General features: G+C 49.0%; 2 protein-coding genes across 8 annotated transcripts in view; both read right to left on the bottom strand.

The window, feature by feature from the left end:
* The window catches only part of RAD18 (RAD18 E3 ubiquitin protein ligase), a 37,517-nt gene extending 13,187 nt beyond the window's left edge, over positions 1-24,330 (bottom strand). Inside the window, exons 1-11 of one of the 4 annotated variants that reach the window (XR_011905118.1) lie at positions 23,569-24,277; positions 22,721-22,802; positions 20,488-20,549; positions 19,026-19,096; positions 13,544-13,899; positions 11,429-11,528; positions 10,181-10,365; positions 8,299-8,375; positions 7,557-7,617; positions 4,552-4,686; positions 1,127-1,286 (exon numbers count right to left, since the gene is read on the bottom strand). Coding sequence is in view for 3 of the 4 variants with exons in the window: in XM_072347292.1 (XP_072203393.1) it covers positions 1,127-1,286; positions 4,552-4,686; positions 7,557-7,617; positions 8,299-8,375; positions 10,181-10,365; positions 11,429-11,528; positions 13,544-13,899; positions 19,026-19,096; positions 20,488-20,549; positions 22,721-22,802; positions 23,569-23,802 (1,523 nt within the window). In the remaining variant the exon portion in view is untranslated. Of the gene's footprint in view, positions 1-1,126; positions 1,287-4,551; positions 4,687-7,556; positions 7,618-8,298; positions 8,376-10,180; positions 10,366-11,428; positions 11,529-13,543; positions 13,900-19,025; positions 19,097-20,487; positions 20,550-22,720; positions 22,803-23,568 lie in introns of all 4 variants that reach the window. The other 3 variants (XM_072347292.1, XM_072347293.1, XM_072347291.1) reach the window with 3 other exon arrangements.
* Positions 24,331-30,323: 5,993 nt separating this feature from the next.
* Positions 30,324-101,360, bottom strand: SRGAP3 (SLIT-ROBO Rho GTPase activating protein 3). 4 transcript variants are annotated; one of them, XM_072347003.1, is made up of 22 exons: positions 101,135-101,359; positions 75,618-75,810; positions 73,062-73,224; positions 65,715-65,777; positions 62,301-62,486; positions 61,249-61,377; positions 50,916-51,137; positions 50,338-50,439; positions 49,953-50,150; positions 48,614-48,698; positions 47,251-47,278; positions 44,384-44,486; positions 42,583-42,643; positions 42,087-42,164; positions 41,138-41,272; positions 38,472-38,577; positions 37,977-38,204; positions 37,234-37,313; positions 34,174-34,354; positions 33,647-33,796; positions 32,996-33,323; positions 30,324-30,923 (listed from the first exon to the last, which is right to left on the bottom strand). In XM_072347003.1, exons 1-22 carry the CDS (start codon positions 101,199-101,201, stop codon positions 30,507-30,509), a joined length of 3,303 nt encoding a protein of 1,100 aa, XP_072203104.1. In that variant the 5' UTR covers positions 101,202-101,359; the 3' UTR covers positions 30,324-30,506. The 4 variants fall into 4 exon arrangements, with proteins under 4 accessions (XP_072203104.1, XP_072203107.1, XP_072203106.1 ...); XM_072347006.1 differs by lacking the exon at positions 44,384-44,486 and adding an exon at positions 43,328-43,358 and having other exon boundaries at positions 101,135-101,358; XM_072347005.1 differs by lacking the exon at positions 101,135-101,359 and adding an exon at positions 83,247-83,286.
* Between the last annotated feature and the right edge of the window lie 898 nt (positions 101,361-102,258).

Genomic DNA, 102,258 nt, shown 5'->3' with positions numbered 1-102,258 from the left:
TCCTGCCAGCAGCACAACAGTCAGTGCCAAAGCTGCCAGTTGCAAAGTTGAGGTTTTAGCACATGAAAACAGCCTGTGGGACAAAATACCACAGCCAGCTTTTTCCGTCCAAGCAAGGGCCTAGGAGTCGCTCCTCCAGGCCAAGCCATCCTTCAGAACAGGTCATGCATAGAGCACCTCCAGGAAGCTCCTGCACCCAAACAGCACAGGCATGGAGATGCTCTCAGGGTGCCAGTCCTGCCAGCACAGGGCTCAATTCTCTGGCGCACCAAATGGAATGCAGGCCAGGATGTGTACCAAAAAACTAGTTATCCCATTCAACCACTTTCCCTTTCCCCCTAGAAGCTGAGCCTACAGCTCCCAGTACTGGAAAAGACGTTTATCTCAGCATGAATCATCTTCAACAATCAATAGAGCAGTACCTAGCAAATTGTGATCTATGAAACATGTGTTTTCAACAGACACAAACTCCATCTTCAAAAACTACGCAGGTAGATCTTGCAGCAGTAAAATCTGAGGCTCTTTTCAATAACACCAGCACTAAAGTACCAAAACATTTATAAAACCTTCCTCGATTCTTCATTTCCTGTGACCAAATAAAGCCATTTCAGTAAGCAAAACTAAATGAATTAAGAAGGAAAAGTAAATGGATGTCAGGACTTCAAGGTTCAGTGACATTCTATCCCTGCCTGAAAGTAATGGGTCATTTAAATTCTATTTTTCATAGCAACACTCGGCTCCAAGAACCATTAAAAGATTTAGGCTATATCAATTTTTGAACCCCTTTTGTTTGAAGATTTATTTAAAGAGATGATGCAGTAAGAGAAACATCAGACGTGCTCCCGGTCCCACAGCCATTTCACTCACTTTTCTGTACAAAAAGGAACATTTCTACTACAGTGCTTCTATCAAGCCATTACTAAGCTATTAAGAGAATCTGAATGCATTTCAGCTGCATCCCTCAAGTAGCTGAACAGACAGAAACGTGGAAGAGAAGGAATGAGTAACCACAGCCGAGGATCACCTCCCACAATGCAGAGTATAAATATAAATGGCCCAGTATCCGTGCCAAAGTTTCTTCACTTTGGTCTCAAGGACTAACGAGAACAGACCCTCCCGTGCTAACCTGCTCGATGATCCGGATGAGCCTGAGAGTACAAGAGAGACTGAGCCCTGGCCTTCCTCTGAGGATTGAGGGTCACTTCTTTTGCCATCAGGAGATCCTGGTTTGAGCACCTGGGCTTCTCCAAGGACTGCAGCCGAACAATGCTCTTCAAGATCTTCCCCTATCAAGAAAAACAGTATTGCTTATTTTTTTGCTGCCCGAAGACAGACTTTAAGAGAAACAAAAGGGGTTAAGCATTTGTATACTTGACACCTCATTCCTACTCACTGCCCAAACTCTCACAGTTTCAAAAGGTGTTTTTTGGTGTTTTTTTTTCTTTTTTTTTTTTTTTTAACTATGGCAGAAAAAGAACCAACAGCAACAAAAAAGCACAAACAACAACAAACAACCCCTAAGAACCAGAGCTCGAAACAGAAATATTCCCTTGTTATGAGTTTCAAATAAAAACAAGGAGAGAAATAAAGGGTAAGGTTATTTGTCACATTTCAGAAATTAGCAAGCACTTAATGAGACAGCTCCATCCTCCGGTTCTTGCAACCCATTCACTTCACTCATTGCATAAGACATCTTGATAGCTTCAGTTTCACAGCTCGAGATAATAGGCTTGTTTTCAATAAAAGAAACATAATGATTTATTTCCTTTTGCATGCAAGAAAGATGATATGTCAGAATAGATCATGGGCATTTCCATTCACCCTTATAGGAAAGAACATTTCTAGACAATGCAAACGAATTGTAAAGCCATCTATTATTTTCCTATCAAATATTTTCATCTATTAGAAGATGAACAGTTCTCTCAAGAGATGTCTCCTACCTCTCCACATAGGTAGTAAATATAGACTAGGAAGTGTGATACAAAAAGAAAACTTGCTTTTATGCGCTGCCCACAAATACTTTCAAACGAGTTATTTAACCAGGAAGCAGCAAGGGATATTAAAGCCATACTGAGACTTATTAATAATTCAAGGCAGTTCACAGAGGTGTTCTCTGCACCCACGCCACCCAAATTATATTCCTGCTCAAAACACTTCCACTTTACTACCTCTACAAGGATTTCTGACAGAATTGGCCAAACAGAACCATAGCCATAATGTGGAAAAGCTACACAATCTATGAATTCTGCTCGAGTTTGCCCTTTCCCCTATGCTAAAGGGCATATTTAATTGTCAGGAGCACATTTCTGTCGGCTGAAAACAACCAACAGATTACAGTGAGTCAGCTGTCTAACTAATGCAGCATTACTGACATCAGGAGATTAAAAATAAAGGCCCAGTACAATAACACAGCTCAAAATAGATGCATCAAAAGTATTTACCAATTTCTTATGGTGCTTCCACCGAGCAGAGCAAAATCCTACATTCATCAGTTATAAAAATTAACATTTCCTGTCTGTTTTTAAGTTTAAAGATGTTAAACAAGATCACGTGAATCAGGAAGCGATGATTAAAACATTATAACAGAGCAAGGTTCTGAGAGAGAAATAAGCTACATCCATTAATACTACAGTTAAAGGCAATGAGAGATATTAAGGTTTAAAAAATAAAGTTTTAATTCTGCATAGTTCCAGGATCTACCATCTACCTCTTTCAGACTCTGAAGAAGTGGGTAAGGAATGCATACAAAGCCTTTGCTCTTCTTGGAAGTAACATTTTCAAACAGCAAGTCATCAGACCAGTGCTGGCTTGCTTTCTTTCAATGTTATAATCTCCAATTTAATAAAAATTACATGCTGTTAATAACAAGCATGGAAGAAGAAAAGGCCTTTGCCTTCCATTCCTTCATCTCGAAGTCTTCATGCTTTCCTTGCTTTTCTCAGCAGCTTAATAAACAGCCAACTAGGTACATCTGTTCAGCACAAAATGAGAAACTAATTTCAAGGATTATTCGCATGCAAAATTTCAAAGACTACAGAGAGCACAAGAGGAGGAACAAATATTTCAAAGATTTGCCAGACCCAGATGAGGGGGCGTCATCTGCTTAAGTCAACACGAAACAGGATGTTGATACGACTCTTGGAAGTTACTTTCTACCTGAGCACTCTCAGAAAAGCCGCACAGCTTTACTTAGCTTCTCAAAGCCTGCAGTTCAGGGCACAAGGAAAAAAGAAACTCGGGAGCCAATCTCTCCACTGATGATAGCAAGAAATTAATATTTCAGTCTGCGATCCCATTATCTAGTAGCACACTGCTTCTGTCTCTGCTGTAGAAGAGGGACACCACTGTAAGTTACATCAAATGAGGCAAGCTTCATCCTAGAGATTCCTTACCTTTTACCTTTCATATAGAAAAGATTGTGCATCGCATCAAGATCTGCATGAAATGATAAGGATAGAATTCATACTACTTCACTGATATTTTCATTTCTTTTTATTCTCTGCTGGAGGTGACAGCACAGGAAACAGCCTCATACCAGAGATGAATGCAGCTCAACTCAGGCAGCACAGGGATGTGTGAGGGCTGCTACAAACTGAACTGCCATATTTCCCCAAGGAATACAGACAGCAGCACATCCAGTTCTGGCCAATGGAATACTCTTTGAAATTCAGCATCCTGAATACACTTTAATTCCACAAATATTAGGCCAAGGACTGCTTTTCTGAATCACACATCCAAAGATTGACTGCATGCTGCCACAGCAAACAATACCATAAAACAAATGAGACTGAATAAGTCTACAGGGAACAAGTTAAAAGCACATGGAGGTGTTCCTCTGAGGCAGGCAGTGAGGACAACAATCATACGCTGGATGCTGCTCCTAACTCCAAGCATATCTGCTGAACTGAGTGACTGCAGCTGTGCATTCCCACTTCTCACCGTGCTGAAGGATATGAATACAAAATGAAGCAAGTTAAAAAAGGAAAAAAAAAAGAAAAAAAAAAAAGAAAAAAAAAAGAGAGAGGTAATGTACTGCATAAACATTCCAAAAGAAGCCGAAATACTTTGCTCCTTTAACCTCAGGACAAAAAAAAATATACTTGCCCCAACCCAAACATCTCCACAGTTCTCTGTTACTGACTCCTTATCATGCTAATAATGCAGCAATGCAGGCAATACCCACAAGCGCCTTCGTTTCAATGATGCCTACTGTCACGTACCCATTACTAACTGGTACAGGTGGCTCAGAACTAAGGCCCCATTTACATCTGCTAGGTAAAATATGCATCTGAAATACAGCGCAGGTGTACACAATCACATTAAAATCAAACAAATTGCAAGTTTACTATGAGTTGTAAGAATAGAATCAAATGGCAGTCCATCTCTTCAAGGTCTGTTTGATTTCTATGTTTGTTTGGGTTTTTTGTTTGTTTGTTTTAAGGTTAAGGACTGTGGGGGAAGAACAAGGAAAGAACATTTCTCCAGGAAATGCACTGATCAACAAAGGAGACGGGAAGGTGGAGAGGGAATACAATAAACAGCATCACTAACCTGTGCCTGCTGGCAGCCCTATGACAGCGCCTTCTTTTTTCTTTCTCATGCTTTCTGTTCTCCTCTTGCCACTCTTCTCCCACCGATTTTTAACTTGATCTACTAAAAATTGAAATTCGCTTCTGTGTTTGTTTCCTGAAACATAAAACGTATTGCTGTACAGCAAGCAAGGCAGGCCCCTGCCACAGAACTGCTGGGGCAAGCCATAAACAAATGAAAAGAACACAGAATAAGCACAAAATACTGAATAAAAACCATTTTTGTTACAGTAAAATACTGCAGTGTTCCACATCCTGTTAACAACCCAAATCCATGCTTATGCTTTCAGAGTTCCTCAGCAGCCAGGACATTTGCATAAACAAAATCTCAGATTTTTGCACCATAAAACTGCGTTTGTTTCCTCTTCAGGTCACCACATTTCTGTTCGTTTCTCTAAACCTATTAATATTGGGATTGCCATTGGAACAGCCTGTAACACGATGAAGATTTCAAGCTCCTTTTGGACACTGTAGCTCTGCATTTGTTAGTAACCTCTCCCCTGAATTAGACTGAAAGGCTGTACTGCTCAGTGGAATAATGAGCCTTTAAGAGTAAGCTGTCACTCAGAAAATCTAAAAGCACAAACACCTCACAAAAACCCATTGGCTCTGAGTGCTCAGACGGCTGCGCAGCATTTTGCCAAGGGAAAACAAAACCTCAGTGCCTGACACACTTCAGCAGAAAGAGCCAGTAACCAGCTCCAGAAACAGGGCATCCCTTATTCTGTGCTGATTTACCTTCCAGCTGTAATTCCCAGTTATTTGCTTTTTGAGACCACTCAGTATGAGACTGACCTTACTGACAACAAGCCCAAGGGAAGCCATGTGTTTCCAAGGTGTCCTTTCTCAAACAACCTAACAGAAGCTAATCAAGGCTATCAGCCCCATCCTGATAGCCTGGTTAGCATGCCTCTTGTTTTATCACCTTACAGCAGAGGGTAGCATCCTAACTAGAGTGAAAGAGCAAATCCTCTGGCCTACGCTGTTACCTGATTTAAAGCAGCTCTGGATTTTCCCATTTCTGCAGTAAAGCAATTGCACTGTAACAAGGTGGTAAGCACAACAGTGACAGTAGAGCAGCAAGATCCCAGGCCACAGCAAGTAAGCATTTGCTCAAATGCGAAAGAAGTGGGCACAGAAATAAAGCAAAGAAGCTGCTTACCTTTGGATGGCCTCAGGTACACAAGGTATCTCTAGATACCCTCACCTCCATTGCCGACCCTTAAATGAGGTCTGGCAAGAGGTGGATCCTGGCTCCTACACTGCATGCACCTAAGCTCCCCTGGGCTGGCCCTGCTTTCCTACCAGGTGCTCCATCACAGCTTCAAACCGGGATTAGGATTGCCACTACAACTGTGCTTATGGACCAGGAAAAACCCCAGTATACAGAACAAGCACAAAACCAATAGGGATCCTCAGCCTGCGGCAAGCTGAGTGCTGGGGGAGCTCAGCTCCCACCTCAGGCTCTCCCCACCACCTCCTGTCAGGTTCTGCCCTCTACAAGGAAACACATCTGAAATACTTTTCCCATGTATTGTTTAGAGCTTATTTCTTCCTGGCATTGTTGAAGACTCAACATAAGGTCAACAACTCCTTTTAGCAAAAAAAAATGTTCCTGCCCAAGATGCTTATATGTAAAGCATGGCACATTTATTACATAATCCCTTTGGTGCTTCAGTTTTTCCAGCATTACTATTTTTTGTTGTTTTGTTTCATGCTGCATTTGCAAAGGTCTTCACATCACATCAAGTGTCCTGCCAATACAGGGCACTGCTCAGATCCAATGTAAGGCACAGCTGTGCTGGAGCTACATACCATGTGCAGCTCGTAAAACTATGGGTATTTCAGTAATAAAAACAACTGCAGACGTAATTACAAATACTTCAAACACCAGGCATAAATCACCGAGTGTCTGAATCCAGTGTAAATTAAAAGACTTAGAGCAGCAGATTACATTTCTTTTTAAAATTATTATTATTATTTTTTTTAAGCTTGAAATAGAAGCCTGCCCTTAAGGAAAGAGGGAGGCTGACCTTGGTGAGGGGGGAGCAGAAGCATCCCAGTGCTATTGCTGAGCTCCCAGGGAGCAGAAGGAAGCTCCTGACCAGGACAACAGTGCTGGCCGTACCTAGCAGGACAGCAGTGAGCAGAGCACGGATGACAGCTGCTCCAGGGCTACCAAGAACTGAGCTCTGAGTTTATTCTTTAGAGCTGTTTAAGCTTCGTGGGGGAAGATACCCCACTCAGGGATCAGTAAGTTCATGGGGAGTTTTTTTGTTGTTTGTTAGGGGGGTTGTTTGTTTCTGTAATGGGTTAGATTGGCGTTTTTAATTTTGCTTTGTATTATATTGCTAGATGTTTCTGCAAGGCAAGAAAGCAATTATGAGCCAGTTACATGAAATTAGAAGAGAATGATTCAAAACCACAAACAGTGCATGTACAGCTGAAAAAAAAAAAAATATATTCTCAGGAATAGAAGCAAAAAGCAAGGGGAAAAAATTGCTAAAGATTCAGGCCCATATTTAGCCTTTACAGAAACCTAACTAAACTCAAGAGAGCTAAATCTAGCTGCATTATGACATAATTTATATGCCTGAAGCAACAGAAGAACTCAAGGAAATGTGACCATATTGCAGACTTAAATACACCCATAAGTATCACCAGAACAAGTTGTCCCGTCAGTGCTTTGCTCCTCCATGGGGAAAGCTGGGAAGCTCTGCGTGCACTGCACGCTGTTCTCCTGTCCCATGGTAACTACCGCTTCCACAAGTGCAAGCACTGTGCAGGTGAAGTCCTGCAATAGAACTCTCAGAAGAACCTTTGCTTCTAAACTAAGCCTAAAGACAGCTAAGCTGCTTAGATGGCTCCAAGGACAGACAAAGGGGTTTTGTTGGTGGTGGCTTGGTTGGTTTTTTAAAAGAAGATCAATTAATGAGGAAAATGAATCAAAACTTGGATTTTACTCACGATAACTGGTGTGGATCTCATCTATTTCCTGCTCTGTCTGGTCCTTTGTAAAGGTCAGGCTCTACAGAAATCACACAAACGTTTATTTACTAAGAAAAAGTTGATAAAGCTGTGTACTTTAAAACTGAAAACTAAATGGGGAAGGCTCAGTCATTCAGTGTTCTCACACCAGCTCTTAGTCTCCCATCCACAGACATAACACATGTTTAAAGTACATACTGTCTTGCATTGCTTTCACAAAGACAAAGGACTAAGCCAAAATACCCCGGGTAACACCCAGCATGTGTGGGCCATGAAGTTCTCCCTAACCCTGGACAATAAACGTGCACCAAAAGTCACAAAAGTATCATATGTCATGGGAAAAGAACAGGCACTATTGCTAATAGGGAAGCAAGGAATGTGCTAGATAAATCCTAGAGAATTCTAGGAAGCAAAATATTCCCCACGCTACCATGGAGGGTCAAAGTCTTCCAATACGACCAAGGGGAACATTACTTCAGAATTTTTATTGCAATCAGAAAAAAATTCTCTTACTTAAATGGTTTGGACATATAGACAGCAGCACCACACTAAGAACTGCCTGATATGAGAAAATCAAGCAGGTTACAAGATGGTATACGCCAAGTATTCCAAGTCTGGAATTCTGGCAATCGCCATAAAGCAGCAGGCAGACACACTGAGTGCTCACACTACAACTTCTCCTGTGCGTCCCCCAGTTTAGGAGCAAGGACCATCAGCTTACATTTTCACCACTTTTACTCAGTTCAAGCTGAACCCGAATCTTCTCGTTCTTTTCCAGCTCTTTAACAATCTCTGCGACTGTTTGAAAACACAAGAAATGGATCGTTAAACAGGAGTTGTTAGGGATGCAACAGCACTGAACAAAACGGCTGCTAACAAATCACAGAGAGACAAACGCCCGCAGCTCCCAGCAGTGCCCACTCTACCTCAGGCCGCACACACACACAGTGCTCAGCTTCAAACAGTGCCCAGCACACATCCACTGGCAGCCAGCACTGCTCTGCCACGGCCCTGCACCCCTGCACATCTCATTTCCTCTCATTAATAGAAATATGCAGTCTTTTTGAACCACATCTGATCTTTCCTTACCACACTATGCTGTCTCTGTGACATAAAGGCGTGTTGTTTATAAAGAGTTTTCATTCCATAGTGTATCGTTAAGTGGAAGTTGAAATAATGAAACACACTGCTTATCTTACTTCTCCCTCCTAGCAGCACTTCCCGAGGCAGTGTGGAGCTGTCTGCAGGCTCCCACCCAAAGCCCATCATCCAGGGATGGATTTCAGCCTCCAACCATTAAGTCAGACACCTCAGCAGCACACAAACAGGCACAGCACTGTCTGCAGGGTTTGTTTTGACATTTACTTTTACAGACGCATTTCTACCCTTAATCATTGTCACAGAGCTCTGAGGTAGCTATGCACATTACTAAAACAAATACTTGCACTAAGTGAAGCAGCCTGAGAACAAGAAGCTTATTGAGCTGTGAAGGAATAAAACCCGCTCAAAACTGGTTTAGGCAAAATCCAGGAATTTGGCACCTCTGCTTTCACGGAAGCTCAACAGTTTGTACTTTATAGCGACCTTCGGTTCACTGCTACCACTGAAAATGCATGCCTGTGTCCTGAGAGCCAGTTTAATAGTTCACCCTTCATAAATAGTTATTGAGCCAGAACACCATAAAAGCTTTGCATTATTTAGGTGATCCCAGCTGAAGCACACTGCAGTGCCCTGAGGAACTCTTCATTGACTAGCTGGGATGAACTGTATGCACAGGAGCTTCATGATGCTTCATTGCAAGCACTGAATGAAGAACTGCTGTAAGAGAGCAGCAGCCCTCAGCATGCCCAACAGAGGGCCCTGTGCACAGCAGAGCTCCAGCCCCAGCACCTCAGAGCAGGCACGAGGCTCCAGACTGGCAACACTGTATTGCTACCCCTAGACATTCCTGCTGTGGATGAGCAGCACACAGGGAATGTGAACACTGGGGGTGCCACCCCAAACCCTACATACACCCCCCATCCACATCAAGGAGGCCAAGTCCACCCATCCCAGCTACTGGAAGCACTGAATACATGCAGATGCATTAACAGCTTCTGGAAGAAGCAGTGAACATGCATCAGGACCTCACTGTAAACATGAAGAAAAAAGGGATCAGCTATAGGGTGAGAAACGCTATTCCCCAGCCACCCACCTGGGCTGTGCTGCCAGCAGCCCCTGCCAGCAGCAGGCTGAGCACTACCAGCACCCAGCATGAGTGCTGCAGGACCCCAGCGCCTACACTGCACTGCTCCAGAAAGCTGCATCACAGCTGGTCCTGCCAGAGACTGCTTCCAAAGGGCTGTCTGCCATCAGCTTCCAATCAGATAAAGAGCAATACAGCCAGAAATCCCAAGTCTCTCACACATGTCTGTGTATTTGCGCCATTACTGCTATCACTTGCACAACAGAGAGATGACAAATGCCATCTTTAAAGAGAAGCATATTTTCTTCTTGTATAAAGTAGAATATAGAAAGATGTAAGAAATGTCCCCACTGCATGCAAAACCAGGCAACACAATTGCATACAAAGCGCCTGTGGTGATACAGACTTTCTAACTTACCCGACTTGGGATTTAGAGAATCACACTGAGCATTGTACACATGCACAAATTCTTGATGCCTTTTAATGAGCTGCTGACGGCTCCCACGGGAGGACAATCCGTGTTCCTTCAGCTTCTTCTTCAAGTCGCGATCGGAGAGCAAGTTGTAAACAACTTTCGGCATAGGCTTCCTTTTGTGAGCAGAACTGCAAAAGGGAAAGAACACAGCCCTTTTTTTTAATTAATGCTCCTACTAGGAATCCAAATGCTGACTTGTATTCGTTCAGTGCATCCCCCAGGAGCGCTACCTTGCTTTATACTTTCTTGAATCCCAAGCAGTCAAGACAAAACAAGCAAAATTTAAAATTCTATTAGGGACGTGGGCTCGACACCAGAGATCCAGCTTTTATTCTCATTCATTAGGAACACTGGAAACAGTAAAAACATCCCAAATGAAAATTAAAATGCAATATCAGATTCCTGCATTAGTTTACCATTTATTCATCTTCAAAACCCTCTAACTTGTGGATTGCAATCTGAGTATGACTGAGCAAATTAAGAGCTTTAATGAAGTTACTTCCTAATTTAAGGTTCATAGGACTTGGATAAAACTGCACACAGTAAGAGTTCCTTAAAGCTGTCAAGTCTGATCAGTCAGCCACAGCAGCCTACATTTCTGCTAGTAAGTCAAAAAGACGGAAGGCTACACTTCTGATGTGAATGTGGCAGCTGTAACAAACTTTGGCATGGAGGCTTAAATTGGAAGCCATGCATGAACCTTAGGAAATTTAACATCTTAAAAGAAGAGACCTTAACCTGAGTAATTTGAAGAGATCTCCAGTGAGCAGAGAAAGGTACAACTGTTATTTTTAACTTGACAAGTAGTGAAGCAATTTTCTTTTGGCCCATCTGAATCAGAGGAAACAACTCATTCACCAGATGACAAATGGGAACAAGCGTTACAAAATAAAACTGTAACGCTAGTGGATAGGAATCTGATGACAATGGCATACAGACTAAGTCTTACAATCTATGTTAAACTCCTTAAAACACCATTGTTTTCTTGCCACTAAAAAAACAAAAATAGTTTTGTTATTTTATTTGAAAAAGGAAAATGATTGCTACAGTATATATATATATAGAGGCTTTAGACTGACACGTAACCAAGGAAAGCACAACCCGCTGTATTGCAGCCCAGCAACTGCTGCTGCTCGGCTCCGCAATGCAGAGGAATCCATGTGCACACACAAGTCCTCAGCCCTCTCCTACCTCCTGAGGCAGTCCTTCTTTTCCTCCCTGCTCAGGCAGCTATCCAGGTGTTTGTTGATGTATTCCTCTGGAATAGCAACTCCACAAACAGGGCAGTCCACTGAAAGTAAATGAGAGTGTTTTTACTACTCCATACATCACAGCAAAGAATCAAGCTGGAAAACTGTTGTTGAATAAAATGAAAGTCCAGAATTCCAAGTTTGTTTGTTTGTTTGTTTTTATTAAAAAGACAGATCAATCCAGAACCTTCTTTTTCAGCACTTATCTTCACTCCAGAGCACTTTCTCCATTCTATGAGCTATCAGAATGCATCTCACCTTCCTCTCAGCAGATGGAGGGCACGAAAACTGTAGTAAAACCATAGAAAAATACACAGAGTACACAGAAACTTCAGTACTAATGTAAACATAAGCATATTTTGGTGATAATGCCTTTCATTTTTGCAGAATTTCAATAAAGCAGCATAGCACAAATGTGTCCGTGTTAACAGTGTGCCCCCAGTCTATGCATCTCACCATCGTGTCAGCATGTGAGTTGGTAAATCTTACAGGAATTCCATGATCCAACCATGTGTCATTTTTTTCAGAAGTACCTCTAATGTAACATTATGAGTTGTGCTTGGAGACTCACAAACACTCTGCAGCACAGTCCCACCCATGTCAGAACTCTTCCTGCATCAGATTAGTGAGAAATAACAATAAAGGCCACTTGCAAAGATGGTCAAAACCAGAATACTTACCTTCTGCAGTTACATTCTGTACACTGGCAAAAACTAAAGACTAACTTTAAATGAACAGTATGAGACAGATTCTTTAACCACTGTCCTCTGTACTGTCACGAAGAAAGTCAACTTGGATTCAGAAAACAAAGCAAAACACAATCTAGCAAAAGCACTGTGAAACGCTGTAGGAATTCAGGCTATACTGCTCTGCAACTCCTGACTTACAACAGTAAATTAGGACAGTTACGTTAACACGACAGTTACGAGCAGCCTATTTCTTTATCTGAATATAGCATTTCAGCTGTTAACACAGCAACCAACCATCCTTACAAGGAGAACTTCAGCACTGCCTCTTTGGGTTTCTCATTTATGTTCTCTGACCAACAACTTGGCACTCGTGGAAGTAATTTCTATGTAATGCACACTTCAGTACTTACGGTCATAAAATGGTCAGCAAGTGAAAAGTTCAACTGCTTAAGAATAAATGAGGGAAAATCTTATATTAGTTGTAAATTACTAATATGAGCAAGTCTGGTGCATAGAACTAGAAAATACACCAGCCTTCAGCTACTTTTCTAGCCATGTTACATTTTAAGCAGTATTTATCTGGCTAATGAATAAATACGAACTTCCAGGTCCCACTCAAATAAATTGCTAAACAAAAGAATAAAGAAATACGAACTATTGAGCCTGAGTGTTTTACTCCAACCAGCCCGGCACTGGTCCCCTCCAACTCAGGACATCCTACAATTCTCCAAGGTTTCTAAAGGAAAAGCTGCCTGACATGATATTTACATTATGAAGACTCTGCCAATTTTGTTGTAGTTGATTAGTATAAATGAATATAAATACAATTTTCACGCTTCAGTACATCAATCTTAACACTGTAAGACTACAGAAGAATAAAGCAGAATACTTGTGGGGAGTCTATAGATAGAAACATCAACAAAACTGAAGCCATGACCACTTTGGTTGTGGGTGCAACCCTCAAATAACAAACATTATGAAATACTTTGCTTCTGGTTACTGAGCATAAGCAAGAACAACAAACGTTAGTGTCTGTCTGCTCATGAAGGGGAAGAAGAGAAAATGACTTCACTGAGTAAAATTGTTGTGCAACTATTGTTTTTTTAGAGTTGTTATTCAATACAAAGAGTCTCTAACTCAGTTTAATTACTTGGTATCAGCCCAAACTTCCTCATCAAGAATACGCTTGTAGCAGTAATGTGAATGAAGCATAACCCAGTTAGACAGGAAGCGTCTGAGCATGCCAATGCTCTAATTGCAGATCAGAACAGTGCAGGAAATGGATGCCACAGACTGGTGTGCACAGCCAGATGCAATCACAGACTTGGGGAAGTGAGCAGAACAAAAGCAAAAATTAAGCATCTCACCTTTGTTGACTACTTTTACCACAGATGTAGAAGGCTTCTCACCACTGTTGGTGCCTTCAGGACTCTCTCGTGATCCTGCTTTGTTGTCTCTGCTACCAGCCTCTGGAGAACTGCTGCTGCTGTTATGATGTTCCTCAGTTTTGCAAACTTTCCAATCTGCTCCTGCCAGACCATCTGTCTTTGTCAGGGTACAAACATTCTCCTTTTTCAAGAAGCTGTCAATCACTGGCACTTCTTCTTTTACAACTGGCAAAGATGGAGGAGTCTTGGCGTGGCTTTTGCCAATTGAACGCCTACTACAAGCCAACGGAGATGAAATCAGTGGTGTATCCAAGACCAACTGGACCAGCTGTTGCCTAGAAGCATCCAGAAGACAACTGTTAGCGGCATCTAACAGTTTTGTTAGCTCTTTGAAAACAGACAACAGCTGGAGTTTTTCCTCCATTCCTTCCCTTTGAGCAGTTGCTAACACGAAGCACTTGGGAATCATCTCACCCACACAAACCAGGAGCATCCCAGTTCAGCGTTACCATGATCAACAGATCACAAAAAATAATCTTCCCAGTTCATAAACAAAACAAATTACATTTCATTTTGCAAATGTCATCAAATAAGCATCAACATATCACACGGAACACAAAGAACAAGTATTCCCCCTCTTACTTGAGTGCTGTAGATAACTGCTTCCAGGACAGTGCCCCAAGCACCGGATCAGCTGTGACAAAGGCTTACCACAAAGTTTCTGTGTTCTTTGTCCCCTCCTGCTGGGGATCTCCAGAGCACAGCCCTACAGACATCCACCAAAGCAACAACCTGTCAGCTCGTGAGACCAACTGCTAGGTAACTCTGGCTACTGTGCTACCCTCCTCAGTGATGATGAGACAACAGGCACAAACACTCCACAAATTCTGTTTTCACAGCTGGAGTGGAGAGGAAGACCACAGGTACCACACTCAGGGGCTGCTGTGACAACACGAACACCCGGGGGGCACAGGAGTTCACATACCCCCACACAGGAGCCAGCAGAAGTACCCGTGCAGTCCCTCACCTGCTCCCCTCTCATGCCCTACTGCCTTCTCTCACAGCCTGCACACAACCCTCCTGCTGAGCTCCCCATACAGCAACACCTGCACAGCTGCCCAGGTCATTAGCAGCTGCTGCCCCCAAGCTGTTCTGTCTCCTTATGCTAAGCAGGCGGGGAAAGCCTCCTCCCTGCTCCTCTTTACAGCAAGGTAACAAGACAGGAGGGAGAGGAAGAACAGGCAGCTTCTGAGGACACTGAGGAGCCCAGGAGCCACACATCTTGCTATGCACCCTGTGCTATGGAGCATCAGGACAGGGCTCTGTGCTCACGGCAGGGCCATCAGCACCATGCTATCTCCTCCCAGAGACAACCCCCAGCACTGCACTAGAGCTGAACAGCATACCTGCTAGCACTCAGACACACATGTACAACCCTAAAAGAGCACAAACAAGCCTGTAACACCACAAAGCCCTCCACATCCATAGCACACTGACCTCCTCAAGCACTAGGTACCTTCTGTGCACTTTTACTACAGCTGCTGCTCAGCAAGTACACACTTCATTTAAGTACCATGACTTGACAGCTTGGATTTTGACAATTCTCTCCCCCTGAGGTGGCAAAGCCTGTGAGAAGAGAACAGCTTAGGAAGTTGAGTTTCATTTCTATGCCTTCCCCTTAAGGTCCAAAACCAAACAACTTTCTGTTATACAACCTCCCTTCTGACATAAACACAGCACAGGGTGCTGGTCAGACATCTGCTGTTTCAAGCCATCCCTGTACTTAACCAGTGCACTGAGCTGAAGAGAAGGGAGCTCAAACCAGGCACTGCAGCACAGCAGGAACATGGTGCTCCTGCAGCATTCGTGGAACAGAAAGAGACACACAGCTCTACATTCTCAATTTACAAAGTTTTTAACTCAGAAAGATTAAATAAGAGTTGACATAATTTGGGTTACTATCCATCTTCTGTAAAAAGCAGGAGACACCTGGTGACACACCTCTGGGATAAGCACTGCCATTAAATTGTTTCTTGCCCACAGAAAGAGTGAAATATAGGTGTGCTTTATGATTGGACAGCTGAAGATGTTTCAGCGTTAGGTAACTAATTAGAAAACTCACCAGTCTTTTAAGGTAAAGATTCATCACACATCTGAGAAGAACTAATTAATACGTACATGTGAATGTTTTGAGAATGTGCCTAAGTCACCGGGTGAGCCCACAATCACATTACTTAAAGATCAGTTTCTAGTGAAAAGAAATAGAACATTGAGCTCAGCACACTTAGCATTCTGCAGCGGTTATATTCGAGCTAGACTGAAAGCCCAGCCTGGAGTTCAAGCTTCCTGGATTATCATATGCAATGAGCACATCTGTCAGTAGCAATTCTCATGCATCCCAAGGCACTGTGACTTTTTGCAGTACAAACAAGCACAATTAAGCGTGGCAGCAGAACTATGTTCTTCTGTCTGCACATGCCTAGATATGGACTGGAAGTTTTTCAGGAGGTTAATTCCCCAGCTGATGCAAATATAGAGTGGACTAGCCACTGCTGTCATAGGATCAGCTTCATGGGAAACTCAGGAGCCAACTGAATGGGAACATGAACAGAGTGCCTTTACACAACCCTGTCCCAGCCCTGCTTCACGTTTGCTTTTGACAAGGGCCATATTTCATCCTAAAGTGCAGAAAGTTCTGACACACTATTGCAGCCCAGGGCCATTAGCAGGCATAACAGGCATATGAAGCATCTCACCTGCTGCAGACAAATGCACAGCATTCTTCAGCTTACAGGTTACAAACTGCAGCTTCAGAGGAGCTGAGATGTAGAAACAGTGATTTCTTCAGATTTCCCAGGTTTCCACCCCGCAGCCAACCATTAAGGTAGATAAGCAAACAGCTCACCTTTTCAGCACATTTTCTATTGCTTTTGAGAGCTCCTCCTCCTGTCAGAGTAACACAGCCTGTACTTGTACCTGTCAAGTACTGCTGTTGATTTTCACTCAGCATATACTCTTTAGTTAGCACGTATCACCATGTATTCACATTGCCTGACAGCACTTCTAGAATTCAACCTTTACATCAGCTTCTTTTTGCCAGGTTTTCCCTTGATTCACCACATTTTTTTCTCAGGACACACCACACCACCACAGCTCACAGAATCTTGGATCCTCTGAAGAGGGCTCTGCCCACACACTGCTGCCCCTCAGGACAGCTCAGCACCCAGGTGACACACTGTGCCAAGGGACAGACTTCTGAGCTTGGGGAGAGCAGTGTGAGAGCCACAGGACAGGGCCCCGAGTGTACGAGCAGCTCTCTTTGAATGCAATAGCTAACACTTGCACAAAGACAGCCAGAATTGTCACCACCAGATATGCAGCTCACCTAGAGATTGATTCAGGTGATAAACACCAGCACAACATGTTTTTCAGAAAGCATTTCATTTTTCATGCTTTTTTCCAGTTTCTTCTAGCTGGATTATCTACTCTGTGCTCTTACAAATTTAACACAGACTACTGTCAGCTTGGAGAGGTTTTAGCAGATAAAATTTTACTTTACTGGCACAAAAGCAATAAATGTGTCATAGTTGACAAACCTGTTTAATGGCACTGGATACCTTCTCAATGGTGAACCAACAAGATGTCAGCATGTCCCTACATTTGCTGTTGTAACCCAAAAGCCCCTCTGCCCCTCATTGTCTTCAATGGACAGTTTGGGCTGGGCAAGGAGTTATTTCAGTTTAGCTGCGAACAGCCATTCATCTTGGCACACCGCACCTGATAAAGACACTGTTCATAAAGGAAAGGCAGCGCAAGTAGCACTACCATGACCAAGGACTGACAAATCCTGCCCATAAAGCACTGCACAACAAGCCAAGAGAACAGAGCAAAGACTGCTCTTCACTCACAGCAGGAACCTGCAGGGTGCAGGTGAGAATGCTGCACTCCCTTCACACATTCATTGCTCGGTACCTTCACATGCACATGAGCACAGCGTGGGCAGTTCTGGCCCCTGCTAAGGCAGCAGTCGCTGAGCGAAGCTGAGCACTGATCACCATGACAGCTCTAGCTCTGCAAACACACAACCTAAACGCTGAGCGCGAGAATCAGTGGGATCAGCACTCAGGTCTATTTAGAACGATTTCCATTCCCACGCACACACTGACCTTGGAGCACAGCTTTTACTTCACTAAGTACTACAGCATTAACATTTCCTTTCCCTACAGGCCTGACTTAAAAACATATCTGCATTTTTTGAAATACTGAAAAGACTTAATGCCTAATTTTCACAAATGCTGAATTACCTGAGGCTGAAAGTAAAGGCACGATGCACTGTAAGAACTGAATGTGTTTCAAAAATCAGACCCTGGAGTTTGGATTTCTTTTGGGGAGGGCCAAAGGGGAACAGAATCAGGGGAGGGAGCCAGAAGGTACATCCTGTACAGCATCTCAAGGCTTAAAATGCTCCTCTGATGTACAGTTAGCAGCATACAGCATTCTGTGCCAAGCAGCCCCCTGACTCAGGGCTGTCTGCAGAGCAAATGCAGTGCCAGGCTGCAAGAGAAACCAACGTGGGGTGCCCAGCATCTGAAGCAATGCCAAGTTTGCTCACTGTCTGCATTTCTCTTTTGTTTCACTTCAGCAGTTACGTTTGTAAGCCATTCACCAGCAGGCATTACTCTGTGAGATCCAGAGGAGCTCTACCCCCACACCTCGCTCCCAGTGAGGACCACGACACCACCACTGTTTCAGGTTTATTGATCCAACTTCATGTTGAGAAATTGATTGAACTCTAAGTCACAAAAGGTTATTGAACCGCTCTGCTAAGATTTATACTGATCCATTAAAGCAGTCCAAAAATTAACGGTTGAGATTCATTATCATAATGGATCCAAGTCAGCACTACCTGTTCCCTATGAAATTAGATGTTACCAAAGTCCAGTAATCCATTTATCAGTAAGAAACACTGAAGTCAGAGTTCAAGCTAAAATATTGGAACCGCAGAATTTCAATTCTTAAAATGAAATCATTTAAATGTAATGGCGGTCATACAAAAGATTAGTTCTCTGTCACACAGAAACTCTCTTAAGAAACAAAGCCACAAGAAGAACTGTGCTTCCTGTCGCTTATGAAGCCGAGAATCCCACTGACTTAAATCTCCAGATTCATTTCAGCAAGAAGTGCCCTATCATATGTCTGCCATAGCTGTAGGAAACCCTGCAGAACACGGAGCTGTCACAGAGCTGCCTCCAGGCTAAAGCAAGCAGAGCTCACACATCTCCTGCAGCATGCATTTACCACGTCACGCTCATTTTGTTCTTCTTTTAAAGGGATGAGATCCAAAGTGAATGAAATCAAACAGAAAAGAAGGCAAAGGCACAATATCCCTTGACAACACTCCAAGTCAAACCTCCCTTTGGACTGCCAAACTAGAGACAGTATTCATAAGGTTACAGCATACCTTGCAGAACTGAAGCTCTTCACTAGCTCATCTAACGCCCGGTTGTTTTTCAGGTCAGATTCTGAGACAGCCTGTTAGGGGAAAAGAAAAGGAAGGCAGAAAGGAAAACAAACAGTCAAATACCACAAAAACAGCAACTATTCTGAAAGCGTCCAAGCGCCCTGTAATTTCTGCAGATCTGTGCTCCAGCCACCAGCCCCCCGGCTGTTATGGGAGTAAGGATGCACAGAGCACAAGCATTTTTTCCTTAAAAACGTGTAAGGTAAATGCCTGAGGGTTGTAAGTCTGACAAATGATCAGCAATATTGAAGCCGAAGCAGAAAGGCAGAAGAACCAAGGCCAGTGTGCCGCATCGCCAACAGCGCCCTACTGTAGCCATCCTACAGTCATTTTGGAAGCCAAAACAAGGATCCAATAAATGTGATAAGAACAACAAGGAATGAAAAGAGATGAAGAAAATGCTAATCTCTGGTGTGAAGATGAAAAAAGATATGAGAATCACGAGATGGCTTCATACATTCAATTCATTCTTCTTAAACAATTTCTGCTTTTTATCTCTCTGGTTGTTTCTCTTTGCTCTTCTTTCATTGTAACTCAATTAGTCCTGTTCATACCAGGCCTTATGATTTTTAAGAAGGCACCAGTGAAATGTACTCCCAGAAACATACATCAAATAGTCTGTGCTTGTTTAGGTGTTTAAAAACTGACAAAGTTACAGCTAGCTCTGCTTCCCAGTCTTGAGAAGTCTCACCTGGCGGATGCTTTACAAACACAGAAGAAAATGCCTTCTCTCTTGCTAATGCTCACGAAGCACTGCTGGTAGTTTTCAGGCAGCCTAACATTCATAAGGATTCAATACAACCCACTGGCTTAAGCCTAGGGCCAAGGGTAAACTGCATGCTGTGAGCTTTGAGCACAGAGGTCTTTGAGTCAGATGGCAATGGTCGTCCAGATGCAGGGCAGGCCAAAGCTGCGTGAGCACTTCTCACATGTGGGCTTGCTCTGACAGCACACCTCCTCCTCTGCCATGCAGGGCAGCTCTCCCCTCCACTGAAGGCCACACAGCACAGTCCATGCATTGACTGCTGTGTGGTCGGTGGGTGCTTCTAAAGCTGTGTAGGAATGGGAAAATGAGGCCTCTCAACCACAGAACATTGAAGTGCTTCAACTTCAGCACTCACGTTTTAAATGATGGCTTATTTTAAACAAATCAGGAGGCAACATCAAATGCTTCATTACAGGTTTTGTACACAGCTCAGAGCCAAAACTGAGCTTTCATGCTCCATCTGCTTTTGCTGACTAAAAAGTACCAGAGAAATTCACCTACTACAGAGATCAAGGTGCCACACTTTGTCCCAACAGCTGCCTACAGAAAGGGAAGGTGGCAAATCATGACCAGAATTACAGCCCAGAGAGCAGTATCCTGAGATGGGCAAAAGCAAACACAGAGACAACCACTTACCACACAGCACGTTGGACACTGAGTTTTGTAGGACAAAAACTTGCGTATGCAAAGGGAACAATCTGGAAAAAGAAAATAAATGACTTTTAACAGGTCTCCTTTCACGTGCAGTTCAACACACGCTTGTTAGTATATTTTCATATATATATATGCAAATATACATATATACGTACATGCCAATGTATATATGCTTTCCTATATATGTAAACTATGCCACCATGCACCAGTACTGAAACTGTTCCATTTTTCCATAGAATTAAACAGGTCTGGTTTTGCTATAGGGTGATCTTCAATGCAAACATCTCTGAACATTTAATCCCAGTCTCTCTGTCAAAAGCAGAAGTGCATTTTCATTCCACTAAAGCGAGACAAACCAAGCTCAGCCTGCAGCCACCCCTAAGGGACAACAAGGTGCTTTCCCCTCCCCAGCAGCACACCGCGCTGCTCCCCAACACCACTAATGAGGAACCACCTTCATCCCCGACAGGTGAAAGTGCCCCACACAAATTCTCCACCCCCGCTTCTTTCCCCAGAATCTCTGAAAAACTAAACCAACAGGTTCACCGAGATGAACGGCTAAGAATGATGTGAAACAGCACTGGAACACTAAGTGAGAGGCAGCTCCAACGTCTCCTGACAAAAGCAAGTCACACCACTACCAGAGGATCAATCCTTCAATAGCCCCTTTGGTGAAATACACCATGAGTTTCATTTTATTGCAATCAATCCCTGATATTATCCCACCTCCTGGGCTCATCCATGAGCTTTTATAACCGCTCTAAGAGATGAAAAGCGCCACTACTCCCCAGCAGACATTCTCTTACAGAACGTGACCGGTCAGTTTCAGCAGATGCTTTTATTATATGAAGGAAATGGGAATGGCCCTTCTGTTCTGTCACTGAAGACACAACCTGAAGCACTGTGGCAGTTGATCAGCTCTTGCCAGGAGAGCTGCCCAGCACCATGAGTCACAGGGCGGGGAGAAGCATTAAGGGGTGATGGGTGCAAACGGATTACAGATGGCTGCCGAGTCCCACAATGGAGCACATTAGGAAAAACAGGACAGCAAAAAAAGTTCTGCCAGCAAATGCAAAGGTAGATGCATCTCTTCTTCATCTACTTATAGACAATCACTCATTAGCAGGAGAGGATTTTTTGGTCCACCGCACTGAAGAAATTACACAGAGACAGCCGAGTAGGAAACACTTCAGGACATCTCGATTTACAGAGAAAAACAGAGGCTCACTGCAAATTGCAGGGGAGGATCAGATGAGAACCTGCCAAACAAGGCAGGCAGCCCCTTTGGGAGTCACAGGCAGCTCTGATACAACTACTGCAAAGTGCTCCTGCTGCAGGCATGCCCTTCTCAAAGCCTATAGCCTCGCCAAGCTAAAGTAAATTTCACCACCAGGCTACAACGTCCCCTTCATGTAAGGAAGAAGCACTACTGATTCTGAACAAAATAACTGTGGGCCTTTATTAGAACATGGGAAAAGACAGAGTGCTTTCCCCTACTCTGACTCCCAGTGAAGCACTTTGCTACTGCACCCAGCAGGCAGCAGCCCCATAGAGACAACTGTGCCTTGTAACACTTCATGGTCTCAGCAGTACAGCCTGGGTTTTGTTCCACCCTCGTGGTTCTGTGAAAGACATTCAAGTGAAGGATTTCAGGATCACATGATCTCCGACAGCACTGACCCTGACGGCAGGTTTTCATGTTGTTAGAGAAGTCGGTGGCCACTTCACAGCTCTCACCCCAAACTGCTCCTCTGCAGCAGCACACAGGAAAACCTCCCAAAGCACACAGGGAAAGGCTGCACATCTTGTAAAGAAACGCGGAAGCAGAGACCTCTGTGCAACATGGCGGTAAGTAACAAACCATCAAGTCAGGGCTGCCCTGGGGAGCCCTACAGGAGGGAAAAGTCTCATGAAGACATTTTGTAACAACTTTCTGTCACCCGCTTAAAGGAGCGGAAGGTTTGGTCAGCCCACGGGGCCACCGCGCTTCGGCCTGCACTCCTTGGAACGCACGAGGAGCAGCACTGCTACGAACTGCACAGAGCGGAGGGAAGCGTCTCACGGCCTCACTCACATCATGGGCCTGCACTGCCTCCTGCCAGAGCTGGATACCAGCCGCAGCACGGATGTGCTCAGTGCTCCCCACACAACACGGGCAGCACAGGGCACGGAGCAGCAGGACAGGACGGCAGAGGGCAGGCAGGGCCGCACTTACAGTTATGGGAACACTGCGGGATGATCACTGCGATGCTGAAGTAATCGAAGCAAATCCCACAGCGCAGAAGGTCGTCCACGGCCTGGAACGAGAGCAGGGTGGGTGAGTGGCACGTTAATGTACGGCACGGCACGTTAATGTACGGCACGGCACGTTAATGTACGGCACGGCACGTTAATGTACGGCACGGCACGTTAATGCACGGCACGGCACGTTAATGTACGGCACGGCACGTTAATGCACGGCACGGCACGTTAATGTACGGCACGGCACGTTAATGCACGGCACGGCACGTTAATGTACGGCACGGCACGTTAATGCACGGCACGGCACGTTAATGCACGGCACGGCACGTTAATGTACGGCACGGCACGTTAATGCACGGCACGTTAATGCACGGCACGGCACGTTAATGTACGGCACGGCACGTTAATGCACGGCACGGCACGTTAATGTACGGCACGGCACGTTAATGCACGGCACGGCACGTTAATGTACGGCACGGCACGTTAATGCACGGCACGGCACGTTAATGCACGGCACGGCACGTTAATGTACGGCACGGCACGTTAATGCACGGCACGTTAATGCACGGCACGGCACGTTAATGTACGGCACGGCACGTTAATGCACGGCACGGTAATGCACGGCACGGCACGGTAATGCACGGCACGGCACGGTAATGCACGGCACGGCACGGTAATGCACGGCACGGCACGTTAATGCACGGTACTGCACGAAGCAGAGTCCCGGCCCAGGCCTCCATCCCTGCAGCGGCTCCATGGCAGCTCTCTACAGGCCGCCGCCCCGCTCCCCGCCCTGCTCGATCCCCGCCGCTCTTCACGCACCTTCAGCGGGGACAGGCCGGGCGGCCACGGCGGCTCGAGCAGCTCCATGGCCGCGGCAGCCCGGCCCGGTGCCGCCCAGCTCTCGGTCTCCGCGGCGCGGTCCGGTCCGAATCCCGCGCGCCGTCGCGCGCCACTTCCGGTCGCGGTGCCTGCCGGGAGCTGTAGTTCCTCGCGCAGCTGTGCGCGTGCGGCGGCGCCGAGCAGCTGCTGCCGCGCGGAGGCTCCGCTGCGCATCGCCGTGCGCAGTGCACAGCTCGGTCTGCACGCCCGTAAGGCCTGGCGCTGCCTCCTGCCTTTCTCACGTCCCTGCTAACCGCTCCGGCTTTGTTGCTCCTTATAACGGTTTCACAGCCCCGTTGTGCAGCTCTACCCTCTATTACGCTTCAAATGTGACACTTATCCCACCATTAGCAGCGGCGCTGGCCGTGTCGGTGTTTCGAGCAGCGGGAGATGCGGCGTCCCCTCCCCGTCAGCGCGGCGCTGTTCCGCCGCTCACCGAACGCCACCTGCGAGCTCCAGAGTGAGACTGCGCCGACAAAGGCGGGATGGGCGGCTGCAGCTGTGATCAGCTTCCCCCCCCCCCGAGGCACAGAAGCGGCGCTGCCTCTCAGTGCCCGCGTGTCGGGCGGCGCCACCGGACCGACAGGAAGGAGCCCAGGAAGGAGCCCCGGCTGAGCGAGCGCAGCGCAGGCAGCTCCTAAAACGGAAGAGCTCCGCGTTGATGGGGACGCGGCGCTGCGGGATGCGGTCGGTGGACGTGCCGGGATGGGTGGGCTGTGCAGGGATCCCGCACCGCGCGGTGCTCGCCCCGTGGTTTGCCCTGCGCCGCCTCTGCCCGCACCGCAGTTCCGTGTTCACCTGCTCTTCTCATGCTGAAATGCCTCGAAAGCGTAATAAAACCGGGTTTGTTTGTCTTCTACGGTGGTTTCAGGCCAATGTAAATCAATGGAAAAAATGTGACAGCTCAGAAGAGCAGCGTGGAAACTTCCATCAGAGCTGTCACAGCGAGCAGCTGGAGCAGCCAGAAACAATATTTAACTTTCTCTCGAACTGTTCTGAGATGGACACAGCAAGCACAGCCTATCTGAGCATCTGATAACGCAGCAGTGCTGATGGGTCAGGGCTGACTGAGAGCAGGGAGAAACATCACGGAGCACTGGGGGGGGAGAACCTACAAATGGGAGAGCTTTCAGAAGAGCTTCGGCTCAGCCAGGCGCTGCCACCATCACTTCGAGCACTGCCTGCGTGGCTCTTTTACCTTGGGAAAACATGGCAAACCATCCTTCCAACCCACCCTGCTGGAGGAGATGGATACCACCACAACCCCCAGTGCCTGCTGAAGGCCGTCTGCAGCATCTCTATGGCGAGCAGGCCTGCACGGCTCTATCAGCCATTTGTTTTAAGTTTTTATTCTAACAAAAGAGGGAGAGATGTTTTTCATAGCACAGGTGCAGAGCTCCCACAGTGCAGCTGAGGGGCAGAGGAGGGTATTGGTACTGGGTGTTCACAGCCCCGTGCTGTGCGCTCACTGCAGCCCTGGGATGTGCCACGGCACATTGCTCCACTTTTGCTTTAGAGAGATGGAAAATCTTTACCTCATTTGCTAAAAGCATTTCACTGACTTTAAATGGGGGTGTGTGTGTGTGGGGGGGGGGGTGGTGATTAAACATATCACTAATTTGTCTCATTTAATTCATTCAGCAGGACTGAAAGCACTCGCTGCACTCTGTCAAGACTCAGAGCATCTTCATGTTCCGCCACCGTTTCTTTTCCATTTCACTCCGTTCTGTTTTCATTCCTTGCCATGAGAACCCCAAGGACGGCCTGCCAAAGGACAGAGCACACAGCGGGACAACCACTGTCTCCACCAAAGAACTGAATCGTTGGCTCCACTGAAGTAAAAGGCGAATTAGCCTCAGTATTTCTCAGTACTCACCCAAAGCACCATCGGGATTCCACTGGAACGCTCTCATTAAGTGCAGAGGTCCCGGAGGGGCTCAGACACACAGCGGGCATTGCTGTGCTCAGCATCACTGCAGTCACTGCAGCAGCCCCCGCACTCACATGGCCTCGTGGCTCCAATCCCCGATCCCTAATGAACAAAAGCAGCCCCCACACCCCGCACGGCCGTGCCTCTGCACCCGGGCTGCTCCCACAGCCCCACCGCACTGTGACCCCCCGATCCCGGAGCCCCTGACGCACCGAGACAGGAAGTGCGTGCACATACATCCATCCACGCTTATTTCTGACTTTAGAGGGAAACCAGCAGCACGTGAAGCTCATTTAAAGGCACTGCCACACGTGTTCCATAGCAGTCGGCTCTCTCGATCCCGTGTTGGTACCCGAAGCTCCGAGTGCCGCACATCGGTCCGGACGGCGGCGCAGCCGGTAGATGGGGCGGCTCCAAGCGCGCGGAACCGCGGAGCACCGCCGTGCGGCGTTACACGGAGCGGCCGCGCCTCCGACCCACCGATGACGGACGCGACCCCCGGGCGCCCCATCCCGCCCCTCCCGACGTCCCGACGTCGTCGTTCCGAGCTCCGCCCGCGGCCGTTCCGAGCTCCGTGCTGGCGGCGGGCGCTGCCCTCTGGCGGCCGCGGGGCTGCGCGCACCTCCGGCTGCGGCCGGTCGATGGAGCTGCGGCTGACAGCGCGGAAATTCGCAGCTGAAGTTGCGCTTAAAGCCGCGCGTGCCCACATGGAGCCACGCGCAGCTCCCACCCGGGACGGAGCTGCTCTGGCGGGCACGGGACGCAGCGCAGCAGCTCCGCTCCTGTCCCGCACTGCACTGCCGGTACCCGCTGGCACAGCCGCCGTGTGTCCGCCCAGCACCACGAGCCCATGCAGCGCCCCTTCGGGGCTGCCTGCCGTTCACGTAATCGGCTCTCGAACAGGAGCCGGCCTATCTCAGTGCTTCCCCGCCAAAGCAGCTCTCTCCATTTCAAGATAATCCCGTACGGATTCACGAACATTAACGAGCTAAACTGCTTAGAGCGGCTCAGAGTTCAGTGTTGGGGAAAGCGCTGCAGCAACAGATGTAGTCGTGATCGCCCCAAACACTCCCAGCACGGTCCTGGTGAGCCATCCCTGCACAAGCCCTGCTCAAACGGTGGGCCCCAGCACAGCCCCTGCGCAGCTCCAGGCCCACGCAGCGCAGTCTGATCACCACCGTACCCAGGGACGTAGAAGCAGGCCGTGGCTGTTGGCAGGCACAAGGGCTTCTCCTCACCCAGGCAGGGACGCTGCTCAACCCATCACACCCTGTTCACACGGCCACCTGTAAGGACACCCCCACACCCCTGCGGCCTGAGCAGGGCACTCTTAAGCTTCTGCATCTGCATCCCACCTAAACATCCCCTTGTTTATGGACTTACCGTCGTGTTCACACCGCTCGGCAGTTGTTTGCAGTGGCAGGACAGCATTGTCCCACTGTGCTGAAGCTGAGAGCAGAACACGAGCAACAGCCTTCCCTGGAGGTGAGGACAGCCCAGCCCAGCACGAGTACCTGCATCCCTGCCCATCCTGGCAGCACCCACCTCCTCACCTGCAGTGCCATCTCTGGAGGTTCAGTGTGGGTACCCTCTGGGCAAAGGCTCATTCACACCCTGGGGAACGTTCCGGTTGGGTTTGCAGAAAGACATTTTAAATGAAAAACAACCAGCTCTGGAACGCAGGGTACATCCCAGCTGGCGCAGATCCATAGTATAGATCCATGCCAGCCCTCCCACACCCACAGAAATGTAGATTTACACCTGCTTGAAGTTTTGGGTTTTGTATCGGGCTGGATCTCCTTCCCCGTGTATCTTCGCCATTTGTCCATGGTTGAAAGCAAAGCATTCATCTGCACTCTCAGCAGCTCTGCTCAGTGTACAGCCCAAGGCACGGGGTACAACCCTGCAAGCACAGCAGCCACAGGTGGTGCCAGCTATGCAGGCTCTCAGTGCTGGCTCCGAGGCACTGCCAGGGCTGGGAGTGGGGCACAGAGCCAGCAGGGGACATGGGAGGAGGGATGGGATACGATGACAGAGCCTTGCAGCTCCCCAGGCAGCAACAGTGGCTGCCAACACTGAAACCACAACGGGTGATTTTGAGAAAAGTTAAGCAGTTTTATTCAACGGGATGAGTCCACCTCCAAGCAGTGGCTCCATCTACATAGCGTCATCAGCTCACAGGACAGAGGACCCAACCGCTCTGGCTGACGGCATCGCACCATACATTACAGAGACAACACCCACAGGGAGGATGACGACCATGACAAGGGGCAGCCCACAGCAGTTCCTGAGGTTTCCTGACAGAACCGAAGCCCAGCAGAGCATGCAGCCCAGCACCAGGAGCCCAGCAGCCTTGGGACATCCAGCACCGCACCTTGAAAACCACAGCGCTGCCTGGTAGGTACACAGTCCAGCATTACAAGAAGGGCACCGGGCGTACTACAACCAAAGGACGAGAGCTGCGTGGCCATCACTGCCCCATGGCCGGGCATGAGGGCCTCCCACAGCAACACTCACTCAGCCGGCCATAGTCCTGGGATGGGCTCAGGGTGGGTTGGGGGCTGCGGGCTCGGAGGCGGCACTGGCTCTGCATGGCAGAGAACCCCCTGGAGGCAGCCCCACCTCCCGCAGGCCGTGGCCGTGCCTGGGGCTCAGCAGGAATGGATGGGGCCAGGGTGCTGCCTGCAGGCTGCAGCCAACTGCCCCAGGAATCGTGAGCCTACAGTCTTTGAGCCTTGGAAGAGGTATTGAGGAGCAGGATAAAGTCACTCACAGAACATGAGCGGGTTCCAGTTATGATACTCCTACCGTTTTGTGCCAAGTTACAGAAAAATACATTCCCCCTCCCCTAAATTTACAGTAGTTAAAACTACAATGGGAATACCTTATTAAAAAGGGGTTGCTTACTCTTCAACAAAACGTCTCGGCTTCCTTTCGTTCAAAAGAAATCCTAATTAGCAGTACTTCACTCAGCCACAGCACAACGGAACTGGACAAAGGAAATCACGATGCTGCTCCAAGGACATCGATTCCAACCATTTGTTCTGGTGCTCAAAAAGGCACTTAAAGTTAAGAAAACAACTGTATTAAAAACCCACAACAAAACAAAAGGAAACGAAAGGCAATAATTTAATAGAAAAACACTGGCGTTTGTACCGCATCTTCAAAAGGTAGGAAAAAAACCCAAACCCAACAAACATGGTTTGCTCTCAACTCATCTCTGAAAGGATATTAAAAAAGAAAAGAAAAAAAAAAAAAAACCAAACAACCAGAAGAGCAAAGTGAACGTTCTCCAGGAACCGAATGGAAAACGTGGCCGGCAACGACTGCACAGCTCTGAGCACAGCGGGTCTCCTCCCCCCTCAGCTGCACCAACAGAGCGCGGCTGCTGGGACTGCCGGCACTGTGCGGGGTCAGCCCATGTGTAGGAAGGGGAGAAACCATGGAGAAAAATAAACACCCACGGGAAGCCATGGTGGTAATTACAAACGTCACCTACGTGAATAGACAAGTACGTCAACACCACTTCCCCTCACAGCGTTATACCAAGGAACAACGACAGAACCACTACGTACAGTACTTCCCCCACTATGTACACTGAAAGGTTAGGTTGCTGCTTTTATTTCTTTTTTTTTTTTTAGCATTATTTTTTATTTGTACATTGAGCTACCTACTAAGTGCAAAGATCCGGTGAGCGGCATTGGCTTTCATCTAGTCTTACCCTATTTTTGAACAGCTTACACTTTAACAGTTACTTCCCAGCACTGAAGCAAATACAGCGACAAAGAGCAGAGTGGGCACACAGCCCTGCACAGCAACAGCACCTGGAGCTGCTGCACCCACAGCCCACAATGCTGCTGCCCCACTGCCCTGCCTGGGGGGTCAAGGGGGTGGGGGGGCTGTGGGCTGGTAGTCAGGCACTGCTCTGGGAGCGATGGTGGGGATGGGGCTGAATTACAGCATGGGTCACTGGGCAGAAACCTGCACAGGGAGGGAGACTGCAGGAGAAGCACAGAGCGTCTTGGATGGATTCAGCGCTACACAGACGTGGCTATCAGACAAAACACCATGCAATCCCCAGCTCTTTCTGCATATGTTTTTTGTTTTTTTTTCTCTCTGGGTTAAATGCTCTGAGGAAAAACAAAACGTCAATTTCTTTGCATAAACTCAAACTGCTGCATTATATAGTACAGTACAGAAAGTGCAAAATATCGCCCCATCAGATCGGCTATACGTCTGACATGGTCAAATATGGCTCATGCTTCACATGCAAGAAGAATCTGAATCAAGACCCTCACATACTGCTGTGCAACCACCCAGGAGTCACTGCCCCAGAGCCCCCGTGCCTTCAGCCCCGTTTGTTGAGACATCGAGAGGTACAACTAAAAATAATTAAAAATAAAAGGTTTATGGGGAAAGGGCAAAGAACCGTCTCCAGCTGTGCAAGTTCTCTGTTGACACTTCATCACGTCTGCTGCCAGTTCTCATCTGCTGCTGACACTGAAGCCCCAGCCCAGGGCCTGCGCTGCACCCGGCTGTGCCAGCAGGGCCTGCCGAGCAACCCCTCCTGCTTCCCCATCAGCGCAGGGTGCAGCACAGCTCCCAGGAGCGGCCTTGTATTGCTCTGCACACAGCTGCTATGTACGGCCACGCACACAAAGAGCCTGGAGAAAATGACAAAACCAACCCAGCGTCTCCAGCGAGGACATTTCAGAGCCAGTTCTGAGGTAAATCTACTGTTTTAAAAAAGTCACCAAACTCTGTACACTTTTTTTAATATATACTTCTACATATAACACGTATTCTCCAGTGATGACACGCAGATCTGCCATCCCCCTCTGCCACACGGCTGTCAGCCCAGGGAGCATTCCAGCACACCTGCACACCCACACACGTACACCTGTGTCACACCGTTGGTGCTCCCCCCGAGCGCAGCGCTGCAGCCCAGCTACATGGTGCCCGACTTGTCTGCCGCGCCGCTGGGGAACAGCTTCTCGGTGGGGGTGATGGCGGGGCTGCCCACCCCCGAGCTGCTGCTGCTGCTGGAGCGGTGCTGCACTGCAGGGCGCGTCGGGCGCATGGGTGGGGGCCGCAGCTGTGCCCCAGCCAGCCGGGCCGACAGTGCCGGTTTGAAGGTGGTCATCATCTCGGCGGTGGAGCTGCTGCTGCGCCGCATGGCGGCATCAGGGTCCCGGATGAGGATGGTGTGCAGGGGGCTGGCAGGCTCCGAGTTGGCGGCGCCCAGTGGGGGGTTCTTCAGGAGCTCCAGCGTGTCCAGCACCACATCTGGAGCCTGCTTGGCTGTGTTCTGCCGCTCCAGCTCCCGCAGCTCGTTCAGCGCCGTGCTCATGGTCTTCTCGATGTCCTGCCAACGGCACCGGCACAAGGAGGTCAGTGCCGCAGCATCACACCCGCACCCAGCTGCCCCTGCCCCATCTGCTGGGGGGGGGAACTCCGACCTTGGAGTCCCTCGGAGCAAAGCAGGAGCTCAGGGAGAAGACAAAGCCCATGCTCTGTCAGCACAGAGGTGCCGCTGGCTCAGATGTCAGTGGGAATTTGGTCACCGACTTTAAAAGCAGCAAATCCCACATGACACTGTGACACCAACCCCAGTACCTGCACCCTCAGGGACAGGACACCTCTCCCTGCCCCCAAACCACATCCCTGCAGCCTCCAACAGGCGTGTGGGACCTCCGGTACCCATGTGCTGGTCAGGATGTGGCAGAAAGGCACAGTGATGTGCACGGGGTGAGAGGCACGAGGTGCTCAAGGCTGGAGGAGGCAGCCCCAGGCACTCCTCACAGCACAGGGGCAGCAGGTTCCCATCTCCAGCCCTGCAGGAACCAGGGCCCCCCACAGCCAGCACCTCCCAGCCACCTGGCTCATGGCATCCCTGGGTCTGCCCAAAGAGATCTGTCAGATGGGGAGCACAAGTCAATAGAAAAGGTAAACTTAAAGCAAATGTGGTCAATTGCCAACAACTGGGTGCTGATCTTCACACTCAGAGATAAAGAAGCCTAATTTGGCTTCATTTCAATCACCCTTAAATGAATTAAGGCCACTTTAACACAGAGACCATTTGAAAGGTGATTCACAGCAATCGAATGAACCGTTTCAGAAGTAATTCCAGTTAGCTCTCCTCACTATCCTTGTGTAGACAAGTCCTTACGCCTTTTCATGTATACAAGATACTTAGTAAGCCTTAGATCATGTTCAGCTGCAGGGAATTAATTATCAAGTTAGCTCCAATTAATTATATGAAACTATGCAGAAAATGAGTGGAAATAATTCTCCCACAGCTCAGCCTTAGGACTACCAAGTTCAGTCCAACTGACTTCACGGTAAATGCTGATTTACATGATTTACATCAGCTGAGTGAGAATCCTTTCCAGAGTTCAAAAAACACAAAGAAAGTGAAGGAAAGGAAAGGGGGCATCTCGTGCTCTACCCCCAGCACTCCCTGCTCCTCTGGAGGCATCCCCTGCACCCAAGATTGGTTCACATCACACATAAGCTCTTGATGAACAGAGAAGCTGGGCAGCGTGCTGCAGAGCAAGCGCACAAGGAGCATGATTGGTGGAAAAGCAGACAGGACAGTAAGAGTTCTTCCTTTCTGCCATTACTGTTACCTATCCCACTGAGAGCAGGTAGTCCTATGCATAATCTGACAAGCCCCACAGAAGATCCTTCCATGTGATGGGAAGCAGTGTCCCCAGCAGCCATTCTTCTCCCACCTCCATCGTGCCTGCCCAGGAGCAGCACACAACACGTGTCCTGGAAGTGCTGGCACATGGAAGGATATTCTGCATGGCCCTGGCCACACAGAGGCACAGGAATGCTGCAGTTTGCTCCATGGAAGTACCACACTCCACATTGTTAATGGGGTTAGGGGCACCTGGCTGACAGCCCCCAGCTAGCAGCAAGGAGAGCAGACCACAGGCTGTGCTGACAGCAGAGCACACTGAACAAGCAGCATGACACTGCGGCGATGCTGCAGATCATGTATGGCTGGGGACATCCTAGTGTGCTTAAACTAACATTCTGAGATCCTACACATAGCCACAAAAAAAACCTGAAATGCACTAAGCACCCAACTGAATTCTGACTTACAGATGCTTTCTATGGAGTGCTCAATGAAGGTAATGCATGTCCTTCCCTGTGAGGGACAGCAGCACGTTCCAGCAGTGCACTGAACACTTCTCCCTGTTGTTGTGTAAAAACAAGGTGTGGGGAGCAGCAGTACCTCCTGTTAGACCAACCAACAGGGCTGGAGGAGCTGACAGCACGCTGCCGGCTTTCATCCCTAAACCACCACGGCTGCAACAGCACCACCACTCCGAAGTGCTGTGAGATGAAAGGGGCCCTGCAGCGCTCACCCCTAAATTCTGTTTTACCTCTCAATCCACAGGCACTGGGAGCCACTCACCACACTCTTACCTCAGCAAGTGCTTCTGCTTCTAGAGATTTCTGATCTCCAAGACTACTGTGCCTGGTGGATCCACAGGTTGATCGCAGCGGGTGGCCGTCAGACAAGGCCTTCCTGTCTGGGAAATTGATGCTCCCTGCACTGCCGAATGTCGCCATCCTGCGCTTTTCAGGGCTCTCAATCCTGCCTCTGCTTAGAGGAATTTTGTGGGGGCTGCTAGGGCAGGCGGCTGCTCGAGGAGGAGTGTCTATGCCAGGACCCAGCCCCCGGGGTGGGCTGTGGGTGTCCCCCCCGCTTCGACGGCGAGGGATAGCTGCGCCGTCAGACCTCAATCTCACTCTGCAAAGAATTCATCACAAGAGCGGGTCACCACGCGTCAGATACAGGCATCTGCTTGCATGCTGCAAGGCAATCTCTTAGCTCTGGGAAGCCAGACCAAATCAGATTCAACCCCTTCAGCTCCAGAAGACTAAAGCAAGAGGGCAGACAGACATTTTAGCCAGCGCTGAGAAAGAGACAGCGTTGTACCATTTTAGTTGTTAAGATCTATATTGGCAATCCACATGAACAGAACACTCCCTTCTGCCCTGCCCTGCACACTGACTCTCCCTGCACGTGACAGTGACCACCTCTGTATCTGCAGGAACAGAAGAGGTCCCTACCGGCCCATGACTCCACCAAAGCTGTAGTCCACAAGGTGATCCGTTGGGGACTGGATGTCATTCTTGGAGGAGGCCTTGTCATCCAGCAGTGGGCCGCTGCTTGCCTCGCTGTCTGCCTTCTGGCTCAGGCTGTCGGAGAAGGCGTCATCCCTGGGGAAACGAGACCCCATTCAGGCTGCCACTATAACAAATCTGGGTGCAGTATTTATAACAGGAGTAGCATCTACAAAGGACAGGCAGAACGAGTAGCATGCAACAGCAGCTACATACATAGGGAGTGACCAATGCTACATCTGCATCCTGCCACCTTGAGTAGTCAGTGGAGGCACATCAAGGACAGTATATAGTGCTTGGCTATATTGGCTTGAACAAGAGAAGTTAAGCTAACACATGGAGAGGCGTACCAGAACAGATACAGATTTTTCAAGTCATTAAATCTGGGAAAACCAGACCTATTTAGGTGGCTAAAGATGGATGTAGGTGAGTGATTTTGACATCTTGGGTCAGCACTCAGTGCCTTTACTCACATGTCTTGCACCACAATGTACTGGTGGGGTATGAGGCCATCCACACCGTTGTGTCTCCCTTCCCACCAATCTTCTGATGCCCGATGGTACAGGAGGAGCGAGGCCCCTTTCTTAAAGGACAGCTCTCGTGGAGACCGTCCAATGTAGTCAAACTTTGCTATGGCTTCAATCTGCTCCACTTCTGCAAAGGAAGAGAAACACAGAGAATCTCAGTATGACAATCATGAGGGAAGAATAAGCCCCAGAAAGAGGAAACCTCACCCGAGCAGCTCTCATCCTGCTGCCTGAGCTTCTCAAGAGCATCTTACACTGAGCACAAACCATCTTATTTTCAGACCAACTGATTCTTTTTGTTCTTTCAGTCTTCTTCGAATTTCTCACAGGCTCACAAACTACAGAAAGCTGCAAACCAGATGGGGAGCAGCTGAAATTTCCCTGTGTATATATGGCACCTTTGTCTACACTCATATTTTCTTCCAATAAAGTGAGTTCTTTGGTTACAGGAGACCATTATCTTCCAGACTGGAATCTGACCAAGCTGTATCAGACACAAAACCCAAAACTCCCATTACCTTCTCTTCAATTCCCTCCCTCACCCTGGAGACAACTCTGCCTGAATTACTGACAAATAATAAATGCCCCTTTGGGGGTCCCACAGAAATGACAGTATCAGCTCTGAACTCATCTCCCTGCCCAGAAGGAGGTGCAATATCAGCAGCCACCACTCTGCTAGCTCTGATCGCTATTGGAGCCAGCAACAGCTAACATAACCCTGCAGAGATACCAAATGTTTTAAAGCCCAGAGAGAACAACAGCATTTGGACAATAGCAAAGATGGACAAGGCAGGTCAGCCCAGTTCCTCCAGATCTGCCACGTTCTCATGAGAACATGTAAACTCGCTCTGTTCCATGTGCACAGTCGCTAGCCATGGGCTCCACACCAGGGTGTGACCTGCTGCTCTGCTCAGAGCAGGAACCACTGAAGGGCACTGAAGGGAGATGCTGAACATGAACTCTGCCCTCCCTCAACACGATGGCAGACAGGTCATTTCCATGGACAGACTAGCTGAAAATATGGCTGCACCAGTGTGAGCACCACAGTGCCTGGGCCTGCCACCTCAGGATCAATGGGGAATGCTCTCTGGAGGATACATAGGGAGGAGCCTATCAGAAGGGCTTTCCAAGCCAGATGAAATATTGAGATTCCTAGCAGGAAGGGTGCATAGAGTGAGGGGAAGAAGGGACATATACACTCACAAAATAAAGGTGCTCTTCTCTACACTTGCATCAAAGTTAATCACCTGGAAACTCCAATCACAGTTATTAATGTGACCACCCAGGCAAAAAATTGGCTGAAAGGCAGCTTGCTCTCCTTCTGACCCTGCTCCCCGCTATTCCTCACACTGGCAACCAGAGGTACTTTGTGCTGCAGGCACATCTCAGGCTGCATTCTGCTGACCCAGCTGCACGCTGCCCCCTGCGGGCAGACCCCACTGCAGCCCGGCAAGTCGGGAAGCATCAGTGTTTGTCAGAGCAGGAGGCACAGGGACAAGGCGGTCACGAGTGGCGTCCCCCAGGGCTCAGTGCTGGGGCTGCTTCTGTTTAACATCTTCATTAATGATCTGGATAAGGTCATTGAGTGCACCCTCAGCAAGTTTGCAGACACTAAGTTGGGAGGGAGTGTTGATCTGCCTGAGGGGAGAAGGGCACTACAGAGGGACCTGGATAGACTGGATCGATGGGCCAAGGTTAATATGAGTTAAGGCATGAGTTTCAATAGGACCAAGTGTCGGGTCCTGCATTTTGGTCGCAACAACCCCAGGCAACCCTACAAGCTTGGGGAGGTGTGGCTGGAAAGCTCCCAGACGGAAAGGGACCTTGGTGTGCTGATGGACAGTCGGCTGAATATGAGCCAGCAGTGTGCCCAGGTGGCCAAGAAGGCCAATGGCATCCTGGCTTGTATCAGGAATGGTGTGGTGAGCAGGACTAGGGTAGTCATCCGGCCCTGTACTCAGCATTGGTGAGGCCTCACCTCGAGTCCTGTGTTCAGTTTGGGGCAACTCAGTACAAAAAAGACATGGAGGTACTGGGGCAGGTCCAGAGAAGAGCAACAAAGCTTGTGAAGGGCTTGGAGAATCAGCCCTACGAGGAGAGGCTGAGGGAGCTGGGGCTGTTTAGTCTGGGGAAAAGGAGGCTGAGGGGAGACTGTATTGCTATCTTCCAGTATCTGAAAGGTGCTTACAGTGAGAGTGGGGCAGGTCTCTTCTCACTGGTGACAAGTGAAAGGATGAGGGGAAATGGCCTCAAGTTGCACCAAGGTAAGTTTAGGTTGGGTGTTAGGAAACACTTCTTTACAGAAAGGGTAGTTAAACACTGGAATAGACTCCCCAGGGAGGTGATTGAGTCACCATCACTGGATGTGTTTAAGAGTTTGGATGTGGTGCTCAGGGATATGATTTAGCAGAGGGTTGTTAGAGTTAAGGTACTATGGTTTGGCTGTGGTGGGACTGGTTGATCTTCAAGGTCTTTTCCAACCTGAGCAATTCTATGATTCTATGATTCTAAGACACCAGGAGAGGAGCACTTAGCTGTGCAGCATGCTGCCACACAGCACCGTTTCACAGTAGCACTGCTGCTGTGCGGTGACATTTGCTGTATCTCAGCAGCACCAGCTTGATTCTCAGCCTGCAGGTGCCTCATGGGCAGGGAAAGGCCATTGCTTTCTCTGGCTCTGGGCACCATAGTTTGTAATGAGCATGCCCCTTATCCAGTTCTGCCTGCACCCTGGTCTTGCACTCGCCTTTGTGATCGATATGAAGTCCATAAAAACAACCCCTGTACCCTTCCATGGAGTCAGGTGGCAGTCCTTGCACATCCTCCAATGAAAACCTATAAGCAACATTAATTAACATGCACACGCACTGTCAAACGCACAGAAGCATCCACATGCCAGACAACAGTCCAGCCTGATGTGATGAGAAGCAAAGCACACAGTGCTTTCCTATGTGCAGAGTCCTCCTAACACAGATCCAAGTTTCTGCAGCTCATGTGTGTGCTCACCATCATCACTGGTGTGTGGCTCCGTGCCATTGTCATGGTCAACTTCATCAATGGTGCCTGGCTCACTGTGAGGGCTGTCACTGAAATAAACACATGGTACTTTAAAAGAGAGAACAAGGTTCTGTTCCCAAGGCACTTCACAGAAATAAGTTGTCGAGGGGCCCAAGTGACACTCAAAGGAGTTCTGGCTTTTATTCTAAAATAAATACCTCAGTCCCACAAAATCACAGCAAACTTTTGAATTGCTCTGAGTACGGCAGACACGTGCACCACCATCAACGTTCAAGCCCAGAAATTCCATGTCCCACTGCTCATGCATGTTATATTTGGCAAAACAAAAACAAGCAATAACAAGTAAAATTTCCTATTCACTCACAAAGATCTTTAGCATTTTATCCCCAACTCTTGCATATCTTATTTGAACATCTTCCAGAAATAAAGGTAAAAAGATATGCTGCATCTGCAGAGAGCCAAAGCCATTCCAGCACTGTGCTCAGCTGCACTGAATATTACATCTGACTTTCCTCAAAGCTCTCTTCATAACTCATCCTGTGAGGAATCTGATCCCCGGAGCCCTTATTTTACTCTCAGGCAGCTGGAGTCAGTTCTGCTCATCATGAATCCAGTCATAGCTCTGCTTCACAGCTTCACTCCTAATTTGCAGCACAAGAAGATGAACCCACTGAGGGGATCCACTTTTGCTGCATTCTGTATGCAATTTAAGTTCTGCCCCTGCTCCTTACCAGTACTCCTCCCCTCCAGTCATGCACTTTTCGTAGACAGGTCCTTCCAGCTCTCTGTGGCTGGGGAAGATGCCCTCATGGTTGATGATGATGGTTTTGATGACCTCATTGACATGGGCTTGACAGGACACCGGATCCTGCCCATCTGGAATGTGCATCAGAGTGGGCCCAAAGCAGATGGCCAAGTTGTAGGGATCCATCATGTTTTCATCACTGTACTGTGACAAGCTGCAAGCACACACATTAGGGAGGTGTGGTATTCTCTTTCCCTATCAGCTTAGAAAGATGTTCCACCGAAGCCCACCCAGCACCCAAAGCCACAATCAGCACTGAGCTGTGCATCTTCCCCAAACACACAGCCAGGCCAGGCCAAGGAAGAGACAAAATACAACTCTATGGTAATACCAAAAGTAATTCATGCAAAAAAAAAAGACACAGTTGCGCTGAAATAGAGGCAGATAATGAGCAGTTTAGGAGAGAAAGAAAGAGACTCACTGATTGAGGAAAGCAAATAGATATCTCATGACAACAATGACAGCCCGGGGCAGAGTGACGATTATTTGCTGGATCTGGTGCACCCTCTCGGTGGGATTCTCAGTTTCTGGAACACATGAAATAGGAAGTACATCTTTAGACCTTCTCAGGAGTAGAGCACAGGGCACTAATGGGATTTATTCCAGATCTAGTGGCCAACTACACAAGGAAAACAACAGCACAAATCCACTGGTTTACACTATGAAGTCAGCAGAGAATCAGCACAATGCTCTTTGACAGGTCAATTCCTATATACGGCCAAGATATAGTGTAAACAGCAAATAAAGGCATTTCCATGGTTTCATTTTTAAAATGCCCATTAATGTCTGTTATTTAGTTACTTATTCAGCAGCTCCTCTGTTTCTCAAAAGCTTCCGCCAATTTGGCACTGGAAACAGCACACCGCTCGGTATTCTAGTGCAGATTTTAAGATAAGGTTTTTATTAGCTTTGCTCTTTCATGGGTATAAATACCAGATCTTCCTCAGCCCTTCTGCTTAAGTTTCCCACTGGTTTTAAAGGGAATTTAATCTGAGCTGGCACTTTAAGATCCACTTCTGCCCTTTGGCAAAGAGCACCACAACCTGGGGCCATGCAGCCCTCGATGCATAGAACAAGCCACACCAGTGGAGGAGGGCTGCTTCCTCTGTGCTGGCTCAAACTCTTACATTTGCTAATCAGAATGAACTTCCCTGACAAGTCACCAGGCTGCCACTCATTCAAAAATCCAGAACCAATTCTAGCTTCAATACAAAACCAGAAATCTTTATAGAATTTTGTTTCAAATCTTTTTCCTTCTGAAGAATGAATTCATACTACAGCTTACTGGTTCTTCATTTCTTCCATTTGTGTTTATATTAAGAATACATTAAAAATAAAAATATCAAACAAACACAGGATAAATCAATACAACAACAGGCATCTGTCCTGAAGCCCAGAGGAACAAGCTCTCTTGAAGTACTTGCCTTTCTACTTACCAAAATGTTTCAACTGGCTGCAATTCAGAGGATTAATGGAGTAATCATCAATAGCTCTGTAACACAGGCATGCCCCAGAATGAACCTTTGCTAGTAAAGAGCCTTTCCTACCCATCTGCTTCCCATGCGTGTTTAGGGGACATTTCCATGTAAATTCTCAGTTCCCCATAAAGCAAAAAAAAAACAGCCGTTCCTTTATCATCACTCCCCATCAGTCAGGGAACAATGCAGCTCCCAGGGGCAGAACCCAGAAAGTTAACTCATTATGTTTGTAACGAGAAACTGCCAAAGTTTAACAAATGGTGCAAACCGGCATTAATTAGGGCTGGCTGCACAGCATCAGGCGCACCTCCCAGAGCTCCGCTCCTGCTGCTGCAGAGCCCAGGGGTAGCTGCAGTCTGCTCACAGCCCAAGGAGCTCCCTGCCCAGGGTGAGGGTCTGCTTCAGAAATAGCCTCCTTTGCTCGCAATGTTAAAGGCACGTTGCACTGTTTTGCAGCACATCAAAAGTGAAAGGCAACAGCAAATTTCAAACAGCTACTCTATAAAACAACTGCTCCTGAGAATAATAATACATTCCTCTTCTGGAACAAGCCCATCCCTGCACTGTTTCCCTCCAGGTATCATCTGTCTTGACATTACTAAATCTCTAGCAGTTATGTACACTGACATTATGAGGCAGGAGGAAGCCCTGAGCAGCGACAGCTGAGCAAGGGCACAGCCCTTCACTCAGCCCCAGAGCACCTGCAGGCCAACAGGCAAACCACACAGCCCAACACTGCCCCCATAAAACAAAGCTGTCTTGTTGCCACAGTGCACAACACTCTTCCACTGTCTCCGATACGCTGAATTTACTCTGCCTTTTATTGCCCTACGGGAATGATTTCCATGACTTGCCAATAAACAAACGCCACCACTACAAAGTGCTGTGAGAAATAAGGCCCAGCTGGGAGATCTGTTTCTTCAGTTGCACAGGAAAGAGTTGGACTGGGAGAAGTCAGGACAGAACACAGGGATGACCAGGCTTCTTCCCCTAAACCAACCCCAAGAATTGGTTCGTATCATTTCACAATGAAGAAGTTCAAGCTTCTACCTCTGCTCACATCCCAGAGAAGTTTGTTTTTCTTTGGGGCAGAAAAAACAAGCAGCAAATACCTTCAGAACCCCTGACTGCGTGAAGTTGAAACCAGTTTTGCTGACCTCACGGATCAGAGAAGTTTCCTGAGTAGCCATGAGGTACTGACCTCCACTTTGCTTAGCAGACAATGCTGAGCTAAAGCATGCATGGCTTTAATGGCTGTGATCCTTGGAGACAGACTGTGCAGGAAGACATTGCCTGCTGTATTCAAGTGACCAAAGAGCCCTCCTGCAACAAGCGATGTGTATACAGCCTCCTGCAACAAGCGATGTGTATACAGCCCACTGGCCTAAGCCTGATGTTGATATTTTGGATTTGAGAGGAGCCATAGCAAGATGTTACACCTCTGCCTTACCCCCAGCACTGACATCATGCATCCTCAATGCCTTTCCTCACAATTTCCATTGCAGACTCATAACCACAGCACATGCTGCAAAGCACAGGTGTATTTGCCCTGTTTACTGCTTTACTTGTCCCGCCCCGTTCTCCAAGAGGACACATCATATGTACTTACTTATAGTAGACACCAAATCTTGAAACCTTTCCTTAGGAAAGAGGGGGTTTTCCAGTCCTCGGAAATACAACTTCAAGACTCCAGCCACTGAGTTAATGTCACGTTCATTTTGATCATCAGCAAGGGGATCTTCACCTGCCCAGAGAAGAGTCTTTACTTCTAGCATTAGTCAGATTAGATCAGCACAGCAAGGTATCTCCCCCTCACGCTGTAAAAACTTTCCCACAGTTCAGAAAACCCTCATGTGTGGAATGGTAATTCTGTGCTTTTCTCAGTAGGAGCTTAATAAGGCACTCTGTAACACAGCCTCATGCTCAGGCATGCTACAGTGTTACCTACAAAAAGCCAGGGTATGTAGTTTACTGTTGACATTTTAAAACTTTCCTGAAGAGGAGGATATTAAGGATATTATTAATTGATTCTATAGCCCCATTTCCAGCCCAGTGCTTTTTTTTTTTTTTTTTTTTTTTTTTTTTTTTTTTTTTTTTTTCCCCATTTAAAGCAACAGTTTGGAGGTATGGTTTGGTATGGTTTCTGAGCTATGGTAGGTGATGGCTTAAGAAGACAGGCTTGCCTGAAGTACACAGTTAGACCTCTGGAACAGACCAAACTGCTCTGGATAGCACTGTCACTCTCATACTGTCCTAGCAACTGATAAAAGCTCCTTGCAAATGGATTCTCAACAGATCATTTTATGGCTTCAGCACTAAATGGCTGTGGAGAGAATCTCTGCAGCTCTCCCCACTGCTGCTATTCTCCTCCTGGTTGACTGCCACTGTAGAGATGCAACTTCAGGACAGCCAGAAAGAGAGTGCCACCTAGCTTCTCTCAATGTTATTAGTGGATTTACATAAGGTCTGGTGCCCCAACACCCCCCAAGGCGCCACCACCATCCCTAGAAGCACAGGCAGGAGGAGACCCAGCTCAGAGACATGCTCTGCCAACGCACCTCGTTCAAAGGAATTCTTGATGTCATTGACTTCTACCTGTGAGCCAGGAACTCGAAAAATACCCTGCTGCTGGAGGCCTGGAAAAGAACAATTTTATTTTTTTTTTTAATATTTGTCCAACTCCTGTACAATACTTTCTGATGAAGAACAGCAGAAACCAGCAGTCAATGCACCCAGAGAGAAAGGCTCAAAGAAGCAGACAGCCCAGCATGAGCCAGCCCTGCTCCTACTCTCCAGCAAGGCCCCCAGATCAAAGTGCTGGAAGAGCTGCTGCTGGCCCAGGGCCTAAGCAAGCAATTTAACGTGGATGAGTGCTAACAAGACCTAAATATTTGTCAGTCATCCAATGTTACATCACAGCCAATGCCACTGTAATTATAACCTGAGGCCATACAGCAAGGGCCGAGGGCATCTCTGCTGCATTTCTCTGCTGGCTGCAAGTAACCCATTACCTCTGCAGAAAGTTCTGCCGTCGGTATTGCTGAATTAACTTACCATATAAATTGATGTAACGAATGCAGCTTTCTACTACAAGCGGAATGGCCTGTCCTGAATCCTTCATGAAAGGAAGAAAAAAAGGGCAATAATTTACTGGTTGACTGATAACAAAGCCCAGAAAAATGCATTAAAGGCTGCAAAAACAATTTTGAAAATCAGTGCCATTGAAGTTTAGTAAGAGGACAGGCAAGAAAAGGAGGTGTTACACACATCAAGCCATCTAGCAGTGCTGAATACACTGTGTGCACTCGATTACTCACAAAAAGCTTTCACTGAAGTGTGTGACAAAGACTTGCTCACTACCTGGCTGAGATAGTGGGCTGATGCAACTGGATCACACTTACTCCATTTCACAGGTGTAACACTGAGCCAAAATAAATCTCGTGCTGTACCTGACTGATGAAATAAGCTTCCAGTAACAGAGCTTACAACAATATTTCCACCTAAAGAAAGAGCCATTATCAGCAGATGCCGAAGGAAAAAAAACAGAAAAGAAAAAAGAGAAGTAAAAACCCCACTGCAGTCTGTGAAACGCACACTGCCTGCATCTGAGCCTACGGCAGGTTCTGGCTTTACTTCACAGCCCCCCCTTGGGGAAGGAGCTCAGGGGAACATGAGCAGTGCCTGCTGTCACAAGGGGAGCTCATGTTCCTCAGGCCTTTGTTTGGCTCTTTTTATCCCAGTGCAGTTGCATCTCTCTGGTCAATTTACTCCGTCTCAAAGACGGGCCTGCAGTAAATACCTGATTTCTCGTTCGCGCATTCCTCCTTCCTCTGAGAACACAAAAAAGCAGCAGAGCAGGAAAAAAAGAAGAGATTAAGCAAAGATGAGTTCAGTTAGAGGTAAGCATCTCTTTTGGAGGCCATGAACGCTCAAATGCAATGGCAGCTTAGCAAGGTCCAAGCCCAGCCCTGTAGCACCCACCCACCCTCCCCAGCTCCTGTCAGCCAGAGCAGCCCCTGGCATCACCCGCAGCACCCCAGGCAGCAGCCCACTGCAGCCAGCACTGCACAGTGGTACTCAGCGGGAAGGGCTCTGAGCAGGATCTTTCTTAAAAAAATCAGTCTACATACAAAACCCTGGACAACGGGACGTGTGCTGTGTGCCAAGCTCCAGGCCCAGCCTCTGCCCAAACCAACACTGCTCCTCTGCTCCGCTGCCAGCAGTCCTGCTGAGATGCCCCACTTGGGCTGCTTAGCATTTTTCTTTTCATAAAGAAGACATGCCAGAATGGCATATCTACCCTCCCAGCACACGGTATTTCATCTCAAGGCTGCAGTCCCTACAACTGAGAGACACCTGGGAGCTTGTAGGTTTGCTGCTTCTGCCCAAGGGCAAGAACAACAAATATGGAGAAAAATGGAGAAAATGAGGGAGTACATTGTTAAAGTTTCTAATCAGCACATTCCAGGAAAATCCACCTTGAAAATCCTATTTACTCCTCAGTGGTTTCCCCACCTCAAATCTATTACATTGTATGGGGAAAAAAGAAAAAAGCCCTAACCCTGCTGTGCCCAGCAGAGCCAGGCAGTACGTGCTGCCCTGCTGCTCCTCGCCCCATGGCAGGGAGCTGCAGCATGAGGTGGCAGCTCAGCCTGGTGCTGCCGCAGGGACACCCCCTGCCCCAAAGCTGCAGGGCTACCGTGATGGGCTGGGGTGGCTGTGGGGGAGCCGGCACTGTGATGAACCACTGGCTGCTCAGCTGGGTGTGGGTCAGGAAAGCAGTGGGCAGATAGGACAGGAAAGCCGCCATTACATTCACAGCGTTCATCAACTATTACTGTCAGCCAGCGAGTACCTTAATGAATGTTTCCATATTGCCGTTAAAGAGTTTATGATTATAGACTGAGAGAGGCCTAGGTCTCCTCATTTTCTGTGGCTTAGGGGGAAGACATGGGGGCCTGGGAGAAAATGGAACAAAAGAAATCAACAAAACACCAACATAAATACAATGAATGGGTGAGATCTCAAAGGTTATGACTGAGAACAAGAACTAAACCCAACAGAAACCCCCATGGTGAGGCCTTGGCACATGGCCCGAGCGCTGCACACACCAACCTCTGATGCAGCCGCAGCCATCTAACTGGCTGTTCTGGTGGGTGTCTCAAAGACTCCCAGTTGATACCACAAAAAACAATCGTCCCCAGACAGCGACAAAGCAGTAAATACACCAGCAACCACAACCTAAACAGATGATGGTTTGGCAGCAATTTCCTTCATGCAGAATTTCCTTCATTCAAGCAAGAAAACAATAAAGCTGCTAAGCACAGCTCGGCAAAACTGCCTTTACACACACCTCCCTCTCCGAGGTGCCAGCAAGTGCAACTGCTGCCTGGTGTTCACCCTGCTACCAAGGATAACACTTTGGCATGAAATGGAGGATTTTTAACACCAGCCTCCTACTTCTACCACTTCAGCACTCTGCCAGCCTGAGAAAGCACCAAGAGCTGCTGAAGTGTTCAACCAGCCCCTTGGTATACCCCAAACAGACCACAGTTAACCTTTGGAAAACACCAAAGCAATCCTGTTATTGTGAAGTGCACCTCACTCTGCTCACGCACTGCCTAAAAGAGGACAGTGGGAACCCCCCTTTGCAGCTATCTTCTCTCTGCAAGAGGCTCACAGGGATGTGAATGGTCGTTGGTCTTTCTGGCAGGAAGAAGTTGCCAGGAACCCAAGATCCAAAGAAACAAGTGAGCCCTATCAATACACAATGCCGAGCAAAGCCATCCTCAGCACCACCAGACCACACAGGCTGGTACTGCACCATGAAGCAGTACGACCTTGCCTGTGCCACCCAGGGACTAGTGGGCCTCACCAGCCAAGGGAACAGATCCTGAGGACTCCACTGACTTCAGCAAGGGTTACAGACACACACTACTCTTGGAATACAGCCATGGAAATACCTGACCTATTTTAGTGTTGTGCTCAGGGTTCTGGGGGGCTGCTTCTGTTAATAGTGTTTGCATTCTGATTTCTCCTTCTGATAATGAAGGACATTAAGACATGAGCACTCACATCTAGAAAAGAGAGAAAAATGGCATGAATTTTCTAAGTGATCTTGGATCCGTCCTCTAGCCCAGCCTACACTAACCACTGTAGCAGGAATGGTCACTGCACAGAGGAGTGCCCGTGACCCTCAGCTGAGCAGCCACGTGCTGCAGCCCAGGGCTGCTTGCTGAGGTGCCATCTCCTCTCAAAGTGGGAAGTCCTCCTCCAGCTGCGTCTGCAGGAAGGTTGCTCTGCCTGAACTCACAAGAAGGAGATTGTCTCTTGTTTGTTTTCCTTTGTGCAGTAAAAGCAGAGGCTGAAACAAAAGCAAACATAAGCAGCAGGGAGTTGTGCCATCATCCCTCATGTAGCAGGCCACTATTCATTCCTTTGATTGTTTTGGCCTGCATCATCGCCAGTCCATGGGCACCCATTCCTGAGAAACAAAGTACTCGAGAGAAAACTCTTTCAGATTTGGCCTGGTTTCATCAGCCAGTTCAGCAGAAAGCCTGGCCTGGGGCTCCCAAAGGCACAGGAGTGTTAAAGTCAACACAAGGGACTGGAGATGTGAGAGCCTTGCAGGGCAGCTCTGCTGGGTTCCTGGGAAAGGCAGTGACAGAGGAGAAATAGTTCAATACCCACTGTCAACCCAAGTGCCCCTGGGTACCCAGCACTGCAGTAGGCAAGGGCTAAGGGCAACTCCAGGAACAAAAGTCTGCAGTGATACCTGAGGATGTCTGGAATTCTTAGCCTGTGTCCCTGCTCTCTTGCCCACTCTGATGCCAACTTTACTGTAAGTCCAGCACTGACCCTTCTTGGCCTGGCACAACACTGCAGTGCAACCCATCTCCGCCAGCAGGCAGCAGACCAAGGCACCCTGCCCACCCCTGCTCTCTGTCCAGCAGCCTCCTTCCTGCCTGCCTGGGTAGCCCTGCCACTACCATCTGCTTCAGCATTTCAAACATGGAATGCACACTGCTTTTTTGCTGGTACTGCAAGTTGAATTAAACATTGAAATGGGATAAAAAAGATGATGCCGAGAGGTTCTACATGTTCTGGGGAGACATCAGAAGGCTTTGTTGGCTCATGTCTTACTGTTGTGAAAGCAGCACACTCAGAGCAAGCCACCAAAACTCTGTGGAGATGCTTTATGGACTGGACACAGATCAAAGTCTTCCTTTCCTTTACATTCACCCCAGCACTATCTCCTGCTGTAGCTGGATGAAAGTGAGGGAATACAAACACTCTCTGTGCTCCTAGGTAAAGTAACAAGAAACAGGAGAGGCTTTCAGAGGATGTATCAAAGGCTTTAAACAAACAGGGATGGTAGGCAGCAGGTGGACACGTTCATGTTGCACTGTCTGAACACAACCCAACCTCAGCTGTGCCTATCAGGCACTGCAATGCACCGTGCTGACACAGCACTTCCAGACACTTCTGAGCCAGTCAGCTACAAATTACACTGCAGCAACACCAAGGCCATGCTTGTCATCACCCCAACTACTCCACTGAAGGCAGTGCAGCAGGGAAGCATGTCAGTGACATGGGCAGCAGGGTCTGCCTGCCCTCCAGCCCCACCAAGCTGCATCAGCAGCAAAGAAAGCCACCCTCACCACAGCCAGCACAAGCCAAAGATTCTTCCCAAATACAGATGACAAAAAAGAAACTTCTCACCTGGTTGTTCCACATTCGGCTCTTTCACCTATGAAGAAAAGTAAGTTCCCATCAACTCTTCACATCAATAAAAATTCACCTAAAATACAGCTGCACAAGCACTCACACCCCCATTCTGGCTCTGTAAGCCCCAAGATAATTGCTTGTAGCTGCGCTCGAAAGCCCTGCAGGTTGCAGATGTTGAGCTGGTTGCTATGCAAACCTCTTCCATACGAGGCATTAGAAGTCCAGGGCTCAGTCACAAGGGAGGGAAAGTATCTTCTATTCCCACTGACATTAAAGGTTTATTTGCGATATGAAGTCCATCTCAGAAAAAAATAACCAGATGCACTGCAGGTCCTCTGCAATAAGTGCTCATTTACACTAGCTGGATATTGGCCAAATTCAAATAGGAAAGGGGGAGGCTGATGAGGGCTGAAGCCCCTGGGGAGGAAGCTGAGATTATCCAACTGCCTCATAGAGGACCACTAATAGCATCTGAATACAGTGGTGTAATTCTGCTCCCTGGCTCTTCCTGTGAGATAACAGCCCATCTAATCATCATCAAGCAGACTATTCTGGCTGTCAATATTCTCGCTCCCTTCATGTATTTTTAGTGCTTGGATTTCACATAAACGGCAGCATATTACCAGCGATAAGATCTGCTCATTTTTTAAAGGGTTTGTCAATCCACTGAAAAAACTAAACCCATTTCATATGCTGTTTGTGCCTTTCTCCAAAGGCCAAGGAAGCCAATTTAGTCTTCCTTTTTTAATAAGGCACATAAAAGGAAGCATTTGGCTACACATGACTCCTTCCTGCTCTCCCTTGGCACCTGCAGAAAGCAAGTTTGCAGCCAATTCCTCACTGAAAAAGCAAAGAATTCCACACAAATGTTTTGCAAACTCAGACTTCTTCCTAAAGAGAATCAGCTCATGCTGAAACACAGCATTCTGCATTCCGGGGCCAAATATTTGCCAAATGTCTACAAATCAGGACAATCCCATGACCTGGAAGAAATTCAATTTCCATGTGAAAATGTTCCACAGCTGCTTTTGCACAGCTCTAAGAGAACTGCAGTGACTGACACCAAACTCCTCCTCTCAAGGACAGCCGCAATAGTGCTTCTGTGTGAGAGCAGGGCAGGCACCAAATCATCAATAAGAGATTAATCGCTTCCTGCACCCACCCCCAGGAGCCATAGCCCTACAGCTACCGAACAGGCCTGAGTCTGGTGCCAACACCTGGGATCTCTGGGAAGAGCTCTGACAGGCCCATTTCTACAAGCTGCCTGCTCTGTCCCCACAACACTGAAGCCAGAGCTCAGAGCCAGAGCAATGCTGGCAGCACGTGTTCCTTCTCTAGGCCTAACCCCACAACTCACCTTCCCCAAGAGTCTGCTTCAGCAAGTCGTGCTTAGCCTGGAGCTTTGTGATCAGGTTACTGCCATTCAAATACTCTTTAAATTTCTGGAATTAAGAACAGAACAAGCAAGGTAGGTTAAGACTCTTGGCAATAATCATCTGTAATAGATGTACACTTTTTGCCTGGGGGGCTCCTGAGGGGATACAGAGGCTGTCAGGCTCCAATAAATGAGGCAGCAGATGCACTGTAGGACGGAGCACGGTCTGATAATCACTTCCCACTGCTCTGAAGATCTTATTGTTAGCCTCGTCTCCTCGGTGCTGCACCCCCTGCCTGGGAATGCAACTTGCTCCAAAGAAAAAAGTTCAAAGCAAACTTTCTTTTGTTAGGCTTCTGAGATCAGCCTGGAAAATCAAAGAGGTTTTCCCTCCCCTGGCGGCACTCAGGCTCCATTCACACAAGTGATGCAGCAGAGCAGCTCAGGCAGTGAACGCGCAGCATGCTGGGCAATGAAAACCATGCAGCACAACTGCCAGGCTGCTGTGCACCCAGGATCGCTCCAGAGTAAGCAATTTTCTATAAAATTGGAGGAGTAAGGGAGATAGGCATGGAAAACAAAAGGCCAAAAAAAATAGGAAAAATCACAAGTTCCTGCCAAATTAAAGAAACAAACACAAAACAAACTAATGTTCTGATTTCCACCCTCCCTGCCCACACAGAAATAATAATACTGCTTGAGAAATCACACTCACGTATACATCACCAGATAAATACATAAACTGTGGCCTATTAACCGCATTTAATGAGGGGCACGTCTGCTGAGCTAATGTCTTACTGCTTCAAGAGTGATAACAGAGAACCTTAAGAACAGCACAGATGTGCAGTACCTGACCAAGGCTGCTGCTGCCCAGCATATACACTGCTCAGAACCCCAGCCAGAACAGCTTGCTGCAATGTTTGTGTGAGATACTAATGGCTGTTTATTGCAACCCTAGGCCCAGGGCAGATTTTATCTGTGCAGACCAGAAAAGGAAGGCTCAGCTGAGAATTCAAAACAGGAAAGGACTCCAGAGGATCCATCAGCTGGGCCTAACTGGAGCCTGCTGTCCAGTGCTGAGCCACTCCTGCTGACTTCTGTAACCTTTGAGTCAAAACTGCATGCTGCAGTTGTTCCATTAAAAATGAGAATGAGACAGACACTAAATTGTCATTCTCCATGCATCCCAATCCCAAACTATACAGAAGGCAAATAGTGAAAGACTGAATTGGTTGTTGCCCTTCACTAATGAGCACTTAAAATGCAACACAGTCCTTGCAATTAATGCCCTGTGTCCTGCATCACATGATAAGAGACTCACTGTAAAATAGAACATCTCAGTCTCCTGTTGGTTGGCTCTCCTCTTGGCAATGTTTATTTTGCTCATGTAAGTCTCTGAAGCAGCTGATTTGACCGACTCAGTGGAGCGACTGTGCTGGAAGGCATCTGAAACATCAAAATCTTCTACCGTCAGCATGTCCTGCAAAGTCTGCATTGTGGCATCCAGAGTTTTTCGTACCTATCAGGCATAAAAGACAGTATGTTTTTGAAGCAAACAGGGAAAAAAATGACATCTGGAGCCCAAACAACTGGCCCACGAGCAGTTCATAAGTACTGGGCTTGCCCCAGCATGAGCAGCAAAGGGAGATCTCAGCACTGCACACCCCCACACCCAAGCACTAAGGGGGTGGAAAATGAACTCTTACCTCTTCATTCTCTATCTTGAGGGTGGCCAGGCGGGACTGCAGCTGGTGGTACCGCATCAGCAGCTCGGTCTGCACAGGCTGCTGGGCGCTGACTTGGCACACCTGGGCAGGAGCATGGCAGAGACAGGAGAGGGGTTCAGTGAGTTGTACACAGACCAGATGTGCACATTAATACCAGAAAGATTCTCTCAGCTACACACAAGCTCCTTGCAGCCCTCCCAGACAGTGTGGTCCAGTTTCCAAGCAGCAGTACTGTGGACCTGGGCTTAGTACAAAGCATTTCTACCCAGCATTTTAAAGCTCAATTACAGTCTCCAAATTACAGCAGGTAAATCAGCCCCACCATCATATCTTCTGGACAATTTAGCTGAGGATGAAACCACAGGCTTTGTAATAGGGAGAGGACAAGGAGCAGACTGAAAGGAAGAGTTCTGCTAATGAGCTAAATGTCTCATTAAAAAAGGAAATGTGAACAGCCGCAGGTGAAGCAAGAGCAGAGGGGAAGAAATGATGTAAAGGTGATGGCTAAGAGGGACCAGGCCTAGGCCAGGCTGTGAGGCAGCTCCACATCACCGTACCTCATCCCCCATGTGGGGCTGGAACTCGAACTTCAATGGAGGGCAGAAGACTTGATTGCACATGTCCATGATGGTGTGCTTGTCGCTCCGTGCATCCAGGTTGTCCACAGCATTCTCAATGATGTCCAGGCCCTCATGGCGGGAGGTCTCCAGGTTGTACTCAGCAGACAGGTACGTCCTGAAGGTCCGTGCAAGGCTGGCATGGAATCCCAGGTCACAGCACTGTGGGACAGCAAGGCAGGGCTGAGTTAGGAACAGGTACCACCAGCACTGCCATCGCTGTGCCGTCAGTGCACTGCAACACAGCGAGAAAGGCAAGAAAAAGGACTGAGGAAGAACAGGTACCAGGGGCACAATTAGCCGGGCTGTGCACTACCCCAGGCACAGCACGAGAATTTAATGCCCTTGGTTTTGCTGGAAAAAAAAACAAGTGGTTCTCAGGCAGAGAAGAGCTAAAAATCACACAAAGGCAGGGCTCCTCTGGCTGCTCAGCACCAGAGCAGGGCCGCACTAATGACAAAACTCCTACCCTGCAAAGGCCCCCTGGAAAAGCAGCCTGAGGGCCACACTGTGGGTTGCCCAGGGCTCTCCCTGCCTCCAGGGATCCTGCCAGTGCCTTCTGCGCAGAGAAACCATTTCCTGAGTTACCCCATACCGACAGGTGCTTGAACACAGTGGCACTGAAGGGCTCTGCAGTACATACACAGCTCCACCACCCTTGCTAGGAAGCCCACGACAAGGCTGTTTTTTATGCACAATTGATCATGTTAATCTTGGAGAAGATGATAAAACTGAGCTAGCTGCCTAATACACTGTATTTGGGCAGCAAAAGCCTGTTTTTAATCTCTCTTTTTTATATAATTGAATTTGGCAGATTAAGTATAGCAACAGCTCATGGATTTGCTGCCCTGAGCACCAAATCATAGCTGAGCAAGCAGCAGCTCCCATCCCAGCATGTCTCCTCCCAGTCCCCAAAGCACGGCAGCACAGCATCAGGCATGGCCCTGCTGCAGGCACCCAGCACAGGGGGATGCCAGCAGTGGCTCTGCAGGGAAAGGAGGGGCACACTGAGGCACAGTGAGGAGCTGGAAAGCAGCACATCAGACCGAGCTGTGCTAACAGGGCTGCAAGGAGGCTGCAATCCAAAAATGAGGCACATCTATTTCTAGACACAGAGAGGGCTGAAGTTCCTGATGAAGAATGTGAAGTTAGAAAACCACAGCTTCATCACAATTAGGAGCTCCATAATCACATATCCCTGCTATGATCTGCAGGGACACTCCCAAGAAGTGGGACAGTTGCAGAACAGAGCAATGTCTATTGGAGGCACTGAGGGAGAATGTGCTGATGGGCACTGTGAGAGTGCTGCTGCAGAAAGCAGAACTGAGCTGGCACCTGCCAGCCACATACATTACAGTTAAGAAGCTCTGTTGTCACACAAATTAAAGAATGAGTAGAAAGTCTCATTGTCTGAGCTGTAACCAAATCACCCAGAACCCCGGCTCACCCATCAGGTTCCCCTCTACTTCTGGCAGCACAAAACCATCCTCATGGGGCAGATGCTCCCCCTTCCAACTCTGCAGTGCCCAGAGAAATCACTGCTAACCAATGCAGAAAGGCACAGAAAGTGCCTCTGCATCAGACCGTCAACACTGACAAACTCAAAGTGAAATGTGAAAACTCAGCGAGTGCCACAAGCAGCCCAGCCAGAAGTTGCCTCTCTCCTCCTGCCCATGTGAAGGGACAACGCTCAGCTCACATCATGTCACACAGAGCTGTGTTTGCTGGTCTGTGCTAGAATGAGCAGTGACAGCACAACAGACCTACTCCCACTTGCAGATCCTCTGCGTGCTCTGCTTGCCCCCCACAGGGGCAGGGCTGATAAACAGTGGATTATGACCATTTAATCCTCCTGCTATTTAACTTCTACATTTATTAGTTTAAAATAGGGACAGTTAAGGACTAGTGTAGCTCTGCCTTCAGCAAACAACACTCAAAAAAATGGTTCTTTGGGAAATCAAAGTGGGGGAAGTAGGGTGCAAACTGAATACAGCACTGTGAGTCTCTGAGGAGTGTGGAGTCTCTGATACATGTGGAAAAAAATGCTACTGAGGCCCTTCCTGCCAACAGAGCTCATGCTGCAGCCAGCAGTGCCCAGCACTGATACCCAGGGCAGCATCTCGCTATGTGCCCCAGCTCTGAGCACTGAGCTGGCACTGCATGCACTGCTGCCTGGAGGGGAAAGAAGCACCAGCAGTCACACAATTCCCACAGAAACACACCAAGTACGAAGGGGAAAAAAAAAAAAGACTTCAAACTCCATCTCCAGAACAAACAGCCTTTTCTCACCCTTCTCATCCCCCTCTGATGGAAAATAAATTAGAAGCACAAATAACAACCTTTAGCACTTTTGCAGCGTCTTTCATCTGAAGAGCTCAAAGCTCTTTGTATATTAATTCATTAAGTCTCATACCACCCCTATAAGGGCTGGAAGCATTACAGAGCTCAACCGAAGAAACAGTGAGAGCCAGGAGGCCACACAGCTCTGCTAAGAGCGCTGAGGCAGCTGAATGCATCCTGCATGGTGCCCAGCACAGCTGCTGAACTGGGGGCTGCAAGAGCAGCAGCTCAGGGGGAGTTGGAGGGTCCCTCCCTGCCTGCTCCCCCAGAACTCTGGTACAGCAGCACTGAAGAAACACAAAGTTCTTGTACAGCAAAGCTGCAGTGGTACCGGACCTCACAGAAAATGAGGTGCTTTCCGAAGCACTGATTCGTCTCACTGTTTACATAGTTAGAAGACATTTAGCCCATTTCAAAGCATGAAATAATGCTTTACCAAGGTAATACTGCACTTGGTTGTGCCAATGCTGGCTACCAGCACCCACCTCACACCTGGAAGTACCTTCAGGTCTTCAGAGAAGCAGCCCAAGAAAACACAGTGCTTGGTTTGTGGCCACAAAGAAAAGAAGAGCAGCAGTCCTACAGCCACCACACCTCCCTCAGAGCCATCAGCATGGAAACAAGCCTGGCCTCAACAGCATCCCAGCACAGGTACAGGAATGTCTGGCCACAACAGACAGCCTCTGTGCGCTATGAGACAGATCTGCGCAGCAGCAGGAATGATTGCACCCTGGGAGGAGGCACAGGGCACTGGGAACACCAGAGACCACACAGCACAGAGCTCTGCCTGCAGCCCCACAGCTCCAGCACAAGGCGATGCTGAGGGCACGGGCACAGCTGTAGCCACAGCCCAGCACTGCCCACCAACCCCTGCACAGCCCCTCCACAACAACACGGGGACAGAATGCCCGGCAGCACAGCCAACTCCACACATCCCCTCTGCAGGCAACCCACAGTTGTCCTCCCTGCAGGACACGGCTGTGTGTCCATGCACAGTCCTGCAGCTCCAACACAACCTCTCCCGAGCAGCTGTGGCCATCAGGTTCGGTGCCTGAGGCAGCACTGCAGACAGAGCCCCCAAAAACTGATTTGTTCTCAGCCAAAGAGAGCTGCAAGCACACAGGGATGGAGCAAGGGAAGAATGGGGGCCCTCTGACTTCCATAACCAACTCTGAAGCGCGAGGCTGGATCAAACAATGCTCCTACCCACAGCACCACAGAGCACAGCTCCACACGATCCCTTCCAACCCCCACTATGGTAATTACCTCTGTGGTCCCTGGAGGGGGTTTCTTTCCAAAGGATTTCTGACCCACATTTCATTCTGCTCCTTAATCTCCCTACTGCACTCCTCTCCCATGTACGCCTTCTTAGGCCCTTTTGTGCATGTGTGTTGGTTTGGGTTTTTTCCAAGATGAACTCATTGGTAAATTAATCTCCTAAAGGACATTGGGACCTTGAGGCTATTCGTTCACGCTACTGGGAAAAGCACAGAAAGTGTCAAGAAGGAATTCTTCTCTCCCAGGGAACATCCTGTTGCCTTTTTGTGCTGCACTAACAAGGTCTATCAGACAAAGGCAGCTCACAGCCCTCGAGCAGCAGAATTTATAGACGACACAATCCTCCAAGCCATAAAACAATCTGCAAGCGGGCTTCATTAACCTAGCAAGACAATTTCAATGTCTGTAGTTTCTGCGTGAGGAAATAATTGTTTACTGGGTGCAAACTTTGGGGGAAAAAAATGCAGTTTTGCTGTATTATTAAAGCCAAGACAGGCAAAGTTTAAGAGATGAGTGCTGGCTGGATTCCGTAGTTTAACACAGCACTCTAAGAACAGCTTAGAAAAAAATACTGCTATTGGATTATCATGATTTAAGGTGCTGCTGACAAATGGGGAGTATGGCAGCTATTATGTTAACTGCCTGCGTACAGAAACAGAACATGAGTTTACTAAACAGGGTACTGGTGCAGAACAGAAGGTGTCGAACTCCTGAAAGTATATCAAGTCAGCGCACCTCTGTCCCCTTCCCTACAGCCACATCAGCCCTGCCTTCAAAAAGATCACACAAACAGAAACCTTTTTCTGCTATTGATTCCCTTACTCTGCATGAGGCTCAGAACGCAGCAGCTCCATCTGGATTCTCATCTGCTGCCGCTGCCACCTCCACAGGGCCAGCCCTGCCGTGCTGCACACACCACCCGCAGAGGAGAATTCTGGTCTTAGCTCCAGCAAGCCCTGCTCCTCAGTGCATCACCACTGCCAGCTGCAGCCACCAGGGCACACCTACAGCTACCAGTGGCTTTCCCAAACTACTTCCCAAGCATCACTTGACCTTATTACAAATAACAAAGTCATCAGCATTTTCTAGTGACCAAAACTTTTGGCAGTAATTTAACATTCCTAAGAATTCCCTCCCTTTACCCATCTGTTTGCCTCAGATGCAGCAAAAAATCTGTGCGGACACAGCAGCATTTCATGGCAATGTGAGACCCAGCCTGGGGGACCGACTGGCACACTGTGCCCTCCTGACCTGGTGATATCCTTTGTGTGAACACTTCAAATACCACACAGCTATTTGGCAGAGAGCTCCAGGGGGACAGAAACGACTTTATCTCCATTCCACATGCAAGGCCACAGAGATTAATTTGGTCATACACTTAATGACAGAAATAAGAACACAGGTGCTTCAAAAGAACTATGATTCTTTTGAGGGAAGAAGCAAATGATGTACTTTAAGCCCAAGTCTAATCTGATGCGTCTCCTTCTTTTTCTCCTTTCTACAGAAGGACACAACAAGACCATTGGAGACAGCAGGGCACAGCCCCTCCAAGCATTTCATCTGTCATCACAGCCAGGCCCTGGGAGCACTGCTCGCCCTCCCAGAGCAGCTGGGACCTCATCTCTCACTGTAGTGGGAGATTAGCAGAGGCTTTGTTCTAACAGTCTCATTTTGCAGTGCTGCTGAGGGCACAAGAAACATCAAGGCTGTGCCTCATAGATGGCATGGAGCCCTCTGGGATTAGGGGAAAACACCACTGAATCAGCTGCTCCAGACTTCTGAGCGTTTGGATTTACACACAGATCTAAAGGCTGCGGGTGCCAATTCTGCTCAGTGTGAAGGGTGTGTAGGAGCTCCACACCACACAGCCCTGCACAGCACAACAGCTGGCACTGGGCATGAGGACAAAACTCACCTCCTCTGCTCACAGCCTCTGCTGGACCCCATGAAGCACCAGGATGGTACCAGATAGCAGCTAACTGCATCCTGCATGCTCTGATGGTACCAACCTACTATCTGCAAGCAGCGCAAACACTTGAATGAAAGGCACTATTGCACTATCTTCTTAAGTTATTAAGATTAAAATACTATCTTTAAAATCACAGCTGAAAACACTTCTTTTCTTCATTTTCCTTTACAGAGATTACGTATGGACAGAAAGGGCTCCACCTTCGGGTGCTGAGGGAGCTGGCAGGGGTGACTGCTGAGCTGCTCTCTGCCATCTACCAGCACTCCTGGTTAACTGGAGAGATCCTGGAGGATTGGAGGCTTGCCAATGTGACTCCCATGTACAAGGGTGGAGGGAACTACAGGCCTGTCAGCCTGACCTCGGTATCAAAGGAAGTTACGGAACAAACCATCTTGAGTGAGATCACACAGCACATGCGTGGCATCCAGGGGATGAGGCCAAGACAGCATGGATTCATGAAAGGCAGACTGTACTTGACCAATTTCCTTCTATGACTGGGTGACAAGACTGGTAGACAAGGGTAAGGCAGTTGATGTAGTCTACCTAGACTTCAGCAAAGCCTTTGACACGGTCTCTCACAGTACTCTCCTGGGGAAATTGGCTGCCCAAGGCCTGGACAGGCATACCCTCCTTTGAGTAAGGAACTGGCTAGAGCACCGTGCCCAGCAGGTAGTGGTTAATGGAGTTAAGTCCAGCTGGCAACCCATTACAAGTGGTGTCCCCCAGGGGTCGGTACAGGGGCCTATCTTGTTTAATATCTTCATTGATTACCTGGATGAGGGGACTGAGTGCACCCTCAGTAAGTTTGCAGATGACACCAAGTTGGGAGGTGGTGTTGATCTGCCTGAGGGTAGGGAGGCCCTCCAGAGGGATCTGGATAGGCTGGATCACTGAGCTGAGGTTAATGGGATGAGGTTCAACAAGGCCAAGTGCTGGGTCCTGCACTTTGGCCACATTATTGTGGCCTATAGGCTTGGGGATGAGTGGCTGAATGACTGTGAAGAGGAAAGGGACCTGGGGTTGTTGATCGATGCTCAGCTGAACATGAGCCAACAGTGTGCCCAGGTGGCCAAGAGGGCCAATGGCATCCTGGCCTGTATAAGAAATAGTGTGGCCAGCAGGAGCAGAGAGGTAATCATTCCTCTGTACTCAGCTCTGGTGAGGCCGCACCTCAAGTACTGTGTTCAGTTTTGGGCTCCTCACTACAAGACATCGAGGCCCTGGAACTCATCTAGACAAGGGCAACAAAACTGGTGAGGGGTCTGGAGCACAAGTCTTATGAGGAGCAGCTGAGGGAGCTGGGATTGTTTAGCCTGGAGAAGAGGAGGTTCAGGGGAGTCCTCATTGCACTCTACAACTTCCTGAAGGGAGGTTGTGATGAGGAGGGACTTGGCCTCCTCTGCCTGGCAACAAACACGACCCGAGGAAATGGCCACAAGTTGTACCAGAGGAGGTTTAGATTGGGCATAAGGAAAAACTTTGTCTCTCAGACAGTGGTCAGGCACTGGAATGGCTGCCCAGGGAGGTGGTGGAGTCGCCATCCCTGGCAGTCTTCAAGAGACGTCTGGATGAGGAGCTACGAGAGATGGTTTAGTGTCTTGTGCTAGCAACAATAACAGGAGGACAGTTGGACTGAATGATCTTGAGGGTCCTTTCCAATCCTGTGATTCTATGGTAGCACAATATCACTAGCTCCAGGAGCATCCAATGGAAATAATTACATGTGATCTCCTTCTGGAGCTTTCTGAAACCTTCCGTGCCATGCTCTTGCAAAACATTTGTACAGAAGTCTGTTCAAATAGACTGCACTCTCTTTGGGGATTTAAAATTAGGGCACCCACGTACAGCACACACAACCAATATTTTGTTTCCATTGGTGACCAGGATATGTCATTAGGGGAATTTAGTTGCACAGCATCAAAGATGTTTTAGTTAAAGTCCCCTGAGGGGATTTCCTGGAGTGTGGAAGAAAAGCCATCAGCTGACTGCAGTAGAAGGGTCAGCACAAGGAAATAAAGTTGGAAGAAATAGTATAAACAGCCATAACTGAACTGGAACTCATCACCTCTCCAGGAAATCAAAGGCTCAGAAACCCACAAAAATAAGGCATTCTTTCTTAAAAAAAGAAAAAACACAATGAGGGAGAGAAGAGCGTGTATGAAGAGAGAGAATGGACAACAGGAAGAGAAACCCCTTGGATAAATCAAGGAGTTATCACACCTTAATACTTGATTGTTTTCATGCTTGAATTACTGAGTATTCTTTCTAACATGACTAAAGTCATCTGCAGTAATAGAAAGAATAAGGAGGACATTCTAAGAATATATTTTACCATATCTTTAAAATCTTGAAATCCTCAGAGGCCGGTAACGAGCGGTGTCCCTCAAGGGTCTGTCTTGGGACCGGTGCTCTTTAACATCTTTATTAATGACATCGATGAGGGAATGGAGTGCACCCTCAGCAAGTTTGCTGATGACACCAAGCTGAGTGGTGCAGTCGATACGGTGGAGGGAACGGATGCCATTCAGAGGGACCTTGACAGGCTGGAAAGCTGGGCTCGGGTGAACCTAATGAGGTTCAACACGGCAAAGTGCAAGGTTTTGCACTTGGGCCAGAAGAACCCCAGGCACTTGTACAGGCTGGGAGGAGTTGTCCTTGAGAACAGCTCGGCAGAGAAAGACCTAGGGGTCCTAATAGATGAGAAACTTAACATGAGCCAGCAGTGCGCTCTGGCAGCCCGGAAGGCAAATGGGATCCTGGGCTCCATCAGGAGAGGGGTGGTCAGCAGGGATAGGGAGGTGATTGTCCCTCTCTACTCTGCTCTTGTGAGGCCCCATCTGGAGTACTGTGTCCAGGTGTGGAACCCTCAGTACAAAAAAGATATGGAGATTTTGGAAAGGGTCCAGAGGAGGGCCACGAAGATGAACAGGGGGCTGGAGCACCTCCCCTATGAGGACAGGCTGAGGGAGTTGGGTTTGTTCAGCCTGGAGAAGAGAAGGTTGCGGGGTGACCTCATTGCAGCCTTTCAATACCTGAAGGGAACTTACTCCCAGGAGGGGAGCAAACTCTTCGAAAGGGCTGATAATAGCAGGACTAGGGGAAATGGTTTTAAGTTAAAAGAGGGAAGATTTAGGTTGGATGTTAGGGGGAAGTTCTTTACTAGGAGAGTGGTTAGGTCCTGGAACAGGCTGCCCAGGGAGGTTGTGGATGCCCCGTCCTTGGAGGTGTTCAAGACCAGGTTGGACGGGGCTCTGGGCAACCTGATCTAGTAAAGACGTATGTTTGGTGGCCTGCTAGGCAGGGGGGTTGGAACTACATGATCCTTGAGGTCCCTTCCAACCCGGGTCATTCTGTGATTCTGTTTTGCATCAGACTTATTTTAATTAGTGCTTGGAAGAATACATACACATCAGTTGGTTAGAAGGAGATAAACACTTAAAACATCTTTTAAACATGCGTTCAGTGAATACCAGGACAGAAGGCCAACCTGGTGCTCATAGGTCAGGCAATGAACTGCTCACTGAAGGAATAATAAGGAAGGAACTGTGCAGCGCAATCTATACTGCTGTGAAGACTCCTATTAAGAGACTGAACACTCTTCTGAATCATTTAAAAGCAGCTCATAGGAGTCCCTGATATACACACACTTTCAATCCCTGTCATTTCTACAAAGCTGCTCCTGGGAGTTGCTGCCCTGAGTCGATTTCCTGCAAGGAATGTTTCGGATACAACTCAGCAGGAGCCTTTCCTAGCTAGGGAAGCACTTCCATCTGCTTCACCGCCACCAGTGCTAAGGAGTGCTAAGCACCTACTCAAACTGATAGAAACTGCAGATACACATAACACAAAGAACAGGTTTCTGTTTTCAACAACAAAAAAGAGAATGCAGGATGCATGTAATTTTTATGAGAGTTTATCTATTTCAAATGCAGACTAATGGATGGGCCAGGAGGAAACCTGAGGACCCCAACCGGCTTGCTCCAAGGCAAATTCTACTGCAAAAGCTCTGGACTTTGAAAAGCTCCAGCTGCAGGAAACCCTATGTGTGGGAGTCACAGAGGATGAGGCTGTCATTTAATAGTGAAGGAAGCACCATTTCTGCACCATTCCTAAGCCAAAACCACCATACAGTGACACCCAGACCACAGCCTGCTTGTGATATCACATAAAAGATACATGAAACTGGATCCAAATCCGGGCTCCTCTGCTTGTGCCCTTCTGAAGGTACTGCTATGCATGCTGGATCATAACATACAGTTATAATCAAAACTCTGTGTTTTTCCATATGACAATAACAGAAGCTTCTATATAGCATAAATATAATACATTGATTACTTTGCTGTGTGATCATGTGACCACCATAAAATTCAGAATGCTGACTATCATATAGTGACAGCTTCAGTACTGCACATACACACCTACATCAGCTGAGATGAACTCACATGCAACTGCAAGGGGAAAAAACTAACAAAACAAAAACAAACAAACAAACAAAAACAGAAAAAAATCAAAGCTTACAGCACATTATCAGGCCTCAGGTAAGAATATTTTAAAGTCCAAACAAATTCTCCTTCATTACTATCACATGGGCACGAGCACATTTAGGAACCAAACCATGTCTAAGATTGAGCTGTGCACTCATCAGTGCAAAGCAGGCAGTATGCATGCAGAGGAGGAAGCACTTACATCAATGAGGTCAGAGACATCGTGGATATAGTATTTACTGACAGCTGCATTGGTGGCTGCCAGGTTCAGCAGGTAGTCATTCCTGGCTTTAGTACACTTCAGCTTGTTTTCAGAGTATTTGGCTTGCCTCTGAAAAAGCAAAAGGGAGCATTAGAGCATATATAGGATGTTCCTCTTGCAGCAGGGCCCCACAGCACCCCAGAGACCAGGTGTGACAGATGAATTAATGAAGTTTGGCATCAGGTATGAAAACAGGCATCTTTGCCAGGCTAGAAGGGATCACATCTGAATGTCCCTGTACAATCAACCAATGCACAATAAGTGCATTCTGCTCAGATGTACCTAGAGCATCCCAAGCACAGCTGTTCTTTTATCTGTACATTCATGGAAGTTTTGGCATCACAACTGGCAGACAAACTTTCCTCCCAGATATGCTGACACGCATCTGGATTTACTCCAGGTTTAAGCAGTTGTATCAATGTGGAATCTGGCCCAGAGGCCCAAACTACAAAATTCAGAACAGTACCCAGAATTCAAAACTCTGCAATAGCAGATGTGCTTGGGTCTGGGGCACTTGCTCACAAGGATCACTAGCCTGAAGGTTTAGCACAGAAGATTAACCCTTCCCAGAGGCCTGCTGCAGGACAGTGCCTCAGGGCAAGGCCAACACACATGCTTAAGAAGCTACTGCTATTCTCAGAAATTAACAGACAATTAAACAGTTTTAAAGATTCCAGCATCTGTAGAGAAGCTGAAACTAGAGTGGTGTTAAATGCTTTGGCTAGCAAAGCCATCCGAGGGCTGCACCTTAAATCCCAGGCAATCTGCGCAGGAAAAGTTGGCATTTATTCTGTCTCAAGGAACCCTGAGACAGCTACAGCTCACTGTCAACAGCAAAACAAATGAGTGCAGTTACAGTATGCTTCCTAGTGCCTTCCACGGAGATAGAAGCAGCTGCACAGAAGCAGAATGGATCAGAGCTAAGTTCCAACGGCACAGGCAGCTCCAGACAGCCCTAGGCTCCAGCCTTGCACCTCACCCCACGCACCCACCTTCTCCTTCATCTTCTCAATCTTCTTGACGGAGCTCCGCCGCTGTGGCCTCTCCTCATGCCGTAGAAGGTTCACACTGACATCCCCTGACTTGTTGAACTGCTTTTCCTCCTGCTTCTCTGCCTCCTTCAGCTTGCTCTCAGCACTGATGCTTTCTGCATGATACATGTGGTAGGTCTTCATCACCTGAGGGAACAAGACTGAGTGAGCCGGCTGCTCCACAGCCAAGGGGCCCCAGTGTGCAAGGGTAGGACAACAGCTGTGGGCAGTGGGAAGCCCAGTCCTGGCTGTGCCAAGGCTGTCTGTGGCCACTATGGCATTAAGGAACAAAAAGGTGGAAAGAAAAAGCCCGAGAACGAGTCCTGTTTTGAAACAGCACAGAGCTAGCTTTAGAACCACTATGCACTGCTTCCCCACTGCAGCAAGAGCAGACAGCCACACCTCCAGCATTCACTTCATTAATGGTTCATCTTCCTACAGCGAGATGAGAAATGTCCTCCAGTGCTTTGCAGATGAGATTGGGGTGTCCACAACAAGAGACTGCAAGGAGGGCATGATCAGCCTGATCCCACTTTGGACCCAACCCTTCTCTTCCTGCAGCTGAACTTGCTAAGCAAACAGTGTAACAGAGCACATCCCTGCTCTACCATCCCAACCACAGACCTCAGCTTGAAGACGAAGCAGCTGCAAGTTCAAGCAGAAATGGAGTTTGTCTCCCATCTCACTGCCACCATAAGCACAGTCAGTGCCAGGTGGAGTGCAGCAACATCTCTTCCTTAAGCCCAACACCACCACCAGGCACTGGACACACAGCACTGATCTGCTGCCAAGAAAACTCGCAGCCTCCACTGCAGCATTTTCTTTTGGATACAGAAGCCCAAAGGGCACAGTTGTGATCATTTTAATAGAGCTGGCAAGGGGAACACATCTGCTCTTCTCTCTTTATGCCTTTAGTCACACTGTCCCCTTTTATCATTTGCCCTCGGGATCTGGATGTCTCAGTTCACATTGCCCTGACAAGGCTGAGAGGGCTGGCTTCTCACTGAAGATCAGAGCTCTGGTGGAACACCCAGACGCTGGCAGCACGGAGCTGGGACAACCCAGGCAGAGCTGCAACAGAACTCCCCTGAAATGGCTGGGGTTAAGTACAGCTCCAGGTAGCAGGCACTGAGCCCACTGCACTCCAACTGCTGCAAGGAAGCCTCCACAAATCCCTAGGATTTATTTTAGGCAGCTGCAAGGAACAGCAAGCAAAGGCTCCCACCCTGTTTCTAAGATGGCCTGCTTCAAAATACGTTTGAGCCACGTATTTCAAACTGCAGTTTCTGCAGTGAGCACCACAGCATGCTCACAGAACAGACGCTCCCTGAAATGTATTTAGTCACTTTGGCATAAGCTGGAGACACTGAACAGTGCAGAAACCTGAAAAAAAAACAAACAAACAAACAAAAAAACCAAAAAAAACCACCTCCAGTCTCTGCACACTGACCAGAATTACCCTCTCAAGGCCTTACAAAGCAGCCCAACCTGGCACACATGTCCTACAGATACACAGCTTGGCCACAGGTAGGACAAACGTCATCCGTGTGCAGGCAGCACAGAGAAGGTATTTCTCAAGAACAAGCTCTGTGCCCATTGAGGCAGGGGTCCTTGTTCTGCACCTGGTTCTGTCAGCAGCCAGGGTTATGGCAATGCAGCTCCCAGGTGCATAGCCTGCTGCCATGAATACATCAGCTCAGCCCTGAGATGTCCCAGAACAACACAAGCACACAGGGTCACCCTGCAGGCCAGACATGCAACCAGACCTCTTCTACCTGAAATCTCAAGGACAGAAGACTAGGGGCTGGAGGTGAGCTGGTTTGTACCAGCGGGACTCACAGCAGTCCTGTTTGTCTGATAAGGCCCAAATTTTCACCCATGTTTCACCATAATTTCTGAAATAAGCATGCCTCTCCCCACTCCTTCCCAGCAGGATGACATAACTGGTCTGCTATTTCAGCAGCAAGGTCAGCTCAAAGAAACCACAAAGTTTCTCCAGCCATTCCAGTCTGTTTGGCCATTCAGACCCCTCTGCTCTGCAGGTAGGAGCAAAGCAGTAAACAGGGTGCTACCTCCGTTCCCGTGGAAACAAGTTTTGCCACAGACCCAAAGACCACCAAAGTTACACTGTTTTCCTTGCAGTTCCTTTCCCTGCAGTTCAGGCCCCAGAATGCTTTTAATGCTCACAGACCCAGCGGTATCCCTCAGGTGATCCTCCTGTCCCAGGGCCATGTTCTGAGCACGCTGTTCTACAGGCACCAAGGCCAACCCAGTCCTTTTTATTCTCTGCTTGCTTTGCATCGGCTTTGCTGCTGCTGTAATTAATCTTTATTAGTCACCATCACTAATGCAGCTTGTGACACTCAACCATCAACAACGCAATCCCAGATCTCTCGCAGGCTTTTCATCCAACCTGGCCGCCCACCTGCACTGCAGGTCTCACAAAAGCTGCCCTTCAACAACCAATGCAAAAACAAACCTGTAAAGAGAAGATCTGTGCCAGAAGTTCCAAGTGGTATCACTCATGCTCTGTAGCTTAGGTCTATTTTTCAAAAAAGTGGAATAAAATGGTTGTTTATTCCTAAACCTTCTGCTGTGTCATTTGAGTAACAGAAGCATGCAGAAAGGAAGAAAGCAAATACATCGCCTCCTTTTTCCACTAGGAAATGTTACACAGCATGACTGATCCTAAAAAGCAAAATTAAAACAAAACAGAAGTCTGTGGGGCAAGAGCCAGAAGCAGCACAAAGACTTTTACTGAAGGGAGATGTCAAGAATAACAGCACTGACTTCAGCCAAGGCAGTAGAACCAAAGCGCACCTCTGAGAAGGGGAGCAGAGCACACCCAGACCAGCGCTCTGTGAAAGTGTGCTCAGCCAGAACCTACCAGCCAGCACCACACCAGCAGGCCGAGTTCCAGCCACAGATCATCTCTGCCAGCTCAGGGCACAGCCTGGGAGCCATCAGTGCCCACCCAAAAGCACCAGCCAAGAGAATGCCCAGAGGGGCCCGAAGGCAGCACCACACACAGGGCACAGCAAGCGAGGGCCTCGCAGGCACCAGAGCCACACTGCAGCACACCCAAAACAACTCATTTACACTCAGATCAAACATGTGGATGGCACCATGGCACCATCCACTGCCTGGTGAGGACATGGAAGCTCTTTGCCACAAGACAAATGGAAATTCTCTTCCACTTCATCAAAGCCATGAGTGAAACGTTCCTACTGAACAGAACACAAGGCTAGAGTGCAGGATGGTACAGGGTGAGAGCTCTGCAAGTGCCTGCAGAGCCTGACAGACACTTTGCTCTGACAGTCACACTGCTGTGCTCCTGCGCTGCACACAGCATGAGAGCCAGGAGTCCATGCTTACCGTGTACAGCTCATTGGTGACTTTCAGGAGTTCTTCATGCATCTGTAAGCCAATTTCTTTACTCTGGAAGACAAAAAGAATAAGAATTTACACTGTCATGCTCACAATGTGCATTTCTGAAAGCAAAATACATTTTGGAGAGGAGAGTAAAACCACAGAACTTCCAAATATTCCACAAACACCTCTCTCAATCCTCAGAGCACATTCCCCAGGTCCACCACCATGGCACCAGAGCCCTGCAGGGACAGCAGTCAGCAAGCCACCAGTGTGTGCATGGTGCGATGTGGGGCTTGGCACCACCCAACGGTACCACAAGACAGCAGGGAGGTGAGCTGAGGGCCCTCCCTGACTCATGGAGCAGAGACACACAGCAGCCTAAGGAAATCATAGAATGACTTGGGTTGGAAGGGACCTCAATGATCATGAAGCTCCAATACGCCCACCACATACAAGGCCGCCAACTTCCACATCTAATGCCAGCCCAGGCTGCCCAGGGTCCCATCCAGCCTGGCCTTGAACACCTCCAGGGATGGATGGAACATCCACAGCCTCCCTGGGCAGCAGTTCCAGCACCTCAACACTCACTGAGTAAAGAACTTAAGCAGTATGAAGCAATGGTTCTTCAGTATGAAGCACTGCTGCTGCAGAAGAATGCAGCCCACAAACAGGCAAACTGGAATTGTTCTCCTCTGCCCTTGTAAACTGCATGGTAAACCCAAGCGCAGTGAAGCACAAAGCATCTGTTCCAGGCCTCCCAGCTCCCGAGTCCAAGAGAGTCCTGGTCATCTCCTGGAAATGCGTTCACACCCATTCCATAGAGAACAAAACACAGCAACATATTTAGGCCGCTGCTATCTAGCTGCATTTTTCACATTGCTATCATGCCTGCAGGGTTTTCCTTTCCTTCTTTTATTTCTCAGTGCGGTGGGTGGACCTTAGCAGCACAGCTGGGTTTGAAAATGCCTTTCCTCATGCCTTATGCCCCCAGAGATCTGCCCGCACCACCCCTCTGCCCATCACAAGGCTTTTCCACTCTTTGCACTGCAGCGGAGTTAAGAGACAAAAAACTGCACATTTTAATTACAGCTATTATTTTTAAAAATGAATCAGCCCCACAGCATGAGAAGTGCCCCAAGGGCCTTATTTACAACACTGCACAAACCCTGCAAAGACAGCATCACTGGGGCTGCCAGCCCACAGCTGGGCTCTATTTTTTTCCATCTCTAAACAATAAAACCAAAATACAGATGGCCTCCTCTTACAGTCTTGGCCACGACAGTTTAGAAATAAGGGAAATCAAAATGCTGGTTTAATTTCTTACAGATCCTTAACAAAACAGAATGTATAATTATAAGCATGAACACACAGTAGAGCAAATCCTCATCCTGTTTTGGAACTGCTGCACTTTTACTTGAGGTCTGAGCTGGTCCACACATCACCCAACCTGAGCTTCCAAGACGACAATGCAGACCAGCACACACCCTTCTGTTATCATCATGCAGCAGCCCAGGATGGAGCTGGAATTCTGGCAGCCCACTGGGATCACCATACGGGCCTGACAGCATGCCCTGCTCCACGCACAGGCTGCAGCCAGCAGGGAAGCAGGGCTGCTCCACAGCCAGAGCAGTGCATAGCAGCCCCACTGCCTATTTTTCAACAAAGCCCCATAACTGAATGTGGTTGAGTGTTGCACTCTACTCCCAGAGCCGTGTCAGTGCTGCGCTAACCACCCCGTACAATAAAAACAAACACCTGTGGGTACCCTAACTGCCTCTATTCACATTCCTTAGCAGTAGCATCACCTGCCACTCTACTTTGACTTGACAGATTTATTACAGACACCTGCTGCCAGATGGCCGACTCCACGCTTCAGAATAACTCGGACTTCTCAGCCCAAATACTTCACGTTTTGCTGTCACTGCAGCCATAAAGCAGCATCCCTGCTCTGCCCTCAGTGCTCGCTGTCACCATTCTGACCTGAGTCAGCCACAGCCTCTCTCAGGCAGGACTCAGCATTGCAAAATGACTGCACCACAGTTACATAATAAAGTTTCCAATTTCACAACCACAACAGCCAAAGTTCAGTAAGCTCAGTATAAAGCTCACTGTGAGCTTCAAAGCCCACAGCCTCTTCCTCTCTCCACCTCATGCTGCCAAAACCTATCTGCCACTTGCAGTTCTCCCCGCAGGACGGAGCTGAGCTGCCTTCCACCCCCTGCAGCACCCGGGTGGGCTCCACCCAAACCCTGCAGTGGATGCTGTGCAGCTGCAAGGCTGCTGCTCTCTGCCTCCCCTGCAATTATACCCCAAACCTCCCAGTGGAATCTTCTTGGCTAGGAAACATTAATTATAACTTGAAGATACATTTAAACTAAGTATAGATGCCGTCAAAACACAAAACAAAGACAGAAAGTTAAAAAAATAAAAACAAAATATAGCAGTTCTTTCAGATTTCCTCCAACAACTCCATGCATTTTGCACATAAGGCAAAACCATCCCATTGGCATACCGGCTGAGTGACAACACAGAGCTCTCATGAAAGTCGACTGGAAAACCCATGCACACTAGAAGTTTAACTTCAGATTATCGGTAATTAGAGTTTAATGCAAAGAGTAAAGCAAGGAAAGTAAAGGATAAGGGCACACAGTGTTACAGGACACTGAGGCTACCTGGGAACCTGCATCACAGTACCGGAATTCAGGCCCTCCACAGCCATGTGGCTCCCGCTCGCACTGCAGCACCAAGCAGATGGCAACCAGCAGGAAGTAATGAGTGCCCAGACATGCTGCTGGGAAGCCCCCAACCCTTTGCCTCCCACCCCCAACTGTCTGGCCTTGGAACTCTCTTTGGAGCAAGCAGCAGCATGCACCTCCAGATGGCATGGAGCACCCAGGATATGAGCTGCTCCAGCATGGGGGCCTGTTGGACCCCAAGCCCCACAGCTGCAGGAGATAAGGCAGGGGCACCCAGCACTTCCAGCTGCCCCTCTCCTGCAGGAAGTAGAGCCCAGGTCCCAAAGAGAGCTCTTCCCAAAGCCAACAGTCCAGAGCCAGCTGTAGCCACTGTCCTTGATTTCTTACATGGCCCAGGGGGAGCCCACACAGCCAACATTTTCAAAGCTAATTTTAAATGTTTAAGTAGAGCACAAGGAAATGGCTCGGTTGCTGTTCTCATAAGTCTCATTGCCAAGGAGGTGCACACCTGTGGTCCCATGTTCTTCTTCTGCACCACTTCTGTGCAGACAGTACCCAAGAGCTCTGCAGCCTGCTGATGGGGACCAGGGTGAGCAGCACTCAGCCCCATAGCACCGGAGCCTCTCCCAGACTCAGGCAGGTGAGAGCTGACAGACTCACCTCACCTGTCCCAGTTCTGCTGTTTGCCCTTTCTGTAACAGAAAAATGGTGTTTATGTATTAGAGACAAAGCCAAAACGCCATGCAGCATACAAACTGCCCGGCACCATTCACCAGCCCAAGTCCCCAATTAGCTGCTGCTTTATGCCCATCACTCCCACCAAAGGAATTCTCAGTGGAACAGCAGGAACTTTGGCTTTGCAGGTTTGTCCAAATTCCTGTGCCAAAGACAAAGTAACAGGAAGAAGCAACACAACTGTTGGCAACAAAGAGTTCTTGTTTGAAAGAAACAGAAAGGGGCTTCCTTCCAGACAGACACTACTTCATTAAACCTCTGGCCAGACCCTGCAGCGTGGGACACAAACACACTGTCACAGTGCACAGTGACAGCCCAGGCTGAGCAGCACTGCAGCACAGTTGTTCACACAAGCAGCGCTGCCTCAGCATTATGTCCCTGCATGTTTTCTGCTGTGTTTCCAGTAATTCCTTTATATGCACTATGGCTCTATGAAAGTTCTCAGGGAGGAGTTTCAAATCCCAGCTGCAGAATATCCCTCATGTTCCATCTCACCAAACCCCTAAATGCCACCAGCACTGTCCTGACAGGCAGCCCTCACCAAGTCCAGCACAGCCCTCTGCAATGTGCAGCACAGCCTCATTCCCCCAGGGCTGCAGGCTCTTCTTCCCCTACTTCACAGTGCTCTGCGATATTAAAAAGCAGCAGACAATGAGAGGAGGGGTTGCATTTTTCCCTGCAAGACTTCCTCCTTACTTTCAAAGCTAATGAAATTGTCACTTATGAAGCCAAGAGGAAGCAATCCAGCTGTGGAAAATACGGATGGGACGCAGCAGCTGCTAGAAGGGCCGTGGGGCACTGGGGGTACGGTGTGGGAGAGGGGAGCTGAGCAGGGCACAGAGCTGTTTGGGGAGATCAGCTCAGCACCTTCACCAGCAAATTACCGTAGCAGTGATCAATTGCTTCTCAATTATGCACATCCTCATACCCCAGATATTATGTAGCTGCTGCTTTGCAGCAATTGTTTACATTTACATAATGAAAGCACAAAACACAAAACCTTCCAGTTCCCCCATGTACCCGCAGCATGTCACAATCCATTAATAAACTCTAGATGGGAGGAATTAAAAATGACATCTCTGGAAAAAAATGTTACCTTGATTTACCATCAAAGAGCAATGTGCAGCAAATCCAAGCAGCTGAACCACAACTGTGACTGCCTTTAACCCTTCAGAGCTGGCTTGCTTGTCCTCCACCTGCACAGCACAGCATCCCTGGCAGTGCCTGATGAGCTTCAGTCATATTCAAAACCAGATCAGAGGAAATACTGAAGGACACCTGCTCTGAGAAATCCAGCACCAGCTGCAAGGCTGGACTTGATGTCTAAAAAGCCTTTTATCAGGATGCTCTTACTTCCTCAGATGTGCTTCTCCACCAAGCACCGCTACAGAATGCAGTCCTGGATTCCACTTTGGGCATGGTATGTTATAGGTTGAAAATACAACCTTGCAGGGGGGTTGGAATCAAATGATCTTTAAGGTCCCTTCCAACATAAGCCATTCTATGATACCCCAAAAAGTCAACCTCCCTAACCCCATTAAGGAGGAACAAGGACACAAAACACACCCTTCTGGTGATTGAGCTGATTGTTACTCCCAGGAACATGCGAGTTCTGCTACAATTCAGGCCCCCAGGGACAAACACAGGTGAAATCACAGATCCCCAGGACTCAATTGCAAAGCTTCCCTCTGATGAAAACCAGGCAATGGCTTTAGCAGGCTGCAGACAGAGCTGCTGCTACTTCACCTCTCTGGGCAGAAGATGGGGAAGTGAAAAGCAAGGAGCAGCAATTTCTACACAATACAAGGAGACGGAGGAAAAGCAAGCAGTAAGAATCCCATTGAAGGGAAGAAATACTTCACCTTGACCTTGATGAAGGCTGAATTACTACAAGAAAAATACTTCCAACATCTGTACCCTCATTTGGGTGGTGACTGGATTTGTCCTGTGGTTTACAGTGATGCACACCACCACAGCCTTGCGAAGGCAGAAGGACAGTCTCAACACTGAATTGAGAGTAACATGAAAATGGGAGGGAGATTTTGACAGTTTAGAATTAACCAGGACTGGAAAAGGAAGGACATCTCACATGAGAACAGGTCCAACCCTGCCCTTGTGGCTTAACTTCTAGGTCAGATCTATAAAGTGGAGGAAACTAGTCATAAAAATATCACATTTAATTTACTCTCCAGCTAGGCTAAAATTTCAAGATAACCAGAATTCAGAATTCTTCTCCTGTGCAGAGTCATCCCACAGGACTTGCCCTGCTCCTTTAATTGCAGTTCTCCATCCACCCACTGAAAACAAGCTACAGAAGTTAAGAATGTCAGAGCGATGGCCCCAGTGGAAAGCCCAGGCAGCGTAGGAGCCCCAAGAGCTGCCAGCCATGACCCCAAATGCCACCAGTAGCTGCTGATGGGGACAACTCCTTCACAAGTCGTTCTGACCGCCTTAGGACTTAGCTTCCAAAAATGTAACGTGAGGCAACAGATATAGTATCGACAAAGTAATGCAAATGTGATAAAATATATGTAGTAACAACAACATAAGAAGTCTTTCCTTTTCACCTTCTTCTTTCAACAGACATTATCAGCTTGCTGCTCATTCTTCTTCCAAATTACTACCAACTCCACTAAAATTTTCCTTCCTCTGGTTCTGTCTTTAATCAGTCACTCATGCAGAAATCAAATGCTTCTTCCTTATTCTTCAACAGCTTTTCCTCAAGTACTTCAGCGAGAGCCTTTTCCAAAGGCTGTAGGACACTGAACACCAACCTGCTCTTGTGACCTCTGGCTCCAAAAAACACTTTCAACAGGCTTCCAAGTCATGACTTTCCTCTTCAGAAAGCTACCCTCACTCCCCCTGGTTGTACTTGGCTGCGCATGTGTAATCCTGCTCTTTACTAAAGTTTCAACCAACCAGTCTGTTTTTAAAGTCCGATTGCTAATCTGCTCTCTGAAGCCTCCAGGAGTCTTTAAACAAAACAAAACAAAACAAAAAAACAAACAAAAAAAAGTAATCACATTTTCCACCCTCCATTTCTCCAGCACTGATGCCAGTTTGGGCATTAGGTCACACGCCACCGCTAGTCACCTCAGAGCTTTATATCTCATTTCTTTAAAACTCTTGGACAAAGAGTACCTGGAAAGAATTCTAAGCAACAGGCCCTTGTATTGGTTTGCTCTAAAACATCCACTGGTGGTTTGGCTGGGCCAGGTTCCTGCAGCCGGTGCCACTTCCCTGCCCCCAAGCAGATCTCCACACATCTCCATTCCAAGCCCCCAGATGAAGCCAGGCAGTGTTTGGCTGTTACCTCCTGCTCTTTTTGTACTTCTGACATCTATTCTACTTTACATCTTGTGGCCCTTTTCTTTCTTGTGATTTTGGAGATGTTTTCTGTCTTTAGCAAACTGCCTCAGAGAATTTTTATTTGGCTGCCTTACTCTGGTGTTACGTTTTGATGTTCCAGAGCTCCAGCTCCTCTCTGGTTTTCTCACTGAGTTGTGACATGTACTTATCTCACTGCTTCCTCTGCCTTCTACCAAAGCTTTCCCACACCCATGCACAGAACCATGGGGCAGAGGTAACAGCCTGTGCCCAGACACCAACACAGCTGCTGCAGCTCTGGGTGCAGTCTCTTCACCAACTAAAGCGTGCTGCTGTGCTGGACCAGGACCACAAATCCAAAGCGTTCTCCAACTGGTCACAAGCCCACCTTTTTACCAAGACTTTTCACAGGTGCTAAGCCAGAAATATGGCTAAGCTCAGTCTCAAAAAACCAAATGCCCAATAAGAAGATTAATTCTCCACCTTCAAAAAAGCCTCCAGGTTGTATAGAAGTCTGCAATAGACTTTCTTTTTTAATTAAAACCTAAGGACAGATCCCCACTGCACAAAGCTCCCAACACAGCAGCATTACCTTCTTGAAGAGCCTGATGACATCCTCACTGATCTGCGACAGCCGCACGATGACATTGTTTGTGAAGATGTCGTTCAGGGTAGCGTGATCCCTGCTCTCCCGACGGGTCTGTGTCAGGACCAGGTACCAGCAGTTCACTGGGGAGAGGAGATGCTGATCCTTCCTAGGGGAATTGGGGGAAAAGAAAAAGGAAAAAAAAGCAGAAGGGAAAAAGTCAGGAAGGCATGCAGTTCTCCAGTGGATGCTGTCAGCCCTTTAGCAGTGCCTTCTCATACAGCACAGCCAGCTGGAGTATGGCATGGCCCAGAGCACAGCATTCAGTACTGATATTCTATGTGCCTGCACCCACTGCTCAGCACTCGTGGTATCAGAAGGGCACAGGGATTTGTGACAACAGTCACGGTGTAAAGAGCTATTGAGGAGAAACTGCAGGAACCCTCATTTCATTGCATTTATTCACATCTGTTCAGATTAGAAATTATCAGCATTACCAGCATGCCCAGGCAGCACGTGGCTTTCCCCACATTCCATCTCTCAGACACAAAGGCTGTGGAGAATCCCAGTTTCCATTCATACTTGGGAGGAGCCTGGGGATGTGCTCATCAGGTCCCTTCCTGCCCCTTCCCTTTCCTTTTTCTATGTATTATACTTAGTATAAATGGCAAATAAAGTGAACTGAAATTTTCACAAATGACACATCTGAAACAGAGCATTTCCCACCGCCCAGCTGAGATGGCACGGGGAGTCCCCAGACAAGAAGCTGACACCACTCACTGCCAGCACTCTGCCTGCACTGCCTCCTCTGGTCACAGCGCTCTCATAGAGCAGCACTGCAGCAAGGCACTATGGCACTGCAGAGCTGACCCTACCAATGACACCAGTGCCATCACTAACGATTGGGAAGAAACTGCTGTCACATGCATGAACCGCACAGCACGAGCACCTCTCCTACACGTAATGGAGCCATGCCCCCAGCACCAAGGCACGGGCACCCTGCACAGCCCACTGCCTCCTGTCCTGGCCCTGCCCAGCTGCCCACTGGACACCTGTATGGGAGATTGGTAATCACAGCCTGAACCTCTGATTAATCAGCTGAGGCAAGTATGGGGTCAGCTGTGGGAGCACAGGTGAGAGTGATGTAGCTGTGCTCCCGGGAGGGGTGGAGCTCGACTCCATCCCCTCTGAGACCTCATTTAAGGGCTGACTCCCACTGAAGCAGTATCTCTTGGAGATTGCTCACCAGGGAGGACTGCCCCAGCTTCTTCAGCCAAGGCACCACCACTGGTGAGTTTTTCCTTTACTTATTCACTTATACCTTCTGTACATTTGTTACCATCTGTACATTAAAAACCAATACAACACCACACAGCTGAGGGGCAGCAGGCAGCACAGAACAGCAACTCCCTGTGAGCAGAGTTCTGCGTGAGTCAACTGCAAACCACTGCTCACCAGAGACCAAGTAAACAGATTAAATGGGATTTACTAATATGGAATAAATAGGATTTAGTAATGTAACAGCAGAAATTGCTGTTCTTGCAGTTGAAAGGGAAAAAATAATCACAGGAGGTTATAGAGAGATTGTGAAGAGTCAGGAATTAGGCTAAGTGCATCTGACAGGCAGAAACCTCCACTTCCTAGGAAAATGGCTGCGTTCATTGGCCAGTGGATTGAATGACACCTGATTCACCTCCAGCAAAGGGCACGTGCTCCCCTCGGAATTCAGGGACACAGCCAAAGATGCGTGCTCTGGGAAACCAAGGCCAGGAATGCCAGCACTGCAGGACGGACGGCTGCGCAGTGCCAGCGCACAGGGCCATGGCACAGCACCCCCAGCTCACAGCACCCCCAGCTCCATGCCCTGCAGGCACACGGGACATCCTCCCTCAAGCACCTTTTTTTGCCTTTTTTTTTTTTATTATTGTTATTTTAATTTCTCTTGTTTTATATTTGTTTCCATATTTGAGAGTGCACTTATTCTCAAGAGAGGCTGCTGTTGGAAACTAGCACATATTCACACATGCAAGGATTTTTCAGTTTTCACCATGAAACTGAGTTTCACACTATTCCAGATCCAGTTTGTACTTCCTATTTCAAAACTTTGTTTTAAAATATTTACACAGAAAACATACATATTTCATTTTGAAGAAGTGCAATAAATTACATTTCCACAAGCTGCCTCCAAGCCAGAAAGCAGCTCTGTCTGCAACGTGGTGCATTCTGACACCAAGAGATGGAAGTAACACCTGGGTTACAAAAGAGGCCGACCACCAAACCCACAGCTGGACGCGGACCTCCCAGAGAACAACACCCAGGCTGTACTCCTGCCTCAGCCTGACCTCGTACTTTCATTTTACTGCTCAAAGAAGCGTGTAGCAAGTCCCATTCCAGCAGCAAAGGTTTGTGATGCTTCTGGCTCTTTGTGAACTCTACACAGTGGTGACACAGACAAGGGCCCCACCAATGCTATTCGGTTTAATCCACTTCTGGACTCTGCAGCTACAAAAACCCACTCCAGCCCAGTGCTCGGCTCCCCTCAGCCCCACGATGTCCACTTACTTGAACTGGTGCTCACGGGAGCCGCGAATCTTGGAGGAGAAGCGCTCAGCCAGCTTCTCCAGGCTGCGGGAATACTCCAGCTCAATCTCAGCCTTCCTGCGGAAGAACTCCTGCAGGTCCTGCAGCAGCTGCAGGCGCGACTCCGACTGCTGCTCCAGGCATTTGAACTGCTCCACCAGCTGCGTGCGGATCTCTGGGTGCACATGAGAGAGAAAAAAACAGAGTAAGTTATAGCTGCATACAGGAGGGCCATCCAACCACCTTAGAGAAAGTCACCCTCAATTCAAAGCAAATAGAATGAGAGCTGGAGAATCCCATTCAACAGTTTCACATTAAAAACTTGTTTTTGGTCAAAATAATCACCTATGTAAGCGTACAGAACCCGACCTGCAGAGCTGTCCAGTTGCCTCTCTGAAGGTCAGTGATGTTCTCACTTATCCGCTCCTGCCTGCAGAATGCACCCACACACTCTGCCTGTGAGTGGCCCCCCAGGACAGCACCAGCCTGAAGGGCTCAGAGCCCCATGGCCACAGCACCATGTTGTCCTGCCCAATCCTTATTCCATGCTGGGTGCTGAATTGGTAATTTCTTGAACAGTAACCATGCAAGGCACCAATGGAAATCAGAGATGAGTCACAGACAGCGCTGAACTCCTCCACTGAGCAAGGATCCTACATGGAGGAGGTTCCAGCTGCTGCTGTAGGCAATGTTGTTTGTCAGCATCTCCTCCTGTAACAAACACAGGGCCCATCAGAGCCTGCCAGGTGAGCTGCGAACAAGCGTACCTGCAGTAACCTCATCACTGCTTAACTGAACAGCAGCACTAACGGGACCAGAGGCTGCATGAAGGTCACCTAAAAATACAAAGCACTTTGGAAATAGCAAATGTGCTGAAAAAGCACTGCAGAGGCCATGCAGGTGGGCAGGGCAGCGCTGCTCCCTCAGGAACTGGTGCTGAGGGACCCCAGGGACAGCCACACACAGCCCCAGCAGATGGGGCAGGACAGGACACAGGGCAATGCCAACTGGTGTGCAGCACTGCTCCAGGAGCCACCAGGCAGTGCTGCTGCCATCCGCTAGCACTACTGGGCAAGGAGCCTTGAATTAAGCCTCCTAAAAAAACCCAGTACGTTTCCACAGGACACAGCAGTACCAGATCCTAACAAAACGCTGTGAAAGCCTTCACACTCCCTGCTGATGAGAGCTTCCTTCCCACACAAGGTCAGTGGAAGTTTCATTACATCCCATATGGATTTCGCATTCCCACTCCTGCTGCTGCCAACGCAGGACTTGCTTCACAGCTCTCTGCTCTGCTGAGCCCGTTTGATAGAGGCTTTTTTTAAAACACAATTCTGATCCCTAGCTCTCTCTTCACAGAGAATTACAGCCCGAGGTGCTTTCTAGAACAGCTCTTAACAGACATGGCAACACACAGAGATATAAAGAATACCAATAAAGCTTCTCCAGTCTTTTCAGTTCCCTCTCTCACCTCTCTTCCCCAGGTCGGGGCTCTCCATCCCATTTCAGCATCACTCCTGACACAGACACCTGCCCACAGCTCGAAGCTGCTCAGCACAGTGCAGGCACTGACCAAAGCACCACCAGCACAGGGCAGCCTGGCGGCACAGGGCCAGTACCTGCAGCCATCACACAGAGCCCAGGAAGAAACCAGTCTGCGGGAGCTGTTGCTGCATTTTACATGGGAAAGGTTCACAGCAGAAAACAAAATTAAGGGTTGTGTTGGAATTAATGCAAGAAAAAGCAAAGCATGGCAGAAACCCGTACAGCTGGTCCCATTTCCACATGAGCTGGTCTGACTCAAAATACACAAAACCACGGTGCCAATTGAGCCCCAAATGAGCTGTTCTGCAACCAGTATGCAAAATAGTTCCCCCAGTTCCCTCGAACACTGCTGGGCAATCAGCTTTCAGCATTTGCTGCTTTTCTCTCCAGTTTCGTTTGGTCCTCTTTACATGAAAGTAGTTTCCAATAGGAGCACCTCCTGCTATTTACAATGCAGGATGAGAGGCAGAAAATTATTTCCTCGGCTGTGCTGAAATGCAGCGGCGGGGATATTGGAGAAAACTAAATTCCTTGGCAAACAAAGGCTCTGCAGCAGCACACGGGATGAATGGCAGGACCCTGCTGAGACACAGAGCTACTGCACCCAGCACTGCTGACATGGTCTGGGGACCGCTCCCCTGCACTCGGGACAGGGGGCACTGCACAGGTTGGCTCTGGGAGCCTTCAGATCCCACAGCCCACGCCCTGCGCACAGTGGGGCTACAGGCTGAGACCCACCATGTGCCACCAAAGGGTGCAGCAAGGCGCTCCTCTACCTTCCTCCAGACGTCAGAGCAGCGGTAGCTGATGCAGACACGTGGGCCAGCACATCAGGGTGAACCTCATTTTTTCCTATCCCGGACTGCTCATCTCACCCCTTCCACAGCAAGGACAATACTGGAAGGACACACAGCCCAAGAGTGACTACATGCCTTCAAATAGCAAACCTCTGACTGCACAGATGATGCAGTACTTCACAAAGAACAAAATTCTTTGGGACTAACCGTGGCCAATCTGAGACCTTGTTTCACCAGCAACATGCTTGTCTGGAGAGGTCAGAATGAACCCTGCACGCTTGGTTTCAGCTCAGTATTAATGCGCTGCTGCTCAGCCAGCTCTACCCACACTTCACTGAGGTTTATTTTCCATATGGCTTCATCTCTCTAAAATTTAACCGTGAAACCTTAGATGATTGCCACCAGTGCAATACAGCCTTTATCAGAGGTATCTGTTCTTATTATTGCTTTATTTTCTTGTCCTCGTGTAGCTGAAATACTCTCCTGGGTAGGAGGAACTCCGAGTTTCAGACATTCACAGACACCACGTTGAAATCCCAGCCCCAGCTGAGACTGTGGCAAAGCTCCCACTGAGCTCAGCACAGCAAACATCACCCCTCTGCAGTGCACAGCAACACAGCAGCATTCCCCAGAGGCAGTTTCACAAGCCTGCCCCTCTCCCAGTAACCCCTGGCTCCACTGCTCCCTACCTCAAATCAGGAAGGGCTGGGCTCCCCAGCAGGACACACCACAGCAGTGCTGGTTGGATCCAGTGACCTTACAGGTCTTCTCCAACCTAAATGACTCTACAATCCTATAAAAAGTCCAGCACTGGTCATGTCTGCTCTAAAAACCACTGACCCTTTTGGAGGGGAGGAAATGTGACAGAGAAGAGAGCAGCCCAGCAAGGCCTGCAGCACTGGCAAAGGGCAAAACAAGGGACACTGCTGCCACAGAGTCCAGGAGAGGGACTCGCACGGCCAGCAGAGCTCCCTGCTCCAAGGCAGCAGGACAGCCCTGCTCCATCTTCTCTATTCTCTTACACAACTAGGGTTTCAAACAATTCCAAAAACACCCTAAAAATGGTCAGCACGGTAGGTATCCCTGAGGCTTCAAGAGCCGCAGCACTCACTGCTCTGGGTAATGAACACGAACAAAGGTGAAGCAAACTCAGCACTTGGGAAAAGGCTGAATGATCTGCCCAGGAGAACAACACTGCACTGACCCCAGTGGGACAGCCCTGCAGTGCAGTTCCTGGGCACATGCTTCACCCCACTGAGATGCAACAAGTGGAAAAGCAAGCCTGGCAAGAAAAGCCGTTGTCTTCCTCACAACAGTGATTAGCCTCAATAGTTTATTGCAAATATCAGATGGCAAGCTGGCTCGAAAGAGAGCATCCACCCACACCACAGCACCACACACAGAGAAGAGCTGGGCCTGTCCAGAGAGCTCTGCTGGGTTATTCCTGCCCTGCTGGGAGGGCCTGCTTTCCTTGGACAGCACTGGGGGGTAAAAATGGGGTTTATTATCAACTCCAGCCAAGCCTCAAGACCAAAACTTCCCATGGATAAAGACTGTCTGAAAATAAATGTAATGCTGTGCTGCAGCATTAAAACATTAAATTTAAGAACAGAATTTCAGACCCTGAGCACAACAGATGGAAAACAGAGCAGTTGGAGCAGAGCAGCCCAGCACCCAGACCAGGTGCACCCAAAGCACTCCGGGCTGCTCTGCAATACTAAGAGTGGTCACTATGCTTCTACCACAGCCAAACCCAGCATTCTTTACACGCTGCATATTGACTGAAAATCAGCAAAGGGAAGTTATTTCAACAAATACAATTTTAAAAGCTGAACTCCAGAGTCAAAACACATTTCTCCAAGTACAAAGAACAAAGTCAAGCTGTGGGAGGGGGGCGTTGAAAAACAACATACAAATCCATAAGCAGAACCGGTCTTCAAATGAATGGACTGCACATATTTCCAGAGGGCATCAGCAGCTCTCCCAGACTGTGTCTGAGTGGCAGCCCCAATGAGTTCTGCACAGCAATGACTATACTGTTTCCTAAAGGACTTAGCAAGAAGTTCTGCACTATTAGAGAACTATTAGAGAAGAGAGGAGAAACAGCAGAATTCAGTGATTTCACACCCCTTCTCCCAGTAACTGAAGAAGCATCCTTGCTCCACTGAGACCACTGGGGACATTTCCAGCAGTGGGAGGACAGACAGGAGGGCAGCTGCACCCCGCAGCCCCACAGCACTGCTCAGCACCACAACCTGCACAGCAGTGTGAGCTCACCTCTGCCATGAAGTCACCACCCTCCATTGTGGTCTCTACTACAGCTTGACTAAACCTGTGAGCAGTCCAAAAAAGCCAACGGTGTGACACCTTCCTCCTCGTGTGGTCAGCAATTCATTCTGGAAAACACATTTCCTTCTTTTTTTATAATAATTGCCACATTAGCCAGAAATGACTCGGGACTCTGCAAGAAAATTCTAGCACAAAAAGTCCATCTCCAAACCAGAATGCAATACAGTGGAGCAGGAAAGAAGGTTGTGAATGAGGTCTATGAGCACTGCCATAGTGTGAGCAGTCCCATAGATCCAGCGAAAACTGCATGGCCAGCACAAGGCAATGTGTGACCACGAGCAACAGAAATCCAGTCCAACTGACTCCAGAACACAGGCTACCATGATAAATGCATCACATTTTGAGCACTCCGGAGCATTCTCTTTATTTAAGTGACCCCTGGAGCCACTCAGTTTCACCATTCTTCCTTCCGTCCTTTTCCTTCCTAGGAGACAGCAGCGCACACAGTGAAGGGAATTGTTCTGTGTCAACAACCAGTATTCTCCACACAGCAAACTGCAGCTGCACAGCTTGTCTCTGCACACCTACAGCCCAAGCACCACCCTGAATTCCTGAGAATCACCCAGTCTGGATTGGCAGCACCTGTCTCAACTTCTGTCTGGCCACCAGCAGCTCAGAGGATGTCAATCTCAATTACTCCTTGATACACTTTGTTGTCTGGGCTACACTGATTACATCAATATTCTGGGAGCTACATTTTATAGGACTGAAGACAGAGAGAGACCAAAGGAGCACCAATGCGCAGTTACTCCTTTTGTTTGTCTTGTTTGCAGACAAACCCTGAGCAGCCCAATGATACCAGCCCTGGGGAGGCACTTCCAGGCACATCTGGATACCCTCTGCCATCCTTCCCCATGGGGTTCCCTGCCTACATCAGCACCCAACACACTACAGCAAGAAAACCCATCCAAGCAAGCCAGCCCTGCCTGCTTCCCAAGCAGTTTTTACTCTAGCTGAAGCCAAACCTTTCAGGAAAATGAAGTTTCAAAGTTTAAGTGTGTCAATGTAGCAAAAACAACAGCACCTTGGCAGAACACAAATCTGTACGAACAAAATGAAATAAACAAAACAGATGAGGAAATCACTCTCCAGACGAGGTCAGGCCAATCCCCTTAGCAACCAGAGCCAGAAGGAGAAGATGCAGACAGAGCTGCAGGAATGCTTTAGACACTGGGTCAGGAAAATATTTATCTGACCACCTCAGAAGAATCAGCAGTGCAGATGGGCAGAGAAGTGGGCAGGCTGCAGAGATGGAGAGACTCACAATGCAAAGAACCATCCCCAGTCTCTGAGCTGGGGCAGATACTTCCAGCCACAGCTCCTGTGCTGCTGTGCCAGTCTGATGAACTGTGAAGAGGAAAAAAGACAGTCATGAGAGACTTCAGCTTCCAGAGTGCGTGAGTCACTCGGCTGGGCAGGGGAAGACCAGGGCTGCAGAGGCAGCAGGAGGAGAAGGTGGGAGGCAGGCCGCCAGTTGCTCCTCTCCATGCCACCTGTGCTTTTGTTAGCAATGCAAGGAAGAAGTAAGAAATCCACAGCAACTGGTTAAAGCATAAAGAAAGAACCAAGCAGCCTGGTTGCTGGGTTTACTTCAGATGTGATAAGGACCAACAGCAGCTCACAGAGCAGACACTGTACCCATCCCACACACACCACACAGGGTGCACAGCATGAGGCACCACCACAGCTTCTGCAGGGCTACACAGCACAGCCAGTCCTGGGCAAGGCCTCTGCCAGGATCACCCCTGGCACACAATGAATGTGCCCAGATGATGTCACCAAGAACTCTGTGTCTTGGGGCTATTAAAACGCAGAAGAGAACTTATTTACATTTCGATAAAGAAAGGGAGCTATGCAAGAATGTGAATCACACCCCAAGTCATTGAAATGAAATAAAGGAGCAGATCATTAAACAGTTCATTCCAGTACCTCACATTCCTTAACTCAGACAGGGAAACTTCTCAGGGTCTCAGGACGGAGCCTGGCAGCCCCCAGCTGGGGCAGGATAACCACAGACAGCAGAGCACGAGCAGCTCAGGTCAGCAGCAGCTTCTGGGCATCTACAGACATGTGCTGGTTCTCTTCGAGGCTACTGAACCTCTTTGTTCACACATAAACAGCATACAGTCACGCCTCAGAAATTCTCATCCAGCACCTCGCAGCAACAGACAAACCACAGCAGTACAGCCTCGCACAGCCGCTGGGAAGCACCACACCTGCACAGCAATAAGGACACACCTCAGGTACAGCCCCTGAGAAACGCTGACTCACTGGGCTTGAAATGCTGACTCAGCAAGTTTGAGAGCCAGTACACAAGCGTGTCTCCCAGGAACAGATCAAACCAAACACCTGTAAGCAACACTGCTGAGAACAGATGCATGTGGAAGAGAAGCCAAAGGCAGCATGGGGTGGCAGCATGGGGTGGCTATGCCTTAAAACCACAGTGTCCTGAGCACTGCCTGAACTTCATTGAAAGCACAGAACCACTAAGGTTGGAAAAGACCTCCTAAACCCCCATGTAAAACTCCAGCCACCCCACCGTGCCACATCTGTATGGTTCTGGAACACCCCCAAGGATGGTGACCCCACCACTCCCCTGGCAGCCTGTGCCAATGCTTGAAGCACACCCTGACCACCTACAAACACCCCTCTTTCCCATCCCTCCTTGTCGTTATCCCCACCACACCCATGCAGTGAGGCACACCTCAACGTGCTCTGCCTGCTGCCTGGCTCAGCAGCTGCCCCCAGCCCACCCGCAGCACACGGCCAAGCACAGCCCTCTGCTGACAACAGCACTTCCTCCTCCCGTGTCCGCCAAGCATCAGCCCGAGGCAGTCACTTCACTCCTCCTTTCCAGGAAAACCATAATATGGGAATAGTAAAAGAAAAAGAAAAGACCATCATCCTGAAACCCAGCCACCTTGGAAACTGCAGAAAGGAAGCATACAGATAAGGAGGGGTTTCATCTTTCAGTGCCCTTCTGCAAGAGGAGACAACCAGCACAGCTCTGTGCTAACAGCTACAAATCCAGCTTCAGAGCTGCCCACCACCAGCCCTTAAAAACAGGCCTGGGAAGGGGTGGCTCCTCACCCCACCCATTCCATCACTCGAGTACCTTGCATGCACATGAGCTCCCCTGGGCTGGCCCTGCCTCCCCACCAGGTGCTCCATCACTGGTACAAGCCATAACTTAGTGTTTCTGCTACAGTTAAAGATGACTAATGGTTTTTCTTGATACAAGCCAGAAATCTCTTAAATGAAGGAAAAGATCCCCTTTTGGAGGAAGTGGTCAGCACAAACAGCAGCTCTGCACTCTGCAGTTGTTCAATGAACAAGGAGAAAATTTTGCTCACATGTTGGGTGCCCATTCTGTATGTCAGTCTACTTTTCACTGAACTCAAGATTTAGGTTAAAAAAACCCTGTGATATTGGACACAGCTGTGCTGCAGAAGGACAGTGTGGGTGCAGGAAGGCAAAGGACAAACAACAGAGAAGCCAACAGGTGCAGAGAAGTGGTCTCTAAAGGGTTCCCAGGAAGGGTCCCAACCAAACACTTCACAATTCCATGATGAATTCATCACCAGCTACAGACCTCGAGCAGGTTTCAGGCTGCAGACAGCCCAAGTGGAGGCTAATAATATGCAGCTTATTGGGATCGTTGGATTGCACAGCTGCCACCCACAACGCAGGGTGATAATCACCCTCACTGCTTCATTTTTGCATGAGTCATCACATCCTCTGCTATGAAGTGATCACATTACTTCCTCCTCCAAGGAAAATCAGCCAGGCATCTTGTCTCCTCACCCTCTTCCCCAGCACCCCAGGCTTTATTTATTAGTGGGCACAGGACTAGATGGTGATAGACAAACAATGCAAAGGCAAACACACGCATGCTGTCACAGTACAAGAGCTCTTCCTCCTCGCAGATGATGCGCCCTTAGGCGCTGAGGAGGAGGGACCAGCTGAGGACAGACACAGCCCAGGGCATCCTGCCATGTCCCAGCACTGGCACTGGGCTGTACTCAGCCCACCCAGCTCACAGAGCTGCACTGGGCACATGGCTGTCTCTGTCCCCACAGTGAGGTGGTACAGGTGCACATTACACTCTCCCCTCATCATCACAGTCTTTCTTCTGTACTAACTTATTTCCTTACACTACAAGTCCGTGAGCTCCCCTTACTAATTATTTGCCACAGCTTTATTTCAACTGCTGTCTGGCAGCAATGCATGCATGTAAATGCTGCACTGCCTTTGGCTCACATAGCCATAGGCTGCACAGCGATGCACTGACAGGAGCTCACATTGAGCCCAGCCCCCTGCATGCGGCATCGTTGCGGCTGCTTTTTATAAATTCCTCCTGAACCAGATTGCTAATTGCTCCTCATTTCTGCTCTTCTAAAATAAGCTCAGGCTGCAATCTGCATAGCTGCTGCCAAAGGACTAACCAACTGCTGCCCACCCAGAACCCGAGCTTCAGCCACATGCAGGAGGCTCCTGGCCAGCCAGCACCTGCCCCTCCCCACAGCCCTGAGCCCCCACAACACGCCAGCTCTGCAAGGGCATGGGCTTTATCTAGGGCATGCAGCACTGAAACTGAAGGCTGAGAGGAAGTGCCAGAACCCACATCACTGCGTGGGTTTGGAAAGCACAGGGAAGTGGGACTGTGGCACAGCCCCGCAGCCTGCAGCACAACACCAACCTCCAGCCTCTGCCATTCATTGACTGACTGCAGCTGTCCATGACGAGGAGCAGAGCAGTGATTGTGTGCACAAACCTGCAAACAAACACTGCATACAGCACATCTGAGGGCGTTACCGCCAGGTCTTCAATAGCAAAAGCTCAGCACTTTCCCTTTATCTTCCTGAACTGTCAGCTGGGGCTGGGACAACTGTAAGGCACATCCACCACTTAACACCAAGGCACTCTGTTCCCAGAGTCCTGCCCAACAGCTCTGCTTTCACACACAAGACTACAGTCCCCATTTACCTCTCACATTACAACCACAACGTTCTTCAATCCTGAGATGCTCTCATGGAGCAGAGATCTGCTACCACAGCAAGGCTGAGAAACACATGAAGCCTGCAATCCCTTTATGTTCATATTATCTGCTACACACAGACAGCACATGCAGTCACAACTTTACACCACACCTTCAGCTCAAGCAGCAACCTGTGCCAGCCACACCTCAGCACCTTCCTGCACAGCAAACACGGGGCACGTGTGCACACATGCACCCATCCTGCAGGGTGGAAAGCACCAGCCCCACTCACACCAACCTCACCGCAGGCACAGCACCATGGTGCTGCTTTCAGCTCCCTTGTTAGACAGTGAAAGCGCAGCAGGAAGGGAAGCAGATGCTTCCATCACAAAGAAAAGCTTTACAACAAAGCGGAAGGAACAAAAATCAAGTGTCTCCTCCAGACAAGTTCTCATCACAGCAGGAGAAGCGTGCTGCCCTGCACACACAGGCTCTCCCACCGATGCACACCCAAGCACAGCTCTCCCAGGAAGAACAATTCACCACCACTGCTGCAATTTTGGCAAGCATGAAGAGGTCTGAAGCCATCAGGACCCTGCACATTATTACTCTTTTTAGGACCAGGCAACCCTCTCCCAACCAAGCATGATGTTGGTGTGCACACCTCCCAGCCCGTGCAGCAGGAGTCCCGAGCTGCCCCTGCACAGCCTGAAGCCCAGCAGCTGCAGAATGCTGCACAACAGCACCGTGCTGAGTGCCTGCTGACAGCTCCCCTCCTTTCTCCCCAGCTCCTCTTGGTGCAGACACAAGCTCCAAGCCTTGAGGATTAGTCAAAATATTCCACTTACCTGATGCTCACAAACCTTCCTTATTTTGCCCTGTGCTCTGTTTAGAAGATAATCTTCAATGATGTTCCAAGTCCTCTGCCCTACTTTTTAAGGATTCTGCTCACCTTCCACTCATCCATTTCCCATCCCTGCTGCCCTGGCACCGTGCAGGCAGCGTGCTGGGGAGCACAGCCACGTTGGGACACAGCTGCACGTGAACCCTGCAGCAAAGCAGCCCACCTTTGTTAGGGAAGGCAGCCCCAGGGTTCTCCAAGCAGTGCAGCATGGGGCTGGCAGCAGCAGAGCCACCCGTGCCCTGCTTGCTGTGTGCCAAGCATTGTGATGGCTGCAGCCCTCCTGTGGCCCATTGGCTCCTCTCTGGAGCTCCCCCAGATTCCCCGACACCCAGCTCTCCCTCAAGCACCTGCTGTCCTGGTGCTTGGGTCATGCTCAAACGTGCTCAAACAACATCCCCTGGAATTCAGTGCAGGCTTCTGTGACATCTGTCCCACTTACCTCATCTATTTGTCAGAAATAAAAGATACCAAATTCCATTTCATTTATTCAGATCACACTTGCAGAAGGGAACAGTCCTGTAGGCATCCCTGCTGCCCTGCTCCTTGCTGTCAGCCCGTAAGCTGCTGACTGCATCCTGCATCTCCCAAACACAGCAAGTAGCCAGCTACTGAAGACTGTCTGATTTAAAGCTTAGTTAAACTGAGGGCGTATTTACCACTGTGAACTCTCTCTCCACAGTGCTGGAAATAGAAGGGAGGCCTTTCTAACACACACAGACAGCAGGCCTTCCAGAACCAGTGCTGGCAGGGAAATGATTCTTTCTCCACCTGGCCCACGAGACAGGAAAAAGCTACTGCTTCTCCATATTGGTCAGACTCAGAGCAACAAGACGTAGAATGAATTCGGAAAGAGTTTGTTCGTGGTTGTTGTATGAACGAGACCCCCGTTGGTGGCAATCTGGCAAAATGCTTTTCTTTCCAAGTTAAAAAAGAAACTGAAGCACAAAGCTGTTATACAAGTACCTTGTGGTTATCCAAATACCCAGCAAAGTGACCTTAACTACAGCAAGTCATGCTTAGCAAGACAACAATTTAAGACAGGTAGTTTTCTTTGTTCCGAGCAGCCTGAAGCGCAGCTATTTTAAACACAATTCCCTGAGCCCATACGGTGCATATGCAATATGTTATTGTTGGTCTGGTTCCAAATGCTCCACAGGGCAGCTGCCTTGCTGGGGACCAGCCCAGCGCTGGGCACTGCTGTGTGCTGCTGAGCCATGTCTGGGGTCCCAGGGGGAACCACAGCAGTAACCAATGAGAAAAGCTCTATTCCAAACCACCCGGGGCACTGAAAGAACACGTGGACTAAGACCCCAAGAGCCTTTCTCTTTAGAAGGGCTCAGAATCTGCTTGTTTCTTTGCATCTGCACACAAATGCTTGCCAATTCATTTACAAATCAAATTTCAACTTGTCAGATTTCTGCTAGCAAACTGTATTTTCCTCATACCCTCATGCTCTATGCAGATTTTTGTTTTTTGATGTAAAACGTTGTACTTACATGAAAACGTGCTCCAAGTGTTCCTCACACCAATCCCTAATTTTCTGATTACATCCTACCATCGGGGCTTGGAATAAACAGAATACTGAATGCAAATCACACTCATTGCAGGATCACAATGGCAGCCTGAGCTGGAACCATCATTGCACCCCCCAGCACCACAGCCCATTGCTGGCACCCAGCAGCACCGCACCATTCTCACTCGGCAGCACCAGGATGAAGCAGTGAGCCAGCACACTGCCGGGACATGCTCACCTGGCAGCCAGCATCAGGTGTGGGTGTGCTGCCTCCATCCACACTGCATCGCTCACCCTGCCCTCTGACCTAGATGTAACCCTGCCATTCCTTGCCCTTCTCTAGCAGTTACTCTCCCAGCACTCTTTGCCTTGAAGCTAGATGTGATCTCATAAACTACCTGGAATTGCATCTGCCCACTGTAACTCAGAGCAGAGCAAAAAGGTGTGGCCTAAATATAAACACATTCTGTAAGTTTCCCGCAGCATTGGGTTTCACACCTTCGCTGCCAATTCAAAGCCAGGAAAGCCCAACAATGATCTAAAGACAGTACCCCCTAACAGCACTGCAGATGGGGCATCACATGCCCAGACCTCCACATGCTGTCAAACCCCTCCTGCTGATGGCACCCTTACAGAAAACACTCTGACCATAGCAATGAAGAGGAGACCTCAGTGACTATCCCAACAGACCAAAGAAGGCAAAACCTTGTTGAAGCCTCAAGCTTTGGACACTCCTCGATAACAAAAGCAACGGAGAATTTAAGCTTACCTGCTCTGTGACAGGCAAGCAACTGGTTACCAGGTAGAATGCCCTACCATGGTTTTTTTGGCTATTTTCATCTGTTGTAAGGTAGTATTTTTCCTTACTGAAGAGATACACAAGACAGATCAAGAGCATAAACGTACTTTTGAGATGGGCAATGCATTTCAGTGATGCCCTTTTGCACCGACCATCAAATTGAGTTCAAATAAGTAGTCTGAAGGAAAAGGCCAGCAGTGAGTTGACACAGCCTCATACACAAAAGTGAACCGTATATCTTCTGTGCCATATTCTTATTCACTTTGATGTATAATCATTCCCTGCTCCTCTTGATTGCTTTTCAAAAGCAATCTAAATTAATGTGAGCTGGTAAAGGGTAATTATCTCTATGAATAATTAGTGTATGCTAATAAATGCAAAATAGGACACAATGCTAAGTTTTACTACCTCTAACAGTTCATGACATCCTCTCCGCTAAAAGACCATCTACTGAACATGGACAAAGGAGCACAGGGCACAGCTGTGTCCTCACTGCACACATGAAGAACTCCTACAGCAAACACTCACAGTGGGCCTGTGAGACCAGCAGATCTGGGGATCTCACAGAACACACAGCAGCTTTCAGCTTGCTCCAAACTGCACTTGTTACCCCCTCAAAATTATAACGTGTTCTGGCAACGTGATAGGAAAGACATTAACAAATTATATGAAGTACTATAAATCCAGCTGGAATTGAGCCCATCATTATTTCACTGGTATGCTTGTTGAAGAGTTTGACATATAAGGGTATACTGAATCTATAAGGTTCATTCCCCTCATCTTTTGGGAAAAAACAAAACAGCCACAAAACTTTCATGTTTGCATTGCCCTTGCATATCTCCTTGTCGAGAATTACAAATACAGTGCAGTGAATCAACTTTGCAAGAAGCAAGGCAGAGAAAGCCTCAAGTCTGTCTATGAATTCTTATCAGACAACACTAAGACCACCAAAGGCTGAAACACGCTGAGACTCTGGATCTGAGCAGCGCATTTCACACTGTCCATCAGGTATTTCAGGCAGACAACCACCATAACTGCTCACTTGCTTCCCTTAGGATACTGCTGGCCTCTAAAGGCATGGTTTCTCTGAAGCAGTTCTCTCCTTGTGCTCAGTGCTTCCCTGGGCTGCCCCTTCTCTTCAAGTTCAGGATAAGTCTGATTAGCTACTCTTCTCCTGGAGTTTCCAGCCACTGAGGCTAGGCCACACAGAGCACAACAGCAAATGCAGCCAAAGCTGCTGCTTCAAACAAGATGATAAATGCACGTGCTGATGAACCGAGGCATTCCCCATTTTCCATTTGTGCACCTTGGTGACTGATGAGCTGTGGAAGCAGCGCCCACCATCCATCAACCAAAACCTGCTTGCCTGGTCCAGCAAAACAATAAGACTTTCCCCTCTCAGTCACAGAACAGTAAGATGCAGAAAGAGATTTATACCACCATTCTTTGCTAATCTGAATAACAAGACCTTAAGCCACACGTAAGCCCTCCATTTCTCCAACGGATGTCCACTCCATCCCGCACTCCGTCTGACCACAGAAGCAAGCCGGCCTCGCTGGGATCTTTCTGCCCCCAGGGACAGTGCTGGGCAGCAGACCCCACAGCCACAGGGAAATGCAAAGAGCCACACAGTGTCAGCTGGTGGGCAGGGGCTGCCAAGGAACCCCAAGGCCAGCAGTGAGGACAGGTCTCCTCCCAGACCACGTGGCTGGGGACGGACAGACTGAGGGACACAGGCATGGCCCACACACAGCTCATAGAGTCTCCTTGTGAATAGGAGAATCACTTCTTCATGCAAAGGCAGCAACTCATGGTGTGGGGTGATGCCAACCACACACCCCTGGGAGCTGTGTGACACAGGGCAGAGGCCAGCAGTGCTCATAGGCCTGCAGTTCTCATTCCTGTGTTCATGCTGTGTTCACAGCAAGAGCAGTCTTGAGGTCCTTATCTTTTCAACAGCCTTGTGCTCATTCTCTTTTTGGAGAAAGTCACACACAATGGCCTTTAGGGAACTAATTAATGACATGGAGAAGCAGCAAAGGCAGCAGGCAACACCAGGGCACCGTGCAGCTGGGGGCCTGCCTGCCTCCAGGGGAGCCATCGCCAGACCAATGCACCTTCACACTGCCCAAATGCTTCCAAGTGTGAATTATGAACAAAAACACTGCTGCTCTGATTACAAGCTGGAAGGTTCCCAATGGACATCACTGTGGAACAACAGAGTCCACATGCTCCACAGCCACTGCTGGGCATCAGCCAGAACCAAGTACAGACAGCCGGCAGCAGCCTGCACCCGGACCCTAAATAAACAGTTTTACATTTGGATTTTAAACTGGGAACAAAACCCAATCCCAAGTGCAAAGTGCACACTGCTCCTGCCCCACAGCCCGCACTGGTAGGGTCACAGACACAGCCATGTGCAGGGCTGCCACATGCAGCCAGCATGAATGCACACCAACCAGCTATGCAGAGTCATGGTTAGCTGCAGATTCACCTGGTAGGGCTCCCCATCATTCAGATGCATGAGTCTCATAAAGGGGAAGAACAGAAACTGCAGTATGGCTCACATCTGCAAAGCCACCCAGATTCGGCCCTGCCCACATAAGCTCAGGTTTTTGAAAGCAGACTTCTGTGTTCTGTATTTCATTTCAGAGCAACTTATGAACTTCTACTCAGACAGCCAGCAAAAGCCCATTTATAGATATAAAAGGTAAAAGTAATTCCCAGATAAATCACAAACCAAAATAGGCCTGAGTTTGTCATATATACATTATTCACAATGACTAACTCACCTGCAGCTGTATTTTGAAACAATCATGCTAACTTTAATTCCTTAAAGCAGGAGACACCTCTTCCCCCTTTCTCACATTAAAGCTGTCTGCTTTCTGCCCTCTGTGGATGAGGCACCAGAAGGAACGGATGCTCTGCTGAGCACATCCAGGCTCTGCTCTGCTCAGATGCAAGCTGCTGGCCTGCGGGTGACACCAGGGCTGAGTCACAACACCTCTCATCTTTTTGAAGCTGTAACTGAACATTCCTGGAAAAACTCAAGCAGTCTGAAGCAGTTTGAGCTACTGGTTGTGATGGGTTTTCAGTTCAAGCACCCCGATGCCAGTCACCCATTTCTCTCTGTTTGCCTGCCTTTCCAGAACTGATCGCCAGGAACACAGATGAGTCAGCAGTGCCTCGACCAGTGTCCCGCACCACAGCCCCACAGGGGCTGACAGCTCCGCACCGCTGGGGATGCTAAGCACTCCAGATAGATTCTCTCCATTTATTTCACATGGAAATTATTGATTTAGAATTTACTTCCCTCTATACCACCAATGACATGTGTGCTTATGGACAGCAAACATCTCACAGCCACAGGCAATGAGATGCCAGCACGGGAACCCTTCAGAGCTCAGCAGGAAATGAAGGCCTGATATGATCCTGGCAGTGACAGCAGACCATCTACAGCCAGATGGATGTATTTGTAAATAAGACAGATCCGTTTGTCAGGTTGTAATTGGTTTTAGAACAAGCAATTCCCACGATGACAAACAACAATTAAGGAGTGCAGAGCTCCCACAACATGCAATCTGAGTGCACTTGCAGTAAGGACAAAAGAACTGCTGCCAACAGCAGGGGGATGGCTTCCTTGTGAGACTGCCCCAAGGATGCTCTCCTGCAGACCAGGAAAGCCCAGCAATGCTGCCAGGGCAGCTCCAGCCCCTCACCTCCCAGATGTGTGGGGGCACCTCGCCATGTGTCAGGACAGCAGCAGAAACAGCACCACTCCAAGATGTGCAGGGAACTCAGCTCCCCTCGCACAGCCCCATGGATGCTCAGCCCTGGTTCCAAGCAGACCTCCTGCATCGAACAGGTCGTTGTTATGCACTGCATCTCCTGCACCATCCCGCAGGTACCATCACAATAGAAGATGTTACAGTCTCACTTTTAGGGGTTTATAATACAACATTTTCACTTGCAGTGTCTGCTTACTGTCTCCTCAGGGATTTTAGCAAGAGTAGGTCAAGAGCAGACAAGCACTGCAGAGAAACAAATGCTTTTAGAACACGAATCCCTCTGAAGGACATCATGCAATGAGTACTATGAGAAACACAAACGCCCTGCAAGACTCAACTTACAACTGGTTCAGTGCAGCTATTATATTTTCATTCAGTTTTTGCCATACAACCTCTGGTTTCTCCTTAACTACCCAAACACACTTTTTAGTGGAGAGACCAATTCCCAGCTTCCCTATTACAATAGCAGAAGTCCTGTTCACTTTAGTACTAGAAAGAGTAGGACCGTATGAAATACCCTACAGGACACCAACAGTGTCTGGCGAAAAGGGAAACAAAGAGCAGCTAAAGGAAGACCTGGCCAAGCAGGATGCTGCTCCTGCAGCTCCATGCTGTGGCACCGAGCACTTTGGCGCTGCTACACAGGCACTCACAGACATGCCAACCTCATCCCGCCCCGCGGCCTCTCAGAGCAGCACTCTGATGCTCCAGGGGAAGCTGTAACGTATCCAGCCAATTGTGTAATGCTCCAGAAACTGTTTTCTGATCTCTCCAGCAATCGCACTCAGCCCTGAAGCATGACACTTGATTGTGCTGACTTCAGCAGGATTAACTGCGCAGAATATTGGCTGCAGAAGTACCCAGCCCTTTTAAAAACATGCCCACCTCTGCACAGAAGCACTCGGAAGCACTACTGCAAAATCAAAACACGTCGCAGACCCCCAGCCTACACCTGGCACAGCTGAACTCCACCGAGCAGCAACATACAAATGGTTTCCCAGTAAGACACCAGGGCTCTCATACTCAACACTGTCACTGAAGTTTTTAACTGCTGTACCATCAATGCTTACTCTTTTATGAGATTTTCAATAATGTCAATGATTAAATTATGGCACTATCGCAGAGTAAAATGTGCATGAAGAAAAGAAGCAGAAGGCATTGACTCAAACATATTGACATGGCTTTGCATTCCACTTTTTTTTTCTTTTTTTTTTTAAATATATTTAGCCTGGCCGTTCAACATAGTAAAACAGTGCTGAGCCTCCACAGTCTTCACAGCAAGCTTCACTACCTGCACACTGAGAGAGACAGGAGCCCATGGCCAAAACCCCAGCCCCAGAGAGCTGCATCCCCTCTGCTGTTCGTTCTGTAGGGGCTGACCTAGAAATTAAGAATATCCTCCTAAGGAGCAACCTTTTCTCTTCTCTCAGGCGTCCAACAGACACAAGTGGGAAAGCGTAGAAATGGTAAGGGCAGCAGGGAAGCTCAGTAATTTTCTGTTAGGATGTAGGCTGTTCGGTTCTCCAGACAAGACTGCAAGACTTTACAGAGCTGCTTATGGCTGTGAGATGCATGATAGCCAAATACACGACAGTTCCTCCCAAAGGCCTAGGCAAAAAAGACAAGTAAAATGTTCTTCCACCCCTCCCTCTTTAAAATAGTGCTGTAACTCCAGGCGAAAGAAGAGTAATGGGCAGTAATGCAAATTCTTTTCTGAGGCTGTTGGATGCAGAGAGATGGTACAATTTTTCCCTAACTTTGAAGACCCAGATCGATAGCCTGCAGCACCAGGAGTCCTCATGGAGAACCTTCCTGGGCGTCAGCATGGCTTCAGCAGTCAGAAAATGACACTGGTGAAGTTAACAAACTGTTTGCTCATTAGCACGTATCAGCTAGGACAGCAGAGCACTGTAATGCAGTACTACAGCACAAGGTGCGTGAGCCAGAGAACCTCACAGATACCCCCTTCTGCCAGTTCCAGCTCCCGGGTCCCTCTGAACAGAGGTCAAAGACAGAGGCACCCACCGCCACAAGGAACTCTAACATCACATCTCTTTACATATCCTTGTTTTTAAAGCAAAGCAAAGGGTAAGATACAGAACAAGAAGGATGATTTAACACAAAGGGTATGATTTAAAACAAAGAGGATGATTTAGAACCTCTCCCTCCCTGCCATGGATAGGATCCTAACAGCTGCCTCCTTGCTGATGAGTAATGACAGCACTGGGATAAATAATGCGGCCATATATATTCCCCAGCCTGGCACGTGAGGCTGCTGTGCTGCTGATGGTGCCATTTTTCATGGGAGCTTTAAGAGCAAGCTGCTGGCAGCTCCCCACCAGAACGACCCCGCAGCTCTGTGGCACTCCAACACACACTGTCCCCATCATGCCCACCCAATCCCAGCCTAGGGAATAACATCACAGCCAAGAAACCCCCCCAGCAATTTCATGTTGATACACTACTTCCTCTCCTAACACTGTATGTTGCAATACGCTGCTTGGAGCTGCCTCTCCCAACACACTGCAGCTGCCTTCCAGGGGTGAGAAAAGGGACACCAAAATAAGTCATCTCGGGCCCATTTTCCAGAGAATAGTTCACAGATCAGGTCCTTGGAGGTGTCAACAGCTTAAAGTGCATCCAACAACTGCAGGCACAAAGCAGGAGCACTGGGAGGAGACTGGAAACCCTAAGGAGGTCACAAATTAGAGGTATCAATTATTATTACTGCTGTCACTGCGTGGGCTAATGCTGTTCACTCTTTTCTGCGTCCTCCCTTGCTGCTATGATACATACCAATAACACATACAGAGGTGGGGCAAACACAGCACAATAGCTATTAGTAAGAAATATTCATCTATTTTGAAGAGGCTGCCTTTCTGGTTGCACAGCAAGAGCCTCCTGGGCTCCAATCACCACCAAGGTTGTAGAAAGGGCCGCTCACTCTGTGCCATGGTGCAGCGGCAGCCAGCAATGCCCACAGCACTGCTCCTCTCCCAGCCCTGCAGCAGCCGGCACGCGGTGCTCGCCTGACCCGCGCAGCCACTGACCACATGGCAGGACTACAAATGCCTCTGAAGGCGGTAAATGCATTTCAGAAGGTGATTCATGTCACTGCTGTGGGTGGTAGACTGAAAAACACCGATCGAAACAAAGCCAAATCCAGGCAACAAAAAATTTAAGAGCTTAAAGGGAAGTTTTTCTTCCCCCACCCCAAATGGGCCAGCAGAACAGGAGAGTAAATCCTGCTCCCAACAGGTGCTGAAACCACACACGCAGAACTGCAAATGCTGCACCTTGTGAAGCATTAACCACCTGCAGTCTGCTTGCTGCTGCACTCCTAGAACCCTTAAAAATCCTGACTTGGGGCCACAAATATGGGTTGCAGGAGGTTCTCACCATCATCAGGAGAAGGACAGGTTTATCAGTAGTCCTACCGCACCCAACTACCTGTCAGCAAGCAAAAAGGAAACCACCAGGTTTAGAGATAGAACCAGAGCAGCAGCTCCCAGCCCTCAGAGGACTATGGTGGCACTGGGCCCACCTGGAGGGATGCACACCTCAGATCAGCTGAGGCTCTGCAGGTTTGTATGCTCTCTCCTGCCTCCACACGAGGCCTCTGGCCCAAGGCAGGGGCTGGAGGACATACAACAGGCCTCCAAAGCAGAGCAAGGGCCAACGGAGGTCTCTTTGCTGCAGCAGGCTGCCAAGCACAGCTTAATTTCGATTTCTCAATGCACTGGAAGAAAGTAACAGTGGCAAAGTTTGAAATGAAACCAACCTTCAAGAGTTCTGCTGGCAGCACTGGTTGCACCACTGCTGCTTGCATGCACTACGGCCTGAAGGACAGGAGAACCCATATCAGCAAAAGGAAGGAGATGATGCAGGAGCCACCCAAGCCATGCAGGGCAGGAGGCTGTTACCCAGACAAGAGGGGCTTGGTGCAGACCCACAGCCTTGTACTTGTTTTGCAGAGCAGCTTCCTCAAGAATCCCAAGGCCCCATAGCTCTGCTGCTGCACGCCAGGTCAGGACACACTGCCCAGCCACCACCCGCTGCTCCAGCTGCTCCCAGCACAGCGCAGCAAGGTGTAACCCAGCCTCAGCTGCCTGCACACACCTGGCTGCAGGACTGAACCACACTGTGCCACCAGAGGCCTCTGCTGAAGCACCCTGGGTGTTAGCACAGCAGAAAACATCTGAAAGATCACATTTGTTTCCATTAGAGACTTCCAGTTCATCTCCATTATGAATCACACCCACGTTCTCCTCTGCTCTGCAATGGCCTTCCCAGCCCTGGCACACAAGGGTCCCACACTCAGCCCACCTGCCAAGGCAACACCATCAGACCCAGTGAGGGAACAGAGAGAGTAAAGACAGACAACGACAAACAAGCCTGTATGGGAGTCAGCAAGCAAGGAGCAACCAGAGCGCTTGTCCTGAAGTCTAAGGGTAGAAACAAGATTGGTTTCATTAGAATCTTTCTGCTGCAGACAGCTCCATGAATGCTCAGCAGCCACCTACAGCCCACCCAAGGGTGGCACTCTGCCCTCTGGCACAAAACCACTGCATTACCTGGGCTGCTGGGATCCAAGCCTGGATGCCTCCCCTGGCAGTAACCGAACTTCCCACCTGAGCGAGCTGCGACCCCAGAAAATAATCTGGTGTGGAAGTTTTCCCAAAACGTTCTGAGCAAAGTGGAAAGAGACCATTGTGTGGGGAAATGAGGACAGACAGGAAAGGACACAGCGGCTGCAAAAGCAAAAATACAGTGAAGCTAACAAGCAATTATAAATTAACCTAAGGCGTGGTTCTTCAGTGAAAATGGGAAAAACACTTTGGTTCTCTTTGGCCACAGGTCTGTAAGCCTTCTTAGTATTTCTGTATGCTAAATCAATCAAAAACTGTTCTATTCCCAGCTCACACAGCAACTAAGAGTCCTTAATGTGTAAGAACTTGTCTCCGTACCTCTCCACATCCAGCTGTGCCGTTTGAAGGCTACTGCCTTGAGGATCACCAGGGATGCTCCTCACCTGCCAGCATCTGACAGAACAAGATGCTATCGGCTCGCAGCAGCCTTCCTGCCAACAATCACCACACAGATCATACAATGACCTGAATTTTGCCGGGATTAAAAAAAGCTTCAGGAAGCAATATGAAATTTAATAGCCAATCAACAGCATGCCCTATTTTCTGCAAGATTTACTACACTGTACTATAGACAGTTCTGTCTACATTATTAAAACTGGTTAGTTTTGCTGCATTTAAAGCAACAAATCACGCCTTCAAGAGTAATGAGGAAGAAAACGCATTTATTTATCATTCTGGCCAGACAGACCAATTAAAACTGCATGTATGAAATGGTGCATCTAAGGATCCACCGTACTCTGTATTCTTCAAGCAGCTTTACCGTGGCAGCTTTAAATATGCGGTCGTATCTTAATTAGCATTCATTTTTAATGCAGTCTTTCCTGTCTGTACATTTAAGGCAGACAAATAAGGAAAGCTGCCTCCTAAGAGGTATCCTTCATGTTTCCTTTCTGGTACCACCATGCGAGCACCTGCAGCTGGTGTGTGGCCAGTCTGGCTGACAGCTGAAGTGAGAAGCAGAGCAGCAGAAGTGAAAGCAAGGACCCTCAGCACGGAACTGACAGGAGGCCGCATGCAGGGCCACGCCTGTCAGCAGCAAATGCATTCAGGAGACGTGAAAGAAAGAGGTCCCTGAGCACAGACAGATGGCAAACACTGCACAGAGCCGGAAGGATGGGCAGCCTGCAGCAGGAGCAGGGCCGGGTACCTCCACTCCTAACCACAAGACCCGAGGCTGCAGGCTCTGCATGCACACACACCCGCTATCCACCCCCCACAGCCAGCTGCACTCAGAGGGCAGCGCTCCTCCCCAGCACTGCCCCACATGTGCACACACATCCACACCCTGAAAGCATTTTCAGGATGGCTCCTTCCCACCACAAGAGCAGACAATTCTCCAGAGAGGGAAAGGAGATACAGAGTCATGGTAGCTGATAAAACACCCCAGTGCAGGAAGATAATTCTCCAGTTAAATCCTACTTATGCCAGTCACACCTCCCACACAAATGGTGCACCTACCAATTTTTAGGGCACGGCAGTGCCCTGGGCACAGGAGGCTCAGCCCCACACCCATCACACACCATCCCCCTGCCACCATACTTGACAATGGCCCCAGCAGGAGGGCTGCCAGCACAACTTTCCTGAACTCAGCCTAAGCTGAGCTGTTCTTTGTTGTTGCACTGTCACGCTTTGCCAACCTACCTATCAAACTCCTCTACAACGCTCATCCAACCTCATGTTCAAGTACTGTGAGGTGGCTGCTGCTTTCCAAGATCCCTGTGTGCTGGCAGCCCCCTGGCCAGCACTCGGCCATCTCTGATGTGACACCTTCAGAGGCAGCCCACTGCAGATTGCTTCCATCTCCACCCATACCAGCACAACCTGCAGCTCACGTGTGGGGCTTTCCAGCTCTCCCCTGTGTTCTCCCTAACCCCTCCCTGAGGATCATGGCCATGTTGTGCTCAGATCCTCCATTACAGGACATCCCTTCCTCAAGTTTTCATCCTTTACCATCTTTATATGGCAGTTGTTCTGTGGCAGCAGTTGGTTTCTGCGAGCCTGCTTCACCCTCACACTCCCTTCTTCCCCTTGTCACTTCTTTCCCACTTCAGTCTTTCTCTGGAGATTTGGGTGCCCAGAACTCTCCTGCATGGGCACAGATAAGAGCAGAAGAGTGACCAAACCCCTGAAGTGAAGAAGCAGATTCCTGGGGTAGCGATGCAGCCTGAGCCAAGAGCAGCAGGCGCTGGGAGGCAGGATCTGTGTCACCACCACTGCCCTTAGGGTCTTGGGTGACAACAAGACCCCACATGCCAGCTGTGTGACACCAATGCAGCCAACCCAAGGGCTCCTCTGGCTCCTGCATCACCCCGGCCTCAGACGCAGGGAAACCTGCATTGCCTGCTGCTGAGACACAAGAGCACAGTAGATGCCCTCAGTCAGAAAATGGCCATTTTTGGAGACGTAACTGGGCACAGAATAGTACCAAACAATGATTACAGTCCCACCAGCACTCTGCCTGCGTTACTGCTGCCCAGAAATCAGCCCAAGATGTGATCACCATGCTGCAATAAACCATCTTTATACATAACCCTGGCATTAATGATCCAACATATGGAGCCCATGAGGCTACAACAGATGTCAGGCCAAGAGTGATCGCAGCAAATGAATATTCCAGTTACAAACGCAATAAAATAAAATTAAAAAACACAAAAATCCCACTGCAGACGTCTGCAGCAGAACTTTTTGGAGCAGAGCAGCCCCAACCCAGCTGCAGCCCAGAGCGGCCTGCCCAGCTCTGCACTGCCCAGCCCTGCAGTGCCCCAGCACCACTCGCAGCTGTGGACACACGGATCCCCCCTGGAGGACAGAACACCACCACGGGCTGAGAGAACACTTCATCTGCCTCACGGCAGGGTGCAATAACATCAGTGTGCCCAAATTATACACAAGCAGAAAGGTAATTGGCGCTGAGCAGAGTGTGTTGTGACTGTTACATCATTCTTCAAAGCCAGCTACAAAAGACTGAAATGCGAGAAAATAAACAATGGCACCGAGTCAGCAGGCAGCCCCTCCCCAGGGCCCTCCGCCTGGCAGCGCTGCACCACGCAGGGTACGCACAGAGCACCCGGCGCCCGCAGAGCTCAAGGTCCAACCACAGTGACCTCCAGGGAAAGTAAGGAAGTGCGGCTCTCATGGTCACAGGTTCGTTTTCAGAAAGCTCATGTTGTGTTTTTAATTAGCTCTGCCTTAAGCGGAGACTTGCACAACACAAAATGGTGCCTGTAAGGTCGACCACCAGAAGGCCGCGGGAGCTCCGTGTGACAGCAGCAGCCCGGGGCAGCGCGGTGGGCATCGCAATGCCTGGGCCGGGTGTGGGAAGGGACCACCGATAGCCGGAGTCACAGACTGACACTGCAATGAATGCACTCATAAACTGAAGTTATCCATGAAATGATGGACACCAGTTAACACTTGGCTACTGCCATTAAATGCCCTGTTTCTATGGCACAGAGAAGGCCCCACACGCTGCCAGCTGCACACACGGCAGCAATCCTTCCACCACACTGCAGACGTCTGCGATGCTTCAGGGAGCGCCGACCTCTCCACAACGAGCCCAGCTGTAATAAAGGTGGAGCTGATATTTGGTGCTCAGCGGTCCCAGCAGACGTTGCCTCGGATGGTACTCTACTCTAACACCAAGATTACAGAGCTGCGCTTTGACGCCTTCGTTCTGCAGAGCCGGGCTTGCGTAACGACCATGTCCCCTGGAACCACTGCCTGCCGCACGCCGAGGTGCCTTACATAAGACCCGCAAGATCAGGGCCTCCCTGACCAGCGCGCGAATCGATCCGAGCCTTTCCAAGAGACATACGGAGGAACCCATACAGGAACGAACCACATTTCTCCACGGAGCACCGTTCCCCACACGCGGGCCCCCCGCCCGGCTCTGTACGCGCCCGCAGCCGCCCGCGCTCCCGCGCGGCGCCGGGCACCTGCCGAGCCGCACCGGGAGCTCCGCCGCGCCCCGACGGACGCCCGCAGCCACCGGCGGCTGCCGGGGCTGACTGAGGGAGCCTCAGCCGCGCCAGCGGGGATCGTGGACGGCGCGGCCCCGCCGGCGGCCCCGCGGCTCAGCCCGCCCGGCGCTGCCCCCGGCCCCGCGCCCACCCCGCACCGCCCGCGGCTCTGGCCCCGCACACAAAGGCGCGGCCCCGCCGCAGCGCCCGCCGCTCACCCTTCACTTGCGCATCGTACTCCGAGATGATCTCTTTGTCCTTCTTGGACTTGCCCTGCGAGGACATCTTTCGGGAGGGTGCGGGCGAGCGCTCGGCCGCGCCGCCTCACCCAGCCACGGGCCGCATTGGCGGGGCCGGGACACCGCGCAGCGCCGCCGGCCGCGGAGCCGAGCCCAGCCTAGCACAGCCCAGCACAGCCCGGCTCGGCCCGGCCCGGCCCGGCCCGGCCCGGCCCCGCTCGGCCCCGCCCGCCCGGCAGCCCCGCCCCGCTGCTCCGTGCCGCGCTAGGCGGGACCGTGCCGCTCCCGCGCTCAGGTTGCGGGCGGGACGGCCGCGCCCCTCCCCAGGCGGACGGACCGACCCACGGAGCCGGGCAGCGGCGGGCGGGGCGGCGCCGCCGGCGGGGCGGGGCGGATGCGGTGCTCGTCCCCGAGCTGCTGCCGGGCTGTAGCGGCTCTGGAGGCCGCGGCTCGGTCGTCGGGGAGCTGCTGCTGGGCTGTTGGGTCTGCCCCTCCGAGGCGATGGCTTTGGGTACCGCAAGAGCAGCAGCGGCGGGAGCGGAGCGGAGAGGCCCCAGGCAGGCAGGCAGGCCATGAGACAACGTGCAGAAAGTACCAGAGGTGTTGGGGAGGTTTGCGTGGCCCCGTTTACCCCAAAGGCTTCCCAGCTCCCACCGGTTACCTTCTGCCTGGGGCAGCCTTTCAAAAACTACATCAGGAGGGTTGCCGCAGACGTGGCAGCGCTCAGCACAGCACGGCACATCTCCCGGCCCCAGGAGCAAAACTGCCCGTGTCCTCTGCCTGGTTGGCCAAGCAGAGCCGCTCTCTGGGGTGCAGGTGCGGATGCCGGTGGCACAGGGACACAGCAGATCCTGGAGTGGCCCACGCTGCTCCCTGTGCCGCACTGCCTGCACTCCCAGCCCATCGAATCAGGCCTCCACACATCTTCCTGGTCCCAGCTGAGCTCAGACTGCTGCTCCACACAATGAATCCTTTTGTTGGTGTCCCTGTGAAGCCCAATGAATGCAAGGGGATTTGGTGATGCAGTTATTCTGACAGCTTACAAAGAATAAACCAAGCCTGTTAAACAAATAATTTACCTAGCCTTGGCCTGCAACACAGAA

This window comes from Excalfactoria chinensis, chromosome 12 (genome assembly GCF_039878825.1).
Source record: "Excalfactoria chinensis isolate bCotChi1 chromosome 12, bCotChi1.hap2, whole genome shotgun sequence".
NCBI classification, from domain to species: domain Eukaryota; kingdom Metazoa; phylum Chordata; class Aves; order Galliformes; family Phasianidae; genus Excalfactoria; species Excalfactoria chinensis.
Note: the sequence above shows the minus strand (reverse complement) of the source record. Positions and strands in the feature narration are given on the sequence as shown.

Bases quoted from the DNA above. Each gene is read 5' to 3' on its own strand.
- SRGAP3 (XM_072347003.1), bottom strand. From the start codon at position 101,201: ATGTCCTCGCAGGGCAAGTCCAAGAAGGACAAAGAGATCATCTCGGAG. The intron at 61,378-62,300 runs GTGGGTGCGTGG...TTGCTTTTTCAG, and splicing joins TTGAGAAGATGAAGGAGAAG to AGGCAAGCCAAATACTCTGA. The intron at 51,138-61,248 runs GTAAGTGCTTCC...GCTGTCCCACAG, and splicing joins ATGTCTCTGACCTCATTGAT to TGCTGTGACCTGGGATTCCA.